Source organism: Barbus barbus, assembly GCF_936440315.1.
Source record: "Barbus barbus genome assembly, chromosome: 48".
Taxonomy (NCBI): Eukaryota; Metazoa; Chordata; class Actinopteri; order Cypriniformes; family Cyprinidae; genus Barbus; species Barbus barbus.
In genome coordinates, this window is record NC_136726.1 from 11,374,540 (window position 1) to 11,503,559 (window position 129,020).

Consider the following 129,020-nt stretch of genomic DNA (forward strand, 5'->3'; position numbering starts at 1 on the left):
ATAATTGTATTTATTTATCAAATAAGCAATTTTAATTGATAAAATAATGTAATTATTTCAATTTATTAAATAACGTTAATACATGAGTAAATTTATTGGAATTTGGACTATGTATTTATTGACACATACATTTCATGATTTTTCTTTTTTTATTTATTGACAAAAGATTTATTATCATATGCCACTCTCAGTCCTCTATACGTTTTGATTTTTAATTTAGCGATTTGTATTCTAAAATCGAAATGAAAGTGAAAGCTCCCATGATGAATGTTTTTTGTTCGTTGATATTAAGTAGATCATCTTAATTTCATTTTAAAGCTGCATATTTGATGGTTTAGTGATTATTTAGTGGATCGGCTCTTTAGCCCCAGTCTAAAGCGCAGCTCAGAATTGTTCTTCACCGATGAACTGAACCGGCCATCTCGGCACAGTCCTTCTGATATGCAGTTACGGCTAGAAATGAAATGTACTAGAAAAGCCATGAAGAGATTATGTACGCTTTTTGAAATCTGAAGATCTGGCAGGTCCATATCCCATTTAGAGTGCTCTGAAACATATTGCTAGCAAGGTATTTTTGATAGAAGTACAAAATCAGTGTTGTACAGACTTTCTTTCCACACTACAGCAGTTTTTTTTTTTTTTTGGTCTTACACAAACCGAGGCGTACAGCTAGACCTGCGTCCCATTTTAACCGCTTTGTACTTACTGGAATGGCTAAAGGTGCTACATATTTCTTAGTGTTTTTTTTTTCTAATGTAGCCTCGTATCTACCGAAACTGCCTGACCGTTTAAATGTGCCAATGTGATGAAATTGTGTGGTCTCCGAGTATTGTGCCAAAGATGCAAACAGTATTAACTTCTTTGTCAGTGAGAGTAGTTAGGAAAGCTTAACTGAAGTTAGCGTGACCGCTAGTGCTCAACAATGTGCTTCTTAAACCGTGTGCAGAGGCGTAGATCAAGACTGCATGGGGCATGAGCAGTACAAAGCAATATAACCATTGTAGTTTAAAGAGAGCGATAGAAACAAACATAATCTAGTTCTGAGATGACTTTTCCCAGGAGCCTGATCCCAAATCAGGTTGTGTCACTGCAGTCACTTCCAAACAATATTGGCTAGATCAAATCTGTTTTTCTTTCTCCTTTGAATGTTAAATCTGACAGAACTTTTTGCATTACGGCCAGAAATTCAATTTGGGATCTTATTTGGGCTCCAGGTTGTAGACGATAAACAAAGTTTAGGAAATGCTGTGTGGACTTGATGTACATTTATATTGTTTTACCTTTTATATTCTTTCAGTATTTGTTTTCTTCTACATTTGACATTTTTTAAAAAGTATTTTCTCATGTTATGTGTATTTTTATTTTATTTTTTACCATGGAACATACTAACAACATTAAAACATTTGTTTTTCTTGCTAACAAAGCCAATGTGGTCAAGTGTTCAACAAAACAGCTGATTGTAGACATTTACAAAGTTTTTTTTAATAGAAAATACCAACCCGATCTCACAGGAAAACGTAACTATATTACAAAGTGGCGATTTCGTTGGAATTCATATGATGTGAATCTTATGAAATTGTATGTTTTTCGTAAAAAGTAAGCATGAAGGTCCATGCCTGAACATATATATATTTTTTTGTAAAAAGTAAGCATGAAGGTCCACGCCTGAACATAACTGAGCGTAAGCAAATCGTACGAATTCATACCAATTAGCCGCCAATTTGTCAAAACGTAAAATAGTTACGAATTGCCATGCGAGTGTGTTGCTACATCCCTTCCTACGAAAGAAAACTTTCCGCATATTGACGTAAAATTGATAGTAACAAACAGCTTTTTCACTGCCAGCTTAAAAGCCCACAATTCTTTTAATAAATATCGGATACTAAATATTTGATAGTCGTTAAAATGCAACTGTAAAACACACAGCAGCCTTTGTGAATCTCGGCTGTCAGTTTACATTATTGATTATGTGTGGACAATTGAAATGGTCTGTACTTGATAAAAATTGATTTTATTCTATTATTGCATTTTTTGTAGATAAATACAAAGTTCAAAGTGCTGTATTTTTTGGCAACCTAAAATATTTGAAGTGTGAAGAATCGAACTAACGTTTGAATGATTATAAAATACTTAAAGATGGGCACCGTAACCGATTGGTTTGTTACCTATTTTATTAACGGCTTTGCAGCTTTGTTCTCATATTGCCGTGTTATGAGAGTTGCTCATTTTCGGCAGTCACGTTTTGTAATTTCGATAGATTGCCAATGGTCAAGTCGTAGGACTTCAACTCTAGTCACGCCTGTATTTCTCCTGTCCTGTTCTCTCCTTTCACCCTCCTTTTTATGGATTATACCCTTTCTGTTCAATTTTTTGAACTTGTAAAGTTGTACTTTATATCATACGATGGGATGAAAGTATTCCATATAGCCTGTGTTACAGATTTTGTACAAAAGGTGTTTATATGAAAATGTAACCAGTTCATAGCTTTGAATGTTGCTACTAAAGTTTTTATTTGTAAATGTTGAATATTAACCATCAAACAAATAAAGGCTGATTGATGTAAACTGTGATGTTATATATATATTATGGCGTTTCTTGAGAACCAGTTACAAGTACTGTAAGCAACCTTTTACCATGTTGTTACCACCATGTTTAAACATTTACCACAGCTTCTTTAATTGTTTGACAAGAGTTCTCATTTTATTTTATTATGGATAACTGGTATTTTGATGGGAACTTCATTGTTGGGAGTTTCATTGAACCAAAATGTACATCTGTTAGTTACATTAAAAACAGTTTAATACCATAGTAAAACCATGTTTTGTAGATGCCATTTTTATGATTAAAAACAGCGCTACGGATAGAGTCATAGTCTGTATAAGAGACTGTAATATTTTTTCACATGAATACTTTTTATTATATTAATTACTATTAATGTAATGGTTATGAATATATTTTTAATTGTTATAAAACTTTTCAAATAAATCTCTAGTGACAAAAATTCATACATATAAAATACATTATGAAAATGAAATTTAACACCCTTTTGATCAGACATCTACCTCACAGCCTCATTTTCGTAAAATTTCAAAATGAATGCAATATTGTATCTTTTTCTGTCCTAAAAATATTTCAAATTTCTAAATCAAATATAGCTCATTTCTTTCAAATCTCACATTCCGTTTATTTATTTTTCTATTGTAATTATTAATTATAATATGCAAAATTATTTTAATTATGTATTATAATTGTATGCACCGTTTTGAAGTTCATCACACAGATCTCATGTAAAGATACGTGAAGACACTGATATAAAAAGAGGTCCTTCTCCCATATGAGTGCTGAATTTAGTTTCTGGGTTAATTAATTAACAAAGTTGCCCTTGCGAAGCTGCCCTAATGAATAAGATTATTTAGAATTTCTAATCAGTAACTCGTGAAAACATTACTTTATATTGGCTTTGAGGTTTAAAATAGTTGTTTCCATTAAAGGAATATTAGATTTAGTATATAGTAAATATAACAGATCATATATTATGCATTATTAAATAGATAAACTGCATATTAAGAATATAAACTGCTACTATGTAGACAATTTTTGCAAAATTAAAATATTAAGAAAAATGTAAAAAATTATATATATATATACACACACACACACACACACACACATTGGATATAAAAAGTCTACACATCCCTGTTAAAATGCCAGGTTTCTGTGATGTAAAGACCAAGATAAATAATTTCAGAACTTATTCCACCTTTAATGTAAACTATAACCTGTACAACTAAATTAAAAAACAAACTGAAATCTTTTAGGAAAGGTGGAGTAAAATTAAAAACTAAAATAATGTGGTTGCATAAGTGTGCACACCCCTCTTATAACTAAGGATGTGGCCAAGAATTAACCAATCACATTCAAACTCATGTTAAATAGCAGTCGGTACACTCCTGCCATCATTTAAAGTTCCTCTGATTAAACCCAAATAAAGTTGAGCTGTTCTAGTAGGCTTTTCCTGACATTTACTTAGTCGCATCTTACAGCAAAAGCCATGGTCCACAGAGAGTTTCCAAAGCATCAGAGGGATCTCATTGTTGAAAGGTATCAGTCAGGAGAAGTGCACAAAAGAATTTCCAAGGCATTAGTTATACCATGGAACACAGTGAAGACAGTCATCATCAAGTGGAGAAAAATATGGCGCAAACAGTGATATTACCAAGCACTGGATGTCCCTCCAAAATTGATGAAAAGATGAGAAGAAAACTGGTCAGGGAGGCTGCCAAGAGGCCTACAGCAGCACTAAAGGAGCTGCAGGAATTTCTGGCAAGTACTGGCTGTGTAGTACATGTGACAACAATTTCCCATATTCTTCATATGTCTGGGCTATGGGGTAGGGTGGCAAGAAAAACATCCATGTCCGGCTAAATTTTGCAGAAACACATTATAAGTCTCCCAAAAGCATGTGGGAAAATGTGTTATGATCTGATGAAAACAAGGTTGAACTTTTTGGCCATAATTCTAAAAGGTTTGTTTGGCACAAAAACAACACTGCACGTCACCAAACGAACACCATACTCACAGTGAAGCATGGTGGTGGCAGCATCACGCTTTAGGGCTGTTTTTCTTCAGCTGGAACTGGGGCCTTAGTCAAGGTGGAGGGATTATGAATAGTTCAAAATACCAGTCAATATTGGCACAAAACCTTCAGGCTTCTGCTAGAAAACTGACGATGAAGAGGAACTTCATCTTTCAGCACAACACCAACCCAAAGCATACATCCAAATCAACAAAAGAATGGCTTCACCAGAAGAAGATACAGTTTTGGAATGGCCCAGCCAGAGCCCAGACCTGAATCTGACTGAAAATCTATGGGGTGATCTGAAGAGGGCTGTGCACAGGAGATGCCGTCACAATCTGACAGATTTGGAGCATTTTTGCAAAGAATGTGCAAATATTGCGAAGTCAAGATGTGCCATGCGGATGGACTCGTACCCAAAAAGACTGAGTGGTGTAATCAAATCAAAAGGTGCTTCAGCAAAGCATTAGTTTAAGGGTGTGCACATTTATGCAACCACATTATTATTATTTTTTGTATTTTTACTCCACCTTTCCTAAAAGATTTCAGTTTGTTTTTTAATTTATTTGTACAAGTTATAGTTTACATTAAAGGTGGCAAAATTTCTGAAATTATTTATCTTGGTCTCATTTTTTTTACATCACAGAAACCTGGCATTTTAACAGGGGTGTGTAGACTTTTTATATCCACTATAGATATATATATAGGCTATATACATACACAATTTTAGTGTCTTTTTTTTATTAAAATCTTTAAATAACATTTAATTAAATCATTTAATAGAATATTTTATATTTTTGAAAGAAATAAAAATCACACACACACTCACATAGTCTCAATGACAGGCTATAGTATATGGAATATTTTCCATTGTATGACAACTACAAGTGTGTGTGTGTATATGTATGTGTATATATATATACATATATATATATACACATACACACTTGTAACATTGCCATTTTTTGCAAAATGAAAATATTAATTTAAAAAAATGTAAAAAGCATTTTATATTTGAATTAAAAATTATATATTTTATTTGTAATTAAAATATTTAAAAATCATTTAATTTAAATAATTTAATAGAATATATGTTTTTTTAAATCACACACACATATATATGAATTTCTTTACATATTGAAAGTGAATTGAAAAATATTAATAAAAATAATAAAAAAATCTCTTTTCACCCTCATTTTAATGGATTATACATTTTCTGTTCAATTTTTTTGAACTTGTAAAGTTGTCGTACAATGGAAGATATCCCATGCTTTCATTGAGATTTTGTACAAAAGGTGTTTATATAAAAATTTTAAAATATACAGTATGCGAATAATCTTATTTCAAAAATGCAATAGCTGAAATGAATATTAATTTAAAAATAATAATACATTTGCGTGTGTGTAGACTGTTTAAAAGCAGCCAGTTGTGTGCGAACCTTTGACTTTTGCATATTAACAGTTTTAAAACGTTTTACCATAGGATATTGTGAGTCAGCCTCGTTCTTTTTTATCTGCTCGTCTACAGCTGTCTGCAGCATATCATTAATCTCACCTCTGCTGCGATGCAGACTAATGGTCAAGCATTCCATCTGAAATCATACTTGCAGGTGCAGACATTGAGATAATTGAATCAGATGCGGTCTGTCAGTGCCGTGTTGTGAAATGCACTGTTAAAATAGGCCCATGCATCAAGGAAACCGAAAATTGCCTTGTCGAGAGTGGTCTGTCATTGCGGTTTCAAATTACCCTAAAGCAGCGAGTTCACTAAGCATTTTTGGACACATTTGATGACTGGTGCAATTAAAATGGTTACGCTCAGGTATGCATAAACAAAGCTACCAGGCTACAGTTTTACATTATGCAGGTGGCATATCTGACAGTATTACTCGCAGGATAAATGGGTTAGAGAAGTTATAAATGCAAAGCATATGATAAATCGATTCTGCTGGCATGAGACCACCATGCTCTGTTCCACAGCTGTGTGCAATGGTCACCTAATATTTCCCAGACATTTGCTTTCAACTCTAGAAACACATCTTTAATTGGACGCTGCTATAAAAAACCCCATCTATGTTGCACACCTGCTGTGCCAACCTTGGTTTTTATCGCTCACGGTTTTATTTCTGTCCATAGCACATGGAAAATAGTGGAAAATGTTCTCGACTTGGAATCTGAAAGCAGCCTTTGATGAAAAATGAACTCAACGCTTTCTTTTGATCACCGCGCACCAGTCCTAGATTCTCCCATCTGCCCGTTTTTAAGAATAAACTATTAGATGCTCCACTTTACACACCTTTGAGATCCTCGTGGCATGTGCCAAACTCTCCGTGTGTAACCTGAAGTAAAAATATAGGATTGTGGCTCAGTGCAGGGACAAGCAAAAATAGATGTCTTTGGGAAAAAAGGCCGTTGTGTGTTGTGTGGCACCAGCATGATTGGCAGTCTCTCACTGTATGTGCTGGTGAGGGATTATTGTTAGAGGAACCTGACAGCTGGCACTTGGCAGGTCTGCCCCGAACACCATGGATAATTTAGCCACTCGTTGTCATAATAGTTCATTAGTCGCACTCTTGTGTGAGACGCAGCTCTTCACCAGCTAAGTGAATGAATACTTAAAACTACAAGAGGTTTCAGAGCAGGGTGAGGCACATGAGAGATGAATCTGCTAGACGAAGATGACGTGAAATCAAAATGTACCCTGTTTGCTTTCTTAATAGATGTTTCTGCTCTTATTGTGTTTGATTCAACACTTGCAAGGTCTTCCAGAGAAAAAAAGAAAATGGTCTTTCATTAAAATTCCGTAACCTTTGACATTTATATATACAGTACCATTTAAACATTTATTTGAAGGAAATTAATACCTATTATTTAGGAACGCATTCAATTGATCAAAAGTGACTTTTTGTTACATTTTTTTTTTTTTTTTTTTATGTAATTTATTGTTACAAAATATATCTTTTTTTCTACTTTCTATTTATTACCTATAAAAAACGTTCTACAAAAATATCAAGCAGCATAAACTTTATCAACGGTTTTCAACAGTGTTAATAATAATACATGTTCCATGACCAGCATATTAGAATGATTTCTGAAGGATCAGGTGACACTGAAGACTGAAGTAATGATGCTGAAAATTCATCGAGGAATAAATTACATTTTAAAATATATCCAAAAAGAAAACAGTTATTTTAAATGTTAATAATATTTCACAATATTACAGTTTTTACTGTATTTTTAAATAAAATAAATTTTTCAGGAGCTTTAAAATATAACTTTTCTAATCAGAGGGATACGTTTAGGCTCCAGAGAGTAGTGAGAATGGCAGAGCGCATTATTGGGACTGATCTACCTTCCCTTCAAGATCTGCACTTGTCAAGGGTTAAGAAACGGGCTCAGAGGATTGTTTGAGATCCTTTACATCCTGCATTCAATCTTTTCAGACTTTTACCTTCTGGAAGGCGTTATAGTCTGGTTAAAACAAGAACTATACCAGATTTCAGAATAGCTTTTTTCCAGTAGCCATTAAAAACTCTAAATTCTACCATGTAACTTTGTAATGTTGTAGGGTAAACGTACCTATTAAGCTCACCAAAATATACACTTAGACATTTTTAGTGCACAAGATATTGGTTTCAGTACAAAAATCTCTCACACAAAATATTTAATTTTATTTTAACTGACAAAAGCATTTCAATTAAGATTGTACCCTTTAAGCATACCCCTGTTCCCATTAAGCTCACATCATGTTTTATTAAAGAAAATTGTTTATTTTAAGGAAATTTTTAAAGAATAAAATTCATTTTGCTTTAGAAATGTATTATTGAAGGGGAGTCACGTGAAGTGCTCATGAACCTAGTTGCACTCGAGTAGAGCTCCGTACGTTTGGCCTCTTTTTGCTGATTTCTTTTGTTTTGTTTTAAGTTTTATTCATTGGTGGTGCTTTACCTGATGGCATGCAGTCATAAACAGCAGTTGTCTCCGTCGGCTTCTCCGATTAAGAAGAAATCCAAGCCACCGACCGCGAGTGATATGGTGGACAAGATGGCGAACACTGTTACACACTTTCAGGACGTTCTAAGAACCGAGTTGAAGGCGATGCGGAACGAGTTGGCTTCTCACATGTCAGTTGTTCAGTCGCTATGCTCTAAACTGGATCTTCTTACAGGGGAGATGAGAGAACAAAAGAAAGTCATCACAGATCACGATAGACGCGTTGCCGCACTCGAGCAACAGGTTGTGGACTTACAGGATCGCAATAGGCGCAGCAAGGCCCTCCTCAGATCGCGCTAAACCACGGGTTTTCATCTTTAAACTGCTGCGGGACACAGACAGGGAGCTCATTCTGCGGGCTGCCAGACTTCATGCCCCGGTGAAAACTTCCGACGGAGCAACGCTGTCTTTCTTTCCAGATTTTTCTCCGGTCACCGCAAAAAGTAGTAGTGCATTTGCACCAATTAGGAAGGAGACGAGAGATGCTGTCATCCAGAATTTTCTTCTTTATCCTGCAACGCTGAAGGTCATTCTCAATCAAGGTGAACCTAAAATGCTACACTCCCCAGAAGAAGCAAGAGATTTTCCCAGATCCCATTCATCCACCAACTCTCAGTGAACTCCAGCTGGACATTTGCTGTCTAATCAGAGAAGAGATGCTCTAAATCAGGGATAGGCAACTTCGGTCCTGGAGGGCCGGTGTCCTGCAGAGTTTAGCTCCAACCCTAATCAAACACACCTGAAGAAGCTAATCAATGTCTTCAAGATCACTAGAAAGTTACAGGCAGGTGTGTTTGGTTAGGGTTGGAGCTAAACTCTGCAGGACACCGGCCCTCCAGGACCGAAGTTGCCTATCCCTGCTCTAAATGGTTAGATGACTTTAATGTTCACTTCTTAATGCATAGTTCATTGTGCATATCGCTTACTCATTATGATATCTTATTTGTTTTAGTTGTATTCTGTATCTCTCTTTTTTTTTTTTTTATATTTTTTTTTTTTTTATATATTTTTTTTTTTTTTATACATTTTTTAAAATAGAAACACTACCTAGTCAATATGTGACTATGGGGCCAAATGTTGGTGCTACAGTAATGTGCAGGTTTTTTTTTTTTCAAGACGCTTCTGACGTTGTCTCTGGTTCAGAAGTGGCTTGGTAGCCCTTTTCCTGAAGATGTCTGAGCGTGGTGACTCTTGATGCACTGACTCCAGCTTCAGTTCACTCCTTGTGAAGCTCTCCCAAGTGTTTGAATCAGCTTTGCTTGACAGTATTCTCAAGCTTGCGGTCATCCCTGTTGCTTGTGCACCTTTTCCTACCAAAATTCTTCCAGTCAACTTTACATTTAATATGCTTTGATACAGCACTCTGTAAACAGCCACACCTTTCAGTAATGACCCTCTGTGACTTACCCTCTTTGTGGAGGGTGTCAATGTTCGTCTTCTGGATCATTGCCAAATCAGCAGTGTTCCCCATTATTGTGGTTTCAAAGAACAAGAGATACCCGGAATTTATACTGTAGGGATGGTCATTAATTGAAACTCAAATGTAAATATTTTGAGATACTGATTTTTGACTTTCATGAGCTGTAAGCTCTAATCATCAAAATTAAAACAAAAAACTTTTGAAATGTTTTACTTTACATGCAATGAATATAAAATATATGAAAGTTTCACTTTTTGAAATAAGTTACAAGAAAAAATTAACTTTTTCGCGATATTCAAATTTTTTGAGATGTACCTGTGTGTGTGCGTGTGTGTATATATATATATATATATATATATATATATATATATACAGTATCTCACAGAAGTGAGTACACCCCTCACATTTTTGTAAATATTTTATTATATCTTTTCATGTGACAACACTGAAGAAATGGCACTTTGCTACAATGTAAAGTAGTGAGTGTACAGCTTGTGTAACAGTGTATTTGCTGTCCCCTCAGAATAACTCAACACACAGCCATTAATGTCTAAACCGCTGGCCACAAAAGTGAATACACCCCTAAGTGAAAATGTCCAAATTGGGCCCAATTAGCCATTTTCTCTCCCCGGAGTCATGTAACTCGTTAGTGTTACAAGGTCTCAGGTGTGAATGGGGAGCAGGTGTGTTAAATTTGGTGTTATCGCTCTCACTCTCTCAGGCTACGTCCACACGAAGACGGGTTTCTCCGTATCCAATCTTTTTTTTTGCCTCAAATTCCGTAAACACGGAGTCGTCTCAGGAAATATCTGCATCCACACGGAATCACTGAAAACGACTGAAACGATGTAGTACACATGCCAGACCAATATGTGGCGCTGTAATTCTGCCACAGAAATACACAAAAAAACAGAGAAGAAGACTTGGACCATGTGCGTAAACCTTGCGCACTGAATATAAACACACAAAGCAGAAGATTTTGCTTTAATAAAACTAATGAGCTCAGTAGGTTCTGCAGCACGAACACAGGCACGTAGTCTGACATTGTTGTTGTTGTTGTCGCTGTTATGTGACGCAGCGGTGTCTGATTAGGGGCGAGACGTGGGCTGATGACGTCATCGTTTCAGAAAATATACAGATTCGCCGTCCACACAAAAACATGAAAACTGCGTTTTCAAATTTATCCACCCTGGGACCCGGTTTCAAAAATGATCGGTTTCACTCTTCGAAAACGGCGGTTTCGTGTGGACGAAACGCCTATACGGTAAAAAATGTATGCGTATACAGAGAAACCCGTCTTCGTGTGGACGGGGCCTCATACTGGTCACTGGAAGTTCAACATGGCACCTCATGGCAAAGAACTCTCTGAGGATCTGAAAAAAAGAATTGTTGCTCTACATAAAGTAGGCATGGGTCACAATTTTGGAATATTCGATTAGTCGATTTATTCATAGAATATCGTATAGGTTGTGCGATTATATTTGTCTGAAAATTGCCCATGTTTTCGGTGCTGATGCGGTGGTGGTAAGCGCCAATAACGCACCTAAAAGCTGTCAGACAACAGAAGAACATACTCTCTCACGCGAACGCTGTAAACTTGCAACTAAGAATGATATCAAATAAGAGTTCTGTGCGGACCACAAATATCCCCGACTGGTTTAGAGGTGTGCTGAATCCGTACTGGGAAAGGCACGGAAAATTAATAGCTCGTTCTACGGAGACACTAAAGGGACATATGGTTAGCCGCATGTTAGCGATAGCCTTTTACATTACAGTATATGCAGTTTCACTTAGCAACAGTAGGACAATGGGGAATGATTTGTACATCCTGAGCACCACTGACAAACATCTAATCTTGTAAAATGTGTGGTAAGTACTGCCGCTCCATAGTATAAACATGTGATCACGAATCTCCAAAGTGAAAGTAAAACAGTCGCGCACACGCGCATTCAAAAGCGTTTTCAATGTCCCGCGTATTAATAATGGCTCACTGATACCCGCAGTTAATTTACAGTATAATTACCCAACGATATAATTGCGAGAGAATTGTAATATATTAGAATTGTAATATATTTTTTGAGCAGTTTAATACCTTATGAGCAGGTGATTTATGCTAACGGATGGACTGCTATGTTAATAAGTGCTGTTATTCTGTTACATTTATTGTATTAATATGTTTCAGCATGTTACAATCATTATATGGCTTGAGTTAAGATAGCCCATCTTTATATAAATTAAACAGTTTGTTGGTGTAGGCATATAGATTCAGATAGCCATATATAATATATATATATATATATATATTAGTATTATTAATTGTCATTTATTAAATATACTGGTGCTTACTTAAAATTTGTGTACACTGTATAATGATGCCTATTTTAACATCACTTAGACCTGTATACACTGGCGGGTGATGCTAGGAGGCGATGGTGAGCACTGCCAGTCATTTCAACACGCAATGAAACTGGCTAATTTCTTGTTGTGTTTATTCATTTTGCAGGTAAAATGAGTGATGTGGCATCGCAGCTTATGTTTATCAAATGTTTCATAGTGTATTATATGTGTTTGTTTGATGCATGTGTGTTTGATATTGACAAAATGAACCGCATCGGCGCACCCGCGGCGGGAATACGGCCGCGCGAGGTGTTTCAAGGTGACAGAATTATTGATGCCGTCAGATTACAATGCGCTCAGTGTTATTTGTGGAGAGAGCCGAGTAATATTTGATTAAGTCATTTGTGTCCTGTAATATTCTGTCATTATTTGTTGAGTAGTAAGATGCTGGTGAAGAGAGTTTATAGTTTTATAAGAGAGTTTATATTTTTGTAGGAGAGTTATATAAAGAGTACTAATGTGTTTGTGTATGTTTGTTCGTACAGCATTACGGTTTGATTACTATAATGTTACTGGCAGTGAGTTACAGTCTTTATTTGATGCAGTACTTTTTAATCACTTTTAAAAGTGTATATCAGGAAATTCTGAGTTATTGAATGGAGTTTCACTCATGAATGAAGAAGTCACACTGCCAGTCATTTCAACACGCAATGAAACTGTCTTATTTCTTGTTGTGTTTATTAATTTTGCAGAGTGTGACAAAATAAAAACTCACCAGACAATGTGCCACCAGACATCGCCTCTTCTGTGTGTGCAACATTATCATACAGATTAAAAGCGTGAATGGTCTCTCTCTCTCTGTTTATGGGTGTGTAACACTAGCCTAATAATGTGACGTGCGTGCATGCATACAGAGAAGGAGTGCTATTTTCGAATAATCAAATAATTCCTAGCGATTTTCAAATATTACTTTTGCTTGAAATGCCCATCCCTAACATAAAGATGGCGTAGGCTATAAGAACATTGCCAAGACCCTGAAACTGAGCTGCAGCACGGTGGCCAAGACCATACAGCGGTTTAACAGGACAGGTTCCACTCAGAACAGGCCTCGCCTTGGTCAACCAAAGAAGTTGAGTGCACGTGCTCAGCGTCATTTCCAGAGGTTGTGTTTGGGAAATAGACGTATGAGTGCTGCCAGCATTGCTGCAGAGGTTGAAAGGGTGGATGGTCAGCCTGTCAGTGCTCAGACCATACGCCGCACACTGCATCAAATTGGTCTGCATGGCTGTCGTCCCAGAAGGAAGCCTCTTCTAAAGATGATGCACAAGAAAGTCCCCAAATGGTTTGCTGAAGACAAGTAGACTAAGGACATGGATTACTGGAACCATATCCTGTTGTCTGATGAGACCAAGATAAACTTATTTGGTTCAGATGGCGTCAAGCATGTGTGGCGGCAACCAGGTGAGGAGTACAAAGACAAGTGTGTCTTGCCTCCAGTCAAGCATGGTGGTGGGAGTGTCATGGTCAGGGGCTGCATGAATGCTGCTGGCACTGGGGAGCTACAGTTCATTGAGGGAACCATGAATGACAACATGTACTGTGACATACTGAAGCAGAGACTGGACCGCAGGGCAGTATTCCAACATGATAACAACCCCAAACACACCTCCAAGACGACCACTGCCTTGTTAAAGAAGCTGAGGGTAAAGGTGATGGAATGGCCAAGCATATCTCCAGACCTAAACCCTATTGAGCATCTGTGGGGCATCCTCAAATGGAAGGTGGAGGAGCGCAAGGTGTCTAACATCCACCAGCTCAGTGATGTCGTCATGGAGGAGTGGAAGAGGACTCCAGTGGAAAACACTGTTACACAAGCTGTACACTCACTACTTTACATTGTAGCAAAGTGTCATTTCTTCAGTGTTGTCACATGAAAAGATATAATAAAATATTTACAAAAATGTGAGGGGTGTACGTATATATGTATTACTCACGTCTTGTAGGACTTATAAGTGATCTTTGTGTAGCTAGTCAAACCCATCCTCCTCAAGTATCCTGCAATTTTATGTTTCAACCACAGGTGTCAATAGACTACGTAGAAATGTTGTAATTTTGATGTACTTTTTTAGAATTGTGATTTTACTTCCCGTAATTGTGACTATTTCTCACAATGCTTCCTCACACAATTATTTTTACTCTTGTCCACTTTTCACTTGGGAATATATCTTATTACAGAAGTAAAGTGGTTTGCAAATGCTGTTTCGTGCAAAATTGAAATAATCAGTGTTTGTATTATATTATTAATGTTGCCTCGGGTAGCCTACATAAGCAGCAGAGAGTCAGGAAGGTATCTCTTTGTGACCACAAAAGATGTTTTTGTAATTTGCCCTCCTTGAGCTGTATCTGTCTCAGCAGTGCAAACCTGACAAATCCTGCACTGCGTTATGATTCGCTCAGCACTTTTTTTTTTGCCCTATACATCTCCCAGATCCTCCTCTAAGTTGTTGTAGTCTCAGATTTTTGAGCCTCTTGAATGCCCTCCTGTGAGCAAATGGCTTCAAGACTTTCTTCAAGTGCTTACCAGTAAGTCTGCATAGTTACTGCCGGAGACCTTGAGGGCTTTTTTGTGAAAATGGTACAAGCTGTTCCTCGTCTTTTTGTTACTGTGGTGAACTCTGTCAAATGAATGAGAGGCATAATTGCATACCGTGTACCTCCAAATCAAGCATCACACTAGCAATTAATGGTATTAGAGCGAGCGTGCTCTTGTCAGATTCAATTTCAATGCCTCAGTGGGTTTTTCTGCCCTAATGCGTTGGGTGTACGGAGTTTTGTCATTGCGAATACGGTCGACAGATGGCCGCAAATAGGTGCAATTACTAAATTCATTAGTAAATTGGCTGCTTTATGAGTGTTTTCTTCTTTTTGACCTCACTAGTCCCCTGCAATTTGATTCAAAACAAGACGGTTCATGCTTAGAGGCATATAGTTAAGCTTTTGATACTTTTATTCTCTTTGTGAGTTTAGATCATCCAACATATCCTTGAAACATGCCTTTTTCCTGTGGAGAGACTACTTCTCAATACTTAAACAACAAATACATCCATATTTTGTTGAATGTTTGAATTATTTCTTCATAAGATGTTACTAGACCAGAAAAAGAGTTTAAATTGCCTGGCTGAACTCTTTGAACAAGCCAAGGTCATTTCTCTTTTCATTCTCTCTCTTCAGGCGATGGAGCAGACGGCTTTGGGCAAAGATACTTCAAAGCTTTTGTTAGTGGCTTCTTTGTAGCCATTCCCATGACAGTGACTGTTTTAGACCGTCTTGCCTATGTGGCACGCATGGAAGGTGCCTCGATGCAGGTGGTATGTCCTTTATACAGTTTATCAAACTTGGTAATGTTGTTTTGATTAATCTGGTTTAGTCTAGTTTTGCTGAAAGTTCGCAAGATGTGCATTTTTCTTCAAACAACAAGTCAGAGCTGTGGTGCAGTGGTTAACGCAAATTTTAGGCATGTTAATCCAGGGTGCTCATATGGGGGATGCAGGTTTGAGGCCAACCTTTTTTTAAAATCACTTTACCCTTTTCGTCGCCTTTTAGGCTTCACTATTTCTGTATTGTAATATAAATAAATAAATAAATATATATATATATATATATATATATATATATATATATATATATATATATATATATATATATATAAATATATATATATATATATATACAGTCATGGCCAAAAATATCGGCACCCTTAGTAAATATGATCAAAGAAGGCTGTGAAAATTAATCTGCATTGTCAATCCTTTTGATCTTTTATTTTAAAAAATCACAAAACATTTACCTTTCATTGAATAATAATAATTTAAAATGGGGGGAAATATCATTATGAAATAAATGTTTTTCTCAAATACACATTGGTCACAATTATTGGCACCCTTATAAATTCTTATGAGTAAACTATATTCCCATTCATATTCACAACTTTGAGCACTCCAGGGTGATTATGAACATGAACTTATCCAGCCATGGCTTCCTGTTTTACAGAAAATATAAATAGGAGGAAAAACAAAGCCCGAATTCCCTTAATCATCCATCACAATGAGAAAAACCAAAGAATATATTTCTGATTTGCAGCAAAAGATAATTGAGCTTCACAAATTAGTGAAGTGGCTTTAAGAAAAAAAGCTAGAGCAGTGAAAATTCCAATTTCCACCATCAGGGCAATAATTAAGAATTTCCAATCAACATAAAATGTTATGAATCTGCCTGGAAGAGGATGTGTGTCTATATCGTCCTAATGCACGGTGACAAGGAGAGTTTGAGTGGCTAAAGATTCTCCAAGGACCACAGCTGGAGAATTGTAGAAAATAGTTGAGTCTCGGGGTCAGAAAACTTTAAAATAAATTGTCACAAATTGTCACACTTTAAAGTAAACAGCACCTACATCACCACATGTTGTTTGGGAGGGTTTCAAGAAAAATTCTCCTAACTCATCCAAAAACAAACTCCAGCATATTCAGTTATCAGACACGACTGGAACTTCAAATAGGACTGGCTTCTATGGTCAGATGAAACTAAAAAATTAGTTTTTTAGCAGCAAACACTCAAGATGGGTTTGGTGAACACAGGTATAAAAAGTACCCCATGTGTACAATGAAATATACTGCTGTATTTTTGATGTTGTGGGCCTATATTTCTGCTGGAGGTCCTGGACATCTTGTTTAGACACATGGCATCATGGATTCTATCAAATACCAACAGATAAAAAATCAATAAGTGACTGACTCTGTTAGAAATCTTATAATGGTCCATGTTTGGATCTTCCAACCGGACAATAATCCAAACACAAACCTCAAAAACAACACAAAAATGGGTCACTGAGCACAAAACCAAGCTTCTGCTATGGCCATTCCAGTCCTCTGACCTGAACCCTGTAGAAAATGAGTGAGGTGAACTGAAGAGAAGCACCTAACCCTAACCCAACATGGAGCTGGGAATCTAAAGGGTCTGGAGTGATTCTGGATGAAGGAATTGTCTCTGATCTCTTGTCAGGTGTTCTCTAACCTCATCAGGCATTATAGCAGAAAATTTAGAGCTGTTAAACTGGCAAATGGAGGTTTCAAAAAGTATTGAATAAAAGGATGCCGTTAATTGTGGCCAATGTGTATTAGAGAAAAACATTTATTTCATAATGATAATTCCCCCATTTTAAATTGTTATTATCCAATGAAAGGTTAGATTTTTGTGAATTTTTTTTTTCAAAAGGATTAACAATGCAGATTCATTTTCACAGCCATATTTACCAAGGGTGCCAATATTTTTGGCCATGTGTGTGTGTATATATATATATATAATTTTATTATTTTTTTTATTTATATATGTTTGTCATTTGTTTGTATGCATTGTCATAGAATTTAATCTTGAGATATCTCTCTCTCTCTTTCTATATATATAATCTTTTGGCATTTTGCTTTATATATGTCTATAAATGTTTTACATTTTTAATATAAAGTAGAACAATACTTTACATATAAAAAATTATATTTGAAAAATGTTATACTGAAAATTTAAAGTGATGCCAAGAAAATTTGAGAATTTTTTCATTGAGACAGACAGCTTGAACTAAATCACAGAAATGAATCAAACTTACAAAGAGAAAAGGAAACTTTCCCAAGGAAAATTATTGTGAAACTACACTCCAATAAAAGTCTGTAAAAATTGGGCACAATGTACTTTATTCATTTGAAGGAATTTTCCATATTTATTTTTTACAGGTGTTTTACCTGTATTTTGAATTTTAAACTGCATTGCGTTGTGTTAGCTTAAATGTCCGTAAATGTCTGCTGCCAGTGCTTTTTCTGTTATTTTACAGATTTATTACAGTGTAGTTTAATGGCAGTTAATTAAACTTAATAACCAATAAAAAGCACCTTAAAATCACCATATTTACAATGTTACTTGATTTTTGTATTACCATCAAAATAATTGCAAATGCATTGTAAATATTGAATATATTTCCCAGCCTTATAAAATATAAGTCATTTTTACCTTAACAAGCTGTTCTATTTAAATATTAATAACCTTTTACTTATGTAGCATTACAGCTTAATCAAGCCAAATTTGCTAAACATTGCATTAATAGCACTAAGACCATGATGAGAAAACCGTCTGAATACACCATGCTCATTTCCTCGCCAAACAGAAGTAATGGTTCATTATATACCTAATGAACACTAACTAACCAAAACGGTGTTGTTGTTTTCCTTTTTGAGTCCAGTTTTCTGTCTTGGCTTATAGTGTTATATATTTGCTAATGGCTTTTCCCGGTTCATCTACGGCCTTTGAATCCAAACAAGTCACTCCATGGACAATGCTGAAAGCTGACGCCACTGCAAAATGAGAAAATGTGTCTGAATAAAAAGATAGAGCGCCCAGCTGTGACAGATAAATTCTCTAGGCGGGAACGCTCGTTGGTATATTTATTTTAGAAGGACAGATAAGAGATATTTCTGTCAATTATCCCAGCAAGCGTGAAATGGCTCATCGAGATCTCCCTTAATGATTCATTGGAGGCCCGTGTATCAAGTCAGTCGACGACTTGCATGCTTGAGAAGGTTCGTCACACACAAGTTGTTTGATATCCCACCACAAAAGAGTTAAGAGGAAAACAAATAGTCTAAAAAAACTCAGTTTTTTAAGTTAACTTGTAGACGTTATTTTTATCCTTAGGATGTCATCAGTCGGAAGGCTGAATGAAGAACAGAGGCTCTTTTCCAGAACAAAATTAAAGCAAAGTTGCTGAGTTTATTCTTAGAGTTGGCTTAGTAGTTTGGGAAGTTTGTGTGGTATGGAGGATTAAAGCAATAAATCACAGACCAAAAAGAAAAATTTATAAAACCTAAAATTCTTCTCTAACTTTTCCAGAGTGTAGAATTTATGAAGCATATTGACTCATGTGGTTTGAATCTTTCCCAGCCATCCTTAAACCCAGATGGAGAGTCGTCACCTGATGTTGTGCTTCTCAACCGCTGGAGTGTGAGGAACTACCAAGTACAAGGGGACATTGTGTCAGTTCTGTGAGTAGCCGCATTTAAGTCGTATTTTGTGCTACGTGACATTTCGCTGTGGGTGGAGCCACAACACTGTAGAAACTGTAGAAACCAAGTGCTTGAAAAAAAACATTCTGTTGCTTTGTCCTGGAAGGTTAGAGCAAACACTTTTTTGTGTTTTATTGTATTGTGTGTAGTTGTGGTGTGGTGTAAAGTAGGGATGCTGTACAGTTAGGGATGCACAATATATCATTTAACAGGCAATATTAGATATTTTTTTAATTTGTTGGTATCAAATGATGAGGCCATCATCTAATATCAATTAAAGTCTTTAACTCTAGACATCTTTAAAAACACTAGTAATTCAATAGCATTGGTAAATGCATTATCACGTTGTGATGCCAAAAGTTACTTGTAGCATTTAAAATGACTAATTTTAGTTTAAATTTATTTCAATAAAATAGCTTATATTTTTTTAAAATAGGTCTCAATGGTAGTGTAAAAAACACCTTCTTTACCATGTCAAAATCAGCTCGGTTTTCAGCACACTGTTCTAGTTCATTTTACTTTAAATGCTAGTGAGCTCTGCTGACTCCGCACCTCTCTTCCGTGGAGTGACGAGCAGACCATAGATATTTGTAGACCACTCCAGATACGTTGATGCATCAGCCTTCTCACATTCACCATAATGATCAATGAATATTCAAAGATATACAAGCATATAACTTGCTGTTGTAGACACACACAGTCAATGAGCTCAAAGATTTGCAGGCCGTTTCAAAAATGGCGGATGGCTTACGTATCACGGCCCATAGAAACAGTCGATAATGAGGCATCTATGTATATTCTTTGGTTTTTCTCATTGTGATGGATGATTAAGGGAATTTGGACTTTGTTTTCCCTCCTATTTATATTTCTGTGAAACAGGAAGCCATGGCTGGATAATTTCATGTTCATATCACTTCCAACACACATTTATGTTCAAACAACTTGTAAAGTGAGTTTTGCATCCAATGATCCCTTTAAAATATAACTTCTCGTATAGACTCCGAACTTTTGAACAGTAGTCTGTCAAAACTGTTAATTATTTGATTAGTTATCAATAATAATGGCAAAATCCTTCAAAATGGTGTAATATGTCTGAAAAGTCAGTCTATTAGTTGAAATATGACAGATATTATGTTTTTGTGACAGAACATTATGTTGATGTCAAACGATTGAGCCTGCAGACCTCTGCTGTTTCACGGGTGTCATACTGAGTCCTCACATTCACTCAGGTTTTCAAATCCTTGGTGAAAAATAGCACATTCATTCAGAAAATTGCCACTAAGATGTTCATCCAGATAAAGACATCTGTAGCGCTCAAAATTGCTAATTGGACCATTTTGGTCCTTCTCTAAACTGCCACATATCTCCTTGACCTTAAACCCAGCTGTTCTGAGCACACTAACTCAAGGGGAATCCTCCTCGGGATAATGAGCCCACTCTGTTTTAAGGGTTACTGTCATCACGAGTAATTGGTATGGACGCAATCGTCTGATATACTTTAATGTGGTGCTCAACACCAAGAGCCTTTTGGACAGGCCCTGCAGAGGCTATCATCTAAACTCTAGTTAGGTAACTTCTCTTCACTTTTATGTATGGTCTGTATTTTGAAGCACCAAGGGGAAAGAAAGCATTTATTTCGTCCAACTTCTCGATCAAACACTCAGCCTGCTGTGTTCTTTGGCTTTGTATGTTTGATAGACCAGTAGATGGGCTCAGCGCCGTTAGCTGTTCAAATGAGGTTTTGATACTGTGAAACTGAGGGACTTGTGTATGATTATAATGCCGCCACAGGATGTTTATCACATTTAAAACATTACTCTGTTGGCCTGTATCCTGTATATATATATATATATATATATATATATCAGAGTTTAACATGGATTAATCAAGTAGAAACCTTCAAACAGTTCATCATCACTTACTAAATTATTCAATTTAAAGTATCTTACAGTATTTTTTCTGTCATTTTTGTGCCACTAGCAGTGCTGAATGAAGCAAAAATAATGACTGTTCCCAAGAAGGTTTTCAGAGCGCTGCCTCTGCCTCATTGGTCAAACATACAGATGACTCCGCCCCCAAACTCACATCATTGGCTGAGCCACTGTTGCTATGCCAGGCTGGGCAGACTTCTCAAACAAACAGAGTAGTGTTTTCAAAACACCACAAAGTTTTAGCTTCTTATTTATAGTTTTTGAACTGGAATAGCATTAAGGTTTGTTTTTTCTGTACATAAAAGTACACATTTCAGCTTGAAATCGATATACTGTTTGTTAAGTTATGTAAATCCTTGTATTGGGAACAATGTTGAGAGTGTGGTAAGGCAGATTCACTCTATCGTTACCCAAAGATGGCACTCTTCCCCTGCTGGGAATTCATTGCTCATCCTTTTCTAAACTATTCTGAGGGGAATAGCTAGCAATAGTTGCTAACACTCCTGAGTTTGATTGTTTAAGGCTTATTTAGACTTTTATACACTTTGTAATGGGATAAATTGACAAGGGAAATGATCATATTTTGGATGAGCTAGCAAATTGAGCTTGTATTCTTCTTCTTCTTCTTCTTATTATTATTATTATTACTTTAATCTCATTCTGTCTTAAATATTTTTAGATCACAGGACCATGTAAATTGGCACAAACCAGTCTAAATCATTTCAGATTTCAGAGCGCAGTTCAATCTGAATGTATATATGCAGTTGCAAGAGTTTTATTTTCTTCTGGCTGTTTGGATCAAAAGCAGATATAATTGGGACTCATTTCAAACGTTGTCGAAGGATATCTATGAGCCCACAGAGTAATATCTTATTTAGAGAACATTCCTCATCTTCAGAGAGCAGTCGATGGGGAAGAGGTTCTGTCAGGGTGTTTTATGCAGACAGAAAACATTTTGTCATGCTTTCAGTGTAAACAGGGACAAACTTTATGAACTGGCATTTGTACTTCCTTAGAGCAATCTGAAAACTAGTTCTTTCACAGCATTATTTGGTCAAAAGTCAGGTCTGTGCATCTGTGACTAAGATGAAACAGTGGCACAAAATTTAGAGTGCCAAAACATTTTGTCCTTTTGAAACTTTCCAAACAATTAACCACATGTCGCAAAGGAAAGTAGGAAATAAAAATAGTTGTTCTGACTGGATTGATTGAGGACAAAAAGAGATGATTCCATTGATTCACAGCATGCCTTTCAATTTTCCCACTCTTTTCCGAGCCGCTTTGAAGTGTGCTGGGCAGAAAATGGGATCTCGTTGGGGCTGGATTGGGTTGAGAGTAATTAGCCATCTACATGGAAACCAGTTCAGCTCACACGTCCTCAGAGAGGTTTCGTGGAGCCCGACCCGCATTCGGGAAATTTTGCATTCAGCTCAGGGTTTGAGGTGAACCGAGGCTTCTGTGCTTTTAGTAGCAGCATGCTTCTACTTTCATAGACAACCTGCTCGGTTGTTAATGTGGTGGCAAGAAAGACATGATGGTGGCAAACTCAATATAGGTGGGTCGGGTTTGTGGGTGTCTTTAGTCTAGAAATCATTTTTTTGTTTTGTTTGTTTCTAAAACATTCATATGAAAAATATCTGAAAACTGTAGAAAAGGACATTGAGGATGGTCCAGGGCCAGTGTGAGGGAAGTTTGGGCCAGTTGACAGAACTGCCACCTACTAAATCTAACCAGTGTTGCATTTATCCTTGTGTAGTTACATAATTGCTCTGTGCAGTTTAAAAAATATGATACAAATGTTAATTGTATTATTATTATTAATAACCATGGGTTTGATCAAATACCAGTGATAAAATATTTAATTAACACAGAAAAGTTATCATGGGTACTAATAATATATAGTATATAATGTTTTATTAGTAGTAATAATAATATTATTAATGATATTATTATTTTTATTATGATTATTATTAACAATAACAAGAATAAGAAGAAAAACTGGAACAATTGTACAAGTGTTGAAATTGTCTTTGTGTAAATACATTTATGCTACCTCTTTGGCAATTGAATAATAATAATAATAATTTTTAATATACAGAAAAATTACAAATTTTTGCTTTCAGTTTTGTCCACTTTAACCAGCAAAAAAACAAACACCAAAATCAAGATTACTTCCATATTTTTTTGCCCCAGATGATACCTGTTTTCCTGAACAGTAGCAGAAATGTGGCCTATGGAGATATATGCAATATTACATTTATAGATAACATCATTTTGTCCTGCTTTACATCCTGGATGGCCGCTTCACAAGCCTGCAGTATTGTACTCAGCATGAGGTTTAATATTATTCTTGTGCGGTGTGTATTGCCAGCCCAGTGAAGCTTGATTTTTGTGGCATAAAGATTGGTATCATTTATTGCCCTCCGGTTTTTTGATGCTGTAACTCATCATTGCTTCACCAGAGACATTATCTGTAAGGCTATTTGTGCAAGTAAATCAGGCTTCAGATGATAACTGTCACATCAGAGCGGTTAGAAATGACCGTTTCAAGGAAATTTAAACAGTTAGAATTCCTTTAAATAACGTTAAACTACTTTCCTATGCAGTGAAATCTTATGAATATTTAGAAAGTTGATCATCGTTATTGTAATTTTTCACCTTTTAGTCTGAACCACAAGATGAACTTTCCCCTTTTGGCCAGAAAATGAAATTATCAGTGGAGGAATCGCTGGAGAATCACTTGCAGAAGCTGGAGGCAAGCGCTCTCTATTCATCCAGGGAACTCTGAAACTCATTTTCTCCACCGAACAGACTCACCAATTAAATCTGAGGTCAACCGTCCATCATCCTTAGCAGAAAAAGCGTTGGCTGCACTTGTAAAAGATAACTTATTCCATGTGTTAGTTGTGCGTGCCGGATTTGATGGTTCTCATTGTCTGTTGAATCTGCAATGCATGCAGAGAATATGAAAAAATACAAATCAAGGAATGTCTGCTTGCAACCAACAGTACAGCAACTCAACCTCCAGCGATTTAGAAGCAAACAATGATGCTCTTCCAAGTTCACTTAGCTAGAAGCATTTGTGTCCATGTGCATGCCTAGAGCACTTTCTGAGCCTTAATCTCTGTCATTGTAGAAAGAAACAGCTTTTATCTCTTGTGACTTTATTGCATGACACTGTACTTAAAACATTTAATTTGATTTAGTTTAGTTTAGTTTAATTTTATAATTCCTTGACATGTTCAGGACATAAGGCTGGAAGCTCTGGATGCAGCATGTGGGAAATATGTCTTACAGATGTCAAGGGGTATAGGACATTTTTAATATATTTTTAATATATTTTACATTTATTATTTTACATATTAAAGTATTATAAGCATTATATAGAATTTGGATATAAGCCATTTATTTATTATATATGTCACGGTTCACTCATTCATTGTTTCCTCCTTGTCCCGTGTATTGTCATGTGTGTGTGTGTAGTACGTGTGTGGGCGTGGCCGAGCCATCACCATTCACTACACTCAGCTGAGCCTCGTTAGCAGCACCAGCTGCAGCTCCTTAACTCACCCATAAATACTCACCAGTTTCTCCTCTCCTTTGTCAGATCGTTTTGGATGTCTCCCTGTGTGTTGTTCAGTGACTGTCACGTTTCCTCCGTTCGTCCGTCTGATGTCAAGGTGATCGTCCGGTGTCGGTGTTGCTGTGTCTTCGTTCGTGTTGGGGATTCCCACTCTTCACCACGGATCCGTCTCGTCACCACCATCCTGCTGTGTAGCCCATCCGGTCCCTGTGTCATCTGTCATCAATTCATCCTGGTTTTCTGTTATATCCGTCTGACTACAATAAATATCTGTTTCACCTGCAAATCGCTTCCTCATCTCTCCGCAGCATGACAGAACGATCTGACCAACCCATGGAAGCGGCGGGTGCCTCAGCCACAGCACTAGAGGCATTCATTTCTCAGAGCATCGACAGAATGAACTCTCAAGAGGCGAGCCTGAGTAACACTGGCCGTGCCATTCAGGCTCTGGTGACGCAGGTGTCCGAGCTCACCCAGCAATTCCAACAGCTGCGAGTTCCCACTGCGCCACCCACACCGCCAGTTGTCCCCAATCCATCTGAAGTCCCCTTCCAGCCGGAACCTCGGCTGCCCGTTCCCGAGCTTTATGCCGGGGAACCCAGATTTTGCAGGGCATTCCTGACACGATGCTCCATGCACTTTGCTCTGCAACCCAGAACATACAGTACGGAACGGAGCAAAGTGGCATTTGTTATGACCCTGCTGACTGGAAGGGCGGCACTATGGGGAACAGCGGTGTGGGAGAACCGGGATCCTTGCTGCACCTCGTTTCAGGCACTATCCGAGGAAATGAAGCGAGTTTTCGATCGGGCCGTCGCCGGAAGAGAGGCGGCCAGAATTCTCGCCGATCTCCGCCAGGGTGAACGATCAGTGTCGGATTATTCCATCGAGTTCCGGACCCTGGCGGCGGAGTGTCGCTGGAACGAGGAGGCGCAGTGGGATATGTTCCTGCATGGGCTGGCTGACCGCGTCCAGAGAGAGATCTACGTCCTGGAACTCCCCACCACACTCAATGGGTTGATTGACCTGGCCCTTAGAGTGGACGCACGGCTCGCCAGAGCGGAGCGACGCGTCCCGGCCAGTCGAGTCCCTGGTGGGTCTGAGAGTCATCGAGTCAACGACGGGGACGTGGTCAGTCCCACCTACGATCACGAACCCATGCAGGTAGGGCGAGCTCGGCTTTCCCGGGAGGAGAAGGAGAGGCGGAGATCCCAGGGTCTTTGCCTGTATTGTGGAGGGGCAGGACACTTACGGGACAGATGCCCGGTAAAAGACCAAGCCCGATAGTAAGTATGAGGCTACTATCGGGTGGGATCTCCGCAGAGAAGACCTCATCCACATCATCGACCCTCCTTCCGGTAAGACTGAGATGGGCTACACATTCACTCGACTGTCAGGCTCTACTGGATTCCGGGGCAGAGGGTAATTTTATGGACCAGACATTTGCACACAAGCTTCAGATCTCCACCAAGTCCCTTACTCACAAGATTTCTGTTCACGCCCTCAACGGTCACGAATTGCCTCCCATTTCCTCCACCACGGAACCCATCACTCTCATCACATCAGGCAATCATTCAGAGACTATTTCCTTCTTAATCATGGACTCCCCCCTTGCACCCGTCGTGCTCGGCCACCCCTGGCTCCTCAATCACAACCCCAAAATAGACTGGCGTCAGAGATCCGTCCTAGCTTGGAGCAAGAATTGTTATGAGTCCTGTCTGGTGTCTGCCTGTCCGTTGATTTCTGTTTCTGTGTTTCAGGAGGAGGCGATGGATCTGTCTAACGTGCCCGCGGAGTACCAGGACCTGAGGGAAGTGTTCAGTAAGTCTCGAGCAGCTTCTCTTCCTCCGCATCGTCCTTACGACTGTGCCATAGATTTACTGCCAGGTACGTCTCCGCCTAAGGGCAAGTTATATTCGCTTTCTGTTCCAGAAAGGGAGGCTATGGAGAAATATATTTCTGATTCTCTAGCTTCCGGGTTTATCCGCCCTTCCTCTTCTCCGGCGGGGGCGGGGTTCTTTTTTGTGGGGAAGAAGGATGGGTCCCTGCGTCCTTGTATTGACTACCGAGGGTTGAACAACATCACGGTAAAGAATACTTATCCTTTGCCGTTGATGTCTTCTGCCTTCGAGAGGTTGCAGGGAGCATCCATTTTCACAAAATTGGATTTACGTAATGCCTATCATTTGGTCCGCATAAGGAAGGGGGATGAGTGGAAGACTGCTTTTAACACCCCTAGGGGGCACTTTGAATACTTGGTCATGCCCTTCGGGCTGTCCAACTCCCCGGCGGTCTTCCAGGCACTCGTCAATGACGTGCTGCGAGATATGGTAGATCAGTTCATATATGTCTACCTGGATGACATATTGATTTTTTCTTCGTCTCTCCAGGAACATGTGCAGCACGTCCGGCGAGTGCTTCAGAGGTTGCTAGAGAATGGGCTTTTTGTCAAGGCGGAGAAATGCGCTTTTCATGCACAGTCTGTTCCTTTTCTGGGGTACATCGTGTCGTCCGAGGGAATGCGCATGGATCCAGAGAATGTTAAGGCTGTGGTGGAGTGGCCAAGCCCTGATTCCCGTAAGGCCCTACAGAGGTTTCTGGGCTTCGCCAACTTCTACCGGCGTTTTATTCGCAACTTCAGCCAACTAGCCGCGCCTCTGACTGCCTTGACCTCCCCCAGAACTACGTTCAGGTGGTCTAACACAGCCGAGGTTGTGTTTACCAAACTCAAGGGCCGCTTTGTTTCAGCCCCCATCCTCATAGCCCCTGATTCCTCACGTCAGTTCGTGGTGGAGGTCGACGCGTCAGAGGTGGGGGTAGGCGCAGTGTTATCCCAGCGCTCTTCCGCGGACGGCAAGATGCATCCCTGCGCGTTTTTGTCCCATCGTTTATCCCCGGCCGAACGCAATTACGACATTGGTAACCGAGAGTTGTTGGCAGTCAAGTTAGCGTTGGAAGAATGGCGCCACTGGTTGGAAGGGTCGGGGGTACCTTTTATCGTCTGGACCGATCATAGGAATCTAGAATATATTAGAACGGCTAAAAGACTGAACTCCAGGCAGGCTCGGTGGGCACTTTTTTTCGGACGTTTTGATTTCTCCCTCTCGTACCGCCCGGGTTCCAAAAACATCAAACCCGACTCTTTATCACGCGTTTTTGACAATTCCGAACGCCCGTCTACTCCCGAGTGCATTTTACCCGAGACTCTTTTTGTCTCCACACTCACATGGGAGGTCGAGTCGAAGGTCAAAACGGCCTTAGAAGGGGTAATGCCTCCGCCCGGTTGCCCACCAAATCGGTTATTTGTGCCGGAGGGATTACGGTCCGACGTTATTCAGTGGGGGCATTGTTCCAACGTGGCTTGTCATCCAGGAGTCAATCGCACTAATTTTATGGTTAAGCAACGATTCTGGTGGCCACGTATGGCTCGCGACATTCACAGTTTTGTTTTGGCTTGCTCGGTTTGTGCCACTGGTAAGACTTCCAATCGACCCCCAGATGGGTTACTTCAACCGCTGCCCGTCCCTTCGAGACCCTGGTCCCATATTGCGCTAGATTTTATTACCGCCCTCCCGCCCTCTCAGGGCAACACGGTCGTTTTGACCGTGGTGGACCGGTTCTCGAAGGCGGCCCATTTCATACCCTTGCCCAAATTACCCTCAGCCAAGGAGACAGCGTTGACAGTCGTAAACCACATCTTTCGCTTACATGGCCTCCCGGTGGACGTGGTTTCCGACAGGGGACCCCAGTTTGTGTCCAAATTTTGGCGAGAGTTTTGTAAATTACTGGGAGCGACTGTTAGTCTGTCCTCAGGGTTTCATCCCCAGAGCAATGGCCAAACCGAGAGAGCCAACCAAGATTTGGAAAGGGCGTTGCGATGTTTGGTCTCCAAGAATCCTTCCTCTTGGAGTCAGCAACTGTCTATGGTGGAGTACGCCCACAATGCATTACCAGTGTCGTCCACGGGCCTATCTCCGTTTGAATGTAGTTTAGGTTACCAGCCACCAATTTTTCCCAGTCTGGAATCCGAAGTCGCGGTCCCCTCCGCCCACGCCTTTGTCCAGAGGTGTCACCGCACTTGGACTAGAGCCCGTGAGACTCTACTCCAGGTTGGGGCGCGCACCAAGGCTAAAGCCGATCGCCACCGGTCGAAGCCTCCCGTTTACGTCGTTGGTCAAAAAGTGTGGCTTTCAACCAAGAACATTCCTCTCCGCTCCGTTTCTAATAAACTTGCTCCCAAATTCATTGGCCCGTTCACTGTCACCAAGATCATTAGTCCGGTGGCAGTCCGCCTCAACCTTCCTCCGGTGTACAGGAGGATTCACCCCGTCTTTCATGTATCCAAAATTAAACCCGTGTTTCATTCTCCCATTAATCCGCCAGCCCGGGTTCCCCCCCCGCCGCGACTCGTAGACGGGGAACCCACATTTTCGGTAAATCGTATACTGGACTCAAGGCGGAGGGGACGCGGATTTCAGTACTTGGTGGACTGGGAGGGTTACGGTCCGGAGGAGAGAAGTTGGGTACCTGCGAGAGACATACTGGACCACTCTCTGATCGATGATTACAATCGACAGGTAGGGGAACCTGGGAACGCCAGGAGGCGTTCTTAGGGGAGGGGTACTGTCACGGTTCACTCATTCATTGTTTCCTCCTTGTCCCGTGTATTGTCATGTGTGTGTGTGTAGTACGTGTGTGGGCGTGGCCGAGCCATCACCATTCACTACACTCAGCTGAGCCTCGTTAGCAGCACCAGCTGCAGCTCCTTAACTCACCCATAAATACTCACCAGTTTCTCCTCTCCTTTGTCAGATCGTTTTGGATGTCTCCCTGTGTGTTGTTCAGTGACTGTCACGTTTCCTCCGTTCGTCCGTCTGATGTCAAGGTGATCGTCCGGTGTCGGTGTTGCTGTGTCTTCGTTCGTGTTGGGGATTCCCACTCTTCACCACGGATCCGTCTCGTCACCACCATCCTGCTGTGTAGCCCATCCGGTCCCTGTGTCATCTGTCATCAATTCATCCTGGTTTTCTGTTATATCCGTCTGACTACAATAAATATCTGTTTCACCTGCAAATCGCTTCCTCATCTCTCCGCAGCATGACAATATACTGTATATATATATATATATATATATATATATATATATATATACACACAGTGGCCTCCACAAGTATTGGAACAGTAAGGCCAATTCCTTTATTTTTGCTGTAGACTGTAAACATTTGGGTTTGACATCAAAAGATGAATATGAGATGAGAGATTAACATTTCAGCTTTTATTTACAGGTATTTTCATCTGGATCTGATACACAACTTAGAAGATAGCACCTTTTGTTTGAACGCACCCATTTTTCATGTTACCAAAAGTATTGGAACATGTGACTGACAGGTGTGTTTTGTTGCCCTGGTGTGTCCTATTAATTGATTATTCAAACAATAAATAGCACTGAATGTCTGCACTCAGTTTCAGATCTGTGCAGACTGCATTTATAGTTAGTTAGACGTGTAACCAACATGAAAACCAGAGAGGTGTCTATGAGTGAAAAATGAGCAATTGTGAAGCTGAGAGAAGATGAAAAATCAATCAAAACATTGCACAAACACTGGCAATAGCAAGTACAACCATTTGGAATCTCCTGAGGAAGAAAGAAACCACTGGTGTACTAAGTAACACACCTCAAACGGGTAGATCAAGGAAAACATCTGCAGTTGATGACAGAAACATTGTGACAGCTGTAAAGAAAGACCCTAAAACAACTGTTAGTGACATCAGCAACAACCTCCAGAGGGCAGGAGTGAAGGTATCACGATCTACTGTTCGCAGAAGACTTCATGAACAAAAGTACAGAGGCTACACCAGAAGATGCAAACCACTCATTAGCAAGAAGAATAGGAGACGAGCCTCAAATTCTTGGACAAGGTTTTATGGACTGATTTTATGGACCAAAGTGATGGAAAGGCTAAAGTTTGGAGAAAGAAAAGAGCTGCTCATGATCCCAAACATACAAGCTCATCTGAAACACAGTGTACACAGGTGTACATTATAGTACACATTACACAAGTAATGTAATGGCTTGGGCTGTCATCACTTCTTCTGGGACAGGCTCATTAATCTTCATTAATGATGTAACACATGATGGCAGCAGCAAAATTAACTCAGAAGTCTACAGAAATATTTTGTCTGACAGTTTACAGAAAGATGCAACCAAACTGATTGGGAGATCCTTCATCATGCAGCAAGATAATGACCCAAAACATAGTGCCAAAACAACAAAGAAGTGGAGGTTTTAGACTGGCCAAGTCAATCTCCACACTTAAACCCTGTAGAGTATGCATTTTACCTGCTAAAGAAGAGACTGAAGGGAGTAACCCCCCCAAAACTGAAAGAGGCTGCGGTGAAAGCCTGGAAAAGCATCACAAAAGAAGAACGCAAAAGTTTGGTGATGTCAATGGGTCACAGGCTTAATGCTGTTATTGAAAGCAAAGGATTTGCAACTAAATATTAAGTCTTTTTCACTTTAATCTGTTAACTATATCTGTTCCAATACTTTTGGTAACATGAAAAATGGGTGGGTTCAAACAAAAGGTGCTATCTTCTAAGTTGTGTATCAGATTCAGATGAAAATACCTGTAAATAAAAGCTGAAATGTTAATCTCTCATCTCATATTCATCTTCTGATGTCAAACCCAAATGTTTTCAGTCTACAGCAAAAATAAAGGAACTGCCCTTACTGTTCCAATACTTGTGGAGGGCCATGTATATATATGTATCAATTAGAAATTATTTCTGTTCTATTTGGTATATTTTCTTGTTATTATTTTACTTTCATATTTATTATTATTATTATTATTACTACTGCTTTATTTACTTCATTCTTATATTACATATATATTTTTATATCTGAATTCTAATAAATAGTTTAGATTAAACTGGTAACTTTTAACTGATTAAGTTAGATTAAACTGTAATTGAATGTAATTTGAATTCAAATTAAATTAGTTTTTATATAGATCGAAAAAATATTTGTATTTTCAATAGTATTTTTTCTTTATTTTGATATTTGTTTTAATTAAAATTAATTAATTTACTAGATATTTAATGATTATTTAAAATAAAATGTAATGAATGTAATTTTGATTTTAAAAAATCATGATAAAATTTTTATGTAGGCCAAAAAAGTTTTTTATTTTTTTTTATATTTGATTTTATTTTATTAACATGAGTCTAAATCAACTCAATGTATTAATTCGACTGACTTTCTGCAGTAATTGTCTAAAGCATATGTTGCTGTGGAGACGGTCTACCTCTGCAGCTGTTTTTACATCTAAGAGCTTCTCTTAACAATACAGAGACTTCTGCAGTGCCCTATTTAATGTGATTTATTATATAATTTTTAATCTCAACCAAAAACTACATTAGCCACACTCATATAAATATATCTATAGTTGCAAATGTAGCAGTTAGTGGTCTGTCATCATGCCTTATGGATATTTAGTCTGTGATTGGAGCAGATATCTCTTTCTGGACAAACATCAAAGAGGCTTCGCTGGCACTCACCGCCAATAGAATGCGTCCTCTAAAATGAATTAGCACTGGCATTGTACGTTCCCCTCGTCTCCTGCATGAACTGTGCTCTGCCCACATCAGTGGGAGATGTTAGTCCCTTGACATATTCAGGACGTTATAAAGCTGGAAGATCTGGATGTAGTAGATGGGAAATTTGTCTTAAAGATATCAAGGGGTATCAAAGGGGGCTTCCTTTGATACATATATATTACATTACATTTATATTATTATATATGACATGTATAATATATATATTTTTTAATATTTTACATTTGTATTATATTATATTATTGTATACTATATAAAATAGTATAACATTTTTAAATCTGGAATTTGTTTAATTTAGCAGTATAATATAATATCAATAAAGTAAAAATCATTCTTATTTAGTATTTTTTTATTTATTTTGAAATGTAAATAATCTAATATACTTATTAGATTTTTTTTTATTAATAAAAGTTAGATTAAAATGTAATTGAATGTCATTTTAATAAATGAAGAATTTATAAAACGATTTAAATAAAACAGTTTTAATAAAACAATTTTTATTTAGATTGAAAATACATTTTTATTCTATTTTTACTTTGATATTTAAGTTTAGCTTAATATTTATACTTAAATTAGAATTTAATAGTTAAGGTTAGAATAAAATGTAACAATGTAATTTTAATAAAAAAAATACAATTATTCATTAAATGTTTTTTTATATTTTTTATGTTTTTTTAAATGGTTTTTATGATTCAATGTTTTTATTTAGTATTTTGTCTTTATTTTGATATTTAAGTTTCAATTAATATTAATATTAAACTTTTAATTATCAAATTTAAATGTAATATTAATTCATAATTAAATGAAATACAACTGTTCAGTTTCTATGTAGAATGAAAAAAGAAATTCAATTTTTTATTTTGATGTTTAAGTTTTACTTAATATTTATTCTCATTAGATAATCAAATTTAAATGAAAATATTATTGCATTTAATTTTAATTAATAATTATATTGAATAAAACTGTTCAGTTTTTATATACATTTTTTTCAATCTAGTTTTTATTCTGTCTAGTATTTTTTTCTTTATTTTCATATTTAAGTTTTAATTAATATTAATAATAATATTAAAATTATCCAATTTAGATTAAAATGTAATTGAATGTAATTTTAATTAATAATTAAAGCTATTCTGTTATGTAGATTGAATTTTATTCTTTTTTTATATATATACATTTTACTTAACACTTATTGCCATTAGATTTGTAATAATCAAATTTGATTAAAATGTAATAGATTGTAATTTTAATTAATATATTGAAACTAATAAAACTGTTCAGTTTTTATATCAATTGAAAAATCTGTTTTTATTCTATTTGATATCTTTAATTTATTATATTTTACTGAAAATTTATTCTTAGATTTTTAATAATCTAATAAGAAGATTCAAATGGGTTTATTATGTTATATTTTAATTAATAATTAATCTTTTAATATTTATTTGTAGTAGATTTTTAATAACCTAATTTAGATTAAAATGAAATTGAATGTACAGTAATTGAATCTAAACTGAATACAATTGTTAAATTTTTTGAATAGCTATTGAAAACTTTTTTAAGCTGCCGAAGATGTACATCCTAGGTTATTTTAAGATTTGTTCTGCTTTGTAAGGTTTTCACCTTTTTGTTGTTCTATAGTTTACATATCAAAGCTGGGGTGAAAAAACAGCAGCCGCTGCCGAGTCATTGCTCCTGGTGAAAGTGTTTGTGGTGTCACACAAGTCACGTTTGCTTCGGAGCACAAACAGCTGTGTCATCACAATGCAGCACAGCCGTCACCATGGCAGCAACATATTTCTGTCCCTCAGCAGTTGGAGAAGACTCATTACAGTCAGTTCACAGCCAATCACTCCGCTCCACTTCGCTCCTCTGCTCACCTACTGTTCACTTTATTATCAGTATCAGGAGTGTTACAATTCATTTCCCCAATGGGGGCTGGTATTAAATTCCCTGTCACACTCGGGAGGTCAGCACTTCAGAGGAGCCATGCTAATGAGCGTGAGGGAGCCGGGAGCTGGCCGTGGCAGATTAAGACAACGTGTCAACATGCTAAGCTTCTAATAAGAAAGATATTCTTTAGGGGAATTACCGGCTGCTCTTAGACGGCCACAATAGAGGTTAAGGCCAAGAGATAGCGGGGATTTGAATGAATTCCCAAATTCATTTCCGTGCTTTTCAGACCTTTTGGTTTGGAAAATTTGGGGCGTTTAGAGACAATTCATATTTTCATAAACTCTGAGATTAATGCGAAGGAAGGAGAACAGGTCTCGACAGTATGCTGGTGGGATGCTGTTGTCCAGTGTGACACAATGTCACACTTGTCCCGTCTCACAATCAGTGATCACATACAGTGGGGAAAAAAATTATTTGATCCCCTGCTGATTTTGTACGTTTGCCCACTGACAAAGAAATGATCAGCCTGTAATTTTAATGGTAGGTTTATTTGAACAGTGAGAGACATAATAACAACAAAAAATACAGAAAAACGCATTTCAAAAAAAGTAATAAATTGATTTGCATTTTAATGAGTCAAGTAAGTATTTGATCTCCTATCAATCAGCAAGATTTCTGGCTCCCAGGTGTCTTTTATACAGGTAAGGAGCTGAGATTAGGAGCACTCTCTTAAAGGGATTACTCCTAATCTCAGTTTGTTTCCTGTATAAAATACAATCTGTCCACAGAAGCAATCAATCAATCAGGTTCCAAACTCTCCATCATGGCCAAGACCAAAGATCTGTCCAAGGATGTCAGGGACAAGATTGTAGACCTACACAAGGCTGGAATGGGCTACAAGACCATCGCCAAGCAGCTTGGTGAGAAGGGGACAACAGTTGGTGCGATTATTCGAAAATGGAAGAAGCACAAAATTACTATCAATCTCCCTCGGATTGGGGCTCCATGCAAGATCTCACCTCGTGGAGTTTCAATGATTACGAGAACGGTGAGGAATCAGCCCAGAACTACACGGGAGGATCTTGTCAATGATCTCAAGGCAGCTGGGACCATAGTCACCAAGAAAACAATTGGTAACACACTACGCTGTGAAGGACTGAAATCCTGCAGCGCCCGCAAGGTCCCCCTGCTTAAGAAAGCACATGTACAGGCCCGTCTGAAGTTTGCCAATGATTCAGAGGAGAACTGGGTGAAAGTGTTGTGGTCAGATGAGACCAAAATCCAGCTCTTTGGCATCAACTCAACTCGCCGTGTTTGGAGGAGGAGGAATGCTGCCTATGACCCCAAGAACACCATCCCCAGCGTCAAACATGGAGGTGGAAACATTATGCTTTGGGGGTGTTTTTCTGCTAAGGGGACAGGACAACTGTACCGCATCAAAGGGACGATGGACGGGGTCATGTACCATCAGGGCCAGGGCATTGAAAATGGGTCGTGGATGGGTATTCCAGCATGACAATTACCCAAAACATACGGCCAAGGCAACAAAGAAGTGGCTCAAGAAGAAGCACATTAAGGTCCTGGAGTGGCCTAGCCAGTCTCCAGACCTTAATCCCATAGAAAATCCATGGAGGGAGCTGAAGGTTCGAGCTGCCAAACATCAGCCTCGAAACCTTAATGACTTGGAGAGAATCTGCAAAAAGGAGTGGGACAAAATCCCTCCTGAGATGTGTGCAAACCTGGTGGCCAACTACAAGAAACGTATGACCTCTGTGATTGTCAACAAGGGTTTTGCCACCAAGTTTTAAGTCATGTTTTGCGAAGGGGTCAAATATTTATTTATATATATTTATATATATATTTCTGCCATTCTCAACAACACTGTGCAACAACAATCAGTTAAAAATACTTTTCAATCCACAAGTTAATATTTACAATGGATCCCTAAACAGGGTCGTAACAAACACTAAACCTACCCAATTAACACATTATTATTAAACACTCGTTAGGCATTGATTTCCACTTTTCCAATTTAATATGTGATGAGAAAAGAGAGAAAAGCGAGTTCGGCAAAAGACAGACTGGAACCATTGTCGACCGCATCATATGCTTCATCAGTGTGCATTACTTTCCAACCTACGCCACTGTACACGCTGTTTGACACTCCAAAGAGATAAAATGAACCTTCTCCGCATTTTAATTAGTTTTTTCTCTAAATTTAAAAATAAATTCTCAACATTTTATTTAAACGTTTTCTCTAAATTTAACGAGTTTTTTCTCGAGATTTAACTATTTTTTTCTCGTAATTTATGAGTTTTTATGTACTATATTATTATTATTGTATTATAATAAATAAATTATATATATATATATATATATATATATTATGTTTTATTTTTCTAATGCATTTAAAATGTTACAATATTTTTTATCTCTCACTTTTGTTTTTTGGTTTTTTGGTTGTGGGGACAGTGAAAATATTGATAGGCTATAGGTATAAAATTACATACATAAAATTACATTTTGGTCTGTTGGCCTGACTGAACCAGCAGAAAAAGTGGTTGAACCCTGAAGAAAGACTTTGCTCACTGGTGTAGTTTGAAACAATGTTATTGGTCATGTGACCTTCATCAGGCATTCAGAATCTAAGCAAAAAAGTGTTAATCTCAGAAGTCCAGCCATTGAGTGCTTGTTGTTGAGTCTTTCTTGTGCATCAGCAGACTTTCTATCTGTGTGAGTTTGCACCCTTTTCTTCTGTCATTACCTCACAGCTATCTTAGAAAAAAACACTCCCTACCCAGAGACTCGGATAAAGATTGATGTTTCTTTTACTCCCAAAGACATTTTTCTCTGCACTCAAATATAGCTTAGAGCCTTTTTTTTCCCAATCCTGCCCGGACTGAAAAGACTGTGTGTACGAGAGAGAAATGAACTATACAACTCTCAAGCCGTCTTAAGAATGCAGAATGCTCTCCTGCTGTCTAGACCCAGATATTTATAACCGTTATTAGCCGAGACACACCTGTGAGCTCTGGCTTTCATTATGTCTATAGGTGGTCTCTGCTTAATGCCAGTGGCAGGTGTCATTTCTTGGCACCAGTGATTCTCCATGCTAAAGACGTGTTGTGTCAGCGGCTTGTGGCGCTCATGCTGTTGTTTGTAGTGCTGAAGATCCCCATGGAAACAAATGAAGCCACAGAATCCACCTGCTCCATTATGCAATCATGACCGCAATCCAATCCACAAGTGGTGCTGAACGTTAAGCCAACTTGCCATCCTAATTTGGATGCCTGAAGCAGTGACAATGGCCCCCCAGGTAGAGTTAACCCATTTCCATATTTAGCTCAAGCCTGCGAGGAGAGGCAAAATTTGGAAAGCTAAATGAGGGATCATGCATTTTAGTAGACATGATGGTTTTCATCATCGTCCTTATGACAGTGCAGTCCAAAAATGTGTTGTGCAGATGCCATATAAATAAATACTTTTTTCTGTGCATTGACATATACACTGCTCAAAAAAATGAAAGGAACACGTCAGATCTCAATGGGGGAAAAATCAGACTGGATATCTATGGACTGGGTAATGTGTTAGGAACGAAAGGATGCCACATCATTTGATGGAAATGAAAATTATCAACCTACAGAGGGCTGAATTCAAAGACACCCCGAAAATCAAAGTTAAAAAATTATGCAGCAGGCTAGGCCATTTTGCTGAAATTTCATTGCAGCAACTCAAAATGGTACTCAGTAGTTTGCATAGCCCCCACGTTCTTGTATGCATGCCTTTCAACGTCGGGGCATGCTCCTAATGAGACGACGGATAGAGTCCTGGGGTATTTCCTCCCAGATCTGGACCAGGGCATCACTGAGCTCCTGGACAGTCTGAGGTGCAACCTGGCAGCGTCGGATGGACCGAAACATAATGTCCCAGAGGTGTTCTATTGGATTTAGGCCAGGCAAGCGTGGAGGCCATTCAGTGGTATCAATTCCTTCATCCTCCAGGAACTGCCTGCATACTCTCGCTACATGAGGCCGGGCATTGTCGTGCACCGGGAGGAACCCAGGACCCACTGCACCAGCATAGAGTCTGACAATGGCTCCAAGGATTTCATCCCGATACCTAATGGCAGTCAGGGTGCCATTGTCTAGCCTTTAGAGGTCTGTGCATCCTTCTATGGATATGCCTTCCCAGACATCACTGACCCACCACCAAACCGGTCATCCTGAACGATGTTACCGGCAGCATCGGATACAGGCAGCATAACATTCTCCACGACTTTTCCAGACCCTTTCACGTCTGTCACATGTGCTCAGGGTGAACCTGCTGAGGTGAGACCCTTAAGCAAGGCACCGAACTCCCAACTGCTCCCCGGGCGCTCCAGCATTTAATTGTTCATAAGGAGAATTGCCTGGGGGAAGAAACTGTTCTTGTGCCTGGCTGTCCTGGTATTTGGGGCTCTGTAGCGCCGGCCAGATGCCAAAAGTTCAAAAAGGGGATGACTTGGATGTGAGGGATCCAGAATGATTTTCTGAGCCCTTTTCCTCACTCTGGATGTATACAGTTCTTGATAATCCGTTCAGCAAACCGGACCGCGCTCTGTAGTCTTCTGATGCCTGATTTTGTAGCTGAGCCAAACCAGACAGTTATTGAAGTGCACAGGACAGACTCAATGACGGCTGAGTAGAACTGTTTCAGCAGCTCCTGTGGCAGGTTAAACTTCCTCAGCTGGCGAAGGAAGTACAACCTTTTTTAGGCTTTTTTTTACAATGGAGTCGATGTGAGTGTCCCAATTCAGGTCCTGGGAGATGATGGATCCCAGGAACTTGAATGTCTCCACTGCAACCACAGTGCTGTTCATGATGGTGAGTGGGGAGAGTGCAGAGGGGTTTCTCCTGAAGTCCACGATCATCTCCAAAGGTTTTGAGTGTGTTAAGCTCCAGGTTGTTAAGACTGCACCAGACAGCCAGCTCCTTAACCTCCTGTCTGTAGGCAGACTCGTCACCGTCCTGGATGAGGCCGATGAGTGTGGTGTCGTCTGCAAGCTTCAGGAGCTTGACAGAGGTGTCCTTAGAGGTGCAGTTGTTTGTGTACAGGGAGAAGAGCAGTGGGGAGAGAACACATCCTTGAGGGGCACCAGTGTTGGTGGAGCAGCTGTTTGACATGAATTTCCCAAGGAGGAGTGCTGGGATGATGGTGTTGTAGGCCTAACTAAAGTCCATAAACAGGATCCTCACATAAGTCCCTGATTTGTCCAGGTGTTGCAGGATGTAATACAGTTCCATGTTGACTGCATCATCCACAGACCTGTTTGCTCGGTAAGCAAAATTCAGGGGGTCCAGTAAGGGTCCAGTGATGTCCAGTAAGGGTCCAGTGAAGCCAGAACCGGTTTTTCAAATGACTTCATGACGACAGACGTTAGAGCCACAGGTCTGTAGTCATTAAGTCCTGTTATCTTGGGTTTCTTTGGGACGGGGATGATGGTAGAGCGTTTGAAGCAGGAAGGGACTTCAAACAGCTCCAGTGATCTGTTGAAGATCTGTGAAAAGATGGGGGCCAGCTGGTCAGCACAGGTTTTCAAGCAGGCTGGTGTTACACTGTCTGGGCTTGGTGCCTTTTATTAGTATTTAATATTTATTTAAGATTTTTGTTTTAGATTTATGATATTATATCATATATTATGTGTAAAATATAAACAAATAGATGTATGTATTACAAATATAACTTACGTATTTATATTATATTATATTGTATTGTATTGTATTATTTAACATTTGTTTTTAATTTTAATTAAATTGTATCTTATATTCATTAATTTATTATATTGTATAATATATTATATGTGTAAGTTATATTTTTATTCTATATACAATAAATTATATTATTATATTATGTTATATTACATTATATATTATATTATTTAACTTTTGTTTATTTTAATTTAGAATAAATAGTATTTTATATTATTTATATTATTATATTTATATTTATTATTATTTATTATTGTATTATGTTATATTTAAAATATGAACAAATATTTATAGATAATATAAATGTATGTATGTATGTATTATATTATATTAGTGACTACACATTTTTTGAATTTTATACTTTTTTTAATTAATACAATTATTTAAATGATTTCAAATTAATAAGAAATATTTCAGATTCTGCACTGCTTGCAGTTTTTATTTTAGCTCCTATTTAGCTCATTACATTTTCTGTTAAATTAAATAGAAATGTAATATACATTGTAATGAAAATAAATGTCTAAAAAATGTGTAAGCATCCCACCTCAAATCTTTCAGTGAAAACTGAATCAATAGAATTGTGCTCCACATGTGATGTTTGAACTTTCTAATGTATCATTAGTGTTGTATTTGTCAGGCATGAGTGCATCTTTACTGTCTGTACTCCCTCCACATTCAGCCGTCTGAACTCTCATGTTGTTGCCTGGGTAACCTGTTGAGGGAAGGTCTGTACCGCAGTGTGTGTCTCGCTGCTCACTAACTCATTTCTAGTCAATATGCAAAACGTATTTAATGGTGGGTAATTTATTTATTGCCATTTTTCATCTGCTGGGACTCCAAACGTCTTCCTTGGCAATGGAATTATCTCAAATGGTTATTACTTTGCATGCATTGAATTTAATTAATGCATTATCTGTGTGGACAGAAAGTCTCTTAATTGGGTTTTAGATTAAATTTATGTTGCTTACTGCCTCAAGTTCTTGTTTTTGGAGTGAAAAGCTAATGCTCGGGCATCTCTGCCGCATTACCACTTTTTCGACTTGCCAAAAGATTTTATCAGGGCTGAATTACTCCTCTTGGTTTGATGTAGGTTATATAATAGCGCAGCAATAGTATGTTACGTTTTTGATATTTTGTATGAGCTTCAACAGTGCATCTGTACCCATCATTTGCTGCGTTTCCATTACCCTTCAAATTGTGCAAATTGAAATTGTGAATTGAAAATACCCCTAATGGAAACAATTTCGCAAAAACTCCCATAGATCACAAAAAAAGGTTTTATGCTCGCAAGGTGGTTTTTCAGGCAATTCGAAAAAGAAATATATCGCAATATATCGTAATGGAAAAGGGTTTTTCGCAATTACAGGTCTCCTGGCGTACATAAAAATCACATGATCATTCTTTAATGTGCTTTAACCTCCAAAAAACACTTCATACATGGCTGCTCTCAAGTATAAGGGGCTTTCCTTGCTATTATTGCCATAACCCCTTATTTACACTGTTACAGCTCCGACATGGCCACCAGAGCTGATCGTGGCCACTCTAGTCAATGCTTGTATTTATGCCAGCTTGTGTTTAGGCTCTCCACGGTGCTTTGTTAAAGATAGACATATACGTCTCCTTCAATTAAAATAATGGCTAGTGCAGTGGCTGTGATACATGTAAAGATCACTCATTCATTTATCGTTTACTTTTATCTGCCGTCAGACTTTCTGAGATGTTTTTGTTATAACGTGTTACGTCATGTTGCGTCTTGATTTAGACCTGACTGACAGACTGCATTCTGACACCGCAAGCTTCATGCTTTCTGTATATATAAAATATAACAAGTTTATATCAGTTGTCCCATATTCATAATTGTGACCACAAAGTCTCTTTACAATGTCTACCATATGTTTACATCTGCCAGTGTCTGTATACAGTGTGTGCATTCATATACATGGAGAGAGAGATTGTATCATCATACATGTATATCGGGACATCCCTAAGTTAAACCTACCAACATCCGTCGCCATTACATCACGAGAGAAAGAAAATAAAACGTTTTAAGTCACATAATATCAGTTAATGGAATCGCCATAATTTTGCAATAATTTTTAATCGACGTTTATGAAATATCGTTTTTGCACAAATCTGTAATGGAAACACACCTACTATGGGAAACCAACTTTTTTTTTTTGGATAGCCATTATGTAATGTAAAAAACACATTCTTTTACACATATTTGAAATGATTTACATTCAAAATGGTACAATTAAAGGTAGAAATTATGTAACATTTTAAAATTAATTAGTATTTATTTATTTATTAAAATAAAATAATACCATAGAATTAATATTAATAGATAAGTAATATCATGGATGAATGACAAATGTGAACTCGGTGAAACTGATGCATTCTATCAGGTTCATCACAAAACTGTAATCATTTGAAAAGTCAAAACTAACAAACAACAAAGCAGTTATATCGTCAGGGAAAAGTGTTTTAAAAATTATTTCAAAATAGTATGTATGATTTTATCAAGTAAAGACACATCTGAGATAATTTGTTTACTCTGCTGCTGTTATTCCCAACCACATTTGACGTTCAACACAATTACGGTTTCAAACACATCCAGCTCTGTAATTAACTAATTGATTTGCGCTCGTTCATCCGTTCCTTTTTCCTAAGAAGACTGCTGTTCAGGCCAGCTGCTGGAGGCCAAGGTGAAATATGGGCTAACGTGACTTTGACTAATAGCTTGGAGGAAGAAAGATGGCCCTGGCACTCCTGACTCCGCAGATCTCATGGAGGTCAGTTCTGGAATGGGGCTGATTAGAAACTTTCCAACTGTAAAGCAGTCACAGCGCGTTCCTGAAGAGGACAGAATGGACCGGAAACACTGCTGTAATGAGCTCAATAATAGTTAACGCCACAAGGCCACGGAAGGCAGCCGTTCTGACGGCCAGGTTATTGGAAAAAGACACAATGTATATTTTTTGTAATTAAATCTCCAGTTTCACCTCAGAAATCGATATGAAGTGCCATCATAATAAACCACATATTGAGCAGGATGCGGACTGCAAAACCTCGGAAGCTTAATGTCATAGCGTAAGCGCTACGCCGTAAAATGGATTAATAAGTATTAGCGTTAAGGCGAAGACATTTCCAGGCTCTGCATGCCGTTGTTTGCGAGAGGTTTCTCATAAAGTGGCATAAACATTAAAGTTAGTAGACCTTTATATGTTAGCAGTGGCGGCATTTTACTGAAAAGGTCAATTTACTCTTTCACAGCTGAGAGTGTGAAAAACTGCAGAAAAAATTATGATTTAGACCATCAGGATATTACTCATAAAGCTTTGTTGCCAAAAACTACGTTTTTTTCCCCCTCGAGACCTTGTTCAGTTTTTAAATTGGATCTTGTTAAGACTAAGGCAAACATCTCTCTTACTATTGTGCATACTTCGGTTTATGGATGTGCTTCAGACGTGAATGATACCTCAAATCATGTGGGTTGTTGAGAAGTGTGCTTAACTCTTCTGATTTTCCAGGCAACAAAAAAAAAAGGAAAAAAAACAAACAAAAAAAAGTAATAAGGAAAAAAATTTAAAATAAGGAAAAAAAAATTGCAACCATGTAGCAATGCCCCACCCTAGGGTAAACGTTTTATATTATTTAAAGTATAAAATAATTACTTATTTCTTACAATTAGGAAACGGGACACTTTGATTATTCTCTTTTTAAAAGTTTTCAAAGTGTTTAAGTTAAAGTATAAACCAATATTAAAATTCTGGCCATTTTTATATAAACTTACCTATTTTCGTGTTATGCCCTTTTACCGAAAAATGAATAATATTAAAATTCAATATTATTAAATGAAAAATTATGTGTTATGGCTGATAACATGGACAATATTAAAATTCTATTTAAAAATAAATAAATAGTATGGTTGATAACCTAAAAAATGAATTATATTGAAGTTCTATACTATATATTTTTTATAAATAAAATAAATATAAAACCTTATGGCCGATAAATTAACAAATTAATGATATTTGTCAGACCTGTGTCCCTATGTCCTGTGTTTCCACCCCTCTTGTGCCCATTTTTGGTGTTTCCGGTTCCTGTCTTCGTTATTAGTTCATTAGTCTCCATCTGTGTTTAATTACTCCTCACCTGTTTCAGTTCTTCCTTGTTTGATTTCCTAGTGTTCTTAAGCCCTGTGTTTCCCTGTCTCCCACATCCGGTATTGTTTGTCTTACCCCAGTGCTCCAAGTTCCCTGATGTTCTTTTCATTAAAAGAGATTATATTTGAAGAAACTCTGTGCTTCCTCGTTCCTTGCTCCAGCAAACGTGACAATATTAAAGTTATCTAATATTTTTTTAAAACAAGATATTAAATCTAAAATGTTATTAAGAAATAAATTAAAAATCTTTTTTAGAAAAAAAAGAATAGCCTGACAAATGAATATTTAAGTTCTGTAAAAAAAAAAAAAATCTAAATAAAATAAAGATAAAATGTTAAGGCCTATAACCTGACAAATGAACAATATTGAAGTTCTATACTATTGTTTTTTCTAAATAAAAATATAATTAAAATATTATGGCCTATAACTTGACAAATGAATGATATTAAAATTATCTTCTATTTTTTTCTAAATGAAAATTAAAAATAAAATGCTATTGTTGAGAACCCAACAAATGGATGATATTAAAATTATATACAACATTTTTCTGAATAAAAAAAGAAAATTTGAAACTTAATAAATTTGAACTTTTAAAAGCTAAAATCAGACATTTTAAATGCTACAAGTGAATGATGATGTGCCCTATGAAAAATGGATATTAATTTTGAGATTTGCTAAAAAAATCGCAAATTAAAAAAGCTGTATGAAAACATATATATATAAAAAAAAAAATCTTGGCTGTAAGTCTCTGATTTGCTTGTGTCTCATTAGTCTTTTGTGGCTCTCAGTAATATTATGCTAGCGGGAAAGCAGCAGAGGATTATAACTCCATTAAAGCATACATTGTACATCATCCAGTCTATTGTCTGCATGCTGCAAATGGTGATGAATGTTATCCAGACTGCAGTGTAGTGTGACAGGAACAGAAATCGTCACTGGTAACTATTATCTCTTCTCACTCCAGCACATGCAGTGTTATATTTAAGCACACATGCCTCCTCAGTGCTTTATTATATGCCGTCTTATTTGGCCCCACCGCTGAGAGCTCATCAGGGCCAGACAGCGGGAGTTGAGAGGAATATTGGGGGGGGGGGGGACAAAGTTGTTGTTCTTACATGCATTTAAAGGAATATTCCAGTTCATTCAACATGATTTGTGGCTTAATGTTGATTAGCACAAAATAAATTTCCACGTCATTCAGTTTCTTTAAAAAAGAACGTTTGAGGTTACAGTGAGGAACTGTCAATGGATGTGAATGGGGCCAGTGCATAAACATAAAATATTAAATTTTTCAATAATATAACCAGGGTTATTATAGTTAACTAAAACTAAAACCATTTATAAAAAATGTTACTTGAAATAAAAAAGCTGAAATAAAACAAAATATTAAAAACTTTAAACATAAAATACTCACTTTTTCAGTTATATCAACGTTAACTAAACCTAAAACAATAAAAAATGTTACTTGAAATAAAATATATGTTAGCTGAAATAAAATAAAATATTACATAACATACTAAACACTAAAATAAGTCAAACTGAAAATAAAATACTAAAAATGACAAAATACAAAATTACTAAAACTTTAACTATTAAAATGAAAATGAAAAGGTTAAAATAAACATGAACAAATAAATGAACAACTTAATTTCTCATGTTAATGTAATTTAACTTGTACTAAAATAAAACTGAAATAAAATTAAAAGCAGAACTACTAAAAGTGACAAAAACACAAAATTACTAAAACTTTAACTATTAAAACGAAACTGAAAAACACAAAAATATAAACTGATTCAAAATATTCAGAATCAGAATCAGCTTTATTCGCCAAGTGTGTGCAAACACACGAGGAATTTGTTGTGGTTTTTAAGAAGCTCTGGTACATACATGCATACATATCTGACATGAGAATAGAAACATTTAAATAAGACTTAACAACAATAATAATAATAATAATAATAATGTGTAAGAATCTGGAACAGAAGATTTATGTACAGATTTGTGCCTCATTTACTCTATATATACAGCTGTTTAGAAAAATATGCATATATATATTTACAAAGTACTAGGGAGAGAGTCAATAATTAGAGATGGGGAATGACTTACAGGCATGAATTACAGTTGGTTGTTTAGGCTGGAGATGGCATGGGGGAAAAAATGTTTTTATGCCTAGATGTTCTAGTGCACAGAGATCTGTAGCGTCTGCCTGAGGGGAGAAGTGCAAACAGGTCGTGTCCAGGGTGAGAAGGGTCTGTGATGATGTTACCTGCCCGTTTCTTCACTCTGGATTAGTACAAGTCTTGAAGGCTGGGCAGGTGGACACCAATGATCCTTTCTGCTGAGCTAACAGTCCGCTGCAGTCTTCTTATATCTGATTTGTTGGCTGACCCAAACCATACAGTTATAGAAGAGCACAGGACCGACTCAATAACAGCAGAGTAAAACTGTGGCCTGTGGCAGGTTGAACTTTTTCACTTGACGAAGGAAGTACAATCTCTGCTGAGCCTTTTTCACGATGGAGTCGATGTGAGTATCCCACTTCAGGTCCTGGGAGATGGTGGCGCCTAGGAATCTGAATGACTCCACTGCGGTCACAGTGCTGTTCATGATGGTGAGTGGGGGGAGAGCAGGGGGGTTTCTCCTGAAATCCACTATCATCTCTACAGTTTTGAGCATGTTGAGCTCCAGGTTGTTGTGACTGCACCAGACAGCCAGCTCCTTAACCTCCTGTCTGTAAGCAGACTCGTCACCGTCCTGAATGAGGCCGATGACTGTAGTGTCATCTGCAAACTTCAGAAGTTTGACAGAGGGGTCTTTAGATGTGCAGTCATTCGTGTAGAGGGAGAAGAGCAATGGGGAGAGAACGCAGCCCTGAGGAGCTCCAGTGCTGATGGTTGGATGTGAGTTTTGCCAGCCTCACTAGCTGCTGCCTGTCTGTCAGGAAGCTGGTGATCCCCTGACAGACGGAGGTGGGGACGGAGAGCGGTGTCAGTTTATTCTGAAGGGTGTCCGGGATGATGGTGTTGAAGGTGGAGCTGAAGTCCACAAACAGGATCTTTGCTTAAGTCCCTGGTTTGTCCAGATGTTGGAGGATGAAGTGCAGTCCCATGTTGACTGCATCATCCACAGACCTATTTGCCTGGTTAGCAAACTGCAGGGGGTCCAGTTAGGGACCAGTAAAGTCCTTCAGGTGAGCCAACACGAGCCTCTCAAATGACTTCATCACCACAGACGTTAAAGCAACAGGTCTGTAGTCAATAAGTCCTGTGATTTTTGGTTTCTTGGGTACAGGGATGATGGTGGAGCGTTTGAAGCAGGAGGGGACTTCACACAGCTCCAGTGATCTGTTGAAGATCATTGTGAAGATGGATGACAGATGGACAGCACAGGCTTTGAGGCAGGCTGGAGAGACACCGTCTGGGCCTTTGGTTTTCCTTATCTTCTGTTTCCTGAAGACTTTGCTTACATCTTCTTCACAGATCTTGATTACAGGCTGAGAAACAGTAGGGGGGAGGGAGGGGGAAGGTGTTGATGGCTGTGTTGTGAGACGGTCAGAGAGAGTGTGGGGTGTCAGACCAGGCTTTTGTATTTTAAATCTGCAATAAAACTTATTCAAGTCTTAAAAGTCGTGACGTATTGTCAAGTATGGTGACCCATACTCGAAATTGGTGCTCTGCGTTTAACCCATCCAATTGCACACACACAGCAGTGAGTAGTGAACAAATGCACACACACACACACACACACACACACACACCGTGAACACACACCCGGAGCAGTGGGCAGCCATGCTGCAGCGCCCGGGGAGCAGTTGGGGGTTCGGTGCCTTGCTCAAGGGCACCTCAGTCGTGGTATTGAGGGTGGAGACAGCGCTGGACATTCACTCCCCCCACCTACAATCCCTGCCGGCTGGGGACTCGAACCCGCAACCTTTCGATTACGAGTCCGACTCTCTAACCATTAGGCCACGACTTCCCCTAAGTCTTCAGCCAGTTGTTGATTGGCCTTGGTGCTGGGGGGAGGGGTCTTGTAACTGGTGATGGCTTTCAGGCCATTCCACACTGATTTAGAGTCGTTGCTTGAAAGCTGTTTTTTTAGCTTTTCAGAGTAGTTTTTCTTTGCCATTAATATTAATAACTATAATAGTATCTCAGTAATAATGAAGTAATGCTGCACATAATGCCATAAATAATAAAACAGCTGTTAAAATTATTATTTAAATAGCTTTACAGCTCAAATAACACACATTTCAACAGAAAAATGAATGTAAAGGCTTTCATAAAATAAACTTCACCTTCACTTCAATTGCAAGTGCCTCACTGTGACCTCTTTTTTTATTTAAAGAAAGATGAGTAGAATTTTTAACAAATTTTCTTTTACCTTTTTTTAACCTTTGTTTTTATGCTGCTTTCATATTGTTTCTGAGTCTGAAACTGTTAGGGCATGGACAAAATTCTCCATAATAACTAGAATTTTAGCTTAAAAATACCTCGTCAAGATAGACAGTAGAAGCCATAATTAAATAGTAATCCCATCTGTTAAAAACAGCATGAAAACACCAATGACGGTAGGATTCTCAACCTTTGATACGGCAACAGATACTCTCTCTTGAGAGGAAGAGACCGCCCCAGAAAAGCAATCTTCCTCCTCTTTAGTTTCCGCTTCTATCGGTCCAGCTCTATTTGATAGTTATTCAATGTCTCGCTTGTTTGCACCACATCTGCCTCCTGCCACCCCCCTCAAAATCAATACTAAGAAACTGTGTCTTGTAGATGATTAAAGCGAGTTGCCGACTGCAGATATGTCATCCTTGAAAAGCAAAATCAGTCTTAGCCAGCAATACAGTTGCACAGTGTTTTCTTGATTAATTGCTTGTCTGAAATTTCCGATTGGCATCATTATTTGCCATTATTACGTTCATCAGCTTTTCACATCAGGAGCTTATTTAAACCATCCGCAAGACACACTGGGACCTGAATAAAAAAAGAGAGCAGTTCAATCATTGGCATGATATGGAAAATTCATTGTGATTTTAATATCTGTGTGGTTTTGTTTCTTGAAGACAACATCAAATGGCATTCGCAACTTTGTAGATTGCTTAGCTGAAAGAAATTCCAAAAGAAAAAAGAAAAGTTTATTTATTTTTTTTAACCCAATATGCAGCATTTTTTAGCTATATGTAATTATATGCTAACTACTAAAATCCGTTTTAAGTCGAGTTTTGGTTACATAAACAGAAAAGAAAACACATTTCAGAGGTGAATAATTACATTGTTACATTACTGTTCCAAATCCTAATACATTTTATAAAAAATATATTATTTTTGCAGCATTAGCGTAGCAACATAATAAATAAATCAGTTGTAAATTGAGTTTTGGGTACACAAAGCAGAAAAAATCAAATATTTGGGAGACAAAGATCATAATTACGTTACTGTTCCAAAACCTATATACAGGTGCTGGTCATAAAATTAGAATATCATGAAAAAGTTGATTTATTTCAGTAATACCATTCAAAAAATGAAACTTGTATATTAGATTCATTCATTACACACAGACTGATATATTTAAAATGTTTATTTCCTTTAATTTTGACGATTATAACTGACTACTAATGAAAGTCCCAAATTCAGTATCTCAGAAAATTAGAATATTGTGAAAATGTTCAATATTGAAAACCCCTGGTGCCACACTCTAATCAGCTAATTAACTCAAAACACCTGCAAAAGCCTTTAAATTGTCTCTCAGTCTAGTTCTGTAGGCTACACAATCATGGGGAAGACTGCTGACTTGACAGTTGTCCAAAAGACGACCATTGACACCTTGCACAAGGAGGGCAAGACACAAAAGGTCATTGCTAAAGAGGCTGGCTGTTCACAGAGCTCTGTGTCCAAGCACATTAATAGAGAGGCGAAGGGAAGGACAAGATGTGGTAGAAAAAAGTGTACAAGCAATAAGGATAACCGCACTCTGGAGAAGATTGTGAAAAAAAAAACATTCAAAAATGTGGGGGAGATTCACAAAGAGTGGACTGCAGCTGGAGTCAGTGCTTCAAGAACCACCACGCACAGACGTATGCAAGACATGGGTTTCAGCTGTCGCATTCCTTGTGTCAAGCCACTCTTGAACAAGAGACAGCGTCAGAAGCGTCTTGACTGGACTGCTGCTGAGTGGTCCAAAGTTATGTTCTCTGATGAAAGTACATTTTGCATTTCCTTTGGAAATCAAGGTCCCAGAGTCTGGAGGAAGAGAGGAGAGGCACATAATCCACGTTGCTTGAGGTCCAGTGTAAAGTTTCCACAGTCATTGATGGTTTGGGGTGCCATGTCATCTGCTGGTGTTGGTCCATTGTGTTTTCTGAGGTCCAAGGTCAACGCAGCCGTCTACCAGGAAGTTTTAGAGCACTTCATGCTTCCTGCTGCTGACCAACTTTATGGAGATGCAGATTTCATTTTCCAACAGGACTTGGCACCTGCACACACTGCCAAAGCTACCAGTACCTGGTTTAAGGACCATGGTATCCCTGTTCTTGATTGGCCAGCAAACTTGCCTGACCTTAACCCCATAGAAAACCTATGGGGTATTGTGAAGAGGAAGATGCAATACGCCAGACCCAACAATTCAGAAGAGCTTAAGGCCACTATCAGAGCAACATGGGCTCTCATAACACCTGAGCAGTGCCACAGACTGATCGACTCCATGCCACGCCGCATTGCTGCAGTAATCCAGGCCAAAGGAGCCCCAACTAAATATTGAGAGCTGTACATGCTCATACTATTCATGTTCATACTTTTCAGTTGGCCAACATTTCTAAAAATTATTTTTTTTGCATTGGTCTTGATTGATATTCAAATTTTCTGAGATACTGAATTTGGGACTTTCATTAGTTGTCAGTTATAATCATCAAAATTAAAGGAAATAAACATTTGAAATATATCAGTCTGTGTGTAATGAATGAATCTAATATACAAGTTTCACTTTTTGAATGGTATTACTGAAATAAATCAACTTTTTCATGATATTCTAATTTTATGACCAGCACCTGTGTATATATATATATTTTTTGTATTATTATTTTTTTTAATTTATTTATTTTTTTATAAAAATCTAGCATTTTTTTAATGTGTTAGCTTAGGCTATTAATATCAAACTATTGAAAAATCAGTTGTAAGTTGTGCTTTGGTTGTATGAGCAGAAAACTCATTTCACAGGCAAAGAGTGTAATTACATTACTATTCTAAAACCTTTTTTTAAATCTAGCATTTTTACTGCATTAGATTAGCAACATGCTAATATCAGACAGTAAAAAATCAGCTGTAAGTCTTTTGGCTACATAAATAAAGAAGAATATACAATACCAAGGCAAGAACCTAATTAAATTGCATTACTGTTTCTAAACCTATTTATTTATTTCTGCAGTATTAGCTTAGCAATATGCTAATGTCAGACAACTGAAAATCAGTTGTAAGTCGAGGTTTGGCTGCATAAGCAAATAAGAATATACATAACCGAGGCAAAGAACCTAATCACGTTACTGTTTCAAACTGATTTATTTGTATTTATTTTTTGCAGCGCTAGCTTAGCAACAGACTATTGAAGAATTACGTAGTTGAATTAGTAATATGTTGAGTTTTTGCTACAAAAGCAAAAAAGAAAACTCTTTTCAGAGGGATTGAATGTAATTATATTAAATTACTGTTCCAATTATTTTAATTAAAAAAAGTAGTTTTGCTGTTTTAAGTTAGCATCACGTTAACGTCAGTCTGCATAGTTTGTTTTATATAGTATAAGTTGTGTAGTTTTGTTCTGTGCTGCCTATCATCTCATAAGGCCTTTCATGAAGCGTGTTCTCATCCACTTCCTGCCTTTCTGAAAGCCTGAGGTCTCAATCTATAACCCCAGCAGCTGGTGTGTCCTCACCACCCATAATGCTCTCCTACCTGTTCACGCTTTTAATTATGCTAAGTGCTAAGTGCGTCAACCTTCAGCCGCTTGCAGAAAGATGTCACTTTTATAAATTGCACCCTCCCTCCTCTGTCACTGGTTTCTGTCACAGTTTTAATTAAACAGAGAGAAAGAGAGACTTACGGCCAGCCAGCAGATTTGATTGGGGTTTGAAGGCTGGAGGGGATTAAGACAGAATTGTCGTTCGGAGTGGAGAAAAAGATCAGCATGCGGACAATTCACGCACATCTCTATTCACACGACATGAAGACAGTTGGTTTAGGTATTAATAAGTCATTTTGGAAGATGTGGTTGAGAGTATGATGTTATTTTAATGGACATAATCAGTTACAAGAGCATGTTTGCAACATGAAACGGTATTTCAACCAATTGTTTTTTATTATGTGATGTATTTCTGAGTGAAATTTGATATAAAAAAATGTGGGGTGGGAATTGATTGAATTGTACAAATTGGGCATTACAAACAAGCAAGGCTTTAAAACAAATGCCTAGCTATTTGGTGATTGGTTAACTTTATCCAATATTCTGGCTGGCTACAGTTACATCAGCAGAACAGGAAGGATGTTTAATTTTGATAAAAGACGATCAAGAACATTTTTTATTCAGAATTAACGTACACTGATGAAGTGTTCACATTAGGACCAGAAAGTGCTTTTAAAAAGTAAATTGAGTCAGTTTACTTTTGAGAGGCTTTTTATTATTAACGTATGCCGAGTTCACACTGCACGATTTTCAAAGTCATTGGATCACCGTTGTTTTCACACAACAGGACTATCTGGGGTAGCATTCAGTCGCTGCTGTGTTCACATTGCATGATGGATCGGCGACAGGAGGTTACACACTGCATGACTTTACAATAGGAAGAATCGCCAACAACTCTGTCTATGTTTCATATAACTCCTCCCCGAACATCCCACTGCCCTGTATCTTGTTCTTTCATTGGCTGTAGTTCATCACCGATGTAGGATTTTGAATCGCGGACAGGTCCAGATATTTAGCCTGCCAAATATTTCATGGGCGATACGTTGGCGATTCTCTCAGATCGTGTCTTTGATAATGCACACTGCGTGATTTTCACTCACGTGAACGAGCACCGATTTGTCTCCGATCTCGGGCATTTGTCAGCGATTTCGCAAAACCTGTCGGCGAGTGATAATCAGGGTTAAAATCATGCAGTGTGAACTCAGCATAATACTTGTACAAATTGTTTTCATAATTTTAAGAATTCAGATTTGAGATCAAATTAAATATGTTGTGAAATAGGTTTAAGTTGAAGTACTGAAATTACACAAACTAAAAATGAAATCAATTATATCTATGTATAAATATATTTGTGTGTGTGTGTATAATGTAATGGATAAATAAATGACTAAAACTTACACTAAAATTAAATAAAAAATGGAAAACATTAAAATAAAAAGTAGTTGAAAATATTTATAAATACTTGTAGTATATCCTGTAAGTAACACTAAAATAACAATAGACATTAAAGTTTAAAAAATTTAATAAAAATAACAGCATTCCATCCTGTTTTACTTCATTAAATTCCATAGACGGGGACATCTTATTACTACAGAACTGATTGGGTTGTACTTTTCATTAAAATAACTTGAACCAATGAGTCATATGCAATAAGATCAGGAGCATATATTGAAGTAAATTTTGATTCCTGTTTACTTGACATTTTTGACTCCTCTTCTTCAATTTTCAAATCAACGCTCCAATATCTCATTCCCATCCTGTCACTGTTATCTGCTGTTCAATTCATTCTGGTCACCCTCTGTCTCTCTGACGCTCTCCGTCTCTAATTCTCTTCCTCGCCTTGATATCTCCTGTACAGCACGGCCAGCAGTTCCTCTCTCTGTACTCCTGATCGTATCAGACGTTTTCCATCAGTCTGCCTTGCATTGATGTCTACTACAGTACATCCAGTTCCATAAACGAGAGAAAAAGGGTGAGGGGGGGGGGGGGGGGGGACTAGAGTCTTGGAGTAAAATAATGGATCTGGATGTAATGGAGCATGATGTTCCCTCAAAGCAAAGAGCCGTTTAAGTGGTATTAGAGCTTCTGTCCACATCTAAGACCAGCTGGGCACTGGCAAGAAACTCACTACTCACATTTGGCACCTTTTTTTTTCGGGTGTGTGAAAGTTTAGATAAAGGGAATCTGGTCTCAGAGCTGCTGGATGGTGGAAACATCTAGCTGAAGCAGCTTTGGAAAATGTCTATATGTAATTAAAACATAATTTACTCAATCTTTATGTGCTAAGACTTGAATTCAAGAATTATGTTCTCCCAACCTTCCCACCTTATATGAGCACTGATGCTCTTCACTCCCCAAACTTACATCATTCCTCACTGCGACTGTATAGGAGTGTCTATATCAGAAGACTTTTCCCTTGAGTTAAGACACAATTAATCTAATATATGTATATATATATATATATATATACATATATATATATATATATATATATATATATATATATATATATTTAATGCAGTTTCTGGAAATATATAGAAATTATATAGAAATATAGGATTCATATATATTTAATTTAGAATTTAGTGTTTGATCATTTTATTAAATTTCTGTGTATTTCCTACTTGTAGAAGGGCACAGGTAGGTAAATATGACATTTATTATAGTGGGTTTATGTGGAGATTGTTTTATGTTCACACAAATTATAAGTTGTTATTAAGATTTGTCCTAAACCAAGGCACTCACAGTCATTCTCCATCTCTTTGAGTCCAAGATCGGGTTTCTTTCAGACATGGTGTGTCTGAAGGCTAAAGCTAAATTCTGTCTTACTACAGAATTGTTCCTGGTCTTATTAAGCATGGTTGATCAGTGTACTTAATTTGTTATAAAAGCTGTTTTCATGGTCTTTCATAAATGTATCCTTCATTACGGATATAATGAATGCACAGACAAACACACACAGTCTATTAGTGTAGAGTTGAAGCACTCAAAGATAAGTTATTTCCACATGTAATGGATTCCACGTGCCTCACTGCAGGATATGTAATGTGATGTAATGCTATTAATGTTTAATTAAATCAAATATTCTTGGGTTGAATCCCCTCATGGATGAAGCAAGAGCAGATGGAAGGTAAATATCTTCAAAGAAGTTAAATATCTTCATATCTCATCCACCCCAGCTTTTATTAACCCCAATTCTCAGAGCCATATTGTCTTTTGAGCTTTGCGAGAAGTGGGTTTTACTGAGAAAAAAAAAGAACTTGCTAAACTTCTTGGCCTAGAAAGTTTGTGGTAAAAAGTATGTATAGCCTATATATATATATGTAGCCTATGTACTACCGTTTGAAAGTTTTTAAAGTTTTTTTTAAAGGATGCATTAAATTGATGAAAAGTGACAGAAAAGTCTTTACAGTGTTATAAACAGCAAACAAAATACTAAGATACACTGCAAAAATGTGTTGTGTTTTCAGCATTGATTATATTAAGAAATGTTTCTTGAGCATCAAATCGCCATATTAGAATGATTTCACATGGAAAATTGCATGGAAATTAGAGTGATAATCTGTAGAGTGATAACCTTCCAATTCAATCAACATTTTAACTCAGAGAAACCACTGAGGTACTTTTTGTATTCATGGGTGACATAAAGTGCATTATATTAACAGCAATATATCACATATCTGCCAAATCGCCCAGCTCTAGTGCAGAGTTCACTTTCAATCTACTGAACCAGACCAAAACTGGCAATTGTGATAGCAACAACCAATTATTTAAACTTCCACTTTCCCTGAAGGTGCTGCCCATATCAGAGGTCTCGCTTGCTTTCTTTTTCTTTCTGCCGTTGTTTTCTTTGGTTGCTGAATTAAGATCAGACTGCAAGAGATCGAACTGCTCTCCAGCGTGCGGCTGAAAGATCCAATTTAACCAGGATCGGTAAAACCTAACGCCTGAGAGGAATGATCTTAGAGAGCCTAAGTGGCACTGTGTAGCACATATCTGCTTTTACGTGCTCTCGCTCTGCAGGCTGTTATTTGACTACTAGCTTCCTGTGGATTGGGCCATTCTGTGCTGCTTCCCATCCACTCCATCTGTTCTGTCCTCATCATGCAGAAGTGAGGACACTTGGGGACACTACTTAGTGTGTGTATATCATAGCATATAACTTAGTATATAACATCAAATTAATGTCATCAATTACAAACCTCTGTGACATTCTTTCTTTTGTGGAAGACAAAATGAGAAATAATGTCCAAGATGCTCTGAAACACAATGAAATTAAATTGTGACTTCGGCTAGCAGATTTTATATTTCAGGTTTTTTGAATATAACATTACGCATATATAATATACGTAATCTAATATGACATAATATAACATAATACAACATAACTGATAACCATATGCATAACTAATAAGGGAAAAAAAACAAGAAATAGTTATTTCAATGGAAAAACCATCAAATGTGAGCTGTCAATACGAATGTAAATTTATGTTATTTTTTCACTGTAAATTATAAGATAACATTCTTTTTCTCTCCCAAACTCTGTACATTTACAAGTATTTTACTGTAAAATCACATGGAATGTCCTATTACAGTTTTTCATCGTATAGAGCAGGGAAACGTACTTTTACCCAATTAACAGGTTTTATAGCACAGACTTCTTACCATTAAAATTATGATCGTTTTACATGGTGCATGTCAAATTTAAAGTAATTTTATGGTGCTTTTTTGTCCATTTTGAAGCCTGCCAGACCTAGTCTCCATCCACTATCATTGTATAAAAGAGAGCAGCATGAACATTCCTCAATACATCTATTGACAAATATGTGTCTTGGTACTCTCTTGAACATACATCAAAGACTGACACTGAAGAGAAGAAATTGTTGAACAAAGTCATTATTTTAGTTTTCTTTGTACACAAAATGTATTCTCGTAGCTTCATAATATTATGGTTGAACCACTTGGAACGAAATGAGGGTGAGTACAGAATTTAAATTTTTGGGTGAACTACCCCTTTAAAAACAAATATTGAAAGCAGTAGTTAATGACTTTGTTTTTTTTTTAAAGCAAATCCTTTGTTATATCTTCCAAATAGATTAAATAAGTAGAGACGAAACAATGATAAATGTGGCCTGTTTTCTGTCAGCTGTAGCCTAAATACTACAAGAGGAGAAAAACAATGTGATTGACGCATTTATTGTCGCCTACAGCAAATGTCACAGAAAGTGTCTCACCTAATTTAGCACAGAGTGACTTTTAATTTAAACGTTTTATGGGGGATTTGAAGTCCTGGTTTGTTTGCCTGACACTCTACACTTGCGGATAAAAAGGGACTTGTGGAAAATTCACCTCAATCTGTTGTTTATTTGTAGTTTCTGTTTGTTACGGTGGCCGAGAAGTGCAAAACAAATCACGATTCTGAAAACAAAATAACAAATTACAAACACAAATGCAAATCTAAAAAACAAAATAACAATTCAGAAAACACAATAACAATTCAGAAAACATTATAACAATAAGAAAACACAATGACAAATCCGAAAACAAAATAACAGGTCAGAAAACACAACGGCAATTCAAACAAAACGGAAGAGGAAGGTATAGTTTATATTTAGTTGACTCTGCTGTTCTTCTTCTCGCTCTTCCTGTACACCTTGATTGACAGATGTCTCATCCAGTCAGTGGTGAGTAATCTATTCCCAAACCAATGGCGCTGTCTCAAACTATACCGACCTCTTCCAGTTTGTCTGAATTGTCGTTGTGTTTTCTGATTTGTTATTTTGTTTTCGGATTTGTCATTGTGTTTTCTTATTGTTATAATGTTTTCTGAATTGTTATTTTGTTTTTTAGATTTGCATTTGCGTTTGTAATTTGTTATTTTGTTTTCAGAATCGTGATTTGTTTTGCACTTCTCGGCCACCGTAGTTTGTTTGACCTTACTGGCTTTTGAAAAGAAAATGGGGGATTTTTTTATTTTATTTTCCTATTATTTCCTATTATTTTTTTATATATACTTTTTTCTTCTCTGTCAATGGAAAAAACACAAATAAAAAGCAGTAGAGAAAAAGTTGAATCCTTTACCTCCAGTTTATGCATAAAGCAATCAAAAATCTTTTACTTACTGATTTTTCCACACTTTCATTAAATGCAATGCAATCATAAGTTTCCAAGATTTTTCCCTGTACTCTCCTGTGCTGTGAGTGCTGCTATATGTCTTCTCCTCAGGAGATGTAATTCATCTTTGTAATTTATCACGGTTTTTCGGCCGTTGAGCTCATTAATTAGTTCATTCCTTTGCCTTTTAGCTGTCATGGCAACATCGCAGCTAGACTCTTGGTGTCACACAGCGCTTTCAAAATTAGCATCGCAGAGTGTAATTTCTTATCAAGGCATTTTAACCCCGTATGTCACCTTTCATACAGTCCCGCTGCTGTTATCCAATGAATAGCGAAAGCCTTTTGTTTTGTAATTAGCGATTAATTATCTAAATGAAAAGAGCATTGTGGGAATGGCTTCATTTGTTTACTGTCACTCTTATTACTTGACACATTATTACAGTGCAAAGCGAAATGTGTTCTTGTTGATGCATTTCTTTTCTCTAATGCTTTTTGTCCCTCCAGGCTTTGTCGTTTCTCTATTCAAAGCTAAGTGAGAATTACACACTTAGATAAATCATTGTACTATAATTCAACATTTTCCAGAGAACTGTCTGATGAAAGATTGTGCAAGTCTGACTGCACTTATAAAAATTCACAATGATTACGCAATGCAGTTCTCAAGAGACTTCTTGGCATGCACTTCAGTTCAGTACGCTTTACAGGTGCGTGATTTCATATGCAATAAACTAATGCAACTAATGCAAGTCCTTCCGAACCGACTGTTAATTTAGTTCAAGTGGTAACGGTCAAACAAAACTGTTAATAAAAGCTAAAGTGGACCTGTGTGTATCATATTTAATAATACAACCATTTTTACTCACCCTCTAGAACAAAAGTCATATATCTTAATGTTCTTAAGCACACAGATACAGACTTTAATAGCCTACCCACTACCCAGAACCCTTTGCTCTCTTAGTCTGGATACATTAGTGCCATTTTTTTCAATATTTTGCTGTCAAAAAAGGTCTGTTGCGATGTATGAACAGCTCAAACAGAAGTCTTTATCAAACCAAGCAGCTTTCTGTTGCTTAGCGTGGCAAATTAGTTTGACTAGCTTGAACCAGTTGCAAAATCAAAACCCTTACATGCAATTCCAGATTGCATGGATTCCTGTTGAAATAACTGGGTTTTGACTGAACAACGGTAAACGCTCCTTAAAAAAATTCCAAAACTTAGTATGCTGCTTACCTAGAAAGCATTTTAATGGAAACTGGACAAAGTTCCAGACAAAGTTTCAAAAGGTAGGCAGCAACATCAGCTAGACAGCTAGTAAGTTCCAAAGCAGTAATGCATGTATTTCTTTGGAATGCAATCCATGAATGCACTGCGAAAGGCTCTGTAAAGTCATCCATGATTGTAAACGGAGACGAGAAAACACCAAACACACTTGAAAAAATGCTGGGTTAAAAACAACCATTTCTGCGTTATTTGGCAACCCAGCGCTGGGTAAATATTATGCTGGGTCAGTCAACCAATTGAAGGTTTTTCATTTTAAATAATTAAAATGCCCTCTAAAATCTGTTTTAAAAAGGACAAGAACAGTATACAGTATACAATGTTTTACTGTGTAGATCCAGTGGATGCTGTGTTTGTAGAAAGCTAGCGTTCCAAGCTACCTATTCAATGCAGAGGATCCATTGGTGAGCTAGTGATACAATGCTACATTTCTCCAAATCTGTTCAGATGAAAGAAGAACATCTTGGATGGCCTAAGCATGAGTAAGCTTTCAGCAAATGTTTCATTTTTTTTAGTTAAACCGTTTCTTTAAACTATGATTTTGTCTCAGATTAGTTTTTATGCTTGTTGAAGTACTGTGTAAAACATGCTCACAAAAATTCCATTGGAATCAATTGTAAGTCGAGTCGCCTGTGTGATTCCCTTGAGAAACATCTATTTGTGTGGCCTGTGGATTTGTCGCCTTTGAGTATTACAAGTCGTCGTTTGGTTGTCTTAGAAGGCAGCTGCCTACATGTGCACAGTAGACACCACAAGATTTTGTGCTAAATAATCAAATTTATTGTATTAATTCCCACAGAACTTAATGGGAATTTGGTGTATCTCAGTTCAGAGGTGCCGTTATGGTTGATTTGGGCCCCCGCGATCGCGTTCCGGGGGTGGAAGGGGTTATCCCCTCTGTAAAAATAGCGTTCCGGGCCCTTGCTGGGCCCTTGGAATCGTCCTAAACTTCCCCCCATTACGGCGCCCCTGTCTCAATGTCTTTGCCGTTTTCTGCCATTTTGAAGTCTTTAGAGTCATTTTACCCCTGAGCTCTGCACATGTTGTGATTGTAATTGAGAGTGTGTTCTCAATTCACTCTCAACTAATAAAACTACTAGTACGTTAAAATAAGATGGCTTCTCAGTCGAAGAATTGGTTTTTGAATTAGTGTTTTGAACACAATAGGATTAACAGTAAAACCTTGATACAATCTTTGAGGATAATGACTGTGATAATGACGATCTGTGAAAGTCATTCTTTTATGTGGCCTCCTCGTCAAATGTTGCCTAGACTTTAATTTCTACATCTACATCTAAATGCAATAAACTAAAGGACAGTCTTTTTGTTTCTGTCCCCCCCCCCCCCCCCCCCCCCCTTTCCAGATCACTGTTCACTGTCTTGGCAGTGATTCAATCCCCATCTTTCTCTCTCTTTAGACTCTCCACAGGTGTGCAGTTGCCAAGGAGACTTGTGTTCAAGGCTAGGTGTCCCACATATATTCATATTCTTCAGGCTAGCTTGGATATTTCAGCTACTGTAATATATGTTTTAGCAATTCTGTCCTTTGCATTTTGAACGGCCAGTGTTTGTTGAAGTTAAAGTGAGCGTGAAATCAAATATAGTTTGCTCTCCATGATAGAGTGCAACATTAGTAAAAAATCACTTTCATTTTCTTCATAGATATAAATGTTTCAATGAGCTCTCTGGTTGTTAAGGGTTGTATGGTCTACCTACATGCTCAAACTGCTTATGTATTTGTGTTCAGCTCAATATTTTGTAATAAACTATATTGTTTTAAACTTATAAGCAAGTCAATAATTTGATACTGTTCATTCATCTATACATTTTTATTAAGGTACTTCATTTGCAATGCTCTATGCGCACTCATATAGTCATTCCAAATGAATAAAATAAAGATCAGTGTAGATTTTTAATTCAAACTGAAAATATATATACTGTACTGTTCAAAATTAAGATTTTTAAAAATGCTACAGGTATTTGAATAAAAATACAGTAAAATTGTCAAATATTGTGACAGTTTAAAATAACTGAGTTTTAATATATCTTAAATTTAATTCATTTAATTTATCTTTTTTTTTATCAGTGTTGAAAACAGTTGTCATTCTTAATATTTTTGTGAAAACCGTGATACCGGATTTTTTAATAGAGAGCTCAAAAGAACAGCATTTATTTAAAATATAAATGTTTCATAAATTATTTTATAATATTAGATTAAAGATACTTGAATATAATATATGTAATTATTTTATACATTCAGTATTTTAGTTTGGTTTGGTACATTGACAAACAGATCATTTAATTTTGCAAACAACATATTGTCTTATAATATTGCGCTTATTATATTTAGGACGGAGGTCTCTTGTAAGGTTTCAGTTCCAGTCGTACATTCACATGAATGGAACAATAATATTGTCAGAACTATATTGCTTCAATATAGATTCTGTGTTTCTGAAATGGCATCAAAACACTGTGTGCTGTAACAAAGGAGTTTTGTTAACACCGATCTAAGCGATAACGGGTGAAACCACACAGAGGCACCTCGACTGTCAGCTCAACATCCTCAGGCGTTCTGATGGACTAACTCACACTGTCAGTTCCAATGTGAGCTCTGTCACTGCCAATGTGGCTTTCCAGCAGAAGTCAGACATCACTCTGACATTACAATGCAGCCCGGCTTGCCCACACATGACAGTGACTGATGTTCGTTCTTGTAAATGACTCGTCTTTTATGGAGGTGACGACTTTGTTGGTCTCGTGGCGCCTCTCGTTTCACCTCATCACGCTGATTGGTCGACGTGTCTGTTCGTCTTTTTCTGACGTGGGTTTTCTGACGCCTGTTCCTCAGAGGTATCCATTGACTTCTTGCTGTCTGGTTTCTGGACGTTCTCGTTGTAAATGATTTACCCCAAGGACAGTCAGATGTTGCATAGGTTTTGAATTAGATGCTTGTTTTTTTGGACCACACAGTGATAAATAGTTGGACTGTGTATTGATAGAACAGATTTGATTTGATTGATTTAATTTTAATTTTGATTTCCATTTAAATTTGATTTGATTCTGATTTACAAGTTCTCAATTAAATTCTGATAATGATATAAATTTGATTTGAGTCAAATTTTTAGGCTCTCAATTCTATTCTTATTCAGATTCCAATTTAATTAATTTTTATTCTTATTCACAAGCTCTCGGTTCAGTTTTGATTCTGATTCCAATTTGATTCATTTTGATTATCATTTACAAGCTCTTGATTCAGTTTTGATTCTTACTTCAACTTATATTTCAATTCACAAGCTTTTTATTTTGATAAGGATTTAAGTTTTATTGATTGGCAAGCTCTTAATTCAGTTCCAATTTAAATTTGATTCTGATTCACAAGCTCTCGATTCAGTTCTGATTTCATTTAATTGGATTCCAATTCATAAGCTCTCTCAATTTCATTCTAAGTTGTTTAAACGTATATTCATTTGGAAAAAAATCAGGTACATCATGTTAGTTTTTTATATCTCAATTAATGCTGTAAACTCTTTTTTTTTTATCTGATTAGATGTCATTTCACTTTACAAGCTCTCGATTCAAGTCTGTTTCCAATTTGATTAAATTAAATTCCAATTCTGATTCACTTCTGATTCCAATATAAATTAGATTAGAATCATTTTCAGTTCCCAAGCTCAGTTCAATTGATTTCAATTTGATTTGTTTCCTATTCACAAGCTCTCGATTCGACTCCTATTTTAATTTGATATACATTTATTTAGAAATATTGCTGGTTTAGTCCAGTTTTTCCGAAGCAAATAAAAAACATATAGGCCTATCTGTAAATAAGTCATTTTAAAGATGAGGCTATGTTCATCAAAAATAACACAATACATATATTAAAATAATTGAATTGGATATGTGCAACAAACAATGTTTAATGAAGTTTAATTCCAAATCAACTGAAAACAGCATATAGACTGACACATCAGTTTTAGTGTATAAGAGTCAATGTTTTTCCCCAACCTTGTTAACTATCCAAACCTTGAAATGTCCATGAAAATCTTTTGAAAAACCACAAGGTCAGTCAGAAAAAAAGAAGTGTTTATGTATGTGCACATGTATGCATGTCCTCACGGGTTTGTTTGTTGAAGAGTGCTGGTGCATACAGTATGTGTGGGTGAATGTAGAAAGAGCATTTTCACCTGTATGCACACAACTACATGATCAATCTATTCAAGCAACATTGAATGAACCTCGTATGCATTTGCATTCTTCTAACTCTCATTCACTAAGCAATCCGTGCGAATGGACGACCGTCGTCATTAACGTATTGATTTTCACTGACAAAGAGCCGGCATTGGCTACAGGATGATTTTCAGTGCCAAGCAAAATGAAAAATCCCCAATTTATTTCAATTTGCTCACCACTTCAGGCTGAAGATGCGTGTGTGCGTGTGTGTAGATGCAGTTTTAGATGAAGCATTTACCCTGAGCCAGGACAGATTACACTGGGTCTAACAGACCTAAGGCTGTAATTAAACCCACTGAGAAATCAGGCCAAACACTAAGGCGGCCTCTATTTCCCAGAGACAGGCTGAAAAGTCAGCTTTTTAAAGGCCACAATAAGGGCTTAAGAACTTCTCCAAAACTATAATCAGGCACAATAGTCATTTATTCTCTCCGATTTTTCACAAAGCAATAAAGGATTCCAAATAAACTTGTTTCACCTTAAAGAAGGTCCTCAAGGTTTGTCTTTAGATGCTGTCAGTCCAGATGTTTGGATGAGGTCTTATTTGTCCTAAATATTGTAATAGACTGAATTAGCAAATGACAAAGTTCATGGAGTAACTTGTGTGTGAAGTATATTTACTGTAGAAAGCATGTGTTGAAGGTCATGGAAAGAGTGAGTTGAGAATGACTCATTCTTTTGAGTTGGCAATGAACTGGTTGACCGAGTTGATTGAAAAACTCATTTATGAAGCTTAGCACACGGGTCTGAAGCAGAACATCCAACTGATAATAACTTTGAATGAATAATAATAATCAGAAATGTTTTTGAGCATCAAATCAGCATATTGTGTGTGTGTGTGTGTGTGCATGTATGTACTGTATGTATGTTTATATATATATATATATATATATGTATATATATATATATATATGTATATATATATATATATATATATATATATATATATATATATGTATATATATGTATATTATTGCATAATATATATATATACTATTGCAGTATCAAGCACAATCATTGTGAAATGATTGTGAAAAAGGTACAAAAGTAATCAGATGTAAATCAAAACCTGTAAATTATCGGCATAGTCTTCATTGCATGATTATTAGATATAATACATACAGTAATATTTTGAGAAGCAGATCTGCAATAAAATATAGTCTAAATACAGTTTTTGTGCCTCACCAGTACTGTAAGACTGGTATTGTTTTTTTTTTTGGGGGGGGGGGGGTTGTTTTGTTTTTTAATTTTGGTGTTAAGTTAAATCAAACATTTGTCATAATGCAATTTTGTCATTCTCTGACACTGTTTTAACACCTGCTGGAATTGTTTAGCAGCTGAACAGTCCAAAAAAAAAAATCCAATCTTCTGAATACAAAAACTACTAAAGGTCCCTGTGCTGTATTTCAAGATGTTCACAGAGATGCATTGTTCTCTTTTAAAATCTTGCATGTTTTCATGCCTATCTTGGTCTGAACAGGTGTTTTGAGTTCATTGAATCTTTGAAAACAGGCACTTTGCAGAGAGTGAAATGATTTGGGTCATTCAAATTTGATGAGGCCCGTTTCAAATCTGCCATTGGAACAGTCAGAGTACAATTTGTGGACTTTCTGCAATGTGCCATGTACTTTCACAGAAGCTGTGCGCTAATGTACAGTAACAGTTTTGAAACTATCTTCCTGCTTATGTTTTTAAGGAAGAATTCATATATGTGACTGTAGTGATAATGACACCTGCAAAAACTTTAATTATGTTGTCAGATAGTTCATGATGATTTTTTTTAAACACTATAAGCCTATGCGGTTATGTTTTAATAGCACACACAGTGTTTAATGAGACCCTCAGTTACACAGCTGTTGTCTTGAAAAGTTAAAAATAGTCCGTTCTCCGATGGAGCCGGGCGGCGTGCGAAAGCAGAAGGCTCACCAGGCTTTATGAACTGTCTAATTAAGTTCGTAGCAGTTGACGTGAGTCAAGTGGCTTATTTCTCCAGATTCTTCAGGAGTACAAGTATTTTGAAGTCGGATGATAAATCCATAAGCTCTCTGCAGCGTTACCCAGGAACGAGTGGCCCTTAGAGTCACGTGCAAGTCGAGAATGAATTAATCAGAGCACAACATGATGCAGGAATGAGGACGTGTGTGTGTGTGTGTGTGTGTGTGTGTGTGTGTGTGCATGTAACTGTGTTATCCACATCATTTCTGTAACGTGGGCTGATGACTCTTTGATACCCTTGCTTGAGCGTTCATCTCAGCATGAGCTGCGATCGATCGAGATGTTTATCTGAGGAGAAGATGCCAAACTGGAAGGACGTTTGATTGTCATTAGAGATATGAGATTACAATCTTTGCTCACATGTCAGTCAGTCAGTGTTACGGCTGTGCACTGCCAGACACATTTATAGTTATCTTGTAAGATTTAAGAATTTTGATTAGGAATTTTATATGAAGTATGTACAGCAGTCCTTGAATTTGATTGGTCGGGCAGTGTTCTAATTGGAACTGTTTTCTTTGGCAGAGAATGAAAATGAACCAACTGGCCAAATTTTGCCAAAACATATTGTTTATGGAAGCAATATCATACTTTCATTTAAGCTCTTTTACTAAATATTAGGATTGCTTTTTTGTGGCTGATACCAACTTTTAATTATTTTTCATTGTTTAATTTCAGATTTTTGACACAAATAAATTATTGCGATACTACAAAATAAAAATATGTATTCTTCTTCTAATTATTATTTTTGTTGTTTTTGTTAGCAACAGCCACTATTATTTTTACTACTATTTTTATATATTTGTTTTATTTATTTGTTGTTGTTTAAGTTATTATATTTATGCAAAATTGTTTTACATGTTTTATGGATGCAATATCTGAGTAAATATCTGTACAATTTCATTACAACATTGCTCTTGCTTGTGTGATATTAATTAAGGTTAGATTTTACATAATTTCTCAATATCTTAAATATACATCAGATATGGGTCTTGCATTCATTATTGTTGTATGAACAGTGTGTCACATATGAATTTCTTTCTGTGAATATGAACCAGCACCTGAATCAGTCTGTTTGAAATCACAGTGCTGAATTATTTTGGATGGGAGCTTCAAAGTTTTTAGGAATGTAGGCGATCTGGGAATGTTTAATGCAGTATTTATTTTCTATTTAAAAATAGAAAGCTGGTGTACAAGCTGCAAAAGAACAGATGGAACCTAACAATTAACAATAGAAAAATGCACACTTGAATGCAAAGATGTACAAGTTTTACAATACTCTCTCAAACACATAAACAATGGCCAAAAGTACTTCTAACATATACTGTACACATAAACACACACACACACACACATATAATTGACATTACAAACGAAATATACCCAGGTGAACCAGAATTGAATCTGCTAAATCTGTATTGTTACCCTGCCCTAATGACTGTGATGTTCATGCACTTTTGCCCATATAGTGTAAAATACACAACAAATGCAGATTTTAGTTTAGTGTAGAGATATTTCTAAATCATTTTTTATTTTACGTATGACTCACAGAGAATCACACTCTCCTCCAGGTTACTGTTAATGAATGTATCGTTGCAGAAGACCCAACGTTTAGAAAAATCGTTGAAATTTTGAATCATTTAAATCCGTCAAGTGTTTATTCTAGCGAAGCACCTGGTGATGTTTTTATAGGACTTTCCTCCGCTGTTTCTCAGGATGTGCTGTTGTTGAAGTTGTCCCTCGCTGCTGAACTGAGACCAATTTTATTGTTGCTCCAGCAATGGTTGTGTTTAATTAATGGCTGAGGGGACGCGGTGCACTTGATGCAGTACCAGTAAAGGACCCTCACAGGGGTTAATTGAAGTTCCTCTTTGTTTCTCCAGGGAGAGAGAGTTCGTTTAACTACAGCTTCTCCTCTCTGTTGTCTTCCAGTCGGGCCTGGGCCACATCTTTGTTCTCTGCAGAAATCTTTTGTTTATCTTTCATTACAGTGACTTCATTTTCCTTTCTGCTTTTCATCATCTTAACTGCGGCTCCGGAGGATGGACGGCTCTGGGAACAAGAAGGAATGAACTGAGAGCAGGATATCTAATAGGACGGGGAGATCTTGCCGCACAGTCGGATTAGGCGGTATAGATGTAAATAGTTCATCGCAACCCTGTTATTTTTATGAAAAAGCATATTTGCAATTAAACATGATTATACTGAACAGATATGTGTAGTAGGACTTAATTAGCAGTAAGCTCTCTATCATAGTTTGAAATTAGCTGCACTTTGGGTCACATAAACTTCAGAACTTTAAATATTACTCCTTTTGTGTGGCAGAAACCTAACCGAATTGAGTAAAATGCATTTAATTTAGACGTACTCCAATTAACACTACTGAATCGCTTACGGCTAACCTTTAGCAACCAGTAGCGCATTGTAGCATGCTAAATGTCACTATTTTGTTGAACATGAAAAAAAAACAACTCCAGCTGTTCTCATCTTCCTCAAAAACACATAAATTAATGCTTATTTCAACATTTACTCACCCCACATAGTGTAGCGCAAACTGGGAACCGGAAACTCCTGCCTTTTGTTAGCAATGCTATGCTAATGCAATGCTATGCTATTCACATACTGTAGTCTCAATGCAAATCAAGTACGCTGTTTGAAAAACAAATGAACACATTAAAGAAAGGGTTAGCTATATAATAAAATTACATTTCGATTGAACTGTGTTTACAAGACAAGTGTAGGCTATACTTTATAAATATAAGGTTGAGTCCAGTCTTCATGCATTTAGATGTATATTTGTATAAAGATATAGAAATTATTAGTTTCAATAATGGTTGATAAAAACAATGGTTTCATGAATCGTCTGTATTTCATAATTATTTTACTATTTCAGCTTTTACTGAAAACCCAATTATAAGCAATTTAATGGTAAGTTCTGCTGTAACAACTTACCCCATATTATAATGTATAATAATTTCAATGTGTGTTTAATGAGCTATTTTCCCCCTTGGCAATAACAATTTTCAGTAGCTTTTGTATTGTTTTGTTTGTAATGTGAAGAAAATAAACTCTAGTAGTTCAGTATACTGGGAATTAAAAAAAAAAAGCCCAGCTAGATTAAAATAAATGACATCTCTCTCCTGCAAAAGGTGCTGTTTTTTTTTGTTGTTTTTTTTATTTAATCTCGTTTTAATATAGTCTGTTAAAATTGTGAAGCCACACATGGTCTTCCGCTGATACTGATGTCCCAAACTGCTGACTATAGACCTAATGTGTACATAATTATCTCAAGTTTGCAAGGCTTCAGCTTTTCAAATAGTGTGCTCAAAATTGTTGAACGCACAATATTAGCGCTGCTAAATGAAAAGATTATAGAATGAATTTGAGCATGAATGCAGTATTCAAGCCACAGCAGATTTATAGAGCAGAGGCACATTAAAAACTAAAATAGTTTTCAACCTACTATTACAAAATACGCTAAAAGATAATGTAGAAGTCTATAATTCAAAGTAGGTATTTATTGTTGTTGTACATATTTTGTGGGTGAAGTCTGCATAGATTAGATGGAATATAATTTTGCTGTGATTTGTAGTTTTTGCTTTTGGTGATGTACAAGTGTACTTTTAATGGATCCTACTGAGTTGGCATTTCCATATAACTGACTTGGCTTTTAAGTTCATTGCTTTGTTGGAATTCAAAATGCTGTCAAGTACCAGAAGAGCATAATTTAGCACTAACATCTGAGGATCCCTTGAGAGGTGCATTGAAAACACAACGCAAACACACACACACACACACACGCGCGGCATCACACATGGTGATTTTAGTTTTCCTTTGAAGGGCCGTCATGAAGCGGTACGCCGGTAGTCACAGTTCAACATTGCGTGACATGCATGACTAAGTGCTGATGTCAAAAACGCTAAGAACTAGCATGACTCAACTAAAAGATGCTCTCTGTGGAAAACATCAAGGAATTTGTTCAAGGGAATGTGATGTAACATGCGGAATGCACTGAAAACTTTGATTAATTTTTCATTGCTTTACAAATTTTTGAAGATGAGGTTAGTATTTGCACTGGCTCCCTATTAAACATTGTGTACATTTTAAGATCTTGCTAATTACCTATAAAGCCCTGAATGGTTTGGCACGTCAGTATATGAGTGAGCTCTTATTGCATTATAGTCCTTCACGTCTGCTGCGATCTCAAAACTCTGGCCATTTGATAATACCTAGAATATCAAAATCAACTGCAGGCGGGAGATTGTTTTCTTATTTAGCGCCCAAACTCTGGAACCTAACACTGTTCGGGAAGCAGACACACTCTGTCAGTTTAAATCTAGATTAAAGACCCATCTCTTTAACCTGGCTTGCACATAATACACTATTGCATTTCTATAATTCAAATCCGTTAAAGGATTGTTAGGCTGTATTAATTAGGTCAACCGGAACCGGGAACACTTCCCAAAACACCTGTATCCAGATCAGATGGTGGATCAGCACCTAGAGATGACCTCTACAGCCAGGACACCTAGATGAGCCCCAGAGACTGATCCCCAGTGAAGACCCTGTCTCCAAGATGGCCATCGGGACAAGACCACAGGAACCAGATAAGTCCTTTGCACAATCTGATTCTGCTTTAGTCTAGATTTAAACTGATTTTGTCTGGCCAGAGGAGAATGAGACTATTTTGACAAACTATTTCCCCGTCTAAATACTGTAAAGCTGATATAAAGCCACCCAGCTTTATATCAAGCCGATTTAAAGCTGCTTTGACAAAATTTGCATTGTTAAAAGCTCTATACAAATAATATTGACTTGACTTGACATTTAGAAATATTAACGACTTTAAGCAGTAGTAATTAGTCGTTTAGCAGAGGCTGTTATCTAAAGCTGTTTAGGTTGTGTTTATGTTGTTTTGGGATTTTATTTAGAGTTTGCTTCCACCCACCTCAGGTCTCTTTGCAGATTGTAGTTTTTGTTTTTTTACTGTGGTCTGTTTGCTTCATCAAGGTAAATAACATGGTGAGAACTAGCGCTAGCTGTAAATATGCGGTGACTCAGGGGAAAAGATGCCAGCTTCACTCTTTTATTCATGTGTTTCTTCAGTTTTACTGGCAAAGCTTAACAATGCCCTGTGGAAAATGCTTTTAGAAAAGCTTTATGTTGTCAAGTGGCGTACATTTTGCACAAGTGGCTGGTTTGCTGTCATATACCAAAATGGTGCCCACATGCCAGACAATGGTTATCAAACATAATCCTAAAAAAGTTAGAACTGAACTGTGGATGTCAGATATACTTGGGTTTGCACCAGTTGTGAAAAACACACTTAAAGCCAGCTTACAAGCTGTTTATTTTACTATAGTGCAAGCAACTTATTTCATTAGTGATGCACAGTATTAGAAGAGATAATACTGGTATCAGTCAGTATTGGATATTTAATTAATTTCACTTCATGCTCATTTCCCCTATTTTTATATTTTGATTACATAGGCATTATTATTATTATTATTATAAACAATAATAATATTAAATGATGATGAAGATGTGAATATTTGATTGACTGTAATCAGTTACATAGTAGCTAATCAATTACGTTTTTGCAAATCATGTGTAATTAAAGTGTTCAATTTAAAAAAAAAAAACAGAAGCATTAATAATAATAATAATTAAGATATATGACTGATATTTGATTAATTGAAGGTCACTAACCATAATATTTCCTTTACTATTTTCTATTTGTAATTTCTTCTGCAAATAATGTGTAAAGAAAATAAATCAAAAATGCAAAACGGAAGCATTAATTTAATTTAACAATTCAATTTAATTTAATTTAATTTAATTATTTATTTTCTGAATCCCAAATCGACTTTTGTAACATGCATTTGTAACATGTATTTATGAATTTCTATACTGACCTGCAGAGTGCACAGTTAAGATATCCTCATTTTGCCGACAAGTCCCTACCAATCACAAAACACAAGGCCAGGACTGTGTCAGGAGAGATTTGCAGGATAAAGTCAGCCTCTTTATTCTCTACGGCATCTAACGCCACCTCGGGCTAGAATGTTCCCGGAGCTGTAAGCCAGAACCCAGACAAAGATCAACTTCAAAAGGAAAATCTCTATTAAAACTACACTAGGCTTAAACTAGGCAAGAAACTAGGAGCTCTAGTCTGTGAAGCTGAGGTTCCCAATGAAAGTTTCAGATTTGACAAGTATTTGGAGCACAGACATACTGAGAACACGCAGACGTTACACAAGTGAACTCGAGCCAGCTTCCAATCTGTGCGTAAATCTGGGCATTAATATTACAATATGATTTGAGCAAATTAATTATTGATGGAAATATAAACGGTGTCTACAAGCACAAACTGTTCTACCCTCTTTTTCTTCAGCAGTTTATGGTGAGTCTAGACAGTTTCGCTCATAACAATGTCACTGCAGGGAGTGGAGGACATTACTATGTTTTTAATATGAGAAACTAGGGAGCACATTTATAGATACATTAACATAATACATCCACCATCGACATTTTCTGAAATCAACCCGTAAGGCATTATGGGACGATGTCCCATTACCAAAAGCCATTTGCCTATTAACACAAAAAACTGAATTATACCAATAAGATGTTAAAGGTGTTGACAATTATAGCTGTCAAGGTGACCTCTAAAAGTGTGTTTCCAGAGGGAAAAAAGCACTTATACTGTGTTGGCACATTTTAGAAAGCTATATCGGCGAGTTTCTCAATGACAAATGTGACCCTGGACCACAAAACCAGTCTTAAGTCGCTGGGGTATATTTGTAGTAATAGCCAAAAATACATTGTATGGGTCAAAATTATCTATTTTTCTTTTATGCCAAAAATCATTAGGATATTAAGTAAAGATCATGTTCCATGAAGATATTTTGTAAATTTCCTATCGTAAATATATTAAAACTTAATTTTATTAGTAATATGCATTGCTAAGGACTTCATTTGTACAAATCTAAAGGCAATTTTCTCAGTATTTAGATTTTTTGCACCCTCAGATTCCAGATTTCCAAATAGTTGTATCTCGGCCAAATATTGTCCTAAAATTTACCCTTATGACTGGTTTTGCGGTCCAGGGTCACAAATATGGGTACACATGGTTTTACAAGAAACTGACACTTTATTAAACCACACCTTAAAACAATACTAACCAGTCCTAACTTATGTTGTCACCCTCCAATTTTGTTTTTGGAGTTGCTGCCCTCCAGTTTTTTAAATGCAAGTCTGTGGACTATTGGTGTATTCAGATACTTTATGTAAAATATCCAAAGCGTTGTCACTTATAGTAACACTAGGAGGAATAAAAACAAACAAACAATATTTTCACTTGTAAACTGTTTTTCTCAATTCAGCTGACTGTGAAGTGTTCGCCTCATGGTCTCCAGTTTTAATTATGTAACTACAAAATGTATCACCTTCTTTCAAGAAATATGGCACATAAAAATGCTTTGCAATGTCACAATTCATTCCAAGCCTCGTAAGAATAATGTCAGATCAAATTTGACCACTTTAGCACATTTTACACATACAGTAAATCACACTTTTCGCTTAAATCTCCAGTTAGTTCCTATATGGGATGTTCTGCAAAGCTTGTTAGCAAGAGAAACAATTGAAAGAGGTCAATTGGTTATCAGTGAAAACGAGTGTTATAAACTCACAATTCTACAAAATTACATACAATATAAACTCGTAATTGCAAAAATCAAGTTACAACTAAATGTTATAATCTCACAATCGTGGGGGAAAAGTCATAATTGTGAGAAAAAGCTGCAATTTTTATATATGGAGGATTAAACAGGCTTTATTAAAGAGATTTTAACATGTACGGTAGAAAAAAAATACAAAAAATGACAGGTGTTTTCATATTCTACCTCTTACCTGTCAAACACTTTACTTATGTTTTAATTTAATGATTTAAACATCTGTGTTAAACTTTTGAAAGGAATGGAGTATTCATTAAAAAAAAAAAAACTTCCAAAATCAGGAATTGATTGGATCTTAAAAAAGTGTTACTTTGACTTGAATGCTAAAACATTGGGTATTGGTTAACATTTTCAGAAAGATGCGGAGCAAGTAATGACATTTTGACTGATGAAACATGCATTAAGAAAGGAAATTGGGTTATTTTTGACTCGTCAACATGTATTTTAAATCAATAGGCATCATGGACCTTTGACTTTCATGTCATCAATCAAGTTTGGCTTCAAACTGAATGTTTCAAAGTTGTAGGAAAATTAAACTAATCATAGCAAACTACAACTCCCTGAAAGGACTATTTTGGATTAAAATTTAGAAATTTTATTCGAGTCTCCTTCAAACGCCCACAAAATCTCTCGTGCACATGTTTGATTGCTTTCACGGGTAGCCCACTTGTTTATATATAGATATTTCTGTACCTTCCTATACAGTGTGTCTGAACTGGACTTCCTCTCCCGCATAAATCCCTCGTAAGCATAAGAAGAACACACTTATCTACTTCTCTCAGACCCGTACTTACATTCGAACATGAAATGAAAAGAAATGTGACTGAGGCAACAGAAAAGCACTTATCTCCCAGAAAACAAGACTCTGTGTGGACAGGAACCCTTGAATGTAAACAGCCTTATAATAGACTTGTGTGAATGGAGACAGCGTTGGAGTTTATTTGAATGAAGGCAAATGCAGCACTCCTGATTAATTGGTTGACTGATGGGTATTTGCAGTAGAAGGTCTCAGCAGTCAACTGAAAAATAAAGCACTTTAGATTCTCATTAATTTAAATGCAGTCCGATATTTTATGTAGCAGATTTGAGGTCAACTGTTAAAAAAACATCCCAGGCTAAGTGTCAGTTAAACTAGGACTGCAACAACTAAACAGGAAAAAAACGCAAATGAAAATAACAAACATCGAATTTCATTATCGAGTCATGTGTGCGCATCATGCAAGAATAAAAACTCAGTCCATATTCAATTAACAAAACACTTGTGAAAATTAGCGGAGCCGCTGTGAGTAAAGTGCCCGACCAAACCATGACAAGGTTTTCTATGAAGCGATTAAAACAAACCCATGCTTAAAGTCGTATACCTGATGATGCGCACTATTTAAAAGAACGTGGTCGATAGTGTCAAATGCGGCGCTAAGATCCAGTAGCACTAATAAAGAGATACAACCATGATCAGATGATAAAAGTAGGTCATTTGTAACTCTAATGAGAGCAGTCTCAGTACTATGATATGGTCTAAAACCTGACTGGAAATCCTCACATATATAATTTTTCTCTAAGGACAAACACAGTTGTGATGATACTATAATATTTTTGACAGAAAAGGGAGATTTGAGATCGGTCTGTAAATAATGAATTATTTGGTGTCAAATTGTGTTTTTTAATGAGAGGCTTAATAACAGCCAGTTTGAAGGTTTTTGGGACATATCCTAATGACAATGATGAGTTAATAATATTCAGAAGAGGATCTATTACTTCTGGAAGCACCTCTTTTAGGAGCTTAGATGGAACAGGGTCTAAAATACAGGTTGTTGGTTTAGATGATTTAACAAGTTTAAACAATTCTTCATTTCCAATAGAAGAGAATGAGTGGAATTGTTCCTCAGGGGATCTATAATCTATATATCTGATGCGATACTGTGGCTGACAGCTGCATGGTTACAATTTTATCTCTAACAGTTTCGATCTTGGAAGTAAAGTAGTTCATAAAGTCATTACTACTGTGCTGCTGGGTAATGTCTGCACCTGCTGATGTTATATTTTTGTTAATTTAGCCACTGTATTAAATAAATACTTGGGATTGTGTTTGTTTTAATCTAAAAGAGACGTAAATTAAGTAGGTCTAGCAGTTTTTAATACTTTTCTGTAGGATAGGGTACTTTCCCGCCAAGCAATACGAAATGCCTCTAATTTTGTTTTTCTCCAGCTGCGCTCCATTGAAAGAGTCTCTATGTGCTGAGAATTAACTGACTTATGTGACGCGAGGCGGCTAGCAGACGGTCAGTTTAGCCAGTCTGTCTGCTTCCTGACTTGGGCCCCAGTTAGTCAATTACGAACTCTAAAACTATGTGCCATATTTCTGGAGAGAAGAGTGGCACCACCCCAAGAGGGATGAAGACCATCTCTTTTCAACAGGTCAGGTCTGCCCCAAAAATTCTTCCAATTGTCAATGAAACCTCTGTTATTTTGCAGGCACCACTTAGATATCCAGCCATTGAGTGACGACAGTCTGCTATGTATCTCATCACCCCGGTAAGCAGGGAGCGGACCAGAGCATATTACAGTGTCTAACATCGTACTTGCAAGTTCACACACCTCTTTAACATTATATTTAGTGATCTCTGACTGGCGAAGTCGAACATCATTAGCGCCGACGTGAATAGCAATCTTACTGAATTTATGTTTAGCATTAGCCAGCACTTTTAAATTTGCCAAGATGTCAGGCGCTCTGGCTCCCGGTAAACATTGGACTATGGTGGCTGGTGTCTCTATTTTCATGTTCCATACAATAGAATCGCCAATAACTAGAGCACTTTCATCAGGTTTCTCAGTGAGTGCGTCACTAAGTGGGGAGAACCTGTTTGATGTTTTGATTGGAACGGAAGAGTGGTGTTTTGACCGGCGACTAGGCCGCCTCACAGTCACCCAGTTGCCCTGCTGCACGGGCTGTACTGGAACCGAACAATGTACAGGACTCCCTGAGCTAGTCGCATCCAAAGCAGTATCTACAGCCCTCACATTCTTACTGTCCTCAACTAAATGCATGTCTCTAATTATGAAATCTTCTCTGTCAGCCTAACTATATCCCTGCATTTATCACATGTGAATCCCTTGTCGCCGACAGAGAGAGATAAACTGTATATGTAGCAAACAGTGCACACAACAATAGCAGGAGAAGAAGCCATTACTCACCATGATTGAAGAATGATTCGCTTACCACTGTTGTTTGAAGAAATCGTGAAAAACGGAGTGAGAAAAAAGAAAACAATAATAGGCGCAAATAGAAACGCGAATGGAACCGCGAGTGACAAGCTAACCGGTTAATGAATGCTAACATGCTGCACGCGCGCTGCAATCGCAGTTTTAAAAAGCGATCTATCAAATTACTTTGATAGATAATACCAGAAATATGGTGGGAATTAAGTTATATATTATCACTCTTTTGTATTTTATACCTGTTTTGCACATTTCTCTATTGGAAAAGAAAAAAGAAAAAAACATGTTGACAGAAATGCACTTGCTATGCTAGTCCCACAGACCAACAGACTTCCATTGTAAATGCATTACCGTCAACACATTTTTTTGTTTTTCTCCAGAAAAACAGTACATCTGTCCTACTACAAGTTCTTAGTTCTACATTGCAGCTACATGTCAACCAAGGGCTATAAACCTGTGCGCATCATTTATTGAAGCCTTCATAAATGTGACATGAAAGCCTCATGATTTATTTACAAACAAATGTTGTGCTTCATAGAAAGGATGTTTTGATTCAGTGTCTTTCGATCATTGGTGACAGCAGAAGGTATTAACATAACACACGACGAGTGACACAACTCATCTTTGTGTTTAAGTCCTATGCTGATGTTCTCTGACTGGAGTCAGTGCCTCCAGACTGTGGCTGTTCTTTCAAACCGCTGAAAGATGTTTCACCTGCCTTGCTCCTGTCCAACTTCTAGAGCCTTCTGTCTGGCGCTTATCTTTCCCCTGCCACACTCAGTCATTTTCTGTCAATCCTTTCATCCATCTTCTAGTGCTCCCTGCATCCCGGCAGCTGTGCTGAGAACATGGCACACGGCCCGACGCTGAACGTCAGCGCGGTGCTGCTTCAGAGATACTCGGGTCCTGTACTGCATTACTGCTTTCTCCTCAAGAGAGAGGAAAGATGGAGAATGAGAGAGGTGATATATGGATATGAAGCAGAGACAGGAGGCTTTTTGCAAGAGGAGTGGGCAGAATTGACTCATAGGCTATAAACTGGTGTGAAATAATGGTTTGAAGATGAGTCAAAAGATTGTGGGCTCGAAAGCGGCCTTTGGGCAAGACTTTACTGACAACATGAACATCAAAATAAAACTTACAGTGGTGTGAAAAAGTGTTGGCCCCCTTCCTGATTTTTTTTTTTTTTTGCATGTTTGTCACACTTTAATGTTTCAGATCATTAAACAAATTTAAATATTAATCAAAGATAACACAAGTAAACACAACATGCAGTTTTTAAATGAAGGTTTTTTTATTAAGAGAAAACAAAATCCAAACCCACATGGCCCTGTGTGAAAAAGTGTTTGACCCCCTCCTGTTAAAACATATCTGTGGTTTATCACACCTGAGTTCAGTTTCTCTAGCCACAGCCAGGCCTGATTACTGTCACACTTGTTCGCAATCAAGAAATCACTTAAATAGGACCTGTCTGACAAAGTGAAGTAGACCAAAAGATCCTCAAAAGCTACACATCATATTGAGATCCAAAGAAATTCAGGAACAAATGAGAAAGAAAGTAATTGAGATCTATCAGTCTGGAAAAGGTTATAAAGCCATTTCTAAAGCTTTGGGACTCCAGCGAACCACAGTGAGAGCCATTATCGAAAACATGGAACAGTGGTGAACCTTCCCAGGAGTGGCTGGCCGACCAAAATTACCCCAAGAGCGCAGCGACGACTATTAAGAATAAGAAAGACTCCACCATAAGAAAGAGACTGGGCAAAAATGGCCTGCATGGCAGAGTTCCAAGACGAAAACCGCTGCTGAGCAAAAAGAACATAAAGGCTCGTCTCAGTTTTGCCAGAAAACATCTTGATGATCCCCAAGACTTTTGGGAAAATACTCTGTGGACTGATGAGACAAAAGTTGAACTTTTTGCAAGGTGTGTGTCCCATTACATCTGGCGTAAAAGTAACACAGCATTTCATAAAAAGAACATCATACCAACAGTAAAATATGGTGGTGGTAGTGTGATGGTCTGGGGCTGTTTTGCTGCTTCAGGACCTGGAAGACTTGCTGTGATAAATGGAACCATGAATTCAGCTGTCTACCAAAAAATCCTGAAGGACAATGTCCGGCCATCTGTTCGTGACCTCAAGCTGAAGCGAACTTGGGTTCTGCAGCAGGACAATGATCCAAAACACACCAGCAAATCCCCCTCTGAATGGCTGAAGAAAAACAAAATGAAGACTTTGGAGTGGCCTAGTCAAAGTCCTGACCTGAATCCTACTGAGATGCTGTGGCATGACCTTAAAAAGGCGGTTCATGCTCGAAAACCCTCCAATGTGGCTGAATTACAAAAATTCTGCCAAGATGAGTGGGCCAAAATTCCTCCACAGCGCTGTAACAGACTCATTGCAAGTTATCACAAACACTTGATTGCAGTTGTTGCTGCTAAGGGTGGCCCAACCAGTTATTCGGTTTAGGGGGCAAGCACTTTTTCACACAGGGCCATGTGGGTTTGGATTTTGTTTTCCATTCATAATAAAAAAACTTGTTTACTTGTGTTATTTTTGATTAATATTTAAATTTGTTTGATGATCTGAAACATTAAAGTGTGACAAACATGCAAAAAAATTAAAAATCAGGAAGGGGGCCAACACTTTTTCACACCACTGTATTTACTTAAAAAAGAATCATTCCTCGTCTTACTGCTAGTGCATTTTATTGCAAATATAATAAAGGTTTGTATTCTCAATCAAAATGTAAAAACTTGCTCCCCCTCTGAAACTAATGTTTCAGCTAAACTAAATATAATGAATAACTTACATAACTTACAAACTTAAATGAAAATTAGAAATGTTGCCTTGGCAAGTTTACATTGAAGTACTGAATTTACTAAACCTAAAATTAAAAAAATGACACACTATTTTGTCTAATGAAAGATCTGCGAACATGATATGCAATGGTATTACAGCTGATACCATCATTATTCCCTGATACTGTCATATTACATTTTTATAAAGAATATTTTCTCATGAGGTCAGTTTTCTTGCTTTCACTAGCACCTGAAACCAACAGAATAAAGTCTAGATGAACAAAACTATATGCTTTAAAAGAAAAGCAATGTAAAGATGTTGTGTCATTCCTCTATCACACTGATGGACCAACACATGAAGCTTTAGCCATCTGTACCTCAGCACTGCCAGACATCAACAGAACAGAAGCAGAATTATTCAGCCGTATCTGTCACGCTGTACCTCACTGTGATTTTAAGCCTGAATTTCTCACACTCCTCCTTTGTTGTTATAGTTTTTTCACAGGTGATGGAGTTTGTTCTATTGTGCTCAAAATGTAGCTGCACCGTGTAATCGTTGGCCTTTTTCATCAGGCGAGTATAACAGCAGTCCTTTACGTATACAATCATATCACAAATCCTCGTCTGTCCACATTAAATCATACAGCGTTTCCTCTTTAAGTAGAGTAGATCTGTTCATATATTGGAGCAGCTCTGAAATATGAGCGCACATAAAATGAAGTGTGAGCTTGTTTTTATTGGAAAGTGGAGTGATGTAGAGTGTTATTATGTGAAGGGGTGCATGAAGCAGATCTGTATTATGACTATGATACCTTGGAAGACATGACCGGAGTCGTTGTTTATTTTGCTCAGCTGAATGGAATTTGGGCGACATGCTTTACGTATGTCTATTTCTTGTGTCTGTTGCCAAGGCTAATGGTCTTTAGTTGCAGAATTAGAGTCAGGGGGTGGATCCTATCACTGAAACACGGTGAGTTTGGCTAACAGCACTCCACAGTAATAGTCGTTTTATATTCCAGCATGAAATATTTAAACAATGTCCATCGGCCATTGTTTGTTCAATCTTCCTGTTGAAAGCCTTTACTTTTCAGACCCTTAAAATGTCATCAATAATTTAAATGGTTATGCGGCGCATAGCCTAAATATCAGCCTTCGTTTTGTTTTCCTTTTAGTTTCTGAAGGACATCAAAAAAAAAAGAAAAAAGAAAAAATATTCATTTTTCTGCACATAGAAAAGGATTTGTGAGAAACAGCAGTGCAAAAATGTTTTCTTTAAATTAAATCTAAAAGTTTGCTGTAACACAAAACTAAGTGCATTCAAGTTATAATGGAAAGATCATATTTACAAGATATTGTCTCAATTTACAGTAAATTCTGTTACAATTCATTTACTATAAAACTAGCATGTATAAAATTTGATAGTATTGCAGGTTTCAACTAAAACATTTTAAATTGAAATAAAGCTGAAATAAATTATTCGAAGAAAAACGACAATTAGAAATGTTACCTTGTTAATAACTAACTGAAAGAAGTTTAAGTTGAAGCGCTAAAATGAATAACTGGAAATAAACAACACCTAAAACTGAAAAATCAAATAAATATATAATGATATTTAAAAAACAATTAAAATCACAGAACAAAATTACAAAAAATTAAACTAAAATTAACACGAAAACTGAAAAATAGAAATAAAACTATATGAATCAGTTAACAGCACCTTCATACACTGAATAAAGAATTAATGCCAAATGCACATTTAGACGAAGTAGAGTTAAAAAAAATCTTCCTGTAATTTTTTGTAGAAAAGGTACATTGCCATCTCCGACCAAAGTGACTTTATTGTATATAATAATTTTGTATTTTTCATTCATTCATTCCTATATCTGAAGCATATACATTATAATTATAACAACATTTTCAAAATGACAAGTTCACCCTTCATATACAGCTTTAGGTGACAGTAAAAACACTACCATCTGTTTGTAAGGAACTGATATGGCACAGCTAATCACTGTTAATCAGTCTTGACATAAAGTGACATTTTAATGTTAGAGATTTATTTCATCGGCTCTTGCATGCAGCTGTCAAGCTCCCTGCATGATTCAGTCAGTGAATTGTGACGCCAATGAGTGAAAGGACAGTGGATGTGTTTTGGTCACGTATTGTCCTAATACTTATTGTCATGGAATGTGTCTGTTTATATGCAGTAACATGAACTGTAAATAGGATTCACCGGGCGAGTCAAGGCAATAAGGAAATTATTGATAATTCACTAAACATATCATTTGCCATTATAAGAGCACTGGCTGTCAGGTTTTGGTTTTTGATAGATTTGGGTTTTGATGAAACCAAGCAAATTTGTCATGTTTGTGGCTCCTAGAGATGATTTCTCTGTGAATTCATTGCTTTTATTGTAGTGTTTTTGTGTCCAAACATGCCCGTCTTTTCCATTTCATCCTTGCACAGATTGACAAACTGGCTTGTGAGCACATCCGTGCCCCATTCAGTCATTTTTAGATTAATTAAATGTTTATATAAAAAGGTGTTTCAGTCGTCATTAAACAAAGATGAAACACCTGTTCAGTGCCAATGCCAAGAAAACTTGTTAGCTTGGTTGAATACTAATACAATAGCTGGGCTCTCGCTAACCTCCCCCTGAACTGTGCTCATTTTTTCTCTAATCTTGGCGTCTCACATTGGCTCGCTGCTGTAATCACCTCGTTCAGAACGATGGCGCTGCTTGAATGGGTCGGCTTACAGGGTCGTTAGAACCAGGTAAATTATTCATTACAAAATGTGCCATCAAAGTGGAGCGCAAAGCACAGGGTTTCCTGCCCTGCCAAGAAGCACAGTCGTCTCTTAATATCTTTCCTAATTAAATCTGACTTTTACAGTACAAGTCAAAGGTTGATGTCTGTGTGTGTCTTATTTATTTCCTTATATGTATGGAAATTTAACTGTATTAATTAATCAAATAATTGCATATTATTTTTTGTTCTAATATCTATATTGAAATACCTCAAATTGTGTGAGCGTGTGTGTGTGTGTGATTTAAGAATTAAGTTATAAATTAAGAATGTATCAAATATGAGTATAATCAAATAATAATTGCATATTATTGTTTGTTTTAATATCTATATTGAGATGCCTCAAATTTTATATATACATGTGTGTGTGGTTTGTGAATTAAGTTCCTAAATTAAGAATGTATTATATAAATATATTAAAATATCATCAAATAATTGCATATTATTGTTGTTGTAATATCTATGTTGAGATGCCTCAAATTTAGTTTTTGTATGTGTGTGTGTGTGTGTGTGTTAGTGTGTGATTTAAGAATTAATTTAATAAATTAAGAATGTATATATAACATTTCTAGAATATATTGCTCTGGATGCGGGTGTGTGTGTGTTTTGAAATACATGATTTGATATATAATTTCTATATGATTCATGGATATTTCTGCATGAATAAAAATGCATAACGAATATTTTATTTTGTGGATAATTTATTAACTACTACATTATACTACATATTTCTTGTTGAATATCAAATATTATACTTTGAAAACTAAATGAGTACATTTTAGAATTTGGCCTTGTAAAATTAGATTTTGGATTTTATATTAGTATTTTTTGTACTTTTAGTATTGATCAGTTTTTTATTGTTTTTGTAATTGTTGGTCTATTGAGTACTGATGTTTCATTGTAAAAGTCAAATAATTCCGTTTTTTAATGACAGTCGTTTTTAAGAACCTGTGATAATGCTGAAAGGTCAATAAAACAATAAAAAAACAGATTGAATCTGAATCTAACGCATCTGTGGAACGTAAAAGAAAAGTTTTTGAGAAATGTCTTCATACATTTTCATACATTCACTGTAAAAAAAAAAAAAAAAGTTGAGCCAACTTCAAATTTCTCAACTTGTTGTTTTAATTTTATACAACAAAAATTTGAGAATCTCCTACAAAAATAAGTTGAGAGAACTCAAAAATCTGCTGAAGCTGGTTGCCTTAATTTTAAGTTGGCTCAACTTTTCTTTTTTTTAAGTGTTGGAAGTCAATAGTCATCAAAACGATTTAGTTACCAACATTCTTCAGATAATCTTATTTTGTGTTCCACAGAAAAAGATATTCATAGAGGTTTGGAAATGACATCAGTGTGCGATATTAATGATGGAATTTTCATTTTTGGGTGAACTATCGCTTAAATTTCATTGTCTTTGGGTGTCAGTGTTAACTTGATGCTATGGCACAAACCCATAATGAAAGCCTTGTAATGGAGATGCATTATAATCAAACCAGGTGGAGCTTGAAATTGATGTTCGAAGTTCATCGTATTAGCCAATTAATAAAGTTATTTTCAGTCGTATGATCATGGCGTGGCCGTATGGAAAGAAGGACATAAACACTGTGATAGGTGAAATAATCAAGATTAATTGAACTAATGTTCCTGAAGAACTAGCCCATTTGCTAATTTTCTCAGTTGCTGAGCACATCACTTAATTAAGAGGTAATTCGTCTTCCTGTTCACACACAGTGTGTCATATACCTTATATTAATTGCGACGTTATGTGGTTGGAAATTAATGGAGAGTAAATTGATTTTCTTGATGGGGCAAATGCTAGTCTATAGTGTCCTTGTACTTGATGAAAGTTATGGTTGATTAAATGAGTCTCATGTTGCCCTCTTGTGATTTCAGCCTGCAGGACGCGCTCTCTACCATTCTCTTTCACTTCATATGGTCATTTGTCCATCTTTGCAAATGCTGTTTTCAATTCAACCCAGAAAGTCTCAATATCCAACTTGAAGACAGTTAATGATAAGCTTTGACTTATACAAATAAAATGCACTAATGAGTTGAAGTTCTTACATGACATAGTTGAAAACACTATTTTTTAAACTGATAATTTTGCGTCGACATGACAAAGAAATATTATGACAAATGACTATGCCAAAACTGCCTCATGAGGTCAGTAATTTAGGTAGACAATAAAGATATGGAATTGAATTGAATCAAATTAGCTAAGGTGTTTTCTCCTTAACCTTTGTGTTTTTTTGTCTCATTGCTTGCCCTCTCAGTGTGAACCGCAGGTGTCGCTGTGTCCATAATGCCCTCCATGTCTCACCAGGCTCACTGTGAAATAGAGAGACCAGATGCAGCTCATTCCTGCTGACCTATTCGGTACCTACCGCTATAATGGTGCATAATTTAGCTGCTGTGTAGGTGACAAATGGCCCAACTCTAACTGCTAAAACCCCCAGTGATATATGAGCATGCAAGTCTGATAAATCCTTCACATCATTCGTTCTGTGACAGTAATTCATCACCTGTGGGAGTTTAGCGTTGGAATTCCTATTGGATTTTTAATGAAAGAGAAGATAATGTGACTTAAAGTCAATGAGTTCTGTGAATTTTATTCTCCCACAAACCCCACCTTCACACTGAAAAACTCCACCTCCTCATTTTCCACTATTTTCTCGTATTTCAACTTCCCAGGCACATCCCATTTTTGGGCGGCCTCTGTTATTGTGTTTCTGTAAATATCAAGAAGTTATTTTTTTCTGAAATTTAGACTTTGGTTAAAATACACAGGGCATTTTGCCACATTAAAAGGCTTTTAAAGTTAATGATGTATTTTCACATATACTTCATGTAACTGTGACTTCACATTGTTCTTTTCATCTCGTCCATCTCTTCTGTTTCTTTTACGTTTTACGTCTTCTCAGTTGACAGTTTAATTGGTCAATTGTAAAACACTTACAATGAAAACAAGTTGTCATTTTCTGTATAAATGTATTTTATCACAAAGTGTCGTACATGTGTCCTGTTATGATCTATTCTACAAAGCGTAGTCCATCATAAACTTGACATAGTTTATTTTACCAATGACACAGCACAAGTAGTGTTGCTACAAGCCCACAATAAAAAGACTCGGCCACTGAGGCTTTGCGCTCTGTGTAAATAGTCAGCAACCTTTCATGTGCTGTTCTTTGATCCCGCATGAAATAACGATTCTCTTCATGCTCCCCAGTGAAGTGTGACATTTAAACAATTAGTGGCTTTTTGGCAATCAATGTCAGATTTAGCAAGAAATGTCTTGGACCACAAACAACACAGAATCCATTTCATAATGATCCAGTGGTGTGAGTCGGTATCAGATTGAGAGAGATATTAGAGACACATAGTCCAGTGTCCACTGCATCCCAAACCATTGCTCTTCTCTCAAATGGAGTTCTTGGAGTCTGTTTCTGAATCATTGGCTTTAGCCCTTGACCCCCAGATTGGTTTAATGTGAGAGGGTAATATCTCAGACTGCTGATTCCATAATTTCCTGTAAAGGTGATCACTCCTCCGCAACATGCAAATGAACGAACAGGCCACCGCGGACACAATCAGAAGCAGTGCAGTGATGCTGATTATCAATCTGTCATCGAAACCATCATCAGTTTTTCCAACTGAAACCTCAGCTGTACTGAAATTCACACAGTTTTTCAAATGTCCACTTTGCAGGTCTGTAATTTCCACACACACCTCATACTGCGTCTGTGGCTGCAAGTGTATGAGGTTGAACGTTTTTACATCTGACAACACATGGGCGGTGAATTGCAAGGAGTGCTGCTGGGATGTGGTTGACCACTTAATATTCGACACTAGACTGCCCTTGGGTGGCACCCAAGAAATCCTCACCGAATGTGGCTCAGTCCCTTTGACTTGGATGTGCAGGGATTCATTTGCCGGCAGCGGGTAGTACCCGTTTACTATGACCGAGACGGATCTCATGTCCGCACCTATGAGATTGTGGGCCACACAGGTGTACTGCCCAGACTCGTTCTCTGTGATGCCATAAATGTCAAACGTTCCCTCAGGATGCAGGTGATACTTCTTGGAAACCATCTGAGGCAAAATCTTCTCTCCTGAAGGTGTTACCCAGTAGATCTCAGGTTCAGGATCGGCAAACGCCCTGCAGTGCAGAGACACTGAATCCCTGGCACCCACATTGACCTGCTCGGGAAGGCTCTCCGGAGATATTAGTGGCAGGCAGATATCCGCCATTTCACGGAAATGCACATGCTTGACAAGTCGACCTTCAAACTCTGAGGGCCCTGCGCATAAGAGGGCATCCGGTTCCATGAAGCGGACCTTGGTCTTGTTCATATTGATCCAGCGGATGACACAGTCGCAGTAAATGGGGTTGGAGTGCATGCTCACCTCCTGAAGGTTAGGCAAGGATTGCACCGTCACATGATGAAGGGCCCGGAGCGCATTGCTATTCAGCATCAAGGACTCGAGCCTCGGGAGTTTGGAGAATGCATTCGGGTGGATGTAGGAAAGTCGGGGGTTGTTCATCGCTTCAATTTTGGTCAGCTCTGGTAGATTGTGCACAGCAAAGCTGTCGATGGAAACTAACTCCGGCATGCTGTTAATGCCAAGTTCTTTCAAATGGAACATGTCCACAAAGTCACCCCTTTGGATCCTCTCTATGGGATTCTTGTTAAGGTCCAGAAACTTGAGGTTCCGCACTTGTCTGAGAGCAGCTTGAGGTACTTTTGGGAACATATTATCATAGAATGACACGCTTTCCAGCTTATCGAGTCCAACCAGCGCACTGTCAGGGATTTCAGTGAGGTTCATTCTGGTTAGCACAAGACTGCGGAGATTGATAAGGGCCTTGAAATTCATGTTCTGTATTCTGGCAATTGGATTCTCTCCTATCATCAAGATTTCTAGCTGGAAAAGGTCCCGGAACCACTCTGTTCTTATGGCCCTCAGCTGGTTTGAATTAAGATGGAGCCTCAAGAGCTTGTTAAGCCCTTGGAAAGCCTCCGCACTGATCGAGGAGAGAAGGTTATGGTTAACATAGAACTCCTGCAAGTTTGGGAAGTGTGCAAGGCAGTTATCATGAAGGCTGCTTAGCCAGTTCTCCTCTAGGTGCAAAGACAGAAGTTGTGGAAGGTGACCTAGATAGACATCACTCAATGAGGATATGTTGTTTCGAGAGAGGTCTACCTCTGTTAGGTTTACCAGATAGTCCAAAGGACTGTCAATCTTTGCGATGTTGTTGGCCTGCGATAGAAGTACTTGTGTGTCTAAGCGCAGCCTCTCCGGCAGAGACAGAAGTCCTAGATCATTACAGTCCACAGTTGGAGCCTCATTATACATGGACGAGGGAGAGAACCAGGGTCGGACTTCACATTTGCACAGCTTGAGGCACACAACCCTCCACTCGGAGGCCTGAACTGAGTTAGTCAGTGCCAGCAAACAAACTGCAAACAGCAAATCTTTCATCTTGGTCCTACTCTCTTCAGCTTGTAATTGGTCCTTATGGGGTCTGGTGTTAGAGGCGTTAAATTCACGAACACAGAATCATTTGTTATGACAACAGGGCGTATTTCTGCTGATGGCAAGTCCCCCAAAGCAGCAAGTTCGCCTGTTGTCGTCCTTGGCGGAGAGTAGCAACCTTTCAATTTACCCTGTTTTGGGTTGTCATGCAGGCTGCATATGTGAAGGTCAGCATATCCTTAGGGGAATGGAAGCAGGGAAAGTGGAAATTTGCAGGGTGAGCTCAGGTTCCTGTGGGGGGTGGACCACTTGTCTGCCATCCTTATTATGTTCAATCAGTCACACTCATCACTTCCCATCTGTAGAAAATAAGAGACAGGAGAGAGAGGAAATGAATACGGTGACACATTAGCATCAAGAAGAGCCGCACTGGCATTTAGGAGCATGATGATATATTTAGACCATACGAGTGAAGGTATTATTGCTTTTTCGTGCCATCAAATAATACATTATTGCTGGTTTGACCTCATATGTCTACCCTTCCCACATCTATCATGTGACCACTGGGACTGCTCTCGCAATATATTCAAATGTCATGGAGGTTTTATGTGCATGAGGGCAGGTGTTAAGAAAATCTGCATACATCACAAGCATTCTGTTTAGTGTATGACAGGGTTGTGCGTATAAGAGCATCAGTATGCAGTGCCATCTTACTTCTGTCGTAGATCATTTTGTAATTGTGAGATAATGAGCTTTATTTGGCGACTGACTGGCCAGACACTTAAATCTGTTGTAACATTCTTTTATTTCTACGCTATGATGCGCTGTGAATATAATAACTTACTTTAACCGCATTTATATGAAAGCCAATTTAACAACTGATTCTTGTCATACATAGCGCATTTAATTTGTGTTTTGCTTTTCTTACAAGCGTGCTATTTAAGCATACTAAGGGCATTGCTAACATTGGTTTTTATTGTCTCATAAATAGACATTAAAGCCAGCTGAATGCACAGAGGGGCAATTATTTCACAATGAAATGTTATCCCAAAGGGCTCAGTGATAACCACTGCATTTTGTCTTTCAGTGGCAGCTGCCAGTGGGCACAGTAAGTTAATTAAGACGTTTTAAAATTTGCCTATAAACTCAGACTCTGTGCTTTGTACCTATTGAATGGCTGACTAAAACTATATTTGAATGCATTACACAGTGAGCAACCCAGTAAGTTGTTCTTTAACCTTTTATATAGTGACGAAAAACTGGTCTGTGTTTTTCAACACAGCATTTAATATAAATCAGTTTTTAATCTAATTGACAGGGTGTCTTTAAAATACAGCACTCTAATTCTGTCTTGGACAGATTGTTAATTCGATTGAAAAATGGATTTCTGTGCACTGTGAGGTTTGTGATAAGGTTTATCTTCAATGATATTGATTGACAGCCCTAATATAAATATAAAAAATTTGGGTGGTTACACAGAAAATCTCAGTGTATTTGCTAGATCTTACTCCATATGTTGAAATTATGATTGGCTTGCAAACTTGAGGACAGAAAGCACAAAGCCGCTTGCCTGTGCTAGATGAAGCTGTCAGTATCACTATAGGAGCAGGTTTGCAAAAGAACTCCTGTAGGACAGTGTGCTTATGTTAGTCCGACTATGGCAGCGAGTCAACACAAGCAGGTGGGAGCATTTTTTTTTCTCCTTTCTCCTTGCATAGCCATCTGTTTGGTCCTGTAGTCTGCTTTTTTTGCCAGGATTGTGCAAAGATCACTATTCATCCCAACGACCGTACAAATTATGAGGTTGTAAACTTATTTCAGAAGCTGCTTACTGTCTGATGTATGAGAATTAGGTGGTGTGTTGCCATGTCGAGGAGAGACTAACTAAAAGGAGTGGCTTTTCAACAAGCAATTAGTAGAACAATAGCAAAAACATCACTGTTTTTATGTTTCATTTTATGTGCACAGTTTTACAGCCAAGCAAGATAACCAGCTGTGCTGTCCTATTTTCATCTCTTATTTATAGACAATATAGACAGTGTTAGAAAGTCTGATTTGTTTTAATGAATCGGTTCATAAAATAACTGATAAAAAAAAAAGATCAATCGATTCTGCATAGATATCATTTTTTTATTTAACTTTATTAATTTATTTTTGTAGATGTTAGGGTTTTATATATAAATATCAAAAATCAAAAATGAATAAATAGATTTGTAAAATAAATAAAATTAAATATCTGTCTATTAAATAAATTCTTAAAATGTATATTCTTAAAATATATATAAATAATTACATTTTGTTTAGATTTGTGTGTGTGTGTGTGTATATACTGTATATATTCTAACTAAAGTGTGTGTAGCAATTAAATATATTTCTAAATTTAAATGTCAAATTAATACAATCAAAAATATTTCTTAATTTCGAATTGATGGAATTTTGATATATATTAGTTTTAGTGTGTGTATGTGTGTAAAATTATAAAAATTATTATAAATATATATAAATAATTAAAATATCTAGTTTCATCCGTATATAATATATAACTGCTTGATACTTTAATGTCTTCACTTTGATTTTAACTGCAAATTTGTCTCATAATTTAAATCAGTTTCAAAAGCTGTTTTTTTCAAATACCTCATTTATTTAACAGATAATAAACTGACATTATTTGCAGAGAACATGCTCTTTGTTGCTATGACAAGCACAACATGGATGCACTGAGCTGAACACAAGTGTGAACAAGTATTGATACACACACAAGGACACACATCTCGCTTGCTCTCTCCATCTTTCCCATTTCCGTCTATTTTTTGTTAAGAGATTAGCGCTAAAGATGCCCACACACACTAATTTGATTTGTTCATGTATGTGTCTTTCTTAACTAAGAGAGCCCTTAGCTGTGGTTCATGAGTGTTGTGCTCACTTCATTATGTGAAACTGGGGTTTGAAATAGTAGAGAGTGCTTCTATAGCTGAATGCTGGAAAGGGTCAAAGGGGCAGACTATTTCTGCTCAGTTCACTTGCATCATGGGTCGACACATGCATTACACATGCACACAGATGCACGGTATCTGGAGAGATGTATATAATGTAACGTAAACACTATTATGACATGATTTTATCAGTGATTATTTGGGGTTTATACAACTGTTATTGCTGCTCGGCTAATGTGATTGGACATGTGGTGTTCCATTGGGACGTTTCACTGAGAGTATCGATCTGCTTGTCAGACCATATGTGAAGCAGAGTCTTGATTTTAACTTGAAACTTGTTTTTGAAAGTCAGAATGTCTTAATCAAAAAGTATTATAAATGTGTGTAAAATATTTATTATTTGGGAAATATTTACATTGTATTATTTTTACAGACTTTGTATTAATTTGTTCTTTTTCTACCCATAATTAGAATACTGAGAGGTGTACAATATTGAAAGAAAATTGTGGCTTTCAGTAATAATTTTGATTTCAACTCATGTCTTTAGAAAGCAAAAAGAATATGTAATATCAAATTTTAAGATTTTTGTTAAAACAGTTTTTTATTAAATGTATTTATTTATTGAATGCATTTTTTTTTTTTTTTTTTTTTTTCTGCACATTTTGCAGACACTGGTGTGAAAAATCCCTGCATCACTCAACTTGTTATTGAACTATTGTTTAAAAATTAACAGATATTTAGTACAACACTCTTGCTCATGTGATTCAACAATTCAACATTCTTAATTCAGATTTATTTACTGTATATACTATCATAGTATTTATTCATATTTTAAACTGGTTTAGTTTTCTAATTTTAGTTTGTTTTAGAAATTTGGTTGTGTGCATTATATACATATATATTTCTATTTAGCTACATTTACTAAATTTCAGTTTTAGTTACTTTAATACTTCAACTTTTTTATTTCAATTAGTTGCCAAGATAACATATTCAAGTCTTTCAAGTTTAAGTTTGTAATCTAATATTTTTGTTTAATTTTATTCTAGCTTTACTTTAATGAATTCTTATTAGTAACAACACTGATTTTTTATTTAAAAAAATATAATTGTTTAAATATTTTTTTCTGTTCTAAAAGAAGCCAAAGCTGGATGTAATGTTGGAATTCCCACAGTAAAATCTCCAAAATCCCACCATATTTTAAACATGAAGTAAGTGGTGATTGGCTAAGGGATAGCTGTCAAAGATGTTGTTAGCGTTTAGCACTGCTAGTCTTTTCTAAGGACGTTTTCAGTGGAAATTTGTAGTGTGTTTTGTCTGAACAGGACCAACAGCAGTTCCTCTGTCTATCTGCATTAATCACAACTTTTTGCTGACAACTGCTCCTTTCTAGAGTCCAACCACTTTACCTGAAATATTTATGGTTTGCCTCCTTTAGAGAAAGTACGCATGAAACTAACACACACACACACACTCCCTGTTCCATCCACTCGTCTAATGCTACAGACACCACCTAAAGTGGCCTTGCTGCACTGTTTTATTCACAAGGTAGAAATCTCGCCATACTTCGGCAGCGGGGCAGTGCTCCTAGTGAAGCTTGTGTGGGGGGACATCACGAATTGGAGGTGACACATTGTCATATTACGATGGCGTAACGCAGTCTGCGTTTGGATTGCATTTAGGGAATGGAGTGGATCTGAGGGGGCTGCTCAGGTTTTGTTTCATTCCGCGCAGTGACTGAAAGCAAGAGTGAAAAACATGTGCGGTGGGCAGAATACTTCAAACCCAGCGGCAGACTCTTGTGGCGGTGAAGTTAATGGATTAAACGTTTAGCCCTTGACCATGTGGATCCACCTGCGTGGTTTCAGATCCACTTCTAGTTTGGCTTCAATAGCAGAAATATTAGCTGTCGGAACAAAGAGGCAACGTTCGGCTGTTTTTCATTTTGCCTTCTGCTTTGGTTTTAATTCATTTACAGAATCATCTGAAATGTTCTTTTGCTTTCAGTCTTTTTTTTTTGGTTTGAAGTTAATTATCTCTGTAAGTTGACTTTTAACACCACCACCATGTAAAACTATCACGCTGTAGATACCTGGTTGACATTTTTTATTCTGTTCGGTTCTATGTATTCAATTCTATATAGTTATTGTCTAATTCTGTTCTGCCATGTTCAATTCTATACTGATCTGGGCTGTGTTTCTCAAAAGCTTTGTAGAGATCATTGGTGGCAATGGTTCTACGATCTACTTAGGCTTATTATGATGCTTTGGGAAACGCAGCTCTGGTCAGGTGTATTTGATTCTGTTGTGTTCTCTTATCAATTCTATAGTGTTTTATATTATTTCTGCCCTGTGCTATTTTGTTCCGCTGTGTTCAATTCTACTCTGTTCTGCTCTATTTTCTACTTTATTCAGTTCTAGCTCATCGTTTTCAATATATTCTATATTTTTTTTGTATTCTGTTCTTTCATTGTACATTATTCTATTTTGTTCTTTTCTGCTGTATTTTGTTTTATTTTAATTTCTTCCATTGTATAAAATGTTTCTCAGTTCTGTGGTATTCAATTCTGTTGTTTTGTTTTACTCTGTTTTATTCTGTCCTGTTTTTCTATTGCATTCTGTTCTACTCAATCCTAATATTATGTTCGGCTCTTTTCTAATTTGTTTTGTTCTGCTCTTCTTCTCAAATTCTGTTTTATTCTTATTCAATTCTATTGAGTTTTCTATTCTGTTTGAAATATATTCTACTCTTGTTCTTTTTTTCTGTTTTAATCGGTTTATTTGCAACTGTGGTCTTTTATTTCTTCTGCTTTGTTCCTGTTATATTGTATTCAGGTTTTCTGATTTTTTTCCCTTGCTCTTTATTCTGTTCCATTCTGTTTATTCCATTATATTCTATTTTGTTTGCTTTATTCTATTCTATTCTATTCTATTCTGTTCTGTTCTATTCCTTGATTGTATTCTGTTCACAAACTGTTCAAGATAACCAAGTTTACTTCATGAGTTATGAGCTTGACTACATGAGTGTGTTTTCCCTCGTGTGCTGTAATATATCAGCATTGTTTCCTATCACACTACATGGTGTCACTTCAAACGCCTGGTGTGAAGTATAATTAGCTAAGATACTACACTGGCACAGGCACCGTCAGAGAGTGTGTGTGTTATATAGTCCTACAGCTCTCACCTGCTCCGCACTGCTGGTGAACACACCGCACGACAGCAATTAATTACGCTTCAGCTCTGCTGACAGAATCCCTGTAGATATATCAGCTATTTCTGTGCATATTCTTCAGCCCTGTCTCAAGACATGTTAGCCTTTTTTTCTTCTATTGTCCCTATTGATTTCTCTACTATTTCCCTACGCTCCCATCTACACCTTGTTCATACACATGAGGCAGGAGCACATACCATAAATCAGTGGTGCTTAGACCAAATACATGTCCCCTTTTGGATCCATCCATGTACCTTTTTATCTTCCTTTAACCTATTGCTTTTTGATTCCAAACCAAAAACACAAACTTTGTAACCACATACCAGAAGAGAAGCCAAATGTTTTTATTATACAACTGTACTATAGGCTATAAGATCCCTAACTGTCCTATTCCAGAATTACACGAACTATGCTGAGGAAACTCAAGCCGGTTTGTTTTATATTGCCGCATCACAGCCTCCTTTACCATCTGACATAGGAAGCAAGCACAACCTGTATTTAGTTTGTAGATGGCATGTTTTTGTATTTTAGGCTGAAGAATAACATAGGTCTTTAAAGCAGAACCGAGTGATGTCTGTTAAAGCGAGGTGCTGTATGAGCTGTGGTGTAAAATATTTTTGTCATATTTCACTGTAGCACTTGAAAGCATCTGTGACGGTCACAAATTTTACACAGTGATACAGCAAGGTTTATAAGACCATTTTATGAGGGTCGATTGTGCATGAACAAAGCTAATTGTCCAGAAATAATGCTAAACCTTTGTTTTAATGCTATCGTAACATGTAGGTAACATCCAGTATGTGCAAGAATAGTTTGGCCAAAAGTTGCTGTCTAAATTCTCAATTTTGATAATGCAACATTCATTGTGCAAGTATATTGATAACTTTTAATAAGCTTTTTTTCAGAATGATATTAATACAAACTGGTGATAGAATAAACGCATATACCTTATTGTTATGTCTTACTTGCATTAAAATCTCTAAAATCCCTTGCAGTAACTTGGGGAGACATAAATCAATAATTTCCTCTTGATCCATCATATTATTGGAATCACAGTTATTCCTCCCCATGATACCTGTAGAGTCTCTGCGCGAGATTACGACATTTCGTACGCTGACGCGCAGAGCTTTCTGATCAAAAACATAGCAATGATAAAAACGAAAGATAAAAATATACATTTAGAAGTGATTCTAATATTAATTGAGCGCATACGATACGCTTGGCTTTAAGCCCCCTGCACTGGCACACTATTAAAATCCCCCATCACACAGGATGCTCATGAGTCATGAGAGCGAGAGAGCCGCGCTTACCGGAGAGAATGAGATTCCTTGTTTGAAGCACATAATATATTCCTTTCCTCTCAACCGCGGGATCGAGCTCCAGACTCGCGGGGTTGTTATAGAGATCTAGGTCCAAATGAATTTTGAGCTTTATTTTAGCGTGTGCGAGATGTGGAGTCTTTCTCCATACGGCTGTCTTGGAAAAGATGCTGAGCGCAACGCGGACTGAGGACCAGAGAAGCGCGTATCCATCCAGCTGTCTGTGATACTCACTCCCTCCAGTCTCCCTGGGGACAGGCAAATTCTGCCTGGCGTTCGCTGCAAGCTGATTGGTCGAGCAGAGCTGTCAGTCAGGTTAGGGCCCCCCCATACATATATAAATTGGAAAGAGGGCGGGGCTATTACATCGCTCGCTTTTTACCGTCTCTCTCTCCCCTCTGCATTTTCATACTGCAACTTTCTCTCTATCTTTGCCTCGTCAACTTGATCTCTATTTGTAGTTTTCTGCGCTTTGCCCGTGAGGCTACGACTCTGATAAAGATAAGCTATTTGAATATTCATATGCTGACGACTAGATCAGTGCTTCTCAAGTGGTTTTGCTCAGATTTGACTTTGAACATTAATTGGTTCAGTATCACAAAAGGGATCACTGAAATCTATTAATGTACACTACCAGGTTGGTAAGATTTTATAGGGATTGTTAACCCAAAAATGAAAAATCTGTCATTAATTACTCACCCTCATGTGGTTCCAGACCTTCGTTCATCTTCGGAACACAAATTAAGATATTTCTGATGAATTCTGAGAGCTTTCTGACCCAGACAGCAACGCAACTGACACAATCAAGACCCAGAAAGGTAGTAAGGAAGGACATCATTAAAATTGTACATGTGACATCAGTGGTTCAATCTTGATTTTATGAAGCTACGAGGATACTTTTTGTGCGCAAAGAAAGCAAAAATAACGATTTTATTCAACAATTTCTTCTCTTCCGTGTCAGTCTTTGACGCGCATTCAAAAGACTACCACAATACATGTGTGATAAATAAAGTCGTTATTTTTGTTTTCTTTACGCAGAAAAAAATATTCTCAAAGCGTCATAACATTAAGGTTGAACCACTCATGTCACATGGACTATTTTAATGATGTCCTTACTACCTTTCTGGGCCTTGAACGTGTCAGTTACGTTGCTGTGGAGGGTCAGAAAGCTCTCGGATTTCATCAAAAATATTTTAATTTGTGTTCAGAAGATGAATGAAGGTCTTACAGGTTTGGAACCACATGAGGGTGAGTAATTAATGACAGAATTTTCATTTTTGGGTGAACTATCCAAATCCAATTAGTGTTTTTAATAGAAGTCTCATACGTTCACCAAAGCTGCATATAATTGATCAAAAATACAGTAAAACAGTAATATTGTGAAAATAAAATAACTGTTATATTAATGTTTTATAATATCATTTATTCCTGTGATGCAAGAATACTGCAATACATATTTCAGGATTCTTATATTCTTATGTACTATCTATCTATCTATATCTATATATATATATATATATATATATAAATATATATATATACCCACCACTTGAAAACCACTGGACTAATTCTAAATGTATTTAAAACATGTATTGAGGCATTTTTACCTTGCTCTGCATAATAAGAGCTTTTCAAATTTTTTGCTTATTATTCCAGTTTGGCCAACAGTTTTTGTGAGATATAATCGATACTGGAAGTCTTTAGGTAAGTCTTTCTTAACACACACTATAGGCTCTTGCATTTATTGCAAAATCCTACTTAGCAAATCAGAATATATTCTCCCAGCATGCCGTATGTAACACTTGAGATAAACACCAACAACATTCAGGCCTGCAGAAGTAATGAAAATCACAAATCAGGCTGAGCGTTAGAGCTGTTGCAGAAGAGGTGTGTGTGTGTGTGTGTGTGTGTGTGTGTGTGTTTATGATGGATGGAGGCTGCGCAAGAGCTGTTTGAAGATTTAACATTGCATAGGTTCTGACAGGGAGCTTGAAGTGAAGCGTTCATTGAACTTTCTTTCTTTTAATCTGAAATTAGATTTTAAAGAAATTAATTTTAAAACATAAAAGTTGCGTCAAGAGTTGTCCTACCAATGTCTTGTGAGATATCTAAATGAACAGATTTTTCTTAGGTGCCTAGATTTTCAAGACATGGTGTTCAGACTGTCACAAAGAAAGTAGGCAATTTCTCACCAAAGTGCTTGCTCAGCATTTGAGAGAAGTTTGGCTCCAAAGTACACACTTCAGCCGTGAGAAGTCATCTTATAAGAAGCCTTACAGGGTGTGTTGCAGCTGAGATAGCGCTCTTGCGGAAAGGCAACAAGCAGAAAAGATTACTGTACATGAAATTCCATAAAGCATGGAGTGACAGCCAGTGGCAGAACGTTTCAGACGTGGATGGGATGAGAAGTTTGCAGTCTCCTGGAAGACAAGGTTGCAGCTCGGTCACAGTCAGGGTCATTGTGGGTAATGATGTGGGGGATCAGGTCAAAACTGATGGAACAAATACTTCAGACACTACAAATGTAACACTTACAGAGACCTGACCTCAAAATAAAAGCTATGTGGGATCATCCTGGAAATATTAGGGAATTTGGGATTGCCAGGCTTGAAAAAGTCATGGAAAAAATGATTCATTGAATTTACCCAAAAAATGTTAAGGTAAGTGTTGCAATCAATTTATTTTAACTACATTTAAATAAACTAATTTAGTTGACTAACATTAAAAAAAAAATTAAATGTAGCAAAAATAAATAGTTTGTAACCACATACCTTAAAAAGAATTAAGTATAATTTTTTCTATGTATTCTTTTGCAATAAATTGCGCTTTGTGCCATTTATCATGAATATTATGTTTGGAAATGAGCATTGTGCATATAGATTTTTTTGATCAGTGTTATTTTAATATTATTTATATAATCTTTTAGTATTTATTAATATTTTGAATGTTTATTTATTTTTTTTCAGTTTTCATTTTAGTAATTTTGTTATGTACTTTTGCCTTTTTTTTTCATTTATATTTGTATTTAACTTTAATTTATTTTTATTTCAGTTTTAATATTTTTATTATCTTAAATAGAGTTCTGTTTATTATTATTTTATTTCAGTTACTTGCCAAGACAATATTTCTTGTACAAGTTTTCTTGTAAATTGTTTGTCTAATAGTGTTTTCTTCATCTATTTTATTTTAGCTTTATTTCAGTTTTAAAAAAAACAATTTTAATAGTTGGTCAACACTGGTTTTGAAAAATCTTTATTAAGTGACTTTATATGTCATGTAAATTTATTTTTGGAAATGTAATAAAGTTAAAAAATAAATAAATCAAGACATAAAGTCACACTATGAGATATAAAACTGCAATTACAGAACAAATTTACTAGATATAAAGTCACATGACACATGAAGTTGAAAATATGAGAAATAAAGTTGCAATTTTGAGATTTAAAGTGTTTTATTTTTCAGGCAGAAACTCTTCTGTAACAAAAACAGCCAAAATTCATAGATGAGTAAATATATGTGACCCTGGACCACAAAACCATGGGTATATTTGTAGCAATAGCCAAAAATGCATTGTATGGGTCTAAATGATCGATTTTTCTTTTATGCCAAAAATCATTAGGATATTCAATAAAGATCATGTTCCATGAAGATATTTGGTAGATTTCCTACTGTAAATATAACAAAATTTTATTTTTCATTAGTAATATGCATTGCTAAGAACTTCATTTGAACAACTTTAAAAGCAGTTTTCGCAATATTTAGATTTTTTTTGCACCCTCAGATTCCAGATTTTCAAATAGTTGTATCTCGCCAAATATTGTCTTATCATAACAAACCATTCATCAATAGAAAGCTTATTTATTCAGCTTTCAGGTGATGTATAAATCTCAATTTCAAAAAATTGACCCTTATTTTTTTATTATTTTTGTGGGCCAGGGTCACATATAACATTCATGAAGTATTTTCCTTTTCCTACATCTAAAGCTTTAGGCATTGTTCCAAATGAGAACACTAAGTGAATCAAGTGAAATATGATCTAATAATATTGCGCCTTGAAAATCAAGAGTTTTGACATTTCATAGAGTCTTTTCTTGACTTACTTCAGCAGATAAGACCCATCTGGTCTCTGAAAACTGTCCCTAATGCCCCATAATCCACTGAGCTCAGCAGCATCCTCAAATAAACCAGGAACAGTTCTGTCATCAGTATGCAAATGTTGTAGTCGTACCATCTCATATCTGCTCATTCCTTCTGCAGGAGCCCGAAGGACCCTCAGCAGAAGATCATCAAACGGGTCATTGGGATCGAGGGGGACTTCATCAAGTAAGTTTGTCCCAAATTAAGTTATGAATGAGGTATGATGGCATCATGATTGATTCTTGGGTTTTAATGGCAGAAAATGTTTTGTTGCCTGAAAAGTGTTTGCTCAGACTGACAGGCCTTTGTAGCACTGCTAGAAGGATCTGTTTGAGCTTATTAAACGCACCAATTCAGGCTCGGTCCTCTTTAAATGCTTGTATCGCACAAATGCACCATTTAGCCGTAAGTGTCATTAAACATTAATGTCTCATCAAACCATTCGCGGCCAAAAGCATTACATCTCAAGGTGATCTTGGGATTCGGTTGAGGAAATCCCAGGCCCGATGACTTCTCGAGTTTGATTTCGAGATGATTCATATGAAGAGGAAGTTCATTTTGTTCTGTGATGGCTGATGAAGAAAAACTACCATTAAAAATCTGAAATTTGCTTCACGCTCTCGCTCTAAAGTGCTCACAGCACTGCCTGCAATGGATATGAGCTATTGCTGTGTCAGAAAGCCATCTTAAATATAAAACAAAGACTGCAGCAGCTGTGCGAACATTAATTATTGATCTTAGATTTAGAGAGTGGGCCAAGAGCCAAATGCAGGATTGGTGAATACACGTAGCTGGTCAACTGTAACATAAACAGCGAGAAATGAAAAATAGCCTGGTGTTTTCCTGCATTAAAAGCAGCCAGAATCCATTACTGTGTTAACGCATTATTTTTTTTCTATTATCAGAATGCTGGGATATAAAAACCGTTATGTAAGAGTTCCCGATGGACATCTGTGGATCGAGGGGGACCATCACGGACACAGTTTCGACAGCAACACATTTGGACCGGTAATCGATTAATTGGTGCTTACTAAGGACAAAATCTCATAGGCATACGCTGACATACATTGAGACTAACAATTAACAAACACTTTAGCAACTTTAGCATAGCAACACCGTAGCAACAACCAACAGGACCCTAGAATCATCCCCAGAACTCATGTTCTCTTTAATTGTTATATATATATATATATTTAAAAAAGAAAATGTATTCCAAAACCTACCATTCAAAAAGTATATATGTTTTTTTTTTTTTTTAATTAATACTACTTTTCAGTAAGGATGCACTAAATTGAACAAAAGTGATGGTAAAGACCTTTATAATGTTACAAAGGATTTCTATTTATTAAGTAAATTCTGATTTTTATTTATTTACTTATTTTTATTTATTAATCAAAGAATGCAGATCAAATGTGTCACAGTTATATACTGCGTTTTTTGTTTTGTTGTTTTGTTTTTTGACTTTTTTACTACTTTTTATATTATTAATCAAATAATCCTGAAAGAAAAAAATGTCACTGTTTACGCAAAAATATGAAGCAGGATCATGTGAAACTCAAGACTGGAGTAATGGCTGCTGAAAATTCAGCTTTATCATCACAGAAATAAACTACATTTTTAAAATGATTCAAATAGAAAACGTGTTTTAAATTGGAATAATATTTCACAATTTTCCAGATTTTTGCTGTTTTCAATCAAATAAATGCAGCTTTTACGAGCTTCTTTCAAAAACATTAATAATCTCACCGACCGTAAATAACATACATTAAAAAAATGTTTTAAAAAAGTAGATTTAATTGTCGACTATAGCAGGTAAAGATGCAAAATAAAAATCAATTTGGTATTTATTTTCGGTTTCAAAATAAAATAGCATATTACTAGTGAACTACAGTACAAAACATGTATCCACCAGTCATTTTCTCAGGCATGTCACCAGATGGTATACATTTGTCTGATCCCACAGGTGACCGATGGAAACTGTCTTTCAGGCTGCAGTTTCAAAGGATCTTTTCTGAAAGTCACCACCGAAGGCAGATTTTGCCACAAATCGACTTGTTTATAAAAAATTCAACAAAAAGCGCAGATTGCCGCTTTCTGGGGACTTTGTTAACAGCCTTGATGCGCTCGAATGCCCCCGCCTGTAATGTATAGAGATTGAGGTATTATTGGTTCTTTGAAGAAGCTTCTTTGCTGCACGGCTCCTCAGATACATTATTAAACACAGCAGTGATTCTCTCTCCCATCTCAACTCCGACTGTGACACGACTCGTACAATCATTGCAATACATCAAGATCTGTTGCTCAGATTCGTCCTTGAAATGTTTTTAAATGTTGGGATTTGCTTACTTGGACTGAGAATGAAAAGCAAATCGCCCTGTCCATTTAGTCACTGACTCTGTCACGTTCCTTGAGTTTTGATGGTTTTGCACCGTTTTCGGTTTTGCTGAGGTTTTTCGAGTGTTTGTCCTCAGGCGGATTTTTAATGATGTTTCTTGTCAGAAAGCAAATGAATATGTTTCTCACTGAACCACATACTTCCTATGTCTCTTTTATTATTGTTTCACATCCATTACCCAAAACGCTTTTGGTTTTCCCCAGAGACCAGGGGGTGTGAGATATATTTGGCAAAAAACCATCAGGTCATATATCACTGAGCAAATATTCTCGCTGCATGTTTCAGGCAATTGCTTTCACTTTTGTCAGTACAGGCTGTGCCGTTACCTTGACTTGATGTATTATGCAGCAAGATGTGTGTGTTTACGTGCGTGTATGAAGGAAACATTTTTTGCTTAATGTCCTTTCGAGGCAACATTTAAATCTTAAGGAGAATTTAGATTGATATTTAATGCTGCAAAGGCTTTTAATGTTGTTGTTTGAAATATTTGGATTCTGAAATAATGACAAGACTCCAGCATTTCACAAAGCACTGATTGAAAGTCAGGTCACCATATCCTGACTGTCTGAGACCGTGTTTATTTTGCCCACAAAACACTGCAAAATGTCACACGGATTCGACTCAGACATCCAATTTGTGGGCTTAAAGGGACAGTTCACCCAAAAATTACAATTCTGTCATCATTTAACTCATTTAATTCAGAACCTCTTCCGAACATCATTGTTACAAACTTGTAGGACAAACAAAATGTCTTGTTTTGGACCCCACTGACTTTCATTGTATGGACAAAACCACCTTTTGGTCAAAGTCTTTTTTTGTGTTCCACAGAAGGAAAAAAAAGCCATACAGTTTTGGAATGACATTTTGGGGTGAACTATCCCTTAACGTGTCTTAAAGACTGGACCAGGGTTATTATTTTACTTTTACTTTTACTTTACTTTTAGTAATTTAGCAGAACTTACAAATAAGAAAAAGTAACTAAAACCAAAAGTCAAAACTCAGTAAATACTATATACACACATTTAAGAAAATAAAGAAATTACATAAAATTGACAAATGCATACAACAACATTTCAATACTGAACATTTAAATGAAAACCAAAATAATAAGCTAAAAACAATTCAAAATATTAAAACAACAAAAGGTATGAGTATAATAATGCTTCTAACATAACACTAAGCCAAACACCAAAAAACAACTACATGTGTATGTACAGTCACACACATATACAGTGAAGAGACATACTGCCAAGTATAGTGACCCATACTCGGAATTCGTGCTCTGCATTTAACCCATCCAACGTGCACACACACAGCAGTGAACACACACACACCGTGAACACACACCGTGAACACACACCCGGAGCAGTGGGCAGCCATTTGTGCTGCGGCGCCCGGGGAGCAGTTGGGGGTTCGGTGCCTTGCTCAAGGGCACCTCAGTCGTGGTATTGAGGGTGGAGAGAGCGCTGGACATTCACTCCCCCCACCTACAATCCCTGCCGGCCCGAGACTCGATCCCGCAACCTTTGGATTACGAGTCCGACTCTCTAACCATTAATGTATTTACATATGTATGTGTAAATACATATGTACATTACATATCTAAAGTATATGTATTTACATATACATAAATATAAAAATAAATTCAATATATATATTATTTCATTTCCATATAGTATGAAGTACTAAAATAACTCAAATTAAATAAAACTAAAAGTGAATAAACAACTTATACAGACATCAACACTGAGCCAAGCACACGTTTTAAAACAACAACAACAACTTACTTACACATAGTAAGAAATGGTTATAAAAACTGAAACAGAAGTGAAACAAGTAGTATCAAAAAGGAAAAATAAAAAGTGATACTTATATCCTCTGCCGGTGTCCCTGTCCGGTGGAGTCGCCCGGTAGAGTCGATGGTCTTTACACTCTTCGGTCTTCACACAAGGAGGACTTTACACGACGGCTGCCGCGGTATAATAACCTTTTTTTATACCCATCTAACAAATCACTATTTGAATTCAGCTGGACCCACTTTCCTGTTTATCACAAAAAATGGCCAAGCAAGTGCACACATGCACACACTGACAAGATACGCAATTTTTAACTAAAACTATTTATTTGAACAGTGAGACACAGAATAACAACAACAAAAAATACAGAAAAACGCATTTAAAAAAAGTTATAAATTGATTTGCATTTTAATGAGTCAAATAAATATTTGACCGCTTCGCAAAACATGACTTAGTACTTGGTGGCAAAACCCTTGTTGACAATCACAGAGGTCAGACGTTTCTTGTAGTTGGCCACCAGGTTTGCACACATCTCAGGAGGGATTTTGTCCCACTCCTCTTTGCAGATCCTCTCCAAGTCATTAAGGTTTCGAAGCTGATGTTTGTCAACTCGAACCTTCAGCGCCTTCCACAGATTTTCTATGGGATTAAGGTCTGGAGTCTGGCTAGGCCACTCCAGGACCTTAATGTGCTTCTTCTTGAGCCACTCCTTTGTTGCCTTGGCCGTATGTTTTGGGTCATTGTCACGCTGGAATACCCATCCATGACCCATTTTCAATGCCCTGGCTGGCTTCAATGCCCTGGCCCTGACGGTACATGACCCCGTCCATCATCCCTTTGCAGAAAAACACCCCCAAAGCATAATGTTTCCACCTCCATGTTTGACGCTGGGGATGGTGTTCTTGGGGTCATAGGCAGGATTCCTCCTCCTCCAAACACGGCGAGTTGAGTTGATGCCAAAGAGAGATGGTCTCATCTGACCACAACACTTTCACCCAGTTCTCCTCTGAATCATTCAGATGTTCATTGGCAAACTTCAGACAGGCTTTCTTGAGCAGTGGGACCTTGCAGGCGCTGCAGGATTTCGTAGTGTGTTACCAATTGTTTTCTTGGTTACTACGGTCCCAGCTGCCTTGAGATCATTGACAAGATCCTCCCGTGTAGTTCTGGGCTGATTCCTCACCGTTTTCATAATCACTGAAACTCCACGAGGTGAGATCTTGTATGGAGCCCCAGTCCGAGGGAGACTGATAGTTATTTTGTGTTTCTTCCATTTTCGAATAATCGCACCAACTGTTGTCACCTTCTCACCAAGCTGCTTGGCGATGGTCTTGTAGCCCATTCCAGCCTTGTGTAGGTCTACAATCTTGTCCCTGACCTCCTTGGACAGATCTTTGGTCTTGGCCATGATGGAGAGTTTGGAATCTGATTGATTGATTGCTTCTGTGGACAGGTTGTCTTTTATACACGAAACAAGCTGAGATTAGTGCTCCTGCTTACCTGTATAAAAGACACCTGGGAGCCAGAAATCTTGCTGATTGATAGGGGATCAAATACTTATTTCGCTCATTAAAATACAAATCAATTTATAACTTTTTTGAAATGCATTTTTCTGGATTTGTTTGGTTGTTATTATGTCTCTCACTGTTCAAATAAACCTACCATTAAAATTATAGACTGATCATTTCTTGGCAAAGTACAAAATCAGCAGGGCCCCATAATCATAAGTATCCCCTGCTGCAGGGGATCAAATATTTTTTTCCCCCACTGTATGTATGTATATATATACAGTATATATATATATATATATATATATATATATATATATATATATACATACATATATATATATATATATATATATATATATATATATATATCCCCGCAGATATTTACAGAACCCTCCAAATCAGGGTTTTTGGGAGCTTGTTGGATTCTCTCCCATGTCCTTCTGGGAATAAAAAGCAATGAGGTCCTTTTCTCTTCGAGCTAGAGATATATTGCTTTGTATTCACTAAATGAGAAAAGCATGTAATTCTTGTTTTAGTTGCTCTTTGTTAAACGACAGTCTTTCTCCTTAAGAAATAGACCGTTTTGTTTGACTTTATAGAGGGTTTCATGGTAGTTCATAAGCAGAAGCTTGATGATTCTGATCTCCACAGGTTTCTTTGGGTCTTGTTCATGGTCGGGCGTCTCACATCATCTGGCCGCCCAGTCGGTGGCAGCGGATCGAGCCGTCTGTCCCTCCAGAACGAAGACCGCTGTTAAACTGGGATGGAGCAACAGAGGACGGTTATGATGACTGAAATGAATGACAACCATACAACCATTTTAACCCTCATGTACAGTAAATGTAAATGATGTGTTATGGACTACGGAAATGTTCTTGTTGAAACCTTGTGGGCCAAACTGTAACCCAAGAAAGACTTTCTGCTTTTTAGCCACAAAAGGCGATTATTGTCAGTTGTACACATTCTTGACCCTTTTGTCAAGTCGATGTCAATTCAGTGGTCAGATGACTCTATTATACTCTTTTTAGTTTTTATTAATAAATCAAAAAGTCATACAGTTATCTGCCAAATTAATTATTTTTAAAGGTCAATGGTGTATATATCATTTGTTATTTATATAAATTGAAAATCTTATCCTATAAAAATAACACACACACACAAAGTGAGGTTTATAAAACACCTAATTTTACTTATTAAACAAAAATTGCTATAAACCATCTTAGAGAACCAGTTGCTTTTAATATAAATATGTATTATACAAAATTAAGTCAATTTTAATAGTTGTATTGCATTAACATTACAAAAAGTAGCTTATCTACAAGAATATCATGCCATAAACACCACATTTTAAAACGCCGTGCTCCTGTGGTAGAAAAATACCACAGGAGCACGTATTTATATTTATTTATTATATAAATATTCTTTTATATATATTTAATAAAACATGTTTTATAATATATTATTTATCCAAATACATATTTATATTAAAGGGTTACTCCACCCCAAAATGAAAATTTTGTTATTAATCCCAATTATCCCAATGTTGTTCCAAACCCATAAAATATATTTTTGATGCATTCTGACAGCTCTCTGACCCTCCCATAGACAGCAATGTAATTAACACGATCAACGTCCAGATCTGTAAAATAATCCATGTGACATCAGGGGTTCAACCGTAATTTCACGAAGCTATGAGAATATTTTTTGTACGCAAAGTCAACAAAAATAACAACTTTAACAATTTGTCTCCTCCGCGTCACCCTAGTGCCATTTTGGAGAGTATCCACTGAATGCAAACAGCATATGCTGTTCTGTGTTGTCTGTGTTGAACCCCTGATGTCACATGGATTATTTCATTGTCCATATTTCCTCCTCGCTACGTTTCTGGACGTTGGTCATGTTAATTACATTTCTGTCTTGTCTTTGGGAGGGTCAGAGAGCTGTCTGAATGCATCAAAAATATCTTAATTTGAGTTCCGAAGACGAACAAAGCTTTTATGGATTTGGAAAGACATGGGGATAAGTGATTAATGACAAAATTTTCATTTTGGGGTGAAGTAACCCTTTAAAGGTTACCTTTTTAATTGGTTCTACTAAGATTTTCGACTTATAAGCAAGCTAATGACTGTTGTGAGCTTTGAAAGGGGCTAATAAAATGTTGCTCATGTGTATTATAGGAATAGTTTACCCAAAAATGTACTCACTCAAGCCAAGATTTAGAACTGATTTAGAGAAATTACAGCACATTACATCATGTGCTCACCAGTGGATCCTCTGCAGTGAATGGGTGCCGTCAGAATGAGAGCCCAAACAGCTAATCAAAAACATCACAATAATCTACAAGTAATTCAAACAAAAAAGATGCATGTTTGTAATAAACAAATATGTCACAAATATGTGCTTAATCCATAATATTGCAATTTCCAGCGAAAAAGTCGTCTCATCTGAATCAGGAGAGAAAAATGCACAGATCAAGAACAGAAGCAACCGTTTAAAGTTAAAATGACTTAATGATGGATTATTTATTACCAACACGCAGCTTTTTACTTCAATTTTTTAATTGATGGACTGGAGTCATGTGGATTACTTGTGGAATATTGTGATGTTTTTATCAGCTGTTTGGACTCTCATTCTGACAGCACCCCTTCACTACAGATGACTCATTGGTGATCAAGTGATATAATGCTAAATCTGTTGCGATGAAGAAACAAACTCAAATGCATCTTGGCGTGAAGATGGGTAAATTTTCAATAAATGTTTATTATGGGGTGTACTGTTACTTTAAACTCACACATAAACTCATTATTGGAGGTGTCAGTCTGTATATGGCAGCTATTTACAACTTCCAATTAATGCCAATACTTTCAAGTCAAACGAAGCTTTTTGCTTATGTTCTTCTCAATGTCATATCTGGCACATCCACCTGTTCTGTGCTGTGGATGAAGGATTTTCATGCACAAATCCAATGTGAAAGCACAAATGGCTGCAATTTTGTATTGATATCATGCTGCCTAAGATAGATTTGCGCTTAAATGCTATAGCTATGAATTTTCCGATTGCTCTAAGACAGGCTTCCTCGAGGGGGTCGAACATCATGCAAGACTAAACTCGAAAGGATTTAATGTGAGTGGCCACAGGTCAATACGGATATTCGCACAAGGCTGTGATGAGTTCAATGGCTGTCAAACATAAATCAACACAGACAGCCCTAGGGCTAAAGTACGCCGGGGAATAGGCACAAATCTTAGGATACTGCAGGAACTGGAGATAATGGAGCCGCAGCCAAGCGGGGCCTGAAGATCCTTGATTTGAAACGGTGCGTGCGTGTGTATGACAGTAACGTGTTTTTCACGTCTGACACTCTGCATTCGCTTCCCATTCAGAGGAAATAAGATGTCTTGCATTGGTGACAAAGCGTGATTTCGATATCAAGCTTTTAATCTTCTCTAGAAGGACACGGGGAACGAGCATGTCATAGCAGCCTATTTCAGTTCCCACAAAGCTCTTCAGAGGGGAAGCGATTTCTCACTGAACATGACAACCACATTATATACCCACAAGAGGAAATTGAAGCACCAAATTGAATTTACCTTACAGAATCACAGAGATGTGCGCTTTGGATGTTGATGTTAATGCAAACTGAATTGTGTATCTTTTGCATGAAGCTGTTTTGTACTGGAGATACTCGCATGTGGTTCATGTGTTTTTTATGTTTAAATGGGGTTATGCTGCATTCCAGTCAACTCGGAACTCGGAAGAGAAGAAACTGTTGAATAAAGTTATTTTTGTTTTCTTTCAGCACAAAAAGTATCCTCGTAGCTTCATAAAATTACGGTTGAACCACTGATTGCACATGGACTATTTTAACTATGTCCTTACTACCTTTCTGGGCCTTGAACATGGTAGTTGTGTTGCTGTCTGGGTCAGAAAGCTCTCAGATTTCATCAAAAATATTTTAATTTGTGTACCAAAGACGAACAAATGCCTTACTGATTTGGAACGAAACGAGGTTGAGTAAATAAAGATTTTTATTGTGGGGTGAACTATCCCTTTAAATTCCCATTTCGTAGATATTGAATTTTGTCATGTCATATGTTCAGGTTAGAATTCCAAATTGGTTTTATTATATATATATTTGTCACCAAAACATGCTCAAAAATAGACAAAGCCACAAAGCTCAGCGAGGACACAGTACTACATGGAATATTTTAATATTTACTGTGCAGCTGTGCTTGGCACAGGAATATAAAGGACTCTATCTTTACCTTAATTTGAAATATTCATATTCAAAGTCAACGCATAAAGTTGTGCCAGATTGAAGGAACAAATTATGCAAAGGCCAGATAAGGATAATCTTTTTTCAGCCCTCAGTGTCACTGTATGATGTAATTTTAAAATGATAACAGTTCTTAAAACCAGGTAAGACTGTTGAAAACAGTTGTGTTGCTAACAGTTTTGTGGAAACTTGGATATTACAATTAAATAATAATAATAATAATACTTCAGCAAGGATGCATTCAATTAACCAAAGTAACAGTAAAGACTTGTTGCAAAAAATCTATTTCAAATAAATGCCTTTTTTTAAACTTTCTATTTATGAAAAAATATGGAAAACACATTCATGGTTTCCACAAAAATATGAAGCAGCACAACTTGTTTTCAGCAGTGATGATAACAAAAATGTTTCATGAGCAAATATATTATGGCATTATCTGATGCACTTAATTTTCTCATTTTCATTTACATTGCATCTATAGTTATAGATTAGATCAATGTAACTAGTATAGTGGTTTTACCTGTGGTTACTATATGATCAGTGTTGGGGGATGCTACTTTTAAAAGTACATTACAATATTGTGTTACTCCCTAAAAAAAGTAACTAATTACATTTAATTATTTATTGTGTTACTTTTTCTCATCTGACTTGGCCTCATTTTTCTCTCTTCAGAAACAAACAAACAAACAAAAAGAAACAAATGTTATGTTATCTAAAGTCATATTTGCTTATTAGTGACTATGACTATGACACTGACTATGATCCTACTATAAATGCTATATAAAAACTTTTTTAATATGCAAGAACTATGGTAAATCTTAATGGAGAAGCAGACCGTTCCAGGTGTGTGTGCAGTCTGAAACACCTTGTGCATCCACATAAAAAGCTCTCTATTCGCTCATGTGGTGGCAACAGGCTGCAGAATCAGACTGACCCAATTAAAACAGCGTCCTCAGCTCAGGGCCTCAAGGCAGCTTGCAGTTGTGTGGTTTCACTGATAAGCAACACGAAGCAAAGAAGCCGCTGTATTATTACCTGGCTTTTGTGCTGACACCCCCTTAAGGCCTCAGTAATGGCAGACACAACAGGATATTTGCACAGGGTAATAAGCTCATTAACTGATTCAGTATGGATGTGGCTTTTTGTGTGCTATCAATGCACCCTGCACCTTCTTGTCTGGATCCTAAATGCTATTTTAGAAAACAGGTAATTATAATAGTATATTGCAAATTAGTGGATTCTGATGGTTATCTCAGATGTGGAATCGACCGGAGAGAAATCTGAAAAGTTTTCTTTCATTCGAAGGGTGAGAAACTTCTATACTTTCATAGCAACTAAAGTGCAATGAAAATGACAAATGTTGCTTTTACAGAGGTGTAAATGTAGGCAAAATTGAAGCAAAATATTGGGTTAATGATTCATGTATATTCTTTTAACGACAGATTCATCTTTAGAGCCTCACTATAAGGAGCAGTTTGTTAGCAATGCCACCATCAGCTCAAAATAATGAAACAGCGTCATCTTGAGGCTGAATAAAGAAGGGTGTTTTAGTAACATTATTACATTTCAAACCATTTAAATGTTTTTTTTAACCACTCCCCTGCTTAATTGAGATTAAAAACTGACAGAACACCTTAGCTACCAGATGGACATGCCAGCTAAAAAGGATAGTTCACTCAAAAATGAAAATTAAGTCATCATTTACTCACCCTTGTGTTAGTCCAAGTGTTCTGTCGGTATACAGTAGGTTTCAGTGAAAACAAACCTAAATTTTGTATTAATGTGAATATCCTGACCGTTTGTTCACGGATGCGCATTCATTAGAAATCTGAATTAATGCAAATTAAATAAACGTGTATAAATATATGACCGTGTAAGGCACAATTAATCCTAAATTATTTGATACAATGTACAATTAAATTGAACTGAATTCGCCTGGCTGTTTAATGCGCGTCCTCCATTCCGCTAGGTGGCGCTGCGCGTACATAAATTTAGTCCTTTAAGAGAAGTTGTTTTGAAAACGTCGGTGTTCACACAGTCCAGAAAGGGGACATTAGCTTGAATCATTTACCCATCTGACTAGAAGGCCAGCCGGGTTGTGGTAAGCTTTGGTAAGCTTTTCCGTCAATGTGTTTTTCCCCGCTTCCCGTCGGTTTGCCTTCATAAACACATAAGGCAGTCCGGTCTGTATATGCTAGTTTTGTGCTAGTAATGAATAGCTCCTTCATTTTAAGAATGTGTCAGGATGGAGCAGTCAAGATAAAATATGGATGAATAAAAGAAATGTTCGTTTATTATTGAGACCGAACATTGGTGTGCCTTGCATGTTATACAGCTTGATGGGTTTATGTAGATGTAGAAGTAAGTTACTTACTGTACGTTAACTAAAACAGTTTACATTTGAACAAATCGGCTATTGCAGAGTTAAGATGTTAAAATTAATTATTTAATGTTCAACTAATATTAAAACCAAGTTTTAGCCTTTTATGAATATGCATATCATCTCAAACGGCTTATAGTAAACATGCTACTATTTAGTAAATAAATACAAATATAGTTTAATACAGCTTACATTACCAACGTAACATCCAGTGAAAAACTGATTTTTAAAATATATATATTATTTTTATATTATTTTAATTGTGCAATCTATTAGTACTAATATTATTAATTCATTTATACTATTTTTTTTAAATATATAATATACAATGATATTATCTTGCTACTTGAAATGCCCCTCTTTTGCTTTAAAAGCAGCATGAACTCCACTAGATGAAACTGACTGAATGTAAATTGAACTCATACTTCCAATGATAAATGTTTTGTCTATTTCAGATCAACTTAATGCTGTGCCCTTAGGCCAGCGTTTCAAATGAACATGTCTCTTGCTCAAAGAGTCCTTCTGACATGGATCTTCACACTTATATTCCTTATTATGCTGGTGCTGAAGTTGGACGGGAAGATCTTTTGGAACTGGTTCCTCATCTTCCTTCCTGTCTGGACCTTTGATCTAATTCTCCTCCTCATGCTCATTGTCAAAATGGCAGGCCGGTGCAAGCCGGGCTTCGACCCTCGCAACGGGGCGGAGAACTTGAAGAAGCGCGTGTGGTACCTCGTGGCCATGCTTCTTAAACTGGCATTTTGTCTGACGCTCTGTGCCAAATTAGAGGGCCTAATGGACATCTTGGTGAGCTCGGTTTGCATCCCTCTGTGGGCACTGTTCATCGGAGCTATGGCCGAACTGGGCTACAACGTTTTCCACTTCAGACGAGACTGAACATATGAATGGTATTCTTTGAAAGCCAGCAGAAATCTTTACTGTATTCTTCAGGAATAAAATCATCTTGAAAGTAGATGTTATTCATAAAGAAGGGTATATATAACGGACAATAAGAATGTACAGCTGTTTCAAACTCTTTATCAGGAATTGCTTGTTTCTTTCAGGCTGAAGAGTGACTACGCTGAATAGCCTACGTTTCATGTTCACAGTGATGCAGGGAGGGTTACGTATTTTGGCTCAGTGGTGAGTTTCCACTCAGATGACAGAAATGACTGATTGTGAATGTTGCTCAGAATATTTATTGCATTTTAGTGAAACACTGAGATCATTAGTGGCATACCATAATGGACATTTGAAAAATAACCGTTAACGTGCTGCATACACACTGTTTGTTCAACCAGTACTGTAACACAACATGGTTTGCTTACGGAAAAGACATACGTTCTACAATAATGGTGTATATTTCTGAATCTGTGTTTCTTTATCGTACATTTATGTTTTGCATTGCAGAACTTACATAATACATGTTTACAAAATGTCATTTTAATTTTCTCATGTACAGAGTGTGTAAATAATAATAATAAAAAGTAATAACAGCGTCCTTATAATTAAAAGATAGATATTTATTTTTCTTTATGACAAGTATGTTCAGTAAGTGCACAGCTATTATATTTACAAATGTTTCCAAGATCATGCAGAAAAGGTCTCAATTCAGCAACAATTCAGCAGGGAGCAAAATATGTATTTCTAGAAGACATTTACTAATTAGTTAATTATAAGTAATTAAATTATGATCCTCCTTTTTAACTGAAATTGACATTTCCTCTTAAAAAGAGTCATCTGTCTTTTTGGGGTGTACATGCATACAATGGTTGAAAATAACACTTAGTGTAAATTCAAAATTCCTACAATGTACAATGAAAATAATAGAAAATTACAGATGCTTTTATTCAGCTGGTAAAATCCAGGTGTTTGTATGAAAAAAAAAAACAGGCATCTGAAATTCTGCAAATATCCACGTAAACGTAGTCATGGATTGGCCCAGACTTACAAACATTATATTTAAAAAAATACAATATACAAGATAATAGCTGATTCTGTAAAAGCATGGATTCATATGTATTATGCAATACAGTATTATTTTCAAAGCAACACAAGAGGGTTCAGTTGTGTATTCTATGTATTCTACTAATGCATATGTGTACAGCTAAAAAAAAAAAATTGATACAGAAACATTTATCAATGTTTATTCAAGTTCTGACACCACACTTATATTTTCAATTAATAAAGCAATAAACACCAGTAGCAATATACTTAAGGAACTTGCCTTTTTCCCTACCATCTAACTTCAAAAGAGAGCTTAATTTTGGTTGGTAAGTTTTAGAATTGGTGGGTATAATATTACTTAGCATAGTTTTTAGGTCTAATCATCATTTTAACAGTCTTAAAAGATTGTCTATCATTGGTTGGGTAATATTCCATTGTAATATTGTGCCACGTACCCCAAAATATCCCATTACGTACCCCTTTGTACTTTGATTGATAATATCTCCCATTTAAGTTTGCTGACATGCATGCGTCAAACCACCAGCCTGAGCTGTAATAGGCCCCACAGTTTCCAGAGGAATACTGGTCATTGTCTCTGTCCGGAGTGGTAAAGAGTTTCTGGTCGTGATTGTAATTGTTACTAATCTGCATTGCATTACCAGCTGTACCGGAGTAACCACCAATGGACAGGCGGTATTGTTGGCTTTCATTGGCCACATAGAAGTGGTCATAATGGGCATATTCTTTGATACCCTCAAAGTCTTCGATTTCTATTCTCAATGACATGTTCTTCACCTTTGTCAACAAGTGAATCTTGTCATTGCCAAGCCAAAATTCCCCTATTAGTTTACCAAATCCATTCTTGTACTCGTCCCATGTGCGATTGAAACTTGTGCTGCCATCAAAGCGATGCTGTATCAAAGTCCAGCCCCCGCCAGAAGACTCCATGTCACAGAAAACAGGAAACATGCTGCTCTTTGGCTTCGGCATTACTCTATATACACCATTCCTTCTGGATTTCGTAATGTAATCAGCGCAGTCTTGTGCAGGTCCTTTTTCTGTGGTCAATAAAAACTGTTTTAGGTTATCTCATTCTTTGTTTATGAAAAATGCATTTACAATGCATAAACAGCCTAAATCTGCATGCTTAAACATCTTAAGGAGCATTTTTTTGCCATTGTCATCTTTCAACTAGAGAAGCTTTAAGGCACTTTTATTTGTAAAGCTACTTTGAAACCATATTTATTGTGGAAAGCGCAATACAAATAAATTCAAATGGGTTGAAATTGAAAAAATAAACGTTCATCAGAAAATCTGGATCTCATGAATTTGTAAACGAATGCAGAGCAAGATGATGCACTGAAATTGTTTTCTATCCATCTTTGTTGTTAGACACAAACAACAAAGCTGCATTCGGCAGACTACACTTAAGGTCTCGTTTAAAAGATATGTAAAAGCTGTTTTATACGTAGAAATTTGGACCACCTGGATTTTATTTATTCTTGGTTTCAAGAGATTACATTGGGCGAATTTCAGAATCCAATCACCAGTCAAGTAAATTTATCACTATGGAATGGTACTGAACTTCTGCGTGCGTTAATTATGCATTGCAAAAAAGTTTTTGCCTTTGAGCCTTTCCTCAAGCTCAACAAAGACACCACATCCTGATACATCAGACAAAAGAAGACGCCTACCACTGGTCCTCTTCACAAAAACCACAACATCTGCTACTCAGATGAGAATCCATATCCACTTATCTTGTTATGGAATCCTATCACAATATCAAGATAAAGTGTGGGGTCACAGAACATGTGTTAAAAGGATACGTTCATATTATATTATTTCCTGGGAATGATAATCTGGATAGATTGTACCTGGAGTTATTTTTGGACATGTGTCCCTGTTTGCACTCTGCTAAAACCTTGGGTATAATCTATACAAAGAGTCAAACTGACTTATCCCACTGTACTGAATGCTTTGTGTCAAATAAACATGCACTGCTGCCATACTCCAAACACTCTAGAGGGCATTTTGCAGTGTGCATTAAGAGTAAACACTCCTTCAACTTGTTTCTTAAAAATAAACATTAACATGGGTTGTGTAAGAAAATTCCTCACCTCTTCCAGAGTCCACTGGGGGCCTTGTCTGGGCTGTAGACTGTTGGGTAGACGTAGTGTTACAATCACTGTCACAGGTGCTGTGGATCTTGTTCTCTACTTCCTCTCTCCCTGTTACCTCATCACTGACTGCATGTGATTTAAACCCCTCAGCAGTGTCCTCGGGGCTGAGTGAGAAAAGCTTTGAGCCTTTAATTTCTTCAACATTTGTAAGCGTTTCCAAAACAACTGGTATTGCGTTCCTGTCTCCACTGTACCCTTGGGCAGTGTCCGCACTGTTTGGGTTAGATAATATCTCCCCAGAGTTTTCTTCCACTCTGTCTTTATTAAATGTAATAAGTTCCAGTTCTCTTGTTGCTCCGATACTTTCAAAGCTTATAGGTGTTTCCCAACTTTTGTTTTTAGCCATTTCAACATGTGTATTTGTCACTCTATGAATATTTTTTGAGCTGTCTTTATGGTCTGTGTCCATAAAAGAGACTGTCGAGGTGGTGAATAGATCTGTTCCTGGTTCCTTAGATAAATCTTTCTTTAAGGTTGGTGCAGTTGGTCCTTTCTTTCCACGGCTGATCTTGTCCATTTCAAATGGTGGTTGATTGCTGGTATCATCAGTTCCCAAAGTAAAAATCTTGCTTTCTTTCTGACCAGTAGGTGAATTTGAGGCTCCACTTTGCAGATTGTTAGGATCCTCTGTACTCCCAGTTTCACTGTTGTCTCTAAGTTGGTTCTTACTTTGTTGAACCTTATCCAAATCTTGTACACTACTTGAATTTTGAGACTCTGGTTGTGATTGTGACTCTGTACTATTGTTTTTTAACCATTTATTATCCAATACATTTGACCTCGTCACCTGCGGAATGTGTTTGATTTCTTCTGTTTGTTCTTGTTCTGTTGCACCATTGGGACTGGAGAATTGAGTCACTGTGCTTACCTTTGTCTTGAAGCCTCTGGTTGAGTTTGGCTCAGTTTGAAAGTTTGACCTCCTTATATAGCTTGGTCTTATAATTCCAGAGCCATTTTTCCTGGCAATATTGGTATTTCTGACTGGGATTGACAGCTTTGAATGTACTCCAGCACTTTTGTTTGCTGACATGTTGTCCATCACGTTAGGTTGTCTTAGTTTGTTGACTCTCTGTGAAACTGGTTGTCTATCGGTGTGTCTTAATGGGATTGGCATCACATACCTTTTGTTGTCTTGACTTACTCCACGTATCTTGCTGATGTTTTTCCTGATGTTCTGAAACTGTCCCTCTCCAGCTGGAGCTTTGAAATTCGGAGTTACTGAAATTCTCCTTGTCCCCTGGCCTACTACTTTTGATTGAACCCTACTGGTCATACTCACTGCACTATCAGTCAATTTACTCTTTACAGTTGGGACAAGAGTGGGCTTCACCAGATCTTTTTCCAGCAGGGTGATTTTACTGTGGATTGGTATGTCCTTCTTCATAGTACCTGCACTCAGTGAGTTGACCCCGATATGCTCATTTGCCCCTTCAATGAACGTTCCTGGCTGCATCTGATCTTTAAGATCTGGAGACAGTGGATTAACTGTCCTTTCATTAAAAGTGCTGTCAGCCTTGTCCAAAATTGTGGAATCAATTTGTATGTTATTTTTTTCTGTAATTGGATTTAGATATTTTACATTTTCCACCTGTATTCCTGGGAAAGTCAAGTCTTCTCTATCCACTTTGGAGGTAATCTCTTCCTCACTACTAATAACTACCAGACGTTCACTCAGTCCCATGGGCCTTTTTTCCTCTTTGACCATGTTTGCCTGTTCGCCTTGGTTCATAACAGTAGAGATTGACTTATTTGTGGCTATGTGACTCACATAACCTTGGTTTTCTTTGCTCAGTTTTGTTGGAAGTCTTATAATCCCAGACTTGTTTACTTTTCTCAAATTGTCCTCCCTAACTTTAGTTACTTGGCTTGCATCTTTCAAGCCATGTCCGTCTTCTGTTCTGGGACCAGAAAACCTACTGATGTCTGATGTGTGTTTGTTTTGGTCATCTGTTGACGGGGTCGGTCCTCTGATTGCCCTAGGTTTTGTGTTTGCTATACGAGGACTTGCTTCCTTGACCCGCATAACGCCACTCCTTGCTGGGAAAAATCCAGTCTCTTCTGGCTCAGGCTTGACCATCATGTCCCCAGATTGTGGATTGGACTTTCCCACCAAAACTCGCCTTTCATTGAAAGTGCTGTCAGCCTTATCCAACATTTTTAAATCAGTTTGTCTGTTATTAGTTTCTTTAATTGGATTTAGATATTTTTCATTTTCCACCTGTCTTCCTAGGAAAGTCAAGTCCTCTCTATTCAAATTGGAGGTAGTCTCTTCCTCACTAGTAATAACTACCAGACTTTCACTCAGTCCCATGAGCTTTTTTTCCTCTCTAATCATGTTTGGCTGTTCAGCTTGGTTCATAACACTAGAGATTGACTTATTTGTGGCTATGTGACTCACATCACCCTGGTTTTCTTTCCTCAGATTTGTTGGGAGTCTTGTAATCCCAGTATTGTTTACTTTTCTTGAATTGTCCTCCATAATTTTAGCTACTTGGCTTGCATCTTTCAGGACGTGTCCGTCATCTGTTCTGGGACCAGAAACCCTACTGATGTCTTGATTGTTTTGGTCATCTGTTGAAAGTGTTGTCCCAGTAATTGCATCAGGTTTTGTGTTTGCTATATGAGGACTTGTTTCCTTGACCCGCATAACACCACTCCTCACTGGGGAAAATCCAGCCTCTTCTGTCTCAGTCTTGACCGTTATGTCCCCGGATTGTAGACTGTGGATCCTCACCAAAGCAGGGTTCTTCAGTCTGTCTTCATTGGTAACCTTGACAACTCTACTGTTTATGTAAGATCCCTTTGGCCTCAGTGGTCCACCTACTCCAGGAAACTTTACAACCCTTCTGTTTCCAGCTGATGTGCTTAAATCCATTATCTTAGTGTTAGCATCCCTTGAAATGGTGCTTAATCCATTTGAATCAGGCACATTTGATTGCACTCTTCTTCTCGTCGTCAGGATGCCACTGATGTTCTTTACATGTCCATCTCTGAGAATGTTTGGCTGCTGTTTCCCATGGGTTGAGGATTGTATGGCCTCCTTTTTTCTAGGAAGGGACGGTTCTACTAATTCACTTTGCTTAGACTTCAGTTCCCTCTCTGACTCCTCAGGTGTACGCGAGAGCACCGGTTTGACCTTGGATATGTCCTCAGGTGTCTCATCAAGTGAGGGGTTAAATATTTTTACTTCTCTACTCATCTCAGACCTCTGATCTGTTGTGCCTTGGTTTGGAAAAATCCTTGGGGCAATGTTCCATTCCTGACTTTCCAAAATGGAATGATCGAGCCTCTTCACGGCATCCTTGATGGTTCCCTCACTTTCTGATGTGTCTCCTTGCAGTAAGGTTGAAGTTAAGATCCGGACCACTTGTTCTCCACTATGACTTTGTGTCTCCTTGATTCTGATGTTATGCCTTGGAATTTGAGGTCTTCTTTCCTTTTCCTCGCCGTATTCTTTCTGTCCACTTCTCTGGATACTATGTCTGTCCTTACATTCTTGGCAGTCTCTCCTTAGCTGGTTAACAGCTTCTTTTAGGTCCTGCAGCTCTTTGGCCATTTCCTCCAACTCCCTAAAAGGCCTGGGAAGCTGAATGGAGAGAGGAGGGAGGGTGAGTTGATAAGGGCACAATTTGTCCTCGTCCCCGCAGTGCTCCAGGGGCTTCAGCGTTACCCATGAAGCAACGTCCTCGGAGGTCTCTGGGCAGATGTGACACACAGAAAATGCTAACAGGCTTCCCCATATGTAAAACACAGCAAGCCACATCATGTCCTGTATGGTGAGCAGGTCTGTTCAATGTGTCGAAGAGTGCGTGAGAGAGAAAGATCAGGAGAGACTAGAGGACCACCTCCCTTTATAGAAGTATGAGAGGGGCGATACTCTGTGATGACTCTCAACAGAGGAGTGTAACAGCCTCCTATCAGAACAGTCAACACAGAATATACTCAATATTTCAACAATATTTATCTCATTACTGTGCCTTCTTTGTTCATTAGTAATCTAATGATTATTGACAACACTGTGCATATACACATTAAAACCTGAGATTAATTAGTCTCTTGTTGTTGATGTTGTTTCTCCAGTTACAATTTCTAAAAATTCTTAAAGCAGGATAGCATTTAACGTTGCAATATACATGCTATATAGAGAATAGAGAATGTATATTTATTTTGTCTTGCTTTACTGGCAGTGAAAGTGAGTTTAAAAACAAGTAATAAAATCTGCTAGTGCAGTAAGACATGCATTGAATAAAAGATACAGCATTAATATCTTGTCTCAAATGTATATATTTTTTAAATTAAGACTTTTCACAAGTTGCAATACCTGCTATTTTATGAATATAAAGTGAAACAGCATGCACATTGCTATATATTGCTATGTATATATCTACATTATTTTAACCTTTTTAAGGGCATCAGAACTGAGAAGCACCATATGATTTGTCAAAGTCATTTGCGTTGGCTGAACCTAACGTTTAATCAAAAGCATCACACTTACGATCAATCTTTAATCTAGAACACAATGCATTCTCTGTATATTTCATTTCCTTTCTCACATGTGCAGATATGCATATGTGTGAGAATCATAATGGCAGCAGCTTCCCAACATCCTGCCAAAAACGCAGCATGCCCTACACACATAGACATATGCACACAAGCCACAGAAGATTCAGAGATGTATTGTAACGCTAAAAGGCGACTCAAGGCCTATTGAGACAGGACTATTTTTTCAACGTATTTTTGTGTTTCTGCAACATACTTAGAATTAAACAAGCCTGTATTTTTCTCACAAAACCTCTTAACAATTATGAAACAAATGAATGTTTTTCAGCTAACTCAGATATCCTCTAAGAAGTCTAATCCCACCTGGACAGGAGTGCATGATTGTGGTATTTATATAGTGATTATGACATTGTCTTATATAAAATGTAATTGTGACACATATTCTGAGATATTGCTCTTTCCCATTCAAGATGATGACTACTGCACAAATAGCATCCCAGAAGCATTACGATGTTGGCCAATTTAACTGACTAACTTGTCTTTAGAGGATTTGGGTAATGGGCAATGGACATTATCCACTTTAACTCCTTTCCAAATGTAATGACAGATGTCCTTTTTTAACAATTGCAAATCAAATGTTGATAAGGTCTGGTGACCCCACATCAAACAGAAAATATCATTACGAGAAATGTCGTAACAACCATATAAACAATGGAGCCATTGTAGTCTAAGCATTAAGCAAGAGCGGAAAACGTTACGTCCAAGTGTCTTTAATATCATGAAAATCCCCTCACCAATGTTTACAATGTCAACCTGTGTCCAAACAGAATTGATTGTCTTTAAAGTACTGACTTCACAATTTTTTATAGCGCTCAGCAGTGGTTGTATTACAAGCCAACTCCCAGTTTTATTACCACTAATCAGAAAAGCCTTACCATTTATGGACAGGACTATTATTGTGTGGTGCCCCTTAAGATGTCACAGTCTGAAATCCTCGGGGATGGTTTAGCCCATCGGTGTCATTGTCTATGTAAACACTGAGATTTTTCCATAAACCATCTCACAGAAACAGTTCACCCACCGGTTGGGTTCGAGTACCACATTAGCGACCGCTACTCCAACACATTTGCATGATGTGATAGTGGTTATTATGTAATTGTGATAAAAGAACAGACAAGTGCACTCAGACTCTTTCCTAACAGTTATATAACACTAATTAGGTAAATTCTGTGGGAAACCCAATGACTGCTTTTATCCAGATTTTCAAACTGGAGAGGAGACATCTGGAGTTGATGGTTACAGTGCATCAACAACAGATAACGTCAAAACCGCTTGTTTGCATTACAAAAGCCTTGACTTCATTAAACCATTGGCTAATGCTTGCACAGATTACTCTTATTGTTGCATGCAATGAAACAGGCGACGTCTTGACTTCAGGCTTTTGTTTCTCAGTGATCAATTTAAAGCGTTTGATTGTTCATTTGTGCAGGGTTTCAACTCAATATCAGCACGAAAGTCTTAAATTACACTAATTGTAATGTAATAAATATGCCAAATCAAATTTTGGGATCAGTAATGGTGTCAGACATGCAGGTATGAGAGACCACGGGATAGTGAAAAAGTGTAAAAAAAAATAAATAAAACTTGAATTTTGGCCCGAACTATCCCTTTGAGGTAATGCTTGTAACAACAGGGTGGGTGTTATTTTTTGTTTTGTTTTTTTTTTGTTAAAGTTGTAGATTAATCAAACATGACATAATAGTCCGCATTAAGTCAGCTGTGATTTAAAACACGTGTATGCTGAAACGTTACTCTGCCAAACAATGACTTTTCACCTTGGGACACAGAGTATATATTGTGTAACGTGTAGAGAATAGTGCATACAAATTTATGAATTTCTTTTCTATTGCATTTCTGTAATTCAGCTGAAAGGAAAAAATGGCCACTGCTGGAAAAATAACATCAAATCTCAAAATAAAGCATTTTAAATCTATTTTTGTTAACCAGAATGATTGTTTGTTAGAAAACTGAAAAATCTGCATTAGCCACACCCACTATTGAGAAAAAAATACCAGCTGTCCACGTTTACAAAACAATTTTTGAGTTCTTTTTTTCCTAGAAAAAGTGTTTTTTTTGCCACTGAAAAAGCTCCCAACACAAACAGTAAATGAAAACGTCAGAGAGTGAAAACACTGATAATACATATTTATATACATACACATTTATACAAATTTCAGAACACCCATACCTGTGTCTTTTGTCTGATTTTATCATCTCGTTTTCATTTTCTTTTTCTTTTTTTCTTTTTTTTTTTGTGGACCATCCATTTTTTAATTGTAATTTTAATACACGAAGACAATAGGCCACAAATGCAACATAAAAAAAATCCACTTTGAGAGCGAGAGAGACACAATGATATCCACGTTTATGAGAGCACATAAAACCAGCAATGCGCTCTCAGAAACTGGTTATCTGGACATGATATGAAGATATTTGGGAGCCTACAATGTCCTGTCTAAGAGCTGCTAGAAAACACCTATAGTCTCATTAAGTGAGAACTGTAATTTCTTGCACACACCCCTCGGTGGACTCCTTCATGAGCAATGCAAACTCTTTTCATATATATATTTTATGTCTATTCCTTGTAGCAGCTTTTAATTTGAATTAAAGGACGTACAGAACCTGTTTTTTTCCACTGACGACACGTCAGGTGTGACAAATAGACATCACTATCTATAAATGTTTATGTCATGCTCTTGAAGGTGTCCTTTAGGTTTTCGGTAAAGGGGAAGGGTTATCCAATGAAGTATAACCAGTGCAAGATGCTACCTAAACGCAGAATAGATCGAAGGTCTGGTAGTCTTAATGCTGAGTGCAGTTTAAGTAGCATAACACTTTTTTTTAATTGTTTAACAACAGTTTGGCATTCAGTTATGTTTAGATAGCACCACCCATTGATCAGGTTAACATTCTAAATCTGTATTTACTCAACCATGATGACATATCAAGAGAACGAAATTAAAATTGCATTCACGACTCAACTAACACTGCATATTTTCAATGCTGCACCAGTATTAAGACTACAGACAGTTACAGGCTCTTAGAGGGCTCCGGTTTAGTTCAGGTGAGAGGTGAGACCAGAGAGACAGTGGAGGTTGGAGTGGAGCTGGAGGGTTCGATCATGGCCAGTTTGGTTCTGAAAGTCCAAAGCAGGGTCCAGGGATCCTAACTGCAGCTCCACACTGAATCACCATCCCAGGCCCCCACTAAAACCCAAAAAGATTTACACATATGTGAATTAAATAATTAGCAGAAAATGATTTATTACCTGTAATTAAACATTTGAAATTAAGTGTAAATATTGTTTAAAATAATGACAATGAAATAGATTTTACGGCCATCAAGTGATTCAAAATTCTATTAATTGGCATTTATTACATGTAATGATGATTAATTAATCAAATTTATTACAAAAGTTCTGCTTGATATGTGTTATATCAAATAATATTTATACAAAATCATAATATTAGAATAATATTTGGTTGAATTTCTTATGATTTTTGTGTGCAGGTTGAGGATGATTAAATTGATAGTTTTTATATATATATATATATATATATATATATATATAATTGTACTAAATTAATACTTGCATCACTGGCATATCAGTTATATATAAAAAGCCATTTCCGCCACATAAGAAAAATTATGTTGGTTAATCATTATTATGACATAAAAAGTAGGAAATATCAAACAAAAAGTCAAAAGTCGTAATTATAAGATAGAATGTTGAAATCACATAAAAATCATAATTGCGATAGTCAAAAATGGCATAAATCTGGTTTTATTAAACTTATCAGGTTCTTAATTTTTTTCTGTCATAATTTTGATTTAGCATCTCATAATTTTAACTTTTTATGTCATAATTAAGATTTACCAAAGCATGATTTTACTATGGGCTTCAATGGTTATAACTATAAGTTTATTTTTATTAGCATATGCTCACCTAGAAAACTGTAAAAAAAATAAATATCATTAGTCAAATTATGCCATAATTATAACATTTTATTTCAGAATTTCAAGTTTTTGTCTTATTGTTTTTATGCTAAAATGTTTGTCATAATTATGACCCTCCAACTCTAGCATTCTCTATTCTATTTCTATACTATCTACTTGTTTTCTATTCTTACTACTTGTTTTCTTTTTATTATAAAAAAACTCTTGCTACGTATACTGCGTTAGGCTAACTGAGACTTGTCACAGCACTTACATATTGCTCTTTTGTTGATTTTGATTGCTTCTATTGTTCTCATTTGCAAGTGGCTTTTGATAAAAGCATCTGCTAAATGACTAAATGTAAATTAAAGCATTATTGTTTTTAGTTTTATATGACAGAAATAAGTTTCAGTAGTAAGAAGCCATAACATAAAAGTTCATGATTTGCTTATGCACACCTAGAAAATTCTTTGAAAGTACTTTGAAAAGCTTTGACATGCGCAAACATGTAAGTGTTACCTGTGAGACTGTGTGTGGTCACTGGCAGTGGGTCCTGGGTAACTGGTGTGATGAGATGTGGGCTGAGTTGATTGTGTAAGTAAAGGGGTTTGGGGTGGTTGTACAGAATAATCAGGTGGCCGGTGTAGAGCTCCTGTGCACTGTAGCCTTCCGCCCAGATCTTATCTACAGAGCAGACACACTGTTACTACCACACGACAGAGGATTATGGGAAACGGACAGCCTGTTCTCATGCATTTGCATACTTTAGCTTGCTGGGGTTGATATTGTTCACTGCAAGCACATCATTTCTATCAGCACAATGCTTTTAAAAGACACGAGATGTATTAGCATGCAAACACATGCTTTTTAGACATGATGAGACGAGACAAGACAGTACCCAAACCAGTGAAAAATCGTTCAATTTCATTATATTAGTGTAACCTTTTTTGTTACAGGAGGACTCTTATAAGGAATCATTCTGGTGGCGCAACAAGCATTGTCATCTTAATGTGATTTTACTTTATTTGTTAATATCGTTTCTCATTCAGGGTCATGCTTAGCTTCCAGTGAACATTGGTTTAGTTAAATACTAATAAACATTAATGAGTCTTCCTTTTTAGTTGATGTTTCTGTAAACTGACAGCAAACTGCTGTGCAGTAATTTCCTCTAGCTAGACGAACTCAAATATTTAATAATGGCTGCATTTTGGGTTTGGAAGTCATTCTTTTTTTATTAATTAAAAAAATTAAAACACATGGATAAAGATGGGCTGTTGGTCAGGAAATAAAATCCAAATGAGCATTCATTGTTAATACTAGCATTTTTACTATTATTATTTAATTTTAATATACTTGTCCAAAGTTTACGTCAGAAAGATTTTGTAATGTATTTGCAAGACGTCACCAATGCTGCATTTATCTGAGAAAAAAATTAAGTAAAATCATCAATGTAGTGAAATATTATTATAATTAAAATATATATTTTCAAATGTAATTTGTTCCTGTGATCAAAGCTGAATTTTCAGCATCATTACATCAGTGTCACATGATGATCCTTCAGAAATCATTCTAATATGCTGATTTACTGCTCAAGAAACATTTTTTATTATCAATGTTGAAAACAGTTGTGCTGCTTAATATTTTTTGCTGATTCTTTGATGAATAGAAAGTTCAAAAGAACAACATTTATATGAAATAGAAATATTGGATCCACTTTATTTACAGTACATGTACTTCAACAAAGAAATGTCCCAAACATTTGAACGTTGGAGTCTATAATTTCAGAATTTTTCAATATTTAGGATGTTCTATATAACAAATGTCTCGAATCTCAGATTCTCAATGTGGCCTCAAACCACTGTTTATGCACATTATTTAGGCTATTATATTGGATATTTAACTTTGTACTGAAAAATTCACATACAAATTTAATTTAGTATGTTATTTGTATCCTGTCTATTAGCTATATTATACATGTACTGTAATGGAAAGTAAATAATGTAACTAAGTTATTGGAAAATGTTATGATTTTGTAAACCTGCAAATTAAAAATTGTTTATCAGCATGTTTAAAAATGATTTTGTTACTGTAGAAAAGGATTTGAATCTGGTGAGAGCAAGTGTGGAGAGTGTGGGAAATACAGTCTTAATGCACCATCTGGGATTGTGTTTAACCACAAAAACATACAAAGAGATAAGAGGCTTCAAAAGGGGGAAAAACAAAACCAGGAGAAATGAGATTGTAGACTATTTCATAGCAGTGCAGTTCTAAGTGAGTTATGTGTGTGTAGGTTTTATATCAAAACAAATGGCCTTTGAAATATGAAAAGTTCTTTGTTAATAAACATCCCACTGGAAAGCTTGTTTGCACTGCGGTGACATAGCCAATAATCTCAAACAGGCACAGCGGGACAGGCAGGGTTTGATGTCACATGGGGAGGATCAGGGCAGCTGAGATTGGCTTTTACATGTCCATCAAAGAAATGCTCACCCTTCTAAAACAAAATGGCTGCCAGTGAGGCTATGCCCAAATGCCCTCCTCATCATCCTATTGGTTAAGAGATGGCAGGGTTTTAGCCAAGTGCAGCATGGGAAAAAAGATCAGGTTAGTATGCGTATTTATCCAGGTAGAAGCGGCCCGTAAGCGCAGATGCAGGATCAGCTTTCAGCATGTCAATGTGAAATACCATAGTACGAGGTTTAAGGTAAACTGATCCTGGATCTGCGCTTAGGGGCGATTTCTACAGTCATGAATAATAGAAATCCATAGGGTTGAGAAGTTATGATCAATATGAAGGCAGTAAAAGGAAATGATGGCGTCTGCGTTGGAGATAAGGGCAGCTTCATTTCAATTACGACGACGCAACTGCAATGGAAATGGACGGCCGAGCATCCATTTCCAATTCAGTTTCTAGTATGAATATTTTATTAACAAGTAATGAAATGAAACTGACCACACCTCCAATTTGTCTTTCTTTGGCTTGCTGTTAAGATTAAGCTTTCATGTATATGTAATAAGCAAAATACAGCAACGGTACAATTATGTCATATTCAGCCATACTGAATTTCCACTAAATAAAAAAGCTGATGACCGTAACAGTTATAAAGTAACAGTTCACCCAAAAATGAACTTGCTGTCATCATTTCCTCATGTTATTTACGGGTTTGGGATGTCATGAGAGTGTGTAAATAATGACAGGATTTTCATCTTGGGGTAGACTGTCCCTTTAACTGTTTGCCGATGTTTGTAGGACCGGATTGTGACCTGATCGGGTGATTTTGGAGGTTTGTGGTTGGTCTGGTCAGGTGGTGTTTTCAAGTAGCCGTCGTCATAATTATCCGCCATGAGCTTCATACGGTTCTGTGTCTAGGAAAAAAGAGGAGGCACAGATGTAAGGAAAGATTTGAGGAGGGGGGATGAGGTAGAGACGGATGAAAACAAAAGGTTTGGGGGGGGGGGGGGGGATCAATTAAAAGCATATCAATAGACCTTGTTTGCATTCAGAAACCCACCAGTCAAAACAAAGATATGTTTTGTCTAGGCCTTTTATGTTCTACAGCAGCTCTAAATTTAAAGCAAACAAACAACTTGACCTTGAGGACAGACAGATACACTCGGTCTGAGCCTTGTGACGCAGTCCGTACCTGCTGTTTGAGCTGCTGCACCAAACGGTCCTTCTCCCTCCGCAGCTGGGCCACTTCCTCTTGTGTCTTCTTTTTTTTGGACGACGACAGCTCCAGCAAGGCTATGTTAGCGTCTTTCTCACTTATGGCTGCCAGCAGAGCCTCCTGTCTGTGAGTTACAATTGTTGAAATCAAGTTATGTAACAAACTAATTTTTAACTATATTAAGAACATATCTATATAATAATAATGATTATTATTATTATTGTTATTATTATTAAAACTATTTCAAATTAACTAGTTACTAGTTATAAAACAAAATTAAAATTAATAAAAACTAATAACCTTGGTTTATATGATTAGAAGTCAATGGCCAATGTCAAAGAGAATTTATCATTAAGAAATTAATATTTATTATTATATATTATTATTATTATTGTTATCATTACAATCAAGTACAAAAAATTAATTACATTTTCAAAACTATATTAACCTTGGTTGAAATGAGTAGAAGTCAACGGCGAATGTCAAACAGCATTTATACTATCATTAATAATATAATACTATACAATCATTATGATATAATAATAATTAATGCTGTCAAACGATTAATCGCCTCCAAATTAAAAGTTTTTGTTTACATAATATGTGTATACTGTATATATAAATACAAACACATGCATGTATATATTTAAGAAAAATATGTTATGTTTATATATTAAATATATCTATATATAATATCAAATATAAGAATATAAATGTATATACATGTAAATATTTTCAAAATAAATACTGTATGTGTGTGTATTTACAGTATACATATATTGTGTAAACAAAAACTTCTATTTTGGATGTGATTAATCGCGATTA

At 36.8% G+C, this 129,020-nt stretch overlaps 5 protein-coding genes across 7 annotated transcripts in view; 2 read left to right on the forward strand and 3 right to left on the reverse strand.

Moving 5' to 3' along the window:
• Nucleotides 1-12,589: 12,589 nt before the first annotated feature.
• Nucleotides 12,590-106,308, forward strand: LOC306866998 (mitochondrial inner membrane protease subunit 2-like; the record flags this gene model as incomplete). The annotated part of the gene is made up of 6 exons (XM_079412468.1): nucleotides 12,590-12,644; nucleotides 15,557-15,693; nucleotides 19,307-19,407; nucleotides 99,667-99,732; nucleotides 100,452-100,554; nucleotides 105,900-106,308. 6 exons carry the CDS (start codon nucleotides 12,590-12,592, stop codon nucleotides 106,041-106,043), a joined length of 606 nt encoding a protein of 201 aa, XP_079268594.1. The 3' UTR covers nucleotides 106,044-106,308.
• Nucleotides 85,893-87,956, reverse strand: LOC306866474 (leucine-rich repeat neuronal protein 3-like; the record flags this gene model as incomplete). Its single annotated transcript, XM_079411705.1, has 1 exon — nucleotides 85,893-87,956. One exon carries the CDS (start codon nucleotides 87,954-87,956, stop codon nucleotides 85,893-85,895), a length of 2,064 nt encoding a protein of 687 aa, XP_079267831.1.
• A 5,193-nt stretch (nucleotides 106,309-111,501) lies between the features above and the next one.
• LOC306866925 (transmembrane protein 60-like) lies at nucleotides 111,502-114,173 on the forward strand. Of its 3 annotated transcripts, XR_013783977.1 has the most exons (3): nucleotides 111,502-111,635; nucleotides 112,360-112,812; nucleotides 112,969-113,783. XR_013783977.1 is itself a non-coding variant. In XM_079412374.1 (2 exons), the coding sequence occupies exon 2, from the start codon at nucleotides 112,397-112,399 to the stop codon at nucleotides 112,799-112,801; it is 405 nt and encodes a 134-aa protein (XP_079268500.1). In that variant the 5' UTR covers nucleotides 111,529-111,635; nucleotides 112,360-112,396; the 3' UTR covers nucleotides 112,802-114,173. The 3 variants fall into 3 exon arrangements, 1 of the variants encoding a protein (XP_079268500.1); XR_013783978.1 differs by having other exon boundaries at nucleotides 111,510-111,625; nucleotides 112,360-113,414; XM_079412374.1 differs by having other exon boundaries at nucleotides 111,529-111,635; nucleotides 112,360-114,173.
• Nucleotides 113,092-118,923, reverse strand: fgl2b (fibrinogen-like 2b). Its single transcript, XM_079412372.1, has 2 exons — nucleotides 115,969-118,923; nucleotides 113,092-114,909 (listed from the first exon to the last, which is right to left on the reverse strand). Exons 1-2 carry the CDS (start codon nucleotides 118,904-118,906, stop codon nucleotides 114,206-114,208), a joined length of 3,642 nt encoding a protein of 1,213 aa, XP_079268498.1. The 5' UTR covers nucleotides 118,907-118,923; the 3' UTR covers nucleotides 113,092-114,205.
• Nucleotides 118,924-127,047: 8,124 nt separating this feature from the next.
• erc1a (ELKS/RAB6-interacting/CAST family member 1a) overlaps nucleotides 127,048-129,020 on the reverse strand; it is a gene marked incomplete at both ends in the record, with an annotated part of 18,561 nt that continues 16,588 nt past the window's right edge. Inside the window, 3 exons of the mRNA XM_079412373.1 lie at nucleotides 127,048-127,074; nucleotides 127,792-127,893; nucleotides 128,172-128,319. Coding sequence (XP_079268499.1) covers nucleotides 127,048-127,074; nucleotides 127,792-127,893; nucleotides 128,172-128,319 — 277 coding nt within the window. The remainder of the gene's footprint in view (nucleotides 127,075-127,791; nucleotides 127,894-128,171; nucleotides 128,320-129,020) is intronic.

Bases quoted from the DNA above. Each gene is read 5' to 3' on its own strand.
- LOC306866925 (XM_079412374.1), top strand. From the start codon at position 112,397: ATGAACATGTCTCTTGCTCAAAGAGTCCTTCTGACATGGATCTTCACA.
- fgl2b (XM_079412372.1), bottom strand. From the start codon at position 118,906: ATGGATTTAAGCACATCAGCTGGAAACAGAAGGGTTGTAAAGTTTCCT. The intron at 114,910-115,968 runs GTGAGGAATTTT...TATTGACCACAG, and splicing joins CCCAGTGGACTCTGGAAGAG to AAAAAGGACCTGCACAAGAC.